This window comes from Lytechinus variegatus, chromosome 10 (genome assembly GCF_018143015.1).
Source record: "Lytechinus variegatus isolate NC3 chromosome 10, Lvar_3.0, whole genome shotgun sequence".
Taxonomy (NCBI): Eukaryota; Metazoa; Echinodermata; class Echinoidea; order Temnopleuroida; family Toxopneustidae; genus Lytechinus; species Lytechinus variegatus.
In genome coordinates this window covers 21,693,332-21,837,510 of record NC_054749.1, presented here as the reverse complement: position 1 = coordinate 21,837,510, position 144,179 = coordinate 21,693,332, and the positions used below count along the sequence as shown (strand labels likewise).

Below are 144,179 nucleotides of genomic sequence, written 5' to 3'. Positions count from 1 at the left end.
TTTTCCCCAATAATCATATATATTCCTATTTGGTAGCTATTTAAAAAGTGTATAGTTCTTTTTGGGACGCACTGTATATATATATATATATATATATATATATATATATATATACACCTAATACATAAGATTATTGTTCACTGGTCATATTTACTATCAATCTCACAAACTTGTCACAGGGAAAAAGTTACTAAGCTGAAATGATAGTGCCCTTTTTCTCTGCCCTAAGTCAAATGATAGAACAATTTTTCCCTGTGCATGTTACCATGGCACACGACACTTATGCTTGAAGGGACAGTTGACACTAGAGATGAGTTCATGACACATCAGTCTATCATCACCAACTTTGCATTGACACGTTGAATGGCAGACTAGAAATTCCATACAGCCAAAGATTTATAAACATTTAACAATTAAATTTGAAGTGGGTATGTGCAGGAATACATTTCAGTAAGTTAAGTTTCATTTACTCATTCCAGAAAAATACAGCAATAAATTTCCTAAATAAAATAAATACTAAATCGTTGTGCGATGAAACACCTGTATATTGCAATCCTTTAATTAGCACTATAATCTGTCGCAACAAGGCTTGGCAGTGATGTCAGTGTGTGCTTTATTGCACACAGCTACAAATTACAAGCGTTCACACAATGCACTTGTGCATAATTATATGCGTGTGTTTAAGGATATCGCCTAGATTCACGCAAATATAACTGTCTTTTATTCCAGATTGGGTGGTTTGCTTCCGTTTGTACGTGATCAAATCCTTAGCAGGTTCAATCAATGTATTCAAATTGAGCACCCAAAGCAGATAAGGTGACACTTGTATGTATTGAAGGTTAAAGATTGTTTTGCTTGCCTGTGTGCTTAGAAAGAAACATTGGGTGCTTCTCCAAACAATGGTCCCACAAACTCTTAAGCAAGTTTGCTTCATCACGTGCATGTTAGCATTTGTAAACTATTCATGGAAGTTGTAGATAAAATGGCGAGACCCTTTCCTCTGTAACAGTTGTCCCACTTTTATGAATAGCCTGTTGGCAAATCTAAGATCCTTGGTCATACTCATTCACATTGTGAGTCACTTCATTGTGCTGCCACTCAATCATTAAATCTGATAAGTTATAAATGGAGTTTTTAAAGACCCATCTCTTGGCTTTCTTGCTAATTAACAGAATGGTGTTTACTGTGAAATACACTAAATGTGTCCATTCTCAACATCATCAAAATTCACACTGATGTTGAATATGCTGATGCCAATTCTTCTTTCCTGAAATCAGTAAGAGTAGCACTTCAAGTTCAAAGGAAGGAAGGGAGGGATAGATTTCATGCTCTAATGCTTGCACATTGATGTCAGTCCATTCAAATTATGTGAACATGACATCACTATGCTTGCTGCACTAAAGCATGAATAATGATAACATGGTGAGGGTAGACACTTTTTGTGTCTGAGTAGATCACATGGTGAGGGTAGACACTGATTTTGGGTGTTTAATAACTACATTTGTTTGATTTTATGTCTATGATTAATACCATTCTCTTGTTTGCTGTTTTCTTTTCAATGATCGAGGGATGAGTGTTTAATAGTTACATTTATAAAATATAAAGTTCAATTTTATGAGTTACACAGCTCTCTGTTAAATGTCCAATTTCAATTGTGACTTTCATTCATTGTTATCTTCTGCTTCACCTTCATTATGTTCTTCACTTGCTTCACCTTCATTATGTTCTTCACTTGCTTCACCTTCATTATGTTCTTCACTTGCTTCGCCTTCATTATGTTCTTCACTTGCTTCGCCTTTATTATGTTCTTCACTTGGTTCGCCTTCATTATGTTCTTCACTTGCTTCGCCTTTATTATGTTCTTCACTTGCTTCGCCTTCATTATGTTCTTCACTTGCTTCGCCTTTATTATGTTCTTCACTTGGTTCGCCTTCATTATGTTCTTCACCTCCTTCGCCTTCATTATGTTCTCCTGGCGTGCCTTTTTCATTCTGCCCTGTTTGTACCTCTCTCTCTCCACCTTCCATATCTTCCACTCCGTCTTCATCAGTAAAATTGTAAATGTCATTCTGATCCTGCAGGTTGCCAGTTACTACTGCAGGCAACTCTGTATATACTGACCTGCATGCTGTATCTGGGCTGCGTATCTGCAATGTGGTAGAAAAATAGATGCGATATTAAAACAGAGTACATTAAAATAAAAGTTTGCCATTGTGACATTTACCTTGCTTCTCCCCATTCCAGAAAAATAACAAAAACATTTATACCATAAATAGGCCTACATGACACATGTCTCTCCCCCAATAATTCAATTAGCAGTTATTGGGAATAAAACTTGACATTTCAAATGTCATCAATTTCTTGGTGTTTTTTTTTTTTTGATTGATTGATTGGCCGATATGGCCTTTTATTGCATCCAAGATAAAATCATACATTTAACATGATAAAACAATATTTACAAGTATTATAAAGAGGCAAAGGGATAAAAAAGCAAAATACAATTTTAGAGATAACAATTACAACAAATGAAAGCACAACATACAAGTATCGGATGCAGGGGACCAGCAAAGGCCAAAGGCCTATCAAGGCTAGTCCCCGAACATAACATAACAATAAATAAATAAAGTATACACCAAATACAAAAGGGCAAAAAAAAAAAAAAAAAAAAAAAAAAAACAGGCAACTGAAAGTCTATTTAATGAACGATTGATTAATAAGATATGATTTGTATTGTCTTTTAAAAAGAGACATTGACTGATAAGATTTCTGTTCTGATTTCAAATTATTCCAAATAATAGGTCCTCTATAATTAATAATGGAACGAGAAAAATCATATTTGTACTTTGGCAAGTATAGATCATTATAGTTTCTTGTTGCATATTTATTGACTGCCCTTTGAAAAATAAATAAATCATTAAAACATTCAGGCAAAACATTTTTAAAATACTGATACATAAATATGGCAACGCAGTACACATTCAGGTCAAATATTGTTAATATATTGAGATTTTTAAAAATTATGTTTGTATGGGCAAGGTATGATGACTTTGTTATTATTCTAATAGCACGTTTCTGCAACAAATATAACCTCTGTAATAAGTATTTTGGACAATTTCCCCATATGATGTTACAATAACTCAACTGTGGCAAGATCATAGCATTATATAATTTCAGGAGAACTGACATTGGTAAAATATATCTAATTCTACTCAATATTCCTATGACACAGGATATCTTACGAGAAATTTCATCTACATGATCTTTCCAAATTAATTTATTGTCCAATTTCACACCAAGAAATTTTACAGATTCTGTCATTTGTATTTCATTATCATCAATATATATTTTAATTTGACTTAAATCCAGGCATTTATTTTTTGTTTTGAAAATTATTAAATTTGTTTTATCGAAATTAAGTAACAATTTGTTTGCAAAAAACCAAGAATGAACTTTTCGTAACTCAATATTGATGCAATTTGATGCTCTTACTAGATTATCATCAGAAACAAAAAGGCTTGTGTCATCTGCGAATAAAATAAAAGATAATATATCACTAGAATTCGGTAAATCATTCACATATAACAGAAAAAGAAGAGGGCCGAGATTTGAACCTTGGGGAATGCCTGTAGAAATGGCATTGCCAGAAGAAGTAAAATTTCCAATGCTAACAAACTGTTTCCTGTTAGATAGATAATTACTTATTAAGTCATTTGCAATACCCCGGAAGCCATAAAAATATAATTTCTTCATTAAAATACGGTGATCCATACAGTCAAAGGCTTTCGAAAGGTCTAAAAAAAGTCCAATCAAAAATTTTTTATTTTCAAAAGCGTTGGCAATCTTTTCTGTAAGATCTAAAAGGGCATGATGAGTACTGTGTCTCTTTCTAAACCCATACTGTCTCTCATATAGTATATTATTCTTTTCAAGATATGTCATCATTTGATCACAAAGTATTTTTTCAAAGATCTTGCTAAAAACAGTTAAAACAGAAATGGGTCTGTAATTATTCAAATGAGTTTTATCTCCCTTTTTAAAGACAGGTAAAACTTTGGCAAGTTTCAAAGAATCTGGGAAAGCACCATGTTCAATTGAGAGATTAATGATATAACACAGTGGTTGGGCTATTGCAAAGGCAGAATGCTTTACTACTTTTGGATGGATACCATCATAACCTTGACTTTTATTAACATCTAGTCCTTTAATAATTTTAATAACATCACAAGTTTTAACTGGACAAAAGAACATAGACGAAGGGTAATTTCCCTTTAACCAGTGACTTATGTCTAGTTTAGGATCTGAACGTCCAGCTTCTATGCTGTCTTGAATTTTTTTTCCAATACCAACAAAATAATCATTAAAAATCTTAACAATATCTTGTTTTTCTGTAAAAATTTGACCATTGTGTTCAATTCTCATATCATCATTTGTAGGCCTTTTTTTGTTCATTACTTCATTAATCATATTCCACAAAGATCTTATATTGTGTTTAGCGCATTCAAACTTTTTCTGATAATATTCTCGTTTTGCTGTTCGAATCATACTATTTATAAAATTACGATTTCTTTTATAAGTATCATGTCGATATAATGTAGGTTTTTTAATGAATTTCTTATATAAAATATTTTTTTCTTTTATTTTTTGTTTTAATTGTTTAGTCATCCATGGTTTAGCTTTATTATCATCCTTCTTTTTTACTATGACAGTCTTGAAATATTCATCATACAATTGTTTAAAAATATCCAAAAAGGTGTCATAGCATTTGTTAACGTCATGTATATCATAAAGACATGTCCAATCAGTAAGGTTCAATTGTAAACAGAATCTATCAATGTTTTTGTCACTATAATCAACTTTCACATATTCATGTGACACTGTATCAACCTGATCATTTAGACCAACAATCATAAAAGGTGTCAAATGATCGCTAACATCTGTTGTTAAAATTCCAGCTCTAATAATATTTTCAACATGATTATAAAGAATATTATCAACAGCTGTAGCTGAAGTTGTAGTCACACGTGTTGGTTTAGAGATTTGTGGAATGTATGAGTATGAAAGAAACATGTTTAGAAAATCCTGGACACTTGTTTCCTTACTACATACATCGACATTGAAATCTCCCATTACTATACACTCTTTCTTTTCTCCTTCAATAATATTCAGACTTGGTTGTATTGCATCTAGAAAATCCTGTACCTTCTGACCTGGCGGTCTATACAATACAGTAACTATTACATTGGTAACTTTAGTAACAATTTCAATAAATATGCTTTCTACACTGTCACAAAAAATATCTAAATCAAACCTTCTTTTATATCTTAATCTTTTGGATATGTAAAGACCAACACCTCCTCCTCTCTTGTTTTGTCTGCAATTTCCTATAAATTCAAAATGTGAGATTCCAATAAATTGCAAGTCATTTTCTTTGAGCCATGTTTCTGAGACTCCAACTACAGTAGTAGGATCTTCTATAACATTAAAATCATTCAAAAATGATTCAAAATTACATCTCAAGCTCCTACAATTATAGTGGTATAGTTTTAAATTTGAAATCGCAACTTTATCTAACACATTTTCTTTGTATTCATGAACAGAAAAATATTCATCATTTGTTTCTAATAAGGAAGAAATCTCATCAATATCATCATCATTATAATTATCTTGACATAATACACATTCATTACATGGTGAATTGTTTTGATTTATATTACGTTGCCTAATACAAAGACGACACTTACATAGAGACATAATACAAATTTGCACATAAAATTACGCACACAGTTTTTTTAAACGAGTGTTATTTTAAATTAAAAATATCTACTAAAATATAGATGTAAAGTGGTACACCTTCAACATGTGTTGAGAAAGTCAAGGAAATTCATATCATCATTGACTATCATTCGTTCCTTATTGAGGAAAATAACTGTTTAAGTATTATTATCTTTTTTTTTTTTTCTCTCTCTTTCTTTACAAGTCAGGAATACTATACATGTATTCAGTTCAGGAACTTGAGTTCAGTTTCTTCAAGTCATCTTCGCTTCGTATAAGCTTTGTACATCGCTTTCCACCAGTTGCTGGAAGTTCTACAATAATACGTCCATCTGAAGACCATGCATTAATAACATATTCATGACGAGAGGCCATACGAAGAAGGTCAACATTTCGCTTCTTTATGGAGGAAAATAACTATTTAATATTATTGGGTTTTTTTTCTTTCTATACAAGTCAGGAATACTATATTCAGTTCAGGAACTTGAGTTCAGTTTCTTCAAGTCATCTTCGCTTCGTATAAGCTTTGTACATCGCTTTCCACCAGTTGCTGGAAGTTCTACAATAATACGTCCATCTGAAGACCATGCATTAATGACATGTTCATGACGAGAGGCCATGCGAAGAAGGTCAACATTTCGCTTGCACACTGGAACCAGCTGCAAGACTTGGAACGAGACATAATTTCAATTATGTTTGTTGTTGTTGTTGGTTTTATTTTCCAATGTTATAAAAATAATGATAAAAATCCGGCCAACCCTATTGGACAACGCTGGATCCGCCCCTGTATAATACTCGGGATGCTTACAATATAATTACTGTTATCAGTGGTAGATATGAACACACCTAACTTATTTTTGGGTCTCCTCCCCCTGACCCGTCCCCACCACTGTGCTTCTTGTGCTTCAGAAATTTTGAAAATGAATAAAACCATAATGTCCATAGGAGAAATCTATAAGAGTATAAGACTGGGCCTCCAAATACACATGAGCAAATAGAACATTGATTCTTGCCAAACGAAATAAGCTAGTGCGGGCATGGTAGCAGTTAACTCATTCGGTACAAAGTGACCACATCTTGTGATTTGGCCCACTGACAGCCTTATATGAGAAGAAAGAGTAAATACCACACAAATGCCCATTTTTATTGTTGCATTAGTACCCTTCGTTCACGGAAAAGGAAAAAAATCACTAAAATCCTAAAGTTGGCAACGTGATAGAAATATCCGAATTGCTCTTTTCCCACGCAAATTGGGGAAAAAAAATAAACTTTTAGACATTCCTGAAACCTCAACTTAAAAAGGAAAAAAAATGCAGCAAAGCTAAGCAACTAATCAATTGTCACGAATGAGAGTATTCAATGTATATGATAAAGGTTTGTTCTCTTATCGTATCCCATGAAATCCGTTTTGTTTGCCTGCGCTCTTAAAAGCCACTAGAACGTAAAGACATGGGTGGCGTAAAGACATTTTATGGCTTTTTTGCCGAGAACCAGCTCTAAATTTACGCATGTACACGAAAAGGAAATAAAAAAATGTATATACCACGCTAAATAGAACTGGGTCATTTTTTAATCATGCCCCTTTTGGATGTATTGAGTACATTCCTTCAGCGCCTTCATCCCGGGGGGTTACATATATCTGATAATCATCAAGCATTTTGAAAAGGATGATTATACCTTTGATAACTATGTCTTGCACCAGTCTTCGCACTCATTCAAGATGCCATTTTAAGATCACCGTTCATAGCTCCACTCAAACAGCATCCCAAATCTTAAGATAGAAGACAATATTTATGATAACAAGACGTTTAATGGCTTTTTTTGCAGAGGACCAGCTCTCAATTTACCCAAGTACACAAAAAGGAAACCAAACAGTGTATTATACCACGCTAAATAGAACTGGGTCATTTTTTAATCATGTCCCTTTTGGATGTATTGAGTACATTCCTTCAGCCCAGGTCAATTTCCTGTATGTCACCGCAAAAGGAATGTATGATAGAAATTAACAGCTGTACTCTCTCAATTAAATATTCTATCAGGAATTGATAATTATCTTCAGATTTGGATTCTTGTCAGATTTGGATTCTTGTACACGAAAATGAAACCAAACAGTTGAGAGAGGGGGGAAGAGTTATCAAGTAGTTCTCTAGTTTATGGGTAGTTTTGAAGATACGATAGTTCGAGCATGAACTGGAGCTATTAATATCTGAAGACCATCCTTGACAAAATTGATCTTTTAGTCTTTGAAGTAAGCGTTTCTTAAAACTAGATATAAAGTAGTGTTGTCAGTCGGTCCGGGATCGGGATGAATTCCCGGCGGTCTGAGGCTCCGAGACGGTTCCGGGATCAATCAACTTAGACCGTATCCCGGCAGGAAAATAAAATCAATAATGGCCAAATTCATGTTGTAATATTTCCCTAATTAGTAATTGTACTTACGAAATACGAGAGAACAATTTAGTTTCAACTGGCTGTGTGCACATGCACCTCGAAATATTACGCAATTACATAGCTATCTGTACTCGTCGATCGCATGAGCATGCACGCAATCTAGCTTTGCACACGGCTCCGAGAGATCTACGCAGACAACAATCGTCTACTGTATAGTCTCATGTGCAGACCTCTTTCGCCTCAGTTCGTTTTACTGAGTCATTCATTTACCCCATACTTTCGAGTTGAATCTGCTACGATATGTATGGACTAGTGAATTTATCATGAAATAATTTACTAACAATTGACGATGATGATCTATGAGTATTTGCAAATTTAGTCATTTAAAAAAAGTCGCCATTAATTTTGTGATGATTGTATTTGTTGGGGTATTTTTTTGCGAAAGGGTTTGCAAATAACAACTAGACGAATGCGCATCATGTTTCAGCTGGTTAGAGCCGGGAGAGAGAGAGAGAGAGAAGGGGGGGAGGTTACGGGAAGTGCTTGGTCGTTCACGACTGGGGACCATCTGTCATCTGTTGACTTGATGTTTACAATTGCAAACCAGTCGGTCAAATCATGGAGCTGTTAATAGCTCTATGGTCAAATCATTTCTCCTAGATATATTTCGACTTAAATTATAAAATTGTACCAAAACGCTGTTAGAATTGGCGATGTTTAAAGTGGCGTTGTTTAAACTTTGAAACAACATTGTTTTGAAAGTCATATCATACCCTATATGTTGTAAAAATATGTTGTTAAATGCATCAAACAAATTATCAATGATATTAACAGTTTTAAATGATATCGTTGGAAATTGCAAAAAATATTTAAAAACAAACTGTTTAAAGTTTTAAATTTTTTTTATTGGTTTAATAGTTTAAAAATAGTTGTATATTGACTGGCTTAAACAATGTTTCTTAATATTTAAATAGTTGTTCAAAATATTTTTTTTTACTGTGAATAGTCTGAGTATCTATTCAAATAATGTTTTCTCGATCGAAAGTAATTCATGATTAAAGAAAAATGAGTTTGTTGTTTTGATGCGAAGTGCCGGCCGCCGGGACTAATCTTGTGTAAATTTCCAAATAAGCTTCTCTGATAAGATAGTATTCACTTTTCTCAGTAGTAGTGATATCAAGGAGATATCTCCTTGGTGATATCATACTGTTCAGAGTTACGAGAGAGGGAGAGAGAGTGAAACTGAAAGTTAATCCATATTCCGGGCTAGCTAGGGCCACAGGCGCACTGACAAGACATTACGCAATTTGCTTATAACTGTCAACCACGTGCGCACCGACCACAGATCAGTGGCACCGACACGTGTGTTATTGGACTGTCAGATCAGCAGCTGGGTCGACTCAAACATAATTCGGGTCATGTCAGTGGTCATTAATGTTTACAGTTTGCGGTGGTGGCATGCTTTGACTGTCTCATCATTATTTTCCCCACGTTTTGAGTGAATGTTTACAATTTGCGGTGGTGGCATGCACACTTTGACCATGGAGCTAACAGTTAATAGTTCTATGCTTTGACTGTCTGGTGCACCGCCAGTGCGCAGTGTTTAAGGCTGGAAATGTAGGTATACACTTTTGGATTGCATTTGTGCGTGGAGATATGTTTCGGGATTCGGGACGAGCCGGGATCCCGATAAGGAAATTTTGAAGTTGCCGGGACGGTTTCGGACCGGGATTTTTTTTCTAGATAACAACACTAATATAAAGTCAATTCTTTGGTTCAGCCAAGCAAAGGAATATCCATTACAATCAAGAACATGCTTCACAAACAAAAGCCAGTTAGAATGAAATTTGTTATCAGCACTAAGAGAATACAAAAGCTTATAATACTAGATGTCCTACATAAATCGCTAGTAACTAGTCTATACCAACAAGAAACTACTCTACTTTTAATATAAATGTCTAATGGGAACCTACCAAGCTCTCCATATACCACACAGTTAGGGGTAGATTTTTTAACTCGTAGAATAGATTTACAATATCTTAAGTGGAGTTTTTCAATCAGAGAATTATTTTCATGACCCAAAATTTCACAACCATACAAAAGAATTGGTACAACCAGAGAATCAAATAAATTTAACTGAATATCAATAGAGAGGTTTAAGTTTCTAGATTTACTTATGAGAGCATACATAGCCCTAGTTGCCTGGTCATAGAGATATTTTTTTGCTTTACTAAAATTTCCATTATAATTAAATATAATACCCAAATACTTGTATTCAAAAAACAACCTCAATTTTTTCATTTCGGAAAGTGAATTCTGGTATTTTCCTAATTCTACCCTTTGAAAAGACCATGACTTTTGTTTTCTTAACATTTACTGTGAGATCCCAGTCAGTACAATAGGTTTCAAATGCATTTAGAGCAGTCTGGAGATCATCTTTACTTTCAGCCATAATAATAGTATCATCAGCATATAACAACGTATTTAATTTTAAATAAATTACAATATCATCAAAATCAACTTCATTTTCAATTAAGTCTGAAAGAGCAGTGAGGCCATTATATTTACTGAACAGTTCTGTTTCCATATCATTCAAATAAAGAGCAAAGAGGAGTGGAGAGAGGTTATCTCCCTGTCTTACTCCAACCTGACTCGGGAAAATATCAGAAATAAAACCACTTGGATGTTTGACACACGATTTTGCTTTTTTATACAGGTTTGAAATAGTGATCAAGATTTTACCATTGATGCCATTGCTGATTAGTTTGTGCCAAAGTTTGTTTCTACTTATCGAATCAAAAGCCTTCTTAAAATCAACAAAGGCACAAAACAGTTTTTTATTCATGTATCTTGTATACACATCAATAATACATTTTAATGAAAATAAATGATCAATGGTTGAATACTTGTGTCTGAATCCAGCTTGATTTTCCTTTAAAATGCCATAATCATCAATAAATGTGGTTAACCTGTCATTTAAGAGGGAAGTAAACAATTTACCAATACAGCTAAGGATTGAAATACCCCTGTAGTTACCAGGGTCATCTGCAGGTCCATTGTTTTTATAAACTGGGGTTATGACCCCGATGCCCCATATGTCAGGTACTACACCAGTATTTAACACAATATTAAATAATTTAGTGAGTATTGGGGAAATAACATCAGAAGTACATGTATCTATAATAAATTCATTCACTATACCATCAATACCACAAGCTTTATTCCTTTTTAACTTTTTAATTGCGTTCCTTACTTCATTGAGAGTAAAATCATTATTGATAGGATTTTCAAGACCACAAAACTCTGGAGGGTTAGTGTTACCTGAAGATTGATTAAGTTCCTTAAAAGAATTAACAAGGTCTATAAAGCTGGCTTCTAATGATGGTTTAAGGTTATATGCCTTGTCTTTAAGAATATTCCAGTATTCATTGGGCTTACTACATTTTAGATTACGCAGTTTATTATTGAGCTCATCATAATAAGAATTACAGCAAGTCTTAAGTTGTTTTTTATATTTTTTACATAAGCGATTCATTTTGAGTTTATTATATTCAGACTTTGATCTGATGAAGGTATTTCTGGCATTGCGATATTTTTTCCTCAATTTATTGCAAGAATGATTAAACCAGGGTTGCTTAAAATGCTCAATTCTGGCATTATGTGAATAGCAGTTGGAAATTTTAGCTGAATTCAGTAGGAGATTATTGATAGAATTAGTAACTTCATTAATAGCATTATCATCCACTACTGATAAATTTTCAAGAAAGGAATTAAGATGTTGTTCTATGAGAAGGGTAGCTTCAGCATTGAGATTTTCAATTATTTTAATTCTATGTTCGGGTTTCAATTTAGGTCGGGTAATTTTATTTGACGTGATGCCAATATCAGAAACACCTTCACCATCAGCATTATCAGAATTAATAACATCATGCTCATTACATTTAAGTTTAAACACTGCATGAACCAGGTTGTGTGCATCAGAAAATAGCGGTTCAAAATCCAGTATTTCAAAGGTGGCTAGTTTGCATATTATCTCAGGGGACAAAATAAAATAGTCAACAATACTTGAGTTTTTACAGGTAAATTTACCATCACAGTCACCTCTTAATCTACCGTTAGCAATAAAAAGATTATTGTTTTTACATAATTCAATGAGTCTATGACCATACCCGTTTGTTTTCTTCTGCATACACTTTCTGTTAGTTTCAATGCCCAGGGCGTCTAGATTAACAATGCTATTTAAATTTTCCAGGATGGGGAGGGATTGCAAATAATCAACATTAAAATTAGTTTCAGATTTGTCACTTACATCAACATAGTCAGACAGTTCACCACACCATGCGTTGAAATCGCCACATAAACAAACTGGAATTTTGTCTTTGTTTACTGGGTTAGCCAGCCTCAGAATATCTTCCTCAAGTGAATCAAATAAATCAATACTAGAAAAATGTGATGATTCCGGTGGGATATAAATCACTCCTAATAGAAATTGGTTACCAATAAGGACTTTATCAAACAGAAGCCATAAACAGTGGTCATTATCAGAATTCAAAACAGTTATATGATTATAGATACTATTTCTAACAAAAACTCCGACACCACCTGACTTGTGTTTGAATTTTGAACGATTTTGAGCAATAAACCTATAGTTAGGAACACAAATATTAAGTAGGTCAAATTTATCCAATTTAGTTTCAACAATTGCAAATATATCATTATTAGTAATTTCATTAACAAAATCTGGGATATTCAGTTTGTTAACGAGTCCTCCAACGTTAAGTAGGGAAACGTTTACTTTGGCTGATGTGAAATAGGGGTGGTCGAGAGAGACATTATCGGTAATGTGATCATTTGCGTTATTTAGGGTTCGGATATTGATATTAGCAACAGTAGAGACAGTACAGGCAGGTTCGGTTGGCTCAGTAGGTTCATATATACAAGATCGTTGGACAGGATGATCCCGCCTCTCTGCAAGACCCTATTTGTTACTAGGCATCTCCAGGCCAAGCTTTACGTAATCAACACTGTCGACACCAAGCTTGAAGAGGTCATCTGCTGTCTCAATGACAACTAGTCGCTTGTCCCTCAGGTTGCAGAACAATTTCCCGTTTCTGCTGTTGATCCTCTCGACGTTGGGTAGTGATTTGGCGTATGAAAGCAGTTTGTAGCGGAGGGTAGTGAGGTCCTCGTTGATGTAGACCGAATCTTTGCAAGCAGGGACGTCTTTCAATCTTCTACGATTCTTTATCAGCTCGTCCTTTCGCATCCGGTTGGTGAAGCGACAGATGACTGCCCGTGGTTTTCTATGTTTAGGTTTCCCCACTCTATGAATGGACGAGATATCTTGGCGAGATAAAGCGACGCCAATTTCAGCAGCGAGCTTTACCATTTTGTCAGCCAGATCCTCACTCTCCTCACTCTCCTCTCATCAAATTTCGATCGAATCTGTTTTCTTTGCGCACGCACCCTTGTCTCTCAATCGGTAATCTGCCATTTTGTAGGCCCTATAGAATTTTGAAAGATGGAGTGGTACCGCGACAGAACTTATCGGGTTTTTTTAGGTTCGAGCCTTTGACCCGATGTCTGGATGCTGTCCTTAGTAAGACCATCATCCATATAATACATGTAAGTGCTTAATTTATGTTTCCACCTTTTACTTGACTCGTATTGATAACCATAAATACCCCTGTTACGGTCGGAGTGTGAATGAGCGATGGGCTGGGCTCCGCGATCGCGGGCAGGAGCTCCCTGGGTTACATAGGGTCTAACTAAAATTATAAAGCCAAGACTCTATACCGGTCTGGGCCCCTAAGGCTGAGATGTAGATCTAGCCCATTTACAGCCTTTGATGATTAAATAATGTCAAACAAAACTTACCGAAATAAAGTCAATGCAGCTCATTTCAGGTCTCTGATAATGCATTCAAAGCCCAGCTCTAGAATTGTTTCCTGCGATAACTCAGCTCTAGCTAGCGGCGCGCATGTACTGTAGATTCACGTTTGATTGAATTGAGTCAAAGATAGTATACGACATAATACAGTAGGTATACGAGCGTAGTGCATATCCCCGCCAATAGATGGCGACATTACAGTAAAGTACACAAAAAAAGACGGCATGGAGTGCAAAATAATACCCACGAATAAGTTCAAGACCATCCAAACGTGGCCTCTGCTCAGAAAAGCTCGAAATTTCAACAGCGTAGCTAGAAGCTTAAACTTAAGCTAACAAACTGTAGCTCCAAGCGAGGACAGTCCTCGGTTTCGTGTGTGTCCTCGGTTTGAAGGTGTGTTTTCGTAAAGCTGTCCGCTTTGTACAATTTTGCGCAATTTAGTGCAACTTTGAGATAAGTTTGTGCAACTTTGTACAATTTTGCGCAATTTTGTGCAACTTTGTGAAAAGTTTATGCAACTTTGTACAACTTTGCGCAATTTTGAGCAACTTTGTGAAAAGTTTATGCAATTTTGTACAATTTTGTGCAACTTTGGTCAATTTTGGGCAACTTCCACTGTCAATTTTTGGCAACTTCCACTGTCAATTTCCACTGTGACATGGGGCCTGGCTTAGCGAGTTGGCCACCGTTTGCATTGGAAGATGTTCCTGTTAAGGAGTGCGAGGCCATTTCCTCACGGGAAAAGGCCTTCACCATCAGATCACTGATGAATTGTGATGCTTTAGTGCTTCTCGAGGCATATTTCGGCGACAGGTCCTGCACACATACATTATAAAGGCAAAAGAGGAAAGATTTAATATAAGTACATAAAGCTGCATACAGTACCATAAATCTCCCAGCGTATTTTTATTGTCGTTCCGGGGGTATTTTGGCCCCCCCCCCAAGATCTCAACAATCACAACGAAAATTGGCAAGATGGTAGAGAATGACATAATCTACGCAGTTGCATTTGTAAATTTCACTGAATTCATATTTTTTTAATTTTATATGAATTATTTATGCTAATTTATTCATGAATTTATACTTTTTGCTCTGATTCACTAAATAAAGCTCCTAGAATGCTATTTTTTGGTGAAAATATTCTTCATAGCATTCAAAATAATTGTGAAAGAAAAATATTCTGGTAACAAGACCGATTTCTTATTTATTTTTTTTTTATTTCTTATGTATTTTTTTTCTAGATTTTAGCTGTTTTTTTTCGATGGAAATCATTCCAGACTTAACCCTATCTAGGCTGGGGGGGGCCCCGCCCCCCCTCAACAAATCCCACGATATTTTCGCTGCGCAAATTTTTTTGACCAGATCGCTCTCTGACTTTTTACATTCAAGTCTCGCGCAACTTTTGAGACCAAATTTGCGACCCCCGGGTAAGCGGTTATGAAATTACGCATCATTTCGTAAGTGCATGCAGACCCAAAACTGTACAAAAACAATGCAAATAGAGTTTTTAGCCAAAATTCATAAATGTATCATTTTTCGTTTGACTGATTGAAATCAATTAATTCCATGTAATTTATGGTCCAAATAAAGTCCCCGACCATTTCCATTGAAAAAACAATAAAAAACAGAAAGTTGGAAAACAAAGAAATACATAAGAAATAAAGAAAACAATAGAATACATAAAAAATAGATGCGATTTTGATTTTTTTTCAGTACATTTGATCAGATTCATATAAAGTGTCTGTGTTCCAAAAATTAGCATTTTTGGGGCATTATTTAGTTCAATATAGCAAAATTTTGATGTTATGCATAAATTAGCATAATTAATTACCAATGAGATCTTTCGCAGAATTTGATCTTGTAGTTTTGTAGATTATGCCATGGGTAATGCCCGTGCCAAGTTTCATCATGATCGCGCAATCTAGGCCGAGATCATAAGGGGGGCTGAATCAGCCCCCTCCCAAGTCTTCTTAGGCATCGAATAGCCCAGTTTATTTAGGGTTAAAGGTATTGTTTAACTTTGTGAACAGCCGATTAAAAAAATTCTCAAACCAAGATGAAACATGTGTACAAGTGCATGTATTACAACTAATAAACCCTGAAAACAACCATTATTGAGAATGAAAAGCGAAAACTACAAGGCAAACCCCAATTTTGTAAATAGGCATCTTATAGACACCTAAATAGTACACAAATATGTATGGGATGAAATTGAGATGGTGTTTCCGGTCACTTTATATTTCAATTTTTGAAGCACTAAATAATTATTTTTGAGCGCAATTTTTTTTCTGGGCTTCATTTTTGTAACATATCACAGACACAGGTGATAAGTGTGACCTTCTAGCTCAGATTTTTTAAAAGTCAAACCATTGTTAACCAATCACTTTAAATACAAGTTGTATTACCCATGGATCTAGTGTTTGTGACCAGCTTGAATAAAGTTGATGCAGAAACAAAGAAATGAGCGGAAGTCATATAAAAGAGGACCAACAGAAACGATGACTGTCACAGTTGTCCTTGATCATTAAAGCAAGATGAAATGGGGGGGCACAGTGTAATATAAATCACGAGATACATTTTTAACATTACTTACTCCTTTCGGGGAACTTTTATTACTGGGCAATCTAGGTGAGGGTGTTGATTGACTGGTACGTGGAGACGACTGTGGAGTGCGAACAGCCGTCATTTTTTTCAACAACTCAGGGAGCTCTGGATGAATAGAACACAGATATTTTGATAAGGTACCCACATTTTCACAATCTCATCAAAATATCATATTCAGAGCATCAAAATATTTTTGTTACAAAACATGTCTTTGCTGTATCATGTATGTTAGATTAAAAACTTATGATACTTCACAATAATAAAAAAAAAGAAATTGAATCTTCGTAATTCCTCCTGAATCCAAAAAGATGTCTACACCTTTCTGAAAGTTTAAATTTCAATCTGTAACTAGAGAAAAAGAAAATTCTTATATTAAGCCAAACAAATACAATACAATTTTGTACATTACAGATTGTGACATGACTCACTACGACACATACAAATCATCTCTCCATTTTACAAGTAGTTTTTAATATATATGTCCAAAAAGAAAATTCATTTAAACTTACCATTCAAACAAGCCATTGCAGCAATTAAGCTGTCTCTTTCCTTCGTGACTTTTTCTAGCTGGCACTGAAGTGCTGCATTTTGCTCCGTCAATTTTGCGATTTCAGTCTTCTCATTCTGCAATAATTAATATGATCAAGGTAACCACAATTTTTTATTCAAACTTATACTAATATCATAATTTTAGACAAATTGATAAACTGGCCTATGAAAGAAATATCTAGGTACCGTTTTATGAAAATTGTCAGCACTGACAAGTTGTCTTTCTCCAACAGTTGCCATAGCAACAGTCAGAGGCCAGTGCCTCTCAGTCAATGAAAACGTAGGACTTCACTGAAATAGTCAGCACTGACAATTTAGTGCTGACAACTTTCATGAAACACCCCCAGCAGATCTCTTTAATTAAGCTGCATAGACACACCAATGAAATGTAACCTAAAGTTTATATTAAATCCTAATATACATGTAAATGAGTCTACAGCAAAACTCAACAGGTGTGATTTTCAGAGGCAAATTCATAGTTTTTAAACATTAAGCATTTCTTGTATTGAATTCTAACATGAGAAGCAATGACAGTTGTGTTGGATATTACTTCAATTTAAAAGTTGGGAGTTACTGAAAAATAGAGCATTCGAGGGTGGTTTAATGATGTTAACATATTGTTGTTAGACACGATATGGGTAAGGAGCATTGTCGATTATGAGTTTATCACTATTGACCACAAAATACTAAACCAACTCGGAGGTTTGTAAGTTGCTAATTACATGTAAAAGTCTGCATTTCATGGACAAGCACCAATGAACACCTTAGTTTTTGTTTCCCCCACCCAATGGGTGTTCAATGAAGCTATTCGCAAAGTTACGTATAACTAGAAAATGATCTTACATGTAGGTGCTCAGTCAGCTACAAAATCACTATCGTGTGGCACAAGGAAAAGTCACCAGATGTGCGCAAATTGTAAAGCCTTGCGTAACTTTACGAACATTTTTATGAAACACCTATCCAGCCTTCCCTACTCTCACGGAATTGCAACTCATAAGATATATAATGAACGTTCAGACTATATCGTGCTATGAAATATCAGATTAAAATACAAGATAAAGTTAGATTTCCAAAAAGTATTTCAGCACAAATTGTGTTGAATTACATGGAAGTGACTGAGAGCAACTATTCTGACTGGAAATGGCTCATGAAACATTGCTACACCTGCGAAATGGATATTCATCTACAAACCGACAAATAAAAAAAAAACCCACTTTTTGTGGGTAGTCAAGGAGATGTTGAAAACTCTATGGTGTAGGTTTGTTGATTACTTCACAGCAAGAGCTCCTTGGTCACGGGGGAAGTGCATACCATTTTTTTTCATGATCGTGTTATCAAATGCCTAGATACCTGCAGGTGGGAGAAAATAATCCCCACCCAAGTTTTTACCATTAAAGGTCAAGCCCACCCCAACAAAAACTTGATTTGAATAAGAGAAAAATTCAACAAGCATGACACTGAAAATTTCATCAAAATCGGATGTAAAATAAGAAAGTTATGATATTTCAAAGTTTCGCTTCATTTCACAAAAACAGTGATATGAACAAGCCAGCTACATCCAAATGAGAGAGTCGATGTCATTCACTCACTATTTCTTTTTTTTTATTGTTTGAAATATGAAATATTTTTATTTTCTCGCCATTGTCATGTGAAATTAAGTTTCATTCCTCCCTGAACACGTGGAATTCCATTATTTTAACATTTTGTGCTTCAGGCAAGGAGGTCGTAATTGTCAAATTCGTAAAAATTGAAGTATTGTATAATTCAAATAAAAAGCAAAATAAATAGTAAGTGACATCATCAACTCTCTCATTTGGATGTAACTATATAACTATTTTATTAAAAATAAGCAAAACTTAGAAATGTCATAACTTTCTTATTTTATATCCGATTTTGGTGAAATCTTCAGCATTGTGCTTGTCTGATTTTTCTCTATTGATTCAAATCAACATTTTTCTGAGGTGGACTTGACCTTTAATAATTCTAATATTTACGTCATATATGAAATAACATTACCAATGGCTCCAGCTCTTTCTTTTTCACCAGGCGATCTAAGAGTATCTTATCTCTGGTCTGGTGAGCCAATTTCACCTTCTTCTGTTGTTAAAATATAAGAAATTAAAGAAATTGTCTGGTTGAATAAATAAAAAAAACTATAAGAAGCATAGATATTGTCATGACAATCATAAAAACTATGTATTTTTTATGTATTTTAACATTAAGGCTTTAATTTTTTGAAAAGTTGTTATATATGCGCACACTAGTCAGTGAAATCAGGGAACTGTTGATAATTGACATGTATAACCCACTATTTCTAAAATTTAGCATTATAATATGAAATATCTTTAAATTACCCTTCATGAAAATTAACATTGCTGTAACCTACTATGATTCAATTAATTTTTTTCTCAAAATCTGCATAAATGGAAATAATGTATTATTCATACAGTAAAATATAGTAAAAAGTAAATAGTGATTGTATAACGAGACAATATATAAACGTTTTAGAAGTTTTTAAAAAGTTTTAGAAATAATTCACTCTACATCCACATCTGATTTGATTAGGAGCATTGTGCCTGTTCAATTTAACATGATTCACATGTATATCAAAATGATTTGATTTTCCTTCAAAATGATATCCTTTACAATAAATGCATTTGGATCCAATAGAATTTGTAAAATTATACAATGTAGTCTTATTGATGTCAATTTTGAAAAGAGGCATATATGCACCTGCTAATTTTTTTCTCAAAATCTGCATAAATGGAAATAATGTATTATTCATACAGTAAAATATAGTAAAAAGTAAATAGTGATTGTATAACGAGACAATATATAAACGTTTTAGAAGTTTTTAAAAAGTTTTAGAAATAATTCACTCTACATCCACATCTGATTTGATTAGGAGCATTGTGCCTGTTCAATTTAACATGATTCACATGTATATCAAAATGATTTGATTTTCCTTCAAAATGATATCCTTTACAATAAATGCATTTGGATCCAATAGAATTTGTAAAATTATACAATGTAGTCTTATTGATGTCAATTTTGAAAAGAGGCATATATGCACCTGCTAATTTTTTTCTCAAAATCTGCATAAATGGAAATAATGTATTATTCATACAGTAAAATATAGTAAAAAGTAAATAGTGATTGTATAACGAGACAATATATAAACGTTTCAGAAGTTTTTAAAAAGTTTTAGAAATAATTCACTCTACATCCACATCTGATTTGATTAGGAGCATTGTGCCTGTTCAATTTAACATGATTCACATGTATATCAAAATGATTTGATTTTCCTTCAAAATGATATCCTTTACAATAAATGCATTTGGATCCAATAGAATTTGTAAAATTATACAATGTAGTCTTATTGATGTCAATTTCGAAAAGAGGCATATATGCACCTGCTTTGTCATGGAACCCTTGAAGTGAAATTTTGTACCCAGTTTTCTAGAATAATTAGTGAAGCTGATCCAGCTAATCAATTTGGAGACATACATGTACATGTAGTGGCTCTTTCCAGAATTATTAAACGCACCCATCATTTTAATGACATGAGTACATGTATGGATGTCAGTGGTTACAGTTTCTTATTCTGAAGGCTTGTTATTACGAAACATGTAAAGTGCCTATTACACCTCTATGTCCATTGGTCCGAAATGAAAAAAGGTTTTGTTAATCAGAATATTTATGGCATTGTTGCAAAGTTTTGTTAATCGCATAAATCAAATAAGGTTTGTTTCTCTGAAAATGAAGTAAAAGTAACAGTTTGTTAAACTTCATTTAAGATCATCAAAATAAAGTTCGTTATTCCCAAGGATCCTTTATCCAAAAACAATATAAGATTCATTACACAGAAGATTAGTCTTTACATTTTCGGAATAAAAAACCTGCAGTATAAGAAAACATCCCCCATGTCAGCAGGCTGTACTTTACGTTTCAAGGATTGCTCTACTCCTGCTCTATTGTCCGGTTTTAGATTAACCAACACAAACATCACTTTGAGTCTTACCGAATTTTTTTTCTCGTCTGGTTGAAAGCAAGTGTCCGAATCAAGTTCGTCTTCTAAAAACCGCAGGGGTCGCCTTGATGGCCTCTTGCTGGCAGTGGATCTGCTTGTTGTCGCTTCTTCATCCGACTCAAGAAGCTCGTCCCTCTTCTTGATAAGCTCTCCATCTCTTCGATCTGAGTAAAGACCATCAACATGCTACTAACTAACCACCTTTTACATTAGAATCTTGCTATAGAATTGGTTATAATTAGAATTTAACCACGTTATAAAATGTCAATTCATCAAGCATTATTTGCGGGATGTAGCTTTTTGTGTTTCACTTATCACTTCGGCTCATACATGTAGAATCTCACAACAAATTTGAATACACATAAACTAAGGTCATTGCCACTATTTTTTTTGGTCCATCTTTCTCCTATCATATGCAGTCTGCGATCACGAAAGATCTAGATGCACCCACGCAGTAAAACTTGACACAAAATATGCACATTGCCCTTACATTGCTTTGTCAGGAGTCAAGACAGAAATTTTTTTATGAAGTTAAAAATACCTTGCTCAAGCAAGATTTAAAAGCTTGCGCGTAGCTGGCACTAACCCTATCTAGACGGGGAGGGGTTCGCGCAATGTTTTTGCCGAGCGAAATTTTTTTGACGACACTGACTTTTTACTTTCAAGTTTTGCACAACTTTTGAGACAAATTATGCGTTACCCGGGTAGCATAAAATTAAGCAACATTCTGTATTGTGCATGTCGGACCAAAATTGCTCAAAACGTGATTTTGTGTACAAAGTCAATTCAAATTGTGTTTTAACTAAAAATCATAAATATATGGTTATTTTAAATTTTAGTGGTCTAAATTGTATTCATGTAATGCTTTTTATGATCTCAGAAGACTCCCCAACAAAATTAATTGAAAAACAATGAAAAACAAAGAAATAATTTTGTTCATGTACACTTGCTAAGTACCACCGGTACACGTGGTGGAAAGACTGTGATTGAGGTTGGGATTTCATGCAGGTTTTCTTATGCCTCCACAGGTTAGACTTCTTGAAATAACCCTTACAGGTAATGCACTGAAGATACTGCACTGCATCTTCGTTGGCATCAGACTTTGGTCGTTTGTAGACCAAAAGTCTGCCCTGCCCATCTTTTAATACTTGGGTGTTGTACTCATAGTCTCCTTATTTCTTCAAATGCTTTTCTCCTCTCGTTAGAAGATTTTGGATGCATTAGAGCTTCCTTTACCTTTTCTTCATTGGAATGATGTGTTTCCAGATGTCTCGGCAGTTTTGGGTCCATTTTTTTACAGTACAGACAACAGTGCCTTCTGTCCCATTTCCTTTTGTTTGGTTGAGAAGAAGATTCTGTGATGACAATACCACCAGAGGTTTGGGTACAATCCTATGAAAAAAAAAGAAGAAACCTTGTGTTCATTTATATAAATATTTTCATTTATTTTACACAAGTGGCTATTCCTGAAGAGACATTATTCAAATTCAAATTTATGTTAATTTCTTTCCAACAGAAACAAATAACACAATATTGTTTCATGGTTTACATTTAGTGATGTAAGAACAAATAGCAAGACGGTTCTCAAACCATGTGTGCCACCTAATCTCGTAATATACATTTAAAATTACATTGTTACGTGACCTTTGACTCTGTCATGTGACCTCAAAGTGTGTCATAGTGTCAAGGTTCCCATAGTACAACTATGATATAAGTTTGCTTACATGTGAAGCAAACCTCTTCAAATAGCAATTTAAATAAAGGTTAACCAAAATAACTAATAATTTGACCTTAAATGACCTTGTCACATGACCTTTGACCCCATCCTGTGACCTTTGAAAGTGTCATATGACCTCAAAGTGTGTCATAACTTGAAGGTTTCTAATTAACCGATTATCCAAGTTTGGTTATAACTGAAGTGAACTTCTTTGAACAGGAGCAATTTGAAACAAGAGCCCCAGGGGGCTTTACGCTCACCTGAGCATAAGGTAAATTCACATTTAATGCAAGCTCTCTGAAGTCTGATTAGAAAAAAAGCCCAAAAGCTCAACTGTTCTGCTTCTAGAGCTGGAGAAGAAGATGTTGAAAATCTATTGTTTTGGCCCACCTAAGAGCCATGGGTACCATTTGAACAACTTTGGATCCTCAACTGTAAGGTTGATTCCTACCAAGATTGGTTGAAATCTGATTACCCATTCTGGAGCAGAAGACAAAATACCCTCTTTCCTTGAAGTTCCCCACGCCCCTTTTTACACCCAGCAGGGGCCCAAGGGGGCCACCCCAGGATCTGCCATGAACAACTTTTATGCTTTGCTTATTAAGGTATCTACACACACTAAAGCTTGACTGTTCTGCTTCTAGATCTGGAGAAGATGTTGGAAATTTACATAGTTTTGCCCCTTGGGGGCCCCGCCCCTGGGACCCCTTGGGGCCACGGGTACCATTTGTACAATTTTGGGTCCCCCACCCATAAAGTTGATTCCTACCAAGTTTGGTCATAATCCGATAACCCGTTCTGGAGAAGAAGATGAAAATGTAAAAGTTTACGGACGACGAACGACGGACAAAAATGGACGGCAATAGCTCACTTGAGCCTTCGGCTCAGGTGAGCTAATAAAAAGGTTACCTGAAACTTTAAAGGATGGACGGACGGACAGGCAACCACATTTCCTGGCTTTTGCACAGTTGTGCACTCAGTTTCATCAAAATTGTATATGTCCTGTGCCTGAAACTTGTGTTGGTCCATGACAGATGCTAGGTTGTCATAAAAGTTTCCAACTGTATGGCGATTGAAGGCAGTCGCTCGTACTAACAAAGTAGCCTCCGGACTACGAATGGCAAGGCTGTGACGTCTTTTAAATCCCAACCAGAAACCCTGCCCTGCTTTTTGGGTGGTTTGCCAGTTGTCAGGAACTTCAACTCCGTTTCGCATAGCATAGCTGGAGAGTGTATACTCACAAGGTTGTTATTGCAAATTCATCCAAGGATGATTGCATCTGAGGAATGTGAGAGAGATCAACAAGATCATCATCATCATCTTGGTTGTCATCAATAGGTTTCTTTAAGATTTTGAGGTAAGTTCTGGAAAATGATAAATTAACATGAGAGATTTTTTCAATTCATAATGTCACCAACTTCATGGAATTTTTACACAGCTTTGATTTATTGTAGTATAGTCAATGTATTGCTTACGTATTGCATGGCAGCCAGAAGGGCTAAAAAATGAGCAACCTATATACAAGGAGCAAGCCAACAGTGTTCAAATGACACAAGAAAATCTACTGTGTCTGTAGTGCACACTCCACCTCGTGCCCTACTCCTTACCATCCTTGCTTTATGGGATTCTGTCTATAGCATGCATGCTCAATTTTTCAAAGAGGGGTTTATTCCAATAATAGTGATGTGGAGGGGGACATAATTGCCCCTCTTGACATATTTGCAATAATTCTCTGTAACCTTAAAGGATGCAGCGGATTTATCATGAAAATTCATGGGGCTTAAGAGCAAATAAATAGTGTATATAAATAAACTCCTCAAAAGAAGTTTTGAAATCTGAGTTTTGCCTTTAATTTCTCCTAACTCCCAATTTTACACAATTCATATTTGACATCATTCAAAAGATCATCTAATTCTCTTTAAAATGATAGCATGCTTGTTATCATCATGCCATCACGAAAAGGGAGGGATTCAAAAGTATTGGATCAGTTCTGACTTGAAAAGCTGCATAACGAGCAGAAATACAAAGGGTGTTTACAGAACATGATTCTGTTGTCTGTGTCAATAGAGATGAAAACCATTCAAATCAAGCCCCTACTTCTTCATATTCTGTTTTGTTGTGGTTTGAAATACCCATGCAACATGTTTGTTTTGTTATGTGTTTGCTTAAATGCAGAGGTGTTTGATTCCAGATGGAACAAAAACAAAATCGGTCAAAAATAAAAGAAGCGTTTTTGGTGAGTTTTAAAAGTTATGCATCAAATACCGATAGCATAATGAGTTCCCATTCTGTAATATTCTTGTATCCCCACCTCATGCTACCATACAAAACAGAGAAAATTTAAATTGATCAACAGATGAAGGAGAAAGGACATTCTTGTGATTTATGAACAAATTGTGCATAGATTAGCATGATTTTCTAGTCAAAGTATCAAAATTCTATGTAAAAGATTGGTGAACCATTTGTGGCTCTACCAGATGACAAAAAAAAAATAGCACACCAATGATGGGGAGCTCATCCAGCATCTCACAACGAAGTTTAACAAGATTTTAATAACAGCCCAGTTGACACTGTAGTGAATAACATTGGTGACATAAATTGAGGATATAGAATTGAAATTGATGAAGATATGACTTAAATGTGTAGAAGCATTTTTTTGCGATCTATGGATAAATTTCATATAAGTTAGGTTATATGCTCTTGACAAAATTTCTTAACTCTGTGTAGAACCTTGGTGAACCTCATAGCTCCAAGTAGAAAACAATCAAAATCAATCAACAAGTAAATAAGTTTTTTTGTGAGTCTTGAATATACACGTACCTGAGTAAATTAGCATATGTAACGAGTATCAAAATTCTGTGTTGAAATTTTGTATCACCACCTCCAGCCATCATGTAAAGCGAGCACAATTGAAATTGATCAAGAAATGAAGAAGAAAAAACATTTTTAGTGATTTATGAATAAATGTAGCATAAATTAGCATGCATGAAAATAATATTCTAGAATTAATTTCAAAATTTTGTGGACAAGTTTGGTGAACCTCATGAAGCTCTACCAGATTGAAGGAAAAAAAATTATAATCAAAATAAGAAGAGGCATTTTCTGTGATTTATGTATAAATTTTGCATGAACAAGCATGAATAATTTCCTACTCCAAATTTAAAATTTATGTCTATAAGTTTTAGGTGAACCTCATGAAGCTCTAACAGACGCAAGAAAAAAAATCAAAATCGGTCAACAAAAAAGAAGCATTTCATGTGAATTTTTAAAAATATGCATAAATTAATTTTGCATATATTAGCATAAAGATTGTTCTAGTCAAAATTTTGAGTGTAAAAATGGGGGTCCCCTCCGCGGCACATACCCACTATGCATTATATACTGAGTGCCCCCCCCCCCGGGCCCCCACCTAGTGCTATCATATAAAGCAAAAAGAATTGAAATCAGACTTGAAGTGGCAAAAATAAGCATTTTTAAACTATGGACGAAAGACAGACTATGCCAGACGATTGTTTAATCAGTATTAATTACTGTTTGACTTACTGGTATGATGGGGAAGCTACTGCAGTTGGTACAGCAGGTTTTTCAGGGCGAGCTTGGTGTGTGCCAGGGCGAGTTGGTTGTGTGCCAGGGCCAGTTGGATGTGAGCCAGGGCCAGTTGGATGTGGGCCAGGGCCAGTTGGGTGTGTGCCAGGGCCAGTTCGATGTGTGCCAGGGCCAGTTGGTTGTGTGCCAGGGCGAGTTGGTTGTGTGCCAGGGCCAGTTGGTGAGTCAATTATGATGAAAGGATTGGGCAATTTCTCCGAACTACATGTATCCTAATCAGGCGAAATTACTGTTTGCCTTACTGGTATGATGGGGAAGCTACTGCAGTTGGTACAGCAGGTTTTTCAGGGCGAGCTTGGAGTGTGCCAGGGCGAGTTGGTTGTGTGCCAGGGCCAGTTGGATGTGGGCCAGGGCCAGTTGGGTGTGTGCCAGGGCCAGTTGGATGTGTGCCAGGGCCAGTTGGATGTGGGCCAGGGCCAGTTGGATGTGGGCCAGGGCCAGTTGGATGTGTGCCAGGGCCAGTTGGGTGTGTGCCAGGGCCAGTTCCATGTGTTCCAGGGCGAGTTGGTTGTGTGCCAGGGCGAGTTCGTTGTGTGCCAGGGCCAGTTGGATGTGAGCTAGGAACAGTTGGGGGTGTGCCAGGGCCACTTGGGGGTGTGCCAGGGCCACTTTGGTGAGTCAATTATGATGAAAGGATTGGGCAATTCCTCCGAACTACATGTATCCTAATCTGGCGAAAAAAAATACATGACTTTCTGATTTTTCTCCTTTCAACTGTATAAGGGTCTGGAAGGGGGGGGGGGTAATCGGCACCTACATGTAATCAACCTCTCATCAATTCACTCAATCGTATCCGCCTTCAAAAATAAGAAGTTTGAAACAAAATGAGCTTACATGCACAGTGAGAAAAAGTGGTGCAATTGAAATGCAGTCCAGACTGTAAAAGAAACAGGGATTGTCTGTATATAAAACATGGAGAATGGATTTTCATGCTTTAAAAGCAAACAATTAAATTCTAGGTGATATCACTGTATTATTCAGAGATGATCAATGACCAAAGTTTTCCAAAGTATAACAAAATACAATGTATGCAGAAGAAAATCCCAAAACATTTTTAAAAACAAGAAATGGAATTACAAGTGTGGAAAACCACATTTTTTTCACATTCAATCATTAGGAATGCTACAAAGAATATTTACAAAAAGATTAGCTTTCCAGGATCCCTATTTGATGATTTAGAACAAAAGTATGAGTTCATGCACAAGTTAGCATAATTGATTAAAATAAATTAATAACAGGACATTATTTTTGGGGAAAAAAAATATACAGTCTTACATCACACTATTACTGAGATCAATTCTGAAAGGGGGCTAATCAGCCCCCTTTCCATTTTATAAAATATTAAGCTAAACAAATAAATAAGAAACAAAATTATATACAACATCTTTAAAAAGAAAAAGTAAATTTATATAGAATTACTTTGGGATGGTGAAAGTGTCATTAAAAGAAATCACATTTTTGTAACCACTTTCCTTGGAAATCGCGAATGCTCAAAGGGGCGTTGAGGTTATTGGTCCTTTTCATGAACTAACCCCTAACCATAAGACTGAAGAGCGGCTGATTTAGCCCCCCTCAACATTTTGTAATAAGTTTGCATAACATATCAAAAATGTGGCACGGAGTCTTTCATATTCGCTAAATTTAACAAATTTGTACACTTGCTCTGAAAAAAAAATACTTCTTACAGTCTTGACAGAAAATACAATCTTACAGTCTGTTATACATGTATTTTGTTTTAATTTTCCAGAAAATACAATCTCACAGTTAATCTGTTGTACATGTATTCTGTTTTGAGCTTTGGTCTTCCTAAAGTGTCCTTCTTGGTGTCTAAATGCAACAAGAATTTACCAATTGCCCTTGACAGAAAATACAATTTCACAGTTAATCTGTTATACATGTATTCTGTTTTGAGCTTTGGTCTACCTAACTGTCCTTCTCTGCCATGAAAACATTTTAGACCATATCACGGGCTCTTTAAAGACAATACAATATACCAGTCCAAATAAGAACTGATGTATTCTTTTTTGAGCTTTGGTCTACCTAAAGTGTCCTTCTTGGTCTCTAAATGCAACAAGAATTTACCAATTGCTCTTGACAGAAAATACAATCTCACAAGCAATCTGTTATACATGTATTCTGTTTTGAGCTTTGTTCTACCTAAAGTGTCCTTCTTGGTGTCTAAGATAAAAAAAATTACCTTACCAATTGCTCTTGACAGAAAATACAATCTCACAGTTAATCTGTTGTACATGTATTCTGTTTTGAGCTTTGGTCTACCTAAAGTGTCACTCTTGGTCTCTAAAATATAAAAAGGGATCTTACCAATTGCTCTTGACAGAAAATACAATCTCACAGGCAATCTGTTATACATGTAATCTGTTTTGAGCTTTGGTCTACCTAAAGTGTCCTTCTTGGTCTCTAAATGCAACAAGAATTTACCAATTGCCCTTGACAGAAAATACAATTTCACAGTTAATCTGTTATACATGTATTCTGTTTTGAGCTTTGGTCTACCTAAAGTGTCCTTCTTGGTCTCTAAATGCAACAAGAATTTACCAATTGCCCTTTACAGAAAATACAATCTCACAGGCAATCTGTTATACATGTATTCTGTTTTGAGCTTTGGTCTACCTAACTGTCCTTGTCTGCCATGAAAACATTTTAGACCATATCACATGCTTTTTACAGACAATACAATGTACCAGTCCAAATAAAAACTGATTTATTCTGTTTTGAGCTTTGGTCTACCTAAAGTGTCCTTCTTGGTCTCTAAATGCAACAAGAATTTACCAATTGCCCTTGACAGAAAATACAATTTCACAGTTAATCTGTTATACATGTATTCTGTTTTGAGCTTTGGTCTACCTAACTGTCCTTCTCTGCCATGAAAACATTTTAGACCATATCACGTGCTCTTTACTGACAATACAATATACCAGTCCAAATAAGAACTGATGTATTGTGTTTTGAGCTTTGGTCTTTGAAGCAACAAGAGTAGTTATCACATGCTCTTGACAGTAAATACAATATCAGAGTTATTGTGAAGACTGATGTTTACTGTCTTGAGATCTCTCTATCAATATCCCAAAGGAAAACAAGTTCAGTCAAACCACAAGAAATGTATACCTTTGTCAGAAGAGATCGTGATTTTCCTTCATCTTCAAAAGTGGAGTCTTCAAAAACCTTTGAAACCTGCAATTGAGTAAGCAAAAAAAAAAGAAACAGAAGATTATTGAATTAACTTGTTTAGAGCAATACAGTGCAATGTGTCATTAAAACATTTTCTACACATATATTATTTCAAAGTTACATTAAAAATCACAACTCATTAAGCAAGTTGAGGTGCTTAGTGTGGCAGCATATGATAGAAGGCCTGATATTCAGGATGAGCAATGACTGCTGTTTCACCAGTGCAGAGGGTCATTAAGTCTGTGTACTTTCCTTGGGAGAGCTTGGGGTTTCCATTTCTGTACAAAGGTACGAAGTCAACTTCCTTTTCATTTGCTCCTCTTCGTCCGCTCGTCAATGTGATGAAATCAAAAGCTTCATCAAGGTGGGAGTACTTAAATCCAATAGCATCTTCAGCGCTCTTGGTCACTTGGAGTGCTCTGAACTTGGTCCAGTCGATTGTCTGACAAGCCTCAGAAGACCATACTCTGAGAACCCCTCGCTTTTGGCTATACGTCCTCCAATCCATAATGTCTGCAGCCTTCACTGTTATGACAGTGTATGGCTCTTGTTGACTCCTTGCCATGCGACAGATACAGGCAAGCTGAGCTGGCAACATTACTTCTCCCATTTGCTTGACAGCTCTTTCGATGACACTGTGCATCGAATCTCCCTCCGACTGCCCATGTCCGATCTTAAAGAAGTACAGTCTTATGCTCTTGATAGATTTGGCCTTTTCTTCTGTTCGGCTAGGTAGAGTTTCTTCCCATCCACCAAAACATTGGCATATAATTGGGGATCTTTTGAGTGCGTGATAAGCGGATGCTGCAAAGAGATACAAAACAATATTCAATGTGCATGTTATATTCATATGCTATGGATCCATGTATATTTGTACATTGTAAATAAGCAAAATTTAGTTCAAATTATTTTGCCCAAAACCTCTCTCATTTACAATTTTAACACAAATCTATCTGACACCGAATTTTGCGCAATGTTTTTCTCCTTTAATCAATAACCAATTTCACCAAATTGCACCCCTAAGAGATGTTATTTTGAGCACAATTTCCTGAAATGCTTCAAAGTTTCCTCAATAAGTGCACATTCCCAGGCTATTGTTTTGTATAGGACCCAATTTCCTAAAAAACAAGAACAATTAGGGCAACATTTCTGAAAACTTCATCGCTATTACCTTCCTTTAAAGCAAGTAAAGTGTAATGTTGACTAGACACATAGAAATGCTAATTAGGCCAAAAAAAGTTCAAAGTGTGTCTCACGAACCCGCACGCATAAGTATGTGGAGTCATTTTGCCGCATAACCCTACGCGATGAGCCCAATTCCCCCCCACTTTTTTTAGTCGTCAGAAAAAATTTGAAATATTGGCCGCAAAGCGGCCAGAAAAAAAAAATAAATGGGCCAAAAACACAATAAAAAAAGAATTTCCGCATAGCTCATTTTAAAAAAAAAAAAAAAAAAACATAGCACTTAGCTTTTTTGCCAAATGTTCGTGAGACACACTTAACTTTTTTTGGCCTAAATAAGAAAAGCTGTTATGGCACTATATCAATATGGTGATGCAACTGATTTGTACTGGCTTTTCTATACGTAACCATTGACTCTAATAGTTATCTTTAGCATACATACCTTTTGGACATTTCCCATGTCTGAGGGTCCTACTTGATTTGGAGAGTCCAAGGATGAAGCTCCAGATCCAGGAGAGGTGGACCCTCCATCTCCGGGGGAGGAAGAGCTGGATGCTCCAGCTCCGGGGAGAGAAAGGTGGATGCTCCAGCTCCAGGGAAGGGAGAGGTGGATGCTCCAGCTCCAGGGAAGGAGAGGTGGCTGCTCCAGCTCCGGGGGAGGGAAAGGTGGATGCTCCAGCTCCAGGGAAGGGAGAGGTGGCTGCTCCAGCTCCAGGGGAGGGAGAGGTGGCTGCTCCAGCTCCGGGGGAGGGAAAGGTGGATGCTCCAGCTCCAGGGAAGGGAGAGGTGGCTGCTCCAGCTCCAGGGGAGGGAGAGGTGGCTGCTCCAGCTCCAGGGAAGGTAGAGGTGGATGCTCCAGCTCCAGGGAAAGGAGAGGTGGCTGCTCCAGCTCCAGGGGAGGGAGAGGTGGCTGCTCCAGCTCCGGGGGAGGGAAAGGTGGATGCTCCAGCTCCAGGGAAGGTAGAGGTGGATGCTCCAGCTCCAGGGAAAGGAGAGGTGGCTGCTCCAACTCGAAGCAGGCCGGAGCTCCCTGGGTTATAATCATATGTAGAGGTCGACGTCTATCGAGTCAAGATCAGCATAATTCTAACACCGAGTAGATCTAACTTAGTCAGGAGACTTCCATAGAGTAAAAATCATTCACTAACATGGGCTTACTCTTTAGAAGTCTCCTGACTAAGTAGATCTAGGTCTAGATCTGTAGACATGTATTCTACCGTTAGACGCTTAATAGTAACACAGATTAGTACGCATGGGGCTGGACTATAAAAAAAAAACTTACTGTCAGTTATTCAAGTGGTTTGATTTTGATCACAAGTATTAAAAAATAAGTACCAGCTATTTTTCTTCAAATGTTTCCTTTTTAAATAAGAAAAATTAACAACTTACCTGATGCAAGTTTGAACAAGCTGACGCCTCAGGACAGATCGTAAAAACGAAGTTCCAGCAAACAGACGATGCGAGTCGGCGAGCTAGCTTGGAATTATTTTTGCGCGCGTATCGAGACGGTTCGTAAAACCAAAACTCTATGGTACCACCTCAGGTTGCGTTTTTACGATCCGGCCTGCAAGGTATACCCTGCTTCAAGCCGGTTCGTAAAAACGCCATTCGTCCATTCTCATGACGTCAAAAATGTCTAACGAAATGGTTTTAAGACCTACAAATTTGTGAAATAAAAGATATTTGACTATTGAGTCGAAATATTGAAAAAAGTCATTTTATATTTTTTCATTGATTTTGGCCTTCCAGGCCGGTTCGTAAAAACGGTGACGATATGTCTCTATCACATTACCACAAAGACAATATTAACTGTATATGTTTCTTTCACATTACCACAAAGACAATATTAACTGCATATGTTTCTTTCACATCTCCACAAAGACAATATTAACTGCATATGTTTCTATCACATTACCACAAAGACAATATTAACTGCATATGTTTCTATCACATCACCACAAAGATGATATTAACTGCATATGTTTCTATCACATTACCACAAAGACAATGTTAACTGCATATGTTTCTATCACATTACCACAAAGACAATATTAACTTCATATGTTCCTTTCACATTACCACAAAGATGAAATTAACTGCATATGTTTCTATCACATTTCCACAAAGACAATATTAACTTCATATGTTCCTTTCACATTACCACAAAGATGAAATGAACTGCATATGTTTCTATCACATTTCCACAAAGACAATATTAACTGCATATGTTTCTATCACATCACCACAAAGACAATATTAACTTCATATGTTTCTATCACATTACCACAAAGACAATATTAACTGTATATGTTTCTTTCACATTACCACAAAGACAATATTAACTGCATATGTTTCTATCACATCACCACAAAGACAATATTAACTGCATATGTTTCTATCACATCACCACAAAGACAATATTAACTGCATATGTTTCTATCACATTACCACAAAGACAATGTTAACTGCATATGTTTCTATCACATTACCACAAAGACAATATTAACTTCATATGTTCCTTTCACATTACCACAAAGATGAAATTAACTGCATATGTTTCTATCACATTTCCACAAAGACAATATTAACTGCATATGTTTCTATCACATCACCACAAAGACAATATTAACTGCATATGTTTCTTTCACATTACCACAAAGACAATATTAACTGCATATGTTTCTTTCACATTACCACAAAGACAATATTAACTGCATATGTTTCTTTCACATTACCACAAAGACAATATTAACTGCATATGTTTCTCTCACATTACCACAAAAACAATATTGTGATGGGTTCGCTCTCTCCTTTCCTCTCTCAATCCACTCACTTGACAGGACTTAGATCAGAGATGTGTCATTAACTCACTGTGCTCACATGGTCATTCTGCTATTAAACACCAGATCTCTCAAAATTATGCATAACTAGTATAAACAACACTACACGCCAATATTTAGGTTACAACACTGCGGCTGGGTAACCTACCCTCCAAAAATAATGCAAAACAGTGTGTCACATGAACGGGCACCTGAAGATCTTTGGGAGTGCACGGCACATATACATGTACGTCCTCACTCAAGACCTCACAAACTGCAACTGAAGCCAATTACAATGGACCGACGGACATACGTACTGCATGCTGCACCCGTCTCTCGCCACGTGCATGCACGTTCACATAAGTGAATGAGTTTGTTACAATATTAATTGCATTCAAGAATGGGTATTCTGGCTCTGTTCCTGTTGCATTCTGTTTTGGAGCCCAATGGGCAGAATGCTAGTATACTCGTAGGAAAGAGCTGTACTATACTGGGTCCCCTTTGAAAGCTGGTGAGAACAATGCTGACATGTGGAGGTCACTCTGAAGGCCTACCAGTTTCTGAGCTAAAAAAAAATGCCCTCAACCACATGTAAAGGACATTCCCTCCCCCCCAAAAAAAGCTCTTCAACTTCAAAGGAGGGGGCCACTGGTGGCTCGTCAGGGATCATTTGTGACTCGTCAGGGGGGCAGTTTGCCCCGCTCCCCCCCCCTCGTATGCTAGTGCCTCAGGGCATTCATTCTGGGATGAAACCCGGTTCTTTAATTTATAGGCAAAGAGTAGATTACTTACTACAATACAGGCGATAGGCAGGATGGGGGGAGGGACAGGTTGGGTGTCTGGTTACATAACAAAAATGAAATTTATTGTCTTTAGTCTAACAAAGTTGGATCAAACTAAAGAGATCTAGACCTAAGTATGTTAGAATCTAGATTCTAATTTCTAGAACGTTAGATCTAGTATGATTGAATTGAATAGTGCTATGACTAACGTTATATTCTAGACTTATAGGTCTAGATTTAGGATCTACAGCTAGTTCTAAATCAGTGCTAGATCTAATTTGCCTTAAAGGTTTTTTCTCCATGAGAGATACATACACAAATTATGACGTACATATTCAAAAGTAGAATTGATGGCGTTAAACGATTGAAACATTGTAAGAAGATGAGCATGGTATAGATACAATGGTGCTAAAAGTGTTAGTGTTATGCCATGTTGGATATTGAATTGTGAAGTCAGGTGATAAAATATTAGTAACATTCAATATAGTTTATTTCTCTGGGCTTATCCAAATGTTGTATTGTTGTTGTCTACATTTAACACTCGGCATGAAGGAGTGCATTTTGTCATTGGGTCCACTAACTTTCTACCACCACTGTATTGGTTTGTTGATTTATTTTTATCTTAAATGACGGATTGTAGTAATTGAAATGCTGGTGTGTATTTTCATTTTCAATTCAAATATTACATTAAGGTTTATTTTGAAAATATTTGTATTTTTTTACTTGAATTGTTCACTGTCAGTCAGACTGCAGGTCCCAAGAAAGTGGCTTCTTTCATCCAAGTGATATTCATGACTTGAGATGTTTTGCATATTTAATGAGCTTGATGCGGACCAAAACACCTCTTTTCATTCGGTCATTGCTGCTCTAATTGTGCATCGAATTTCATGAATTTGGTACCATTGTAAAGAAGAAGAATCATTCTTTCAGGTCATGTGTTTGGATTTATTCAAAGATTTTGTAATATAGGTTAGAATTTTGATCTAAAATATGCTACAAAATAATTTTTTCACCTGACAAAAGCTGCTATTTTCACACTTTATTTTTGTTTGAGCCCTAATGATTTTTATATCATGATAAAGCTGAATATGTATGCTTTGAAATGATATAGGTTTCAAAATAAGAATTGGTTTAATCGGGTCAAGATCACACTTTTCATTTGCCAAGACATAAAGCAGCTTGAAAACAAGAATACTGCACTCTGATTGGTCAAAGAGACCACACAACGGCAAATTCCAACGGTTCCAGTGCCTGGATTTGTGGGAAGGTCACATTTCCCATGTGGTAATCTCCTCAAATACCCCGCGCCTGTTGTTCTGTGAACCTTATCCAGCCAATCAGAACTCTGGATTTCATGCTAGTACAAATTTTCAGAAATCTTGTCTTGTACCTTGGTGGGAAAACTGTGATCTTGACCCGATTAAAAGGTGCCGCATATCAAGAGTGGCATTGTGAGAAAGTACAGAAGTTCAGCTTTATGGTGATATACAGTGCGTATCAAAAAAAACGGGACAGATTTGAAAAGTCTATAAAAAAATTTTTTTCAAATAATGATGTCTATATTTTGGTGTTGATAGATGCTCTAAGGTCTTATCTTTGAAATGCAATTTAAAAAAATGAATTTTATTCATGCTTGAGCGAACACGGGACGTTTTTGTTGGGGGTTCAAAAAGAGGCTTGCACCAGAATTGCAGAATATGTGTAATACAATGATCAGACTTCTTGCTAATCAGGAAACTTCCTCTTGACCTTTACATTATCTGTGCCACAATTTTCGAATTATGCTGTCAAATTTCATTTACAAAGTTATTTATTTAATTGAATTATTTTGTTTTTTCATTTAAACTTCTCTTACCTTTAATTTTCCTTCATAAGTAACTGAGAAAGGAAGATTTTTTTGTCAACCCAAGCAAGAAGATTTGAATTATTAATTTGGAAAACTTGTGATTATTCAAATCGTTTTATTATGTGAAACAAATAATGTTATGTACCTTTAAAAGACATGAATCTATTTTTCAAGGGGTCATTAATTCCTTGACCAAGTTTAATTGCTTGACAGGAAACACAGGAAGGGATTCATGTTTTCAATGACAATGGTGTATTGAGTCAATTTTGAGGGAGCTAGATATGGCAGATCGGGTAAAATGTATTAAAAAGTTGTGAGCGAGCGAAGTGAGCACGCAAATATTCCCACTCTTTTTTAATTACAATATCAAATTTTGTGATAGATTTTGACATAATATTCAGAAAATGATATCATATTTTACTTTCTATCTTTCCTTATTTCCTGTCCACGTTTTTTCTTGGTCATGATTTTTTTTTAATTGAGGGGGGGGGGGCAACCCGAGCGCCCGCCCATCTGTGTGGCTTTGTTCAAAAGGCACGACAACCTTGTAGCACATAATGAAAAGATTTGAGAAAAAATCCATGCTCTCCCATAATTCGGTTGAAAAAAAATAATTTTAGCTTGAAGAAGGAATATCCAAAGTTAACAGAGAGCATATTAAAAAGAAATAACAGAATAATTCAAGCAAATAAATAGATCTGAAAATGAATTTTGACCGCATGATTTGAAAATTATGGCAAAGATAATAAAAAAGGTTAAGAGGAAGTCTGCTAATTAGCAAGAAGTCCGAACATCATATTACTCATATTCTGCAATTCTGGCGCAAGCCTCTTTTTGAACCCCCAACAAAAACGTCCCGTGTTCGCTCAAGCAAGAACGAAACTAAATTTTTTGATAGCATTTGAAAGACAAGACCTTAGAGCACCTATTAACACCAAAATATAGACATAATAATTTGAAACTAAAATTTTATAGACTTTTCAAATCTGTCCCGTTTTTTTTGATACGCACTGTAGATATCATTGAGGCTCAAAATAAAAAAAATTTGCACAATTTGAGGCACATTTTCAGGCCAGAAATTTACTTATTTAACAAAATATTGTATACAAAATAAATGACCAATATGAAAGAGTAACTTTTACTCTATCTGATGGTGCAATAATATTTCATTTACCTCGAGGTTAAAACAGGTAAATTCTTAGAGAAAGAAAATCTCACGAATCACGAGATTTTGCAAGGAGGAGGATTCAGCCACGAGATGATTTGGATGAATCTGGCCTTTTTGCTCATTAGCATAGGGACCTGCGGTCTGACTGCTGTACATGTATCGTTATGATAAATTAAGTGATTATATCCTGAAAATTTTTCAATATTAATTCCATTCTACTTTGGACTTCTACCCCCCCCTTATATTTTTTTTCAGAACTCCAGTTACACCAGATCTGCTTAATCATATATATTTGAATTCCCAATTTCTATTGCAAGTTTATTTAAAAATGCCCCTTTCATTACTGTTCAGCACCGAGGTGTTAATTTTTTTATTTCTCCAATTTTGCAGTGGTATTTTTTCTAATACATCTCAAGACTATTTAATTATTTTGGCACCCTTTTCAGTATTCCCTTTTTTAACGTGCAATATTTTGTGTAAGAGTATATATTTTTATTTATATCTTGGGAGCGGCATGTGTGGGGGCTCATGCCTTCGGGCAACAGTGATGTATTTTGCCCCCTGACCCATATTCAGTTCCCGCATTTCTTTGCATGTTAATGTACTGTAAATTTTACTCTGTTATGTGTATGTAATTTTTTATATTGGTCAATTTGGTCAAATAAGTAATAATAATAATTTAATTCATATTTTCAATCATGTTTAAATCAAAATTGATCATGTTGATGTTTATGTTTCAGTTTAATCTCATTGATTTTTTTAGTTCGAAAAATGTTAGATATATGTTTTATGATTGTCAATCATGTTTACACAAAAGAAATTGTGCAATAATAAATTGATGAAATGGTAGATTCATTATTTATATGTTTAAATAAAGTTGTAGTCTATTGTCTGGATTAAGATGATGATTATTTGAAGTATTTTGTACTCAAAGGTTGACTGCTTTCATGATGTTGTATGCTAACCTTAACTTTCCACAGACACATTTCCCATTCAATTGTTATAATTAATTTCCTCTTGAATGATGGCAGTAGAGACTTTTCAAATCAAAGATTCTTGTTTTGGTGTGTGTGGATTAATTTCCAGTCATTTATACTAATCAAGTTTTTTCCATATTTTCCTTAATATTAAAAAGGAAATCCACAGTTTTTGTATCATCATTCTGTGAAATGTTTTCAGTAATTAATGAAACTGGAAAATTGAACATAGTTAATCTTCTTAATAAATTATTTTTATATTTTTGTAATTGATTTATCTTTTTCTTTTGTTAAAGTTTATATGATCTATTCCATCACCATGAAACTTGCACATATTATTGATTGGATAGTCATAAACATTATATTACTGAATGCCTATAGGTGCGCACTTCATTAGATGTGTTCACCAAATTAGACTGCTTTCCATCCATCCAGTCTTGCCGGTATATGAAAATAGTTGGCTTTATGGAGATCAACCATGGGCGGAAATCCCAGGGGGACCTGTCCACGGTGTGAAACACAGTAACACAATGTAAAGTCATCTCCACACTGTTAAAAATGTCCAATTTTAACATTGTGAATCTCATACGGTCCACAATGTGAATTTATATTCACAATGTATAAATTCACAATGTTAAATTTGAGGATTTTATTTTCACGATTTCATGATCACCTTCAAATTTTGAATACATTATGTGACACTGATCAGTCTGATCTTTTCTACCAGGAAGTGATGCAAATCAAGACTGCATATAAAGTTAAAGAAATGAAGAACAAAAAACAGATAAGAAGAAAATGGAAGGGGGAACCAGGGGGGGCTAAAAGATTATGCAAAGGATGGGGAACTGATTAGGAAAAACATAAAATGATGTAAGAAATCTATAAAAAAAAGGAAGGTTGGTTAAAAAGAGAAATGGATGAGAAAGAAGAAGACAAAAGGAAAGACAAGGGAAGAATGTTAAAAGATGGATGAAGGATGTATCTGTTATTAGGGAAGGTGATCCAGACAAAAGGTTTACTACAAAAATAGAAGAAAAAATAATGAAAAATATTGCTTGACAAATATCTAATGAATAATTTCTAAAAAGTTATCAGAGTTTTGATTATTTGATTTGTGATGTCATAGACCAGCAGCTTTCCTATATATCATGTGGCAATAAATCAATGAAATGTCAAATTGAAAATGGTCTTAACTGTACCTTCAGTATATCAATATACAAAACATTTCACAACCGTTCCTAAAAGAAAGCAAAAGTAAGTAATCACGAACCATTAAAAATTTGAAATTTATGTATATTATATGACATAACATATGTGGCAGCTGCTCGTTATGACGTCACAAATCTAAAACTTGAAATTCAAATAACTTTCTTAATCTTCAATGGATTTCCCTCAAACCTCCTCCAATATATTTATTATTTTTTCTGTTATTATCCAACAAACTTTTCCTCAGGGTGGACTTCCCCTTTGGGGGGAAAAGTGAAGGAAATATTAAGGGGAAAGAAAGAGATGGAATGTGTTCTATGAGGGCAAAGAGAAAAGGTATCATTAGGAAGAGAATAATAATTCTGTGGAAGATAAATGGGAAGTTTCGAAACTGAGATTGAGAATAAAAAATAGGGGGTGGGATTGGAATGATTGTAGAAGGTGGAAGGTGAAAAGAAGGATGAGAGAAAGAATGAAATGCGGAAGTTAAGAAGTTGGAGAAGGAGTGAAAGGGTTGGATCAGTGAAAAACAATGACAGAGTGACAAAAAAATGTGAGATTAGCAGGAGAATATTGTGGAGAGACCCAGCAATTTCCAAAAGGGTTGCACAAAACTCTGCAAAAATTTTGGGGTTGATATTGCCAGACATTTCTTTTTTGTATATATTGACCCCAGAGAGGGCTATTTCAACCACTGTTTGAATTCATGAATAGGAGGAGAATATCACTGAACCAAACTCTTTGATCTACCGATCAGAAAAGGTGATATTTCAAGCATCATTTTAATTCATGAAGAGAAGAGGTATATCAATCAACATGCCGCCTCAAATCTTAACCTGAGGTTAAGTTTTTGAAATGACATCATAACTTAAAAAGTATATGGACATAGTTCATGAAACTTGGCCATAAGATTAATCAAGTATTACTGAACATCCTAGTAGAGTTTCATGTCACATGACCAAGGTCAAAGGTCATTTAGGGTCAATGAACTTAGACCATGTTAGGGGAATCAACATCAAAATCTTAACCTGAGGTTAAGTTTTTGAAATGTCATCATAACTTAGAAAATATATGGACCTAGTTCATTAAACTTGGACATAAGATTAATCAAGTATCATCAAACATCCTGCATGAGTTTCACGTCATATGACCAAGGTCAAAGGTCATTTAGGGTCAATGAACTTTGGCCGATTTGGGGGTATCTGTTGAATTACAATCAAAACTTTAAAAGTTTTTTGATCTGATTCATGAAACTTGGACATAATAGTAATCAAGCATCACTGAACATCCTGTGCAAGTTTTAGGTCACATGATCAAGGTCAAAGGTCATTTAGGGTCAATGAACTTTGGCCGAATAGGGGGTATTTGTTGAATTACCATCATAACTTTGAAAGTATGTTGGTCTAGTTCATAAAACTTGGACATAACAGTAACCAAGTATCACTGAACATCTTGTGCGAGTTATAGTAGTTTTCAAAGTCAGTACTGCTGCTATGTTGAATCGCGTGATGCAGGTGAGACGGCCAGAGGCATTCCACTTTTTTATTATTATTGTTGTTATCAACTGATCTGAAAATGAGGCATTTAAACCACTATTTGAATTCATGAAAATTATAAGATTTGTTTATTATATGGACATGAGAAAGTAACTAATGTCATAAAACAAATGTGAGCGCGTAGCGCGAGTTAAAGATGCTATAGGTCCATTGATTGAAAAGGTTTAGTTGGAACCATGAATGCAACAGTGACGTAACAGGTGGGGGGTGGGGGGCAAGCTGCCCCCTCGCAGATTTCACCGGTAAAGTAAAAAAACAGGGAAAAGAGGAAAGGGAGAAAGAGAGAGGTAAAGGGAAAGAAAGAAAGAGAGGAAAGGGGGGGGGGTAAAGAGTGAAAAGAAAATGACAGAAAGAAAAACATTAATAGAGAAAATGGAAGGAAAGAACATTTTGAGAAAGTACAAAATACCCTGAAATATTAATGCATTAGCATGATTATAGCAAGAGAGTGATATCAAGTCAAAAGATATGACTCAATGGCACAGACAAGAATATCGGGAAAATGGGAAAAAGAGGGGAAAAAACAGGAAATGAAGGTAAATTAAATTCAGCTTTTGGCTTTACCTTCATTTCCCGTTTCTTTTTGCCTCTTTCTCTTTTTTTTGCCCAGATTGTGACCAATATTGCTTAAATTTAGCAAACTTTATATAATAGACGCCATCCACTTTTCTTCCGTTCTTTATTATATTTCAGTCCTCATCAGCAGCCCGGGCGTGTTAATCAGTTCTTTTTTTGTCCCTTTCCTTCATATTCTGATTTTTAAATTAAGCTTTTGGCTCTGCCTTCATTTCTTATTGCCTCTTTCTACCATTTCCCCGCCATTCTTGCCTGTGCCATATATGAGTCATATCTTTTGATTTTACATCCCTCCCTTGCTAATCATGCTAATGCATTAGTATTTCAGGATATTTTGTACTTTCTTAAAATGTTCTTTCCTTCCTTTTTCCGCTTTCTTTCTATTTGCTCCACGGTTCTTCTTTCTTTCCCTTTCTTTTTACTTTTCTGTTTCCCTCCCCTTCCTCTTTTTCTTAATCTTGATTTCTTCCCCTTTCACTCTCTCCCTTTTCTCTTTTCATCCGTTTTTGTCTCACCTGCGAAGCAAAGTGAGACTATAGGCGCCGCTTTCCCGACGGCGACGGCGGCGGCGTCAACATCAAATCTTAACCTGAGGTTAAGTTTTTGAAATGACGTCATAACTTAGAAAGTATATGGACCTAGTTAATAAAACTTGGCCATAAGGTTAATCAAGTACTACTGAACATCCTAGTAGAGTTTCATGTCACATGACCAAGGTCAAAGGTCATTTAGGGTCAATGAACTTAGACCATGTTGGAGGAATCAACATCGAAATCTTAACCTGAGGTTAAGTTTTTGAAATGTCATCATAACTTAGAAAATATATGGACCTAGTTCATGAAACTTGGACATAAGGTTAATCAAGTATCACTGAACATCCTACATGAGTTTCACGTCACATGACCAAGGTCAAAGGTCATTTAGGGTCAATGAACTTTGGCCATGTTGGGTGTTTTTTGTTGAATAACCATCATATCTCTGTAAGTTTATTGGTCTAGTTCATAAAAAAGGGAAATAAGAGTAACCATGTATCACTGAACATCTTGTGCGAGTTAGAGTAGTATTCAAAGTGAGCACTGCTGCTATATTGAACCGCGTGATGCAGGTGAGACTTGTTTTATTTTTATTTCCCGGTGAAATCCGCCAGGGGGCAGCTTGCCCAATTTGAGCCCTCAACCTCTACGCACAGGGGCATATAAAGTAGTAGAGCCTCATATAGCCTATGTTCCCCATCCTCTTCCGCCTTTATATATAGCTGCATTTCCATTTGCTTCTTCTTCCACCTATGCTCTTTTTTAATTCTCTTTCCCCTCTTTTATTTCCTTCCCTCTTCCCTCCCCCGGCCCTTTCCCTTTAATTGCTCTCTTTTCTGTTTTTCTTCGCCTTCTAGATCTTTCTCCTAATTTTCTCTAGCTTCCTAGTTTTAGATCTTGTGCCTCTCCCAATCCCTCCCAATCCCCTTTTATCTCTCCCTTATTCCTAGACAGCTGGCAGCCGTCTGTTTCGAGGAGTTTTTTAACATTTTTTTTTATATTTCTCCTCGTACACAGACGGCTCGCTATCGTGCAGCCACCATTAGGGGACTTGCAATGCAAAATCCCCCCGTCGGGGCTTTTCAATTTTTGTCTTTAATGAATAAAAATTTCGAAAATTATAGTGACCAGAGTGCAAATTTATATTCCCTCTTGGCATCAATTGCCAAAAAACGGAGAAAAATGAAGTTAAAAGGAACAAAAACAGTGACTTACCTCGGCTGTCGCGCAAATTCACTTCCCCGTTTTATCCGATCTTAAGTACATAAACATATGGCCATTGAGTCCCCTGTACAGATCGCGCTAGAACTTCGGTCTCTGTATTTGGTGAATGAAGCCAACGAAGTTCAGCTGAACAACCAACAAAACAGAGACCGAAGCTTTTGGTCTACCTTATTCCTAGCCTTTTTTTTTGTTTTCCCTTCCGTTTTTTTTTCTTCATTTTTTATTCCTTTTCTTTTCCATTCTCTATTTCTCTTCTATCTTTCCCCTAACCAAGGGAGCTCGCGGGCCGGAGCTCCTTGGCTTATCCCCCCTGACGTTTCAAGAGGGGGGGGGGGGCACAAGTCGGCTTGGGATGTGCCCCCACCCACTGCCTTGGATCCGCCACAGAATGAAATGCCGGTGTCCGAGGTCGACGCCGCGCCAAGCCGGCCTCAGGCTCAGCGGTGCGGCGCAGTGCGGCCCGGGAATAACAAACAATATTAGCAGATGCACACGGAGTATTGCCTGATTTTTGTCTCCTTATTGTTAATAGACGGAATTTTAAATAGAATTCCAACAAAATCGTCTGCACCACCACCTTCTGTTACAGCACATCCCATCCCAGTTTTGCTTAGAAAGTTAGAAGAGCTGCTTAAGCCAGGGCCAAGGGATTACTTCTTTAATCAAGGTACAAATTGGAGTGAGTAGTGTCCCACGTGTAAAAGTTGGTGTAGGCTAGGGCTACTAATAAAAGAGAAGCCGCGCCGGCGGAATTCAGAACTGACCCATGTGGGCACCGGGGGGGGGGGGGGAGGGGCACTTCTTTTGATTGACGAGTAGATACCAACCATGTGCGACCATTGGGTCTCGAAAAGCACCCTAAATTAAACAAGTATTTTCAGCCTTCTAGTGTTCTAGTTCTCGTGAAATAAGTTGCCTCTCTTCTCGTGTGTAACTTTTGAGAAGAATTTTGCAGTGAGACATTGTGAGGGAGCGAAGCGACCAAGGGCATGGAGCGCCCAAGGGATGTTGTGGAAGGGGGTGTCCCCCTTCCACGGTAGGGAGCTTGTACAATTTTGCAATTTAAATGGTGCAATCTGCATCTGGCACATACTTATAACTCAGATTCCTTAAATACATAAAATAAGGCAGGATTCTATTTCTAGGTTGACTTCTTTAATGTAGTTCACTGACCTTGAATTTTTTTCCACATTTTTAGGGTCATTATTCCAAATCAACTGTCTTTATAAGCTTAGCAGTGAGACCTCAACCTGTGATTATCTGCTGCTCCCTTAAGAAAAAAGAATGAAGGAAAGAAATAGAGAAGGAAGGAAGCAAGCAACATAAAAAAGAAAGGTAAAAGAATAGATGAAAGGAAGAATAAAAGGAAAGACAAAGAAAGGAAGGTGAAAGGGGCACAAAACACATTTGTGAGGGGGCAGTTTTCTTGCGCAAAATTAGGGTCCGATTTGAGCAAGGTGTGTGGGGTGGTACTAAACTCAGTGAAAGTAAAGGTAAAGCCAACTTCCGTGATATCTTTGTACTTCTTTAGGGGTCAATTCAGGGATTTCTTGTCAAGAGTAATGTTTGTTTCCAATACTAGTTAAGGGTAGGGTTTCACCTGCCAATACTTGTTAAGGAGTGCATTTTCAGAAGATGGAAGATACTTGTTTAGGGTGCTTTTTTTAAACCCCATGGTCATGCATGGTGTTGAGCAAGACAACCTTGAGCAAACTTTAGATTGTCAAGGACAACTTTTGTTGAAAAGTATGCAGAAAATTTGTAAACAGGTCTATTTTCAATAAAATCAAGTCAATGTTTTTCAGAGGAAAAAGTGGCTTCAAACAATAGACATTCACTTTTTAAGGTGGTAAATAGTGCAGCTGTAATTTGTGCTTTTTGAGAAATTTTCAGCTGCTTAAGAATAGATGTGCTGCCAATTAGGACTTTCCCCCTAAAATGTAACTCCTTGGGTATGACAACATTCTTCTATAGTTATCCTCATCAATATTTCATGAACATTCCTTTTGTATTGTATCCCCCTGTCATGTTCCCACTGATATCCAGGACAAATATACCCTTTTTAGACAGGCTAAAATTTCCTTAACCCCGTACTATTGGTGGGGCTAAATGGCAATTTAGCCCCACCTATAGTACGGGGTTAAGCTTAGCCCACTTTCGTTTTACACAGCGTTTTTGCAAAGTGGGCTAACCCCACCTATAGTACGGGATTATTTGGCCCTGCAAAAAAGCAGGGTTATCCCACCAATTGCGGTGCTAAGAGCAATAGTACGGGGTTAAGATCGCATGTGTAAAACGAAAGTGGGCTAAGCTTAAATAGTACGGGGTTAAGGAAATTGCGAGTGAAGCACTTGTACTACGAATGATCGACAAAAACCACTAGTCCGGGGTTAGCGAGTTTCGTGTGTAAAAAGCAAGCATTCCTTATCCGGGGTTAGCAATAACAATTTGGCATGTGTGAAAAGGAAAAAAAAATAGTACGGGGTTAAGGATAGTACGGGGTTAGCGATAGTCCGGGGTTAAGAAAATCCTGTGTAAAAAGGGCAATAGAGTACCAAAGCGATCAGTTGCCATGGTTTCATAGCGGCCTTATTCTAAACGAATGAACCCGCCAAATGAAAGCGTGTGTTTTTCATAGGAGAAAATGGCTACTATCAGAATTTGATCACTTGCAACCTATTTTTCAGACGAGCCAAAGTCATTCAAATGTGAACAGACGATCGTTGAGAACCAGCCCTCTATGACACCATGGCAACTCACGTCACACTTCAGTACTCTATAGATGTAAAACTAAATCTTATCTTTTAGCCAACTCCATTCTGGTTAGTGTTCATTTGCATTCCATTCAATTGTTCCTTATTCTCACACATATCTTTGTTATGGCAGTGATTGGTCCACCTGTTCCAATCTCCCATTTCTTTTCAACTTCAGCCATAATAAGCCTCTTGCAATTGCAGGCTTTCAGGGGAGCGTTTCATCAATATTTTCATCCGACAAGTTGTCAGATCTGACATCTTTCCTTGATTCTGATTGGCCAAGAGGCACTGTTCCTATGGTAACTGTCGGATAAAATGGGACTTGTCGGATAAAACGTCCGACAAGTCCTTTCATGAAACGCCCCCCAGGTTGACAACAACAATTTTGTGAAAAGCATGCATAACTCTGAAATGTGAGTAATCTGGGGAGCATCTTATGAAAATACTTGTCTGAGGACTTATCAGCTACATGAAAAAGTCTGTTTTATATGACAGTTACCATGTACTAATGCTTCTGAGCCAATCAAAATGAAGAAAAGTTGTTAGATCCTGACAACTGGTTGACAAAAGTGTTGAAGCACTCCCCAGGTGTACTGCAATGTTTTTATTGTTTAATTCAAATTGACTTCAATATTATGTCATGGACATCTATGTTTTTAATTGGTCCATTTGATTGATGACATAATCTCTGTGAGTTGGATCTTCGGCTATAGTAGTGCTTTTGTCACCATTGCCTTGCCTGTGAAGATCATTCATTTTGTTTTTATCATCACAGTAACAGCAGCAAGTATTCTTAATTAATGAGGATAGCTCATTAAATTGAATATCATAATGTTCAGTCAAATTTGCTTAATTTATATCTACCTTTACATTTTACTTTCCACACTTTCCTTGTTACATCTAATTTCACATTTTTCACAATCCACATGTATACATTTTTATGCTTTCATCCTTCATTCCATCTCTATAATGTATTTCTCACATAGCAACGCCCACTTGTGTCAATCTGTGATGTCATACCATTCAAGGGGGGGGGGGAGATGAAACAATTGATCATCCCCCTTGAACGATAGATTCACAACACAAATCGACACCCATGGCAACACCACTTCACCAGCTTCATGGCATTTCATTCACTCTTTCAAGTTCCCCTCAGTCATGCTTCCTAGTATTTCCATCCCATTTCCTCTCATGATCTCATTGTTTAGTTCTCAGAAATATTCAGATTGAACTCATGGTCACCCTCCTGTGCTTCAATTGGTTGTTATTTTTAAATAGGATTAATACATTTTGTGGACAATACCATTTTTCTTGTATCTGATTGGTTGAATTAATATATTATGTAATGTTAGTGCACAAGTGAGATTTGAGTGTAGATTTTGTGCTGACCTGTTTGCCCTAGCTTCTTCATTTTTTTAAGAGCTGGTTTAATTTTAGGAGAGCATTTAGGGGTTATAGAGACTGACAATTTTACTTTTATACTCTATGGTATAGTATGTACAAATACTATGGTATCAGTGCTGGGGGGGGTGCCGTCAAATGTATTGCTGTACACGTGCTTGAACAAGGAATTTCCAAACACCCCTTAAAGGAATTAATGTATTCTCTGTGCTGTACACATGCTTGACCAAGGAATTTCCAAACGCCCCCTTAAGGAGTTTTTCTCTGTGTGCAAAATAACCCCCTAAACAAGCTTTTCGCATGCTTTATTTTTTCCCTTTTTGTGATAAATGTACCCTGTATATGAAGAGGCCTCACCCCAACAGTTATAGAAATTTGTAGAAAAATAAAAGGTATTCTTTATTATTCATGTATTCCATCATTTTTCTGTTGATTATTAACAAGTTTCAAGAATAAAGATTAAAATTGTCTTTAAATGAATTTATATTGCAAGTACAGGTCCAAGACAAGATGAAAAATCTCTCAAAATCTTGGATTGTCAGCTGTAGTACGGAGGGAGGGCTTAAATTCAAGATCTCTGAGTACATTTCAAGAAAAGCAGGGCGTTGGCTGAGCTTGACTTTATCGTCGGGACAGGAAGGTTCTTGAGATTCACTGGCATATTTCAAGTACAGTAAGCACATTTTTTCTAACTTGGTGTATAAATATTTGAATTTGAAAATGCTGGATTGTCAAATGCGTCACAAAAATGATTGAATAAATTTCATTTCCCTTTTTGTCTCTGATGTATAGCCCAAAAGTGTCCACTTCCAATAGAATATGTAGAAGCCTATATCTGTGACAGTTGAAAACACTCGCCAAAAATCATTTTTCTCTTCATGATATTGGATAGTACTAATAAATAAATGATTAAATGGGGGCTTTTTTTTAAATGATTAAATATCAATCCTGTGATTGTTACCAGTAAATGATCAGTGACTGTATCAAACCGACTGAACTATTTTTTACTTCGAATATAACAACATTAAGTAGTTTTTGTCTCACCTGCATAGCAGAGTGAGACTATAGGCGCCACTTTTCCGACGGCGGCGGCGTCAACATCAAATCTTAACCTGAGGTTAAGTTTTTGAAATGACATCATAACTTAGAAAGTATATGGACCTAGTTCATGAAACTTGGCCATAAGGTTAATCAAGTATTACTGAACATCCTATTAGAGTTTCATGTCACATGACCAAGGTCAAAGGTCATTTAGGGTCAATGAACTTAGACCATGTTGGGGGAATCAACATCAAAATCTTAACCTGAGGTTAAGTTTTTGAAATGTCATCATAACTTAGGAAATATATGGACCTAGTTCATTAAACTTGGACATAAGGTTGACCAAGTATCACCAAACATCCTGCATGAGTTTCACGTCACATGACCAAGGTCAAAGGTCATTTGGGGTCAATGAACTTTGGCCGATTTGGGGGTATCTATTGAATTACAATCAAGACTTTAAAAGTTTTTGGATCTGATTCATGAAACTTTGACATGATAGTAATCAAGTATCACTCAACATCCTGTGCAAGTTTCAGGTCACATGATCAAGGTCAAAGGTCATTTAGGGTCAATAAACTTTGGCCGAATTGGGGGTATTTGTTGAATTACCATCATAACTTTGAAAGTATGTTGGTCTAGTTCATAAAACTTGGACATAAGAGTAATCAAGTATCACTGAACATCCTGTGCGCATTTTAGGTCACATGACCAAGGTCAAAGGTCAATGAATTTTGGCCATAATGGGGGTATCTGTTGAATTACCATCATAACTTTGCAAGTTTATTGATCTGACTTTTGAAACTTGGACATAAGAGTAATCAAGTATCACTGAATATCCTGTGCAAGTTTCAGGTCACATGATCAAGGTCAAAGGTCATGTGAGGTCAATGAATTTTGGCAACATTGGGGGTATTTGTTGAATTACCATCCTATCTCTGTAAGTGTATTGGTCTAGTTCATAAAACGTGGAAACCAAGTATCACTGAACATCTTGTGCGAGTTATAGTAGTTTTCAAAGTCAGCACTGCTGCTATGTTGAATCGCTTGATGCAGGTGAGACGGCCAGAGGCATTCCAATTGTTAATCAAGGAGCCTCATTTTCCCCATTTTGATGGGGCAAGTAAGGCCCTCTGACAATAATTTTTAATACTCATTAATATGCAAATGAGATTGATTGTCAAGTTTCTATGGGATGATGCAGGTCTACTATCTGTTTAGTATTAGGCATCTAATCATGTTTCTACTGCTAGTGCTTTGCATAAAAATGATATGAATTGAATTATGAAAAAAGTGGCCTTATTTCATACCCCACTCTGCCCTACCGATAAAACACAAGATTGACAAAATGAAATCTTGTCAGAATCTTTTTACATTTGAAAGTGTTAAGTAACCAATCAGGATTCCATGTATTTTAACAGGTTAATTGAATACCTGGTTACAAGATTCCTAGGAAAGAAACGCCCATAATGTACAATCACTTTATAGTTATAAGGCCCCCCCCCATGAATCAATGATCTGGGTTTCTTTTTATCTGACCTTAGGAATTTCTTTCTGTCACAAGCTACATGTGCTTACTTATTGAGAATGCTTCCATTGTCACATCCTTGAATGTAACCCTTAATCTCTTTCAAAAGATGGTTCAAGTGTGGTGACAAATGGGAGCTTAGTCCAGTATATAACCTTGACTTATTGAACTTTGGCATCTTTGGTCATTGAAATTTGAAAACCAAAAAAGAGCTCAGCCCAATTTGGGATTTTGGCCATTGATGCTTGGAACAAAAGAAGGTTCAGTCCAATTTGAACCCTTGTCTTGAGGGTTTAATGACTGACAATCTAATGTCCATAGCAACTGGTTTAAAGGGACAATGAGATGAGACTGAATTTGAGCTTTGAACATAGAGTAAGCTAACCTTTACTTCATTCACAGGTAAAGCCAGCCGAGGTGTAACTGCTGATTGTAATGTCCTCTGCTGTAGAATGGTAGGACACGGGTGGTGGTGGTGGCTGTGACTCCAAGACAGTTCTAAACTTGATGGTAGGTTTTTTATGGTTTATACAAGTTGCCCTTGTGTACTTGAACAAAACTTTTTAAAACAGAATTGCTGAGTTTACATCAATTTTCTTTCTGCTTATGTATGAAATGTGAACATATTACTTTGATGTTTTATGGGGTTTGTTTTAATTCAAGAGGGACATATGTACACTTGTGATAGAATCTAACTCGTATGATTGAGCTTCAACTTGTGTTGCAAAAATGTATATTTGTAAATCAAATAATTCCCTTCAGCAGTGCTTTAAAACATTTATACTAAATTAGAGGAATATTCACTTTTGAAGCTTCAGAGATATTAAGACTAGATATCAATGTGCCCTCCGTCATAGCCTGGAGGCATTTGGGGAACTATTTTTTAAAATTAAGTGGAGAGGACATATGGAAGTCTTTCCAAGTCTTCTACCTACGTAGTCACTCCCCTAACGCCTGGCTCTTGAATACATAGGCTCCCACATACCAAGGGAAAATGCAACTATACACATGCACCAAACTGCTAGTTATGTTTAGAATCTGAGGTTAACACTTCTGTACATGGGTAAAAATATCGGTTGGCAACGTTTGGCAAAAAATGGATAGTTATGGTTAAAAATATCGCAGAAATGCGATAGAATAATAAAAGTAGAAGAGAGTTTACTCACATTTGTTGTCATCGCCATCTTTGATCCATTATTGCAACCTAGTTACGTGACGCGTATAGAGGGCGGCAAAATCATGAGCGGTGCTAGATTAAAAAGTGCTAAAATGTCCGTTTCAACCACTGAACTAGAAATACGTATTTTCAATTCATTTTTTTGCCAAACGTTGCCAACTGATATTTTTACCCATGTACAGAAGTGTTAACCTCAGATTCTAAACATAACTAGCAGTTTGGTGCATTTGTATAGTTGCCTTTTCCCTTGGTATGTGGGAGCCTATGTATTCGAGCCCCAGGCGTTAGGGGAGTGACTACGTAGGTAGAAGACTTCACTCCCCAAACGCCTCCCGGCTACTCCGTCACCGTCTGCATTTATACCAATTAGTCTAGCAGTTTACGTCCAGATCTATACTAAAATGTCTGTCATTTTTATGATTATTTGGAGAAGTTTAACGAATGATATTGGAATATCATATGCTTGCTTGGAACATTTAAATCTATGTAGTAATTTTTTTAATAGGTGAAGTTTGAAGGATTCTGGAAGATGGCAGCAATGCCAGAGGGAATTTCCATGATGAAGTGGACATCAGCTAAAGGGTGATTCCATACGTGTCGTACGGGACATTTAGAGAATATTTGACAGTTTTTGACAAGAAAAAACAAAAAATATTCCAGTAACTATAGGTGGTCATCAACTACTACCAGAGTGTAAGAAAAACCAAGACTTAACATGACTTGAATTCACATCCTGTATAATACAGATTAAAAATAGTAATGTGTCGTACGGACGCAGAAAAAGTGGCTTTTTTAGAAACCTCAAGTTTGTACTCAAAAGTCTGTGAGTTGGGCAGATAAATTTCATAGAAACTGAACTCAAATTGACACTCAATTACCCAAGAACAAACACATTTACAAAAGAAAGCAAAATAAACATTCATGAATAAATAAAGCAAATTATAATTTTTGAGAACATTGTGGCGTACGGGACATTCAAAATGTGTCGTACGGGACATCTCTAAATTGAAGCCAAACTTTCTTACTTTATGTCACTTTGACTTCTTCAATCACATTATTTGGCTGATGATAATGATAATCCCATCAAACTAAGACATTCATTAGGTTAGAAACCGCTATTAGGTGAATATTTCTGTCAATATATCATAAACAAAACAATGTGTCGTACGGGACAATTGTGTGTCGTACAGGACACTTGTGTGTCGTACGGGACACTTGTGTGTCGTACGGGACACTTGTGTGTTGTACAGGCACTTGCGTGTTGTACTGGGCAGCCTGAATAAATAAACATGAACTTTTTATCAATCAGAAGGAGCATTGCCCCTAAATTCTTGCTTATTTATGAATAATCTTTTAATAAGCAGTCATTCAGGACAATACAATTAAGTAACCTCAATATGTACAATTGGGAGCAATAATTATGTTATAATTTTTATCATGATGGGAAATGTACAAGTGTTCACAGCATTTTTACGAGCTGAAAAACTTCAGGTTTTGTGTGAAGTTATATTTTAGGGAACTAATTGATGATTTCCAAACACTATTTAAACAATAAATGAATGAAACTTTGTGTAAATTATGGGGCTAAAATGATCATGATGTTATGATTTTTTATATAAAATGTATATCTACATGATATATGTCACAACTGTCACTTTTTTCCCTTTTTTTGGTCACAATTTTTTTTTGTCTAAAGAAATGCGGTTCTACTTTTTCAAACCCATCTGCATTTCATGAAACCATATGGTTTGTCTTATTTTCAAGATTTTTTTTACAACTTGAAAAAAGTAAGGAGTTTCAATAAAAAATAGTGATCATCAAGGGAAGTCCAAATAGATGATCATGATGATTGATATGATTTTTTTACATCTTATAATAATTCCACATTAGCATGCAAGAGGAAGTTATCTTCCAGGCTAGGTTGAAATAATTATAAAGGTTTTCTTTTCATGCTCAATGAAAAGAAATTAACCTGCTCTGATCAGTGAAAATCACCAGTTTAGCTGAAGGGATTCACAAAAGAATAAGCCTACATGAAATCAATTAAAATGTTTAGAATCACCTATTTCATGTTCTATGGAGATAAACAAAGTACTTTTTCAGTTCACTTTATGTTAAATCAAATAAATGAATTTAAATATGCCTACTATTTATGGTTTCTGAATCCAAATCCTGCAATTAGATGCATTATTATATTGTGTGTCGTATGGGACATGTCCCGTACGACACAGCGTGTGTCGTACGGGACATTTTTTAATAGGACAATAATTGAAAAATGAAGGGCAGTAATTAGATCCTTATGGGATAAATCGATCACCCATGGGTCAAACAAAGAGAAACTCATTTTATGAAATTGCATCATCAAAAATAAAATTGTAGGAAAAACTTTTGCGTTGTTATGTGTCGTACGGGACATTGCCAAAAATAGGTTCGGAAAAATCAGGGCTGCCCCTATTATGGATCATGAAAATGTTGTAGATATTATTTGGAACCATCAATGATATATTATTCTATTGACCTGCAATATTTTCAATCTTCTCTTGCTTTGCAAATAATTGTTTCAGGTGGAATTTGTACTTGACTATTCAATGAGCAAAATTATTGAAAATTTAAAATTCCATTGTTCTCCCCAAAAAAGACTATATCTGTCTTCACTTTTGGTTAAAACTCATAATTTTCATAAAATTTAGGTATCAGGGTAAAATATTACACTACTTATGACTTATTGAAAGCATGTTGAAATTTATGATATTTTTGAAGTTCTAGTGTGGAATCGCCCTAAAACTAAATCATTGCTCTAATTCAGGTCAGTTATAGCCTTGAGGACTCTGTGTACTTCATGTGCATACTTGTTGAGAATGCTTCCATTGTCATGTCCTTGAATGTAACCCTTAATCAATCTCTTTCATTCAAAGACAAGGACCCAGTTTGGTGACAAAAAGGAGCTTACTCCAGTATGTAACCTTGGTTTATTGAACATTGACAATAAAGAGAGCCCAGCCCAATTGGCCAAAAATGCCCAATGGCATTTTTGGTCAATGAAATTTGAAAAACAAAAAAGAGCTCATCCCAATTTGGGATTTTGGCCATTGAAGCTTGGAACAAAAGAAGGTTCAGTCCAATTTGAACCTTTGTATTGAGGGTTGAATGACTGACATTCTATTGTCCATTGCAACTGGTTTGAAGGGACAATGAGATGAGACTGAATTTGAGCTTTGAACATAGAGTAAGCTAACCTTTACTTCATTCACAGGTAAAGCCAGCTGAGGTGTAACTGCTGATTGTAATTTCATCTGCTGTAGAATGGTAGGACACAGGTGGTGGTGGTGGCTGCGACTCCAAGACAGTTCCAAGCTTGATGGCAAGGAAAGCTAGTTTGTGGATGAACTGAACAAATTGTTTGGAGTTTCTGATGACATTTGTGGTAAGAATTAAGCTATGTTTCTCATTCAAATTTTCATGTTCCAGTTGGCATTTTGTACCTTGTGGGTGTGAAGATGGTAAAGTGGGCTGTGTATAATCAACATAATGAAGATTTTTTTTCATCTCAAAACTGAATACAGTGTACCTCATCAAGTTGTAACTCAAGATTTCATTCGCAATTCCGAATTATCAATTAGCATTACATTTTGAATGTAAGGTTTTTTTATGGTTTATTCAAGTTGCCCTTGTGTAAGTGAACAAAACTTTTTTTTTTTACAGAATTGCCGAGTTTATATCAAATTTCTGTCTGCTTATGTATGAAATGTGAACATTTTACTTTCATGGTTTATGGGGTTTTTTTAATTCAAGTTGGACTTGTGTACCCTTTTAATAGAATCTAACTTGTATGATTGAGCTTCAACTTGGGTTACAAAAATATAATGTATTTTTAAATAAATAATTCCCTTCAGCAGTGCTTTAAACATTTGTACTAAATTAGGTTCTCTAAAGAGGAATATTCACTTTGAAGCTTCAGAGATGTAAAAAGACTAGATATCATTGCGCCCTCTCTCCCAGACTAAAATGTCTCATTTTTATGTTTCTTTGGAGAAATTTAATGAATTTGGTATATCATATGCTTTCTTGGAAAGTTTAAGTCAATTGTTTTTTTTTTTTCTTCTCAATAGGTGAAGTTTGAAGGATTCTGGAAGATGGCAGCAATGCCAGAGGACATTTCCATGATGAAGTGGACATCAGCTAGAACTTGATCATCATTCTTGCTCAAATTCAGGTGAGTTTAGGCAGTTGAAATTCATATTAACTAATTTAAAGGGAAATATTCAATCTTTTAGGGTTCATGAGTTTGTAGAGACTATCATTGTATTTAATCTGCTTGCTTGGAATGTTTAAATGTATTTTCTTTTTTCTTCATAGCTAGGGGAGGTCTTGAGGTTTCTGGAAAATGTTAGCGAAGCAAGCAATTCAAAGCAATTTAAATCAACTTCTTGTTGGGATGGACTTATCCTTTAAAGGTCAAGTCCAGCCCAGAAAAATGTTGATTTGAATAAACAGAAAAATCAGACAAGCATAATCCAGAAAATTTCATTAAAATTAAATGTAAAATAAAGTTATGATACATCTATTTCAAAGTTTCACTTATTAAAAAAAAATAGTTATTTGCACAATTTAGTCACATGTAAATGAGAAAATCTATGATGTCCCTCACTCCCTATTTTATTTTTTTTATTGTATGATTTGTGCAATATTTAAATTTTTTACAGCTTTGACAATTAGGACCAAAGATTGAATGGAATTATTTCTCATAAGCACCATCCTTTCGATGTTAATCAAAATATGATTTATTAACCTTGTTTTCTACCCTTCTACCCTTTTTAAAGGTACATACTGCATTGGTATTGTATTTATCTCTTTATACCCCCCCTTCGTTTATTCTTTATTTCTCCATGTTCCTTCTTATTCTAATGCCCCACACTTTTCAATTATCTTTTGCTCCTCCTATGTAGTCTTATTTTTTTGTGTGGGTGTCCCATCTCCTCGATTGCTGATTTGATAATATTCACAGGAACCTGCAGATTTTACAACCTTTGCTGTTTATACAGGCTCCTTCATATTTCACACATTTATTGCCATTGTTACCATGTACTGCAATTCTTGTCGCAATACTGAATTACTTTACCACACTTTATTCTGCATTATCAAAATAAATTGTGTTGATATTTTGTTTATTTTGGGAAATATAAGAATTAATTCAAATTAAATCATCTTTGGTGCAAGGGAAATTATAGGAAATTTCCACAACTAATTTGATTTGCTTCATCTTGAATTTAACCAGGAGACTGATGCAAATTCATGGAATGCAGAGTAAATTGGCAGTAATGGCAAGGGATGACGACATCAACCATCAATTCAAAAGAGCATCTTGAAAGTGGTTGGCAAGCAGTGGCAGCAGGGCAGAGCATGTTTTGCAACGGCTCGCGTCACTTCTGGAAATAGGATCACAAGAACAGGTTGGCAAATATGGAATGGATTCAGAGACCAGTAACATGACAGAGCAAACTCATAGCACCGTTTCAAGAAAGGGGGTCACAAGAAAGGTTTGGTTGTCTTGTCAGCATTTTGAACAAGGCTGAAAATTATGCAGTTTTATCGATGAATCTGTTACTGCCAGATGACATTGATGCACCTGTTGGGGGGGGGGTTAAGAGGTGCTGTATGTTTAAAACGCACCCTTAATAATGTCAGACATGACTTTATAAGAAGGTCAATTTATTTATCTATCCGTCTATCTAATTATTTATTGTGTTCTATGTTACTAGGGTGACTCTGTCAGTGGGTCAAAACTTTTAAGCTTAGAGGCCCTGCAATACAATAACGAAAATACATTAGAAAAACAATAACAGAACATGTACATGAAACTTATTGTCAATTACATATAGTTTAGTAGAGTGGAGTCAGCAACCTCATGGTGTCTGGCACGTGAAATTGTTTATTGGTATATTGATATATTTTACTTATTTAGTGAATGTGAAATCATTTACTAATGGAATTTCATGAGGGGTGTTGCCTAGATTCAGGTCACTTTCCAGAATCTTGCTGAAAATGTGTGTTTAGAAGATGCCTGCCTTACATCATGCCGCAAATGATTCCACGCCACTGCACCAACATGGGAAAAAAGCTTGTTTGCTAGAATTTGTCCTTGATTTTGGTATCAAAAGTCCATCAGTTATTGCAGCTCTGGTTCTGTAACCATGAATAGAAATCGCTTTGTCAAATCAATTGGTCAGGTATTTTAGTGCCTGTCAATTTATAGCTCTGTATACCAGTTTACATCTTTGCATTTTCCACCTATTTTCAATAGATGTCTAGTTTAACCAACTCAAAACATAATCTGTGGAAGTATTTGTACCAACTCCAAGGACAATTCATGCCATTCTCTTACATGTACATGTATGTTTCACAAGCAACGCTTAGGTAGTGTGGAATTCAATAGGGTGAAATTCCACAGAGGAAAAAGAAACGAGGTGGGAGAAATTATACTCGCCTAGCTTGGTGAAGCAGCACTAGTTGTTGACTGGCCAGCCAAAAATAATAGACAAAATAGCCAACAAAGCTCAAAGTAATGTAGATGAAGATATTGGGGTGTGAAGTATGTTGGTGGCGATGTAGAGTTGTGAAGTATGATGAAAATATCTTTAGCGCTAATAGCAGTAGCAGTACCAAAACCCAGGTCGTCTGGATAATGTGAAGAAGATGAAATGTCTGGTAGAATTAAATAATTGTTCAGGTTTTAGCCATATGATGCAAGCTGTTTGGATGTAGAAAAGTTCTCTCAGCCCCATGTCAAATTGACTGGTGGCATGTGCCACTTTCACCCTCTCCTCGTACAAGTCTGTTTTAAATTAGATTTTTATCCTGCGACACTGCAGTCAATCTCACGCAGGATTGATGGAACCACTTCCCTATATGAACATGTCCATTCAACAGACCCTCCATCTTTACTCCTTCACTCGCAGAACTGTCTGTTTCCAGATTATGCATTATCATTGTGTAGCACCAACATATTTTGGATAGTGACAAATAAGGTGTCTCTAGGTCAAGAGCACACAAAGGGCCATTAAACTTGGAGGTAATCTGAACATTCTTTGTTTAGCTCGGACAGGTTAATATAAAGACAAAACCTATGATTTTTAACACATGCACTGAGGGTATATGAATTTAACAAGAAGTTTGAAGGAATAATATATTTAATATTGTTGGAAATGAAACATATAGAAGTAACATATGTCCAGCCCTCTGTGTACGTGGATTGCCCCCAGGATGAGGACTCTCACACTCCCTTGCGTAATGACCCATGCGGTGGCATCGATGGCATTCAATCTTATTCTTGTCTAGAGGAGGTCTCCTGAATCTCCTGGCATTGTCCTGCGTCTCCTCTAACTGACTTAGGCGAGAATTGAAAATGCCCTGCTGTACTATCATCTTGTCAAGTAGCTCTGTTTGGCCTTTGATCGCTGCAGTGAGCCCCTCTATCATCTTTCCCATCCCGGCTGTGGCTTCGGCCTGGTAGGTGGTGCATTTCTTTTTGCGTGGGTTGGTGCCCTTAAGTTCTTCCTCCTCCATCTCCAACGCCCAGTCTCGTACCTCTAGAAAAGACAATTCTGGCTTTTCTTTAAACAACCGCTTCACTTCCCTCCTGAGTACTGGGTCACTCAACCCATCTTTAAACTGTTCTTTGATGATATTTTTCGACTCCGGAGCTCCTGGTTGCGTTGCAATCGAGTCGCCAATGCAAGTAAGGCATATGCGTACTGTGCCACAGACTCATCTTCATTTTGTACTCGGTTATATATCTGCCGCACTAGTTGACTAGCATTCAGCTTGTCCCCAAATGTTTCCAATAAGATGTTCATTATTGAATCAGCATCCTTCTTTTCTCTATCTGGGCGATGTTGTACTTCCTGCCTTGCAGATCCTTCCAGGTGAGCTACTCACGTAGTCAATAGCACTCTCACCCGTCAGCTTTCGAAGTTTAATTCCTGCCTTAATGTCCTCCACAAAATCTGAGACCAGCATGTTTTCAGTGCCACTAAAGGGCCTGATTTTCTTTTCCTTAGGAGGGAAATACACTTCCCTACTTTTCAGCTCCAATGACAGCTTTTCCAGTTCCTCCATCTCTTCCATGGTCGTCATCTTCCTACCCTCTTTTGTCTTTTATTCCTTGATCGTTACACACCTGGCCAAGCCAATAGTTCTCAGTTATCTGAAGAGAAACCGCACCCCATCCGTACTACCAAATGTGAGGATAAGATTTCAAAGTCATAAATCAGACGAAGCAGTTGTTTTTGCGGTTCTATTGGGTATGAGGCCAAGCTTTATTTCATCATGTCCAAATCAAACAAAAGAGGGTAGTAGACCCTTGACTGAGGTCACTTCAGTTGCTGTAGACAATTAAAAGACACAAAATTACAGTAAGAATTGCATCATTATTATGATCACAAATAATTACTTGCTACAGCTGCTTTCAGAGCAGAGCAGAAAAACTAAAGGTCCATAATTACAAATATATCATCTTCCATATACACTGTATGCAATTTAGTTCATACATGTACATTGTATATATTGAGTTTACCTCAGCCTATGAAATGCATGTAGTAAATAGATCTGCAAAGAAGGCCATTCCCTATTTATTACTTTCACATAGATATATATACCGGTAACACAATTCTGCAAATTGAGTGAGCTATCATAATCATTCTATCAGTCTTAAGCAATATAGTCCAGTCAATATAGGGTTTGACCCACCACTAATTGCAACACTGGACATTCCACTGCAATGCTTTCCAGGAAGGTCCCCTGAACAACATACTAAAAGTCCCAAAAAATCCAAGCAGTGGAAATTTATGAAATTTGCATATTATGCAAATTAGCCATAAAAAGTTAGAAAAATAAGGAAAATAGTCCAAAAATTACAAATTAAGTGTCCAAAACAATTTTATTTGAGCGAAAATTCATGATAAATAACTTTAATCAATGTTTTTAATCAAAAGTGCAAAAAAATCTACCTCATTTGCATAATATGCAAATAAGCATCCTTATATGGAAAAATTGTCAAGATATTGTGAGTTTTCTCTCATTGACTGCTTGAAAATTTCAATAATGTTGAAATTTACATGCTGCTATCACTAAGGACGTTGAATAGATTTATATTTAGCTTAGTGTCTGTAGTGTCATTTGCATATTATGCAAATAAGTATGTAATAAATATTCAAGAAAACACACTGGTGATACATTCCTCAAAAAATGCAAGTAGATTATCTATTGAAATTTGAATATGGCAATGCCTTAAGTTACAGGAAGTTAAAACCATATTAAAAGTCACTAAATAGACAAGCATAGGAAAATCACAAAATTTGCATTTTATGCAAATTAGCCATAAAAATTTGCAAATGAGGAAAATAATCCCAAATTTGGAAATCAAGTGCGGAAAACAATATAAATTGAACGGAAGTTCATGATAATCTTTACAAATTTTAATAATTCTTCAAAAAAAAATAATGTAAATAAATCTACATCATAATTATGAGCATCCTTGTAGGAAAAGAACAACCCAGAAATTTTTATTTTTCTCACACAAACAGTTAAACCATCATTCCACAGAGACCAAGACCTCTGAAAGACTGCTGTAAGACCATAACACTTGCTTGATCTTTCAACGAACTTTTAAAGATCTCTGATGTCTTTTACGATTCCTGATAGATCTTTCAATGGTCTTTGTGGTCCCCGTGAGTCCAAAACTTTTTGAAACGGTTCAAAACAGTCTCTCAGCGGTCTTACAGGAAAATTGTTTTTGCTGGTCTTTCATTGGTCTTTCAATGAACTTTCAAATTTCTTATTAGTCTTTCTATGATCTTTCGGCAGTCTCTCGATATTTTTTCAGAGATTACTGTAAGACTCATGAGAGATCATTGAAAAATCGTCGAAAGATAATTGAAAGACCAGGCAAAGTCTATGGAAAGAATTCTGAAGGATCACTCGATGCATAAACATCTCTGAAAGACCATTGAAAGATCTCTATAGGACATATAGGACAGGTGTCTTTCAAAGTTCTTCGAGGGGTCTTTTTGAGCCATTCCACAGAAATGACAACATTCAGGGATCTTAGAGACTGCTGTATAAGACCTTGCCAATTTTTGGTCTTTGAAAGGCCCTTCAAAGGTCTCCCCTCTGTGGATCTAGATCAATATATGACTACTAAGAATGCCTTAATTATCAGCTTAATATCTGAAGTGGAATGTACATATTATGCAAAGAAGCATCCGGCATGTTATAAATAATCAAGAAAACTTGCCTCTAAAATTCCACGTAGATTATATATATGTAACCTTGATGACCTTGCTTGATTATTGACTTTTTTCATGAGCAGTTACCACCGGAGCAGAAACCCAACTCATATTGTGCAATGATGAGTCAGTTCTACATGGGTCCCACTGTTTGAATGCTTCATATTTCTACCCTTGTTCTCTCCTTGACTTGGTAGAGTCTTTGCGTTTCTTGCTAGTATAGTCCACGCTATCATGCTCCTTGATTGTCAAGTGATCAGTACAAGATGTCACAACCAGTACAAATAAAAGCTCGTTAGCTTTGAATATTTGTTCCTTGTAGCACACCACTTGTCTTGGTGGTGAATATGAGTAACTTCCTTGGATCACAAGATCCCTGGGCATGGTTTATAAGTACTGTACCAATGAGCATTTGCCCATACGAGTGACATGAAAGCCATTCATAAAGTCATGATAAAGGCTTAAAGTGTATATAGACATCTTTTCAGATACAAGAATCATGATTAGACGTCCTTGCTGAATCCAGTTGCTGCTTCAGGATGAAGCATCCGTTTTCTGTTCTTTCCTCTTTGATGAATCTCCTAAGGATGGCAACTATCTCCATATATTGTAGCTATAGTTTCTAAGCAAATCGTATGCAAATAATATCAATTTCCTGATACCTATGGAAATTCCTCAGTGAGACAATGAACAACCAAGTAGACATTAACAGATGAAGGACTAAGCCAACGGAACATCATTACCATCACCATCAAATACCATCCAACATTGATTAAACAGTGTGTACCCATTCCAGGATTTGTTTGCCACTTTGTGTTACTCATTGGTATACCGTGAGGGTATACAGAGGAATAAACCTTTCGACTAAGGATGTCTTCTGGAGGAATGCTGAATTTCATAGTGTCATGCAGATGTACTTTGGACAATCATACAACTCTCTGTACATACTGAAATCCGACAAGTCGAGCATAGGAGATTGAATGTCAATTAAGAGGACTTTGACAAGAACCAAACCATTACCCTTGTCTTCTTCCGACACAAGTCGCCTCAATGAGACACTGGACATAAATTGTGTCGGAAGAAAAGTTTTATAGGAAGGCTGGCGCATGTTGAGCACCTAAAGCATCAGTAAGGTGAAGCTCAGACCAGCTACAATGCATTAGAGGACCATAGAATGGTTTGTAGACAAGCCTATAGTACATAATTTGTTGACCGGATTGGCAATGATCCAGGCTGTAACAACTAGCATGTTGGAAGCCCTTAATATCATGGAAGACATTGGAAGACAACAGATTTTTTAGTCTTAGTATTTACCACTGATCATGATGATGATGACGCTGCTCTGCAAGTCCCTGGAACACTGTTCTGACCAGGTCATGGCCAGAAAACATATTATTTTTTAGTCAAGCGGGTGTAGCCAAACTACTGAAGAAATTATTAAAGAAAACAATCTGCATGAAGCTACTAGGCCAGATGGAATCTCTGTTACACTTCTTAATGAGACTACTCATCAGATCTCACCTGCCATAAGTTTGCTTGTCTTGGCCTTCCTTCTGTCGTTCCCATCCATATAAGAAAGGGATGTCAGCTCTAACAAACTACTCACCAATTTCAAATAGTGTGCTTTGTTCTTGCCAATCCCATCATCTTGTCAGACTAACAACATTTGCATAATATGCAAATGAGGCAAATTTGCTAGCTTTTTAAAATAAAAACATTGTACTTAAAATATTCATCATTAAAATTTTGTTCAATTTAATTGCTTTTGACATTTAATAATATACTCTTTGGATTACTTTCCTTATTTCCTATTTTTAATGGCTAATTTGCATAATATGCAAATTTATTTTCAGGCATTGTGATGAATTCTCATGCTTATGAAAGTAGCATATAAATGTCTACATAAATCAAATGTTTTCAAGCAGTCTATATGAGAACAATTACAATATCTTGACATTTTTCCATATAAGGATGCTTATTTGCATAATATGCAAATTAGGTAGATTTGTTTGCGCTTTTGAATAAAAACATTGAATACAGTTATTTATCATTACTTTTCGCTCAAATTAAATTGTTTTGGACGCTAATTTGTAATCTTTGGACTATTTTCCTTATTTTTCTAACTTTTTATAGCTAATTTGCATAATATGCAAATTTCATAAATTTCCACTGCTTGGATTTTTTGGGACTTTTAGTATGTTGTTAAGGGGACCTTCCTGGAAAGCATTGCAGTGGAAAATCAAGTGTTGCAATTAGTGGCGGGTCACCCCCCTATTCTGGCTAGATTGACTGGACTAATATAGAAACATACTCAACTAATCACAATCCAAATCAGTGGGGCATGACATCTATCAATATTTAAGTCACCTCAACTCTAGAAAAGATTTCAATATTTGCTATCTGTAATTAGTTATGAACACATTTGCTTACCAACGTGAATTCCACGAGAAAACCAACATTCCCTGTCTTTATGAATACAAGGCTAACCAAAATGCAGTTTATATATAGTATCATGTCTTAATAACACGTCTTTCTAGCATTAATAGGCATAACTCGGTTACTATACCAGCATGCCTCCTTCATGTAAATTGAAGTTATCTCCCTCTTCTTCACACAAATCATAATCTGTCTAATTTAACTCCTCAGCAAATCTTAACATCAGAGAGTAAATTATATATTGTACTCACATATTAAGGTGTCCAAAATCAACTATATACATCAAGAATATCAGGATGAGACATCGATTACCACCTTCATGTAGGCACATGCAGCTACAGCCACATCTGCTCACTGCATGTATGAGCTTTTTCCTGCATGCAGTGAGTGTATGTCCACTGGAGCATATCGCTCCTCTTTAGCTACATTCCTTTTGTACCTGACTGATTTGCATTATAAGGAAGGGTTATTTCTCATCCCCTCACACATATGTTTACAATAGCGGAATTCATATCATAGCTAAAACAAGATAATGTAGTACACCAAAGGAGTGCTTCACTCTGCCTGCCCTTCAGAACCAGTCATTCTGCTCTTCAACATCTGTCAACATAACGCAGTCTGTGTGGAACCACCTCCCCTCTTTACATCCGATCTATTGTCTTACCATTCACTCTACCCCCCCTACTAGCCCCTCCCCCTACAAGCTAGTTATGATCCGTGATCACTCCTCTGGCAATCCCAGAGAAACTTGCTTCCCTTCATCCGATCTATTGTCTTACCATTCACTCTACCCCCCCTACTGGCCCCTCCCCTCCCCCTACAAGCTAATTATTATCCGCGATCACTCCTCTGGCAATCCCAGAGAAACTTGCCTCCCTTCATCCGATCTATTGTCTTACCATTCACTCTACCCCCCCCATACTGGCCCCTCCCCCTACAAGCTAGTTATGATCCGTGATCACTCCTCTGGCAATCCCAGAGAAACTTGCCTCCCTTCATCCGATCAATTGTCTTACCATTCACTCTACCCCCCCCTACTGGCCCCTCCCCCTACAAGCTAGTTATGATCCGTCATCACTCCTCTGGCAATCCCAGAGAAACTTGCCTCCCTTCATCCGATCTATTGTCTTACCATTCATATTCGTATTTTCATATACAGAATATGAAAATACAGGAATTATGTGAGATGAGTCTTGGAGGTCTATCCTGTCTCCATCTCTAAAGCCAAAATGTGATGAGACAGGAACATACATGTTCCCTTGGAAGTAAAAAGCAGACTGTTTTAATATTATAACTTGTGGAGCTGTTGGATATTATGTAATCCACGAGTTGATCCATGGTCATATCTACTTGACCAAACTTCACAAATACTTGTAAATGCAACAAAACAATATAACACATACTTAAAATAAGACATCACATTGAATATAAAATGTATGAAATGAAAAATATATTTCTTAAATCTCAAGCTGACCTAGTCATCACTCCTCTGGCAATCCCAGAGAAACTTGCCTCCCTTCATCCGATCTATTGTCTTACCATTCACTCTACCCCCCCCCCCCTACTGGCCCCTCCCCCTATAAGCTAGTTATGATCCGTGATCACTCCTCTGGCAATCCCAGAGAAACTTGCCTCCCTTCATCCGATCTATTGTCTTACCATTCACTCTACCCCCCCTAGTGGTCCCTCCCCCTACAAGCTAATTATGATCTGTGATCACTCCTCTGGCAATCCCAGAGAAACTTGCCTCCCTTCATCCGATCTATTGTCTTACCATTCACTCTATCCCCCCTACTGGCCCCTCCCCTCCCCCTACAAGCTAATTATGATCCGTGATCACTCCTCTGGCAATCCCAGAGAAACTTGCCTCCCTTCATCCGATCTATTGTCTTACCATTCACTCTACCCCCCTACTGGCCCCTCCCCCTACAAGCTTGTTATGAACCGTGATCACTCCTCTGGCAATCCCAGAGAAACTTGCCTCCCTTCATCCGATCTATTGTCTTACCATTCATATTCGTATTTTCATATACAGAATATGAAAATACAGGAATTATGTGAGATGAGTCTTGGAGGTCTATCCTGTCTCCATCTCTAAAGCCAAAATGTGATGAGACAGGAACATACATGTTCCCTTGGAAGTAAAAAGCAGACTGTTTTAATATTATAACTTGTGGAGCTGTTGGATATTATGTAATCCACGAGTTGATCCATGGTCATATCTACTTGACCAAACTTCACAAATACTTGTAAATGCAACAAAACAATATAACACATACTTAAAATAAGACATCACATTGAATATAAAATGTATGAAATGAAAAATATATTTCTTAAATCTCAAGCTGACCTAGTCATCACTCCTCTGGCAATCCCAGAGAAACTTGCCTCCCTTCATCCGATCTATTGTCTTACCATTCACTCTACCCCCCCTACTGGCCCCTCCCCCTACAAGCTAGTTATGATCCGTGATCACTCCTCTGGCAATCCCAGAGAAACTTGCCTCCCTTCATCCGATCTATTGTCTTACCATTCACTCTACCCCCCTAGTGGTCCCTCCCCCTACAAGCTAATTATGATCTGTGATCACTCCTCTGGCAATCCCAGAAAAACTTGCCTCCCTTCATCCGATCTATTGTCTTACCATTCACTCTATCCCCCCTACTGGCCCCTCCCCTCCCCCTACAAGCTAATTATGATCCGTGATCACTCCTCTGGCAATCCCAGAGAAACTTGCCTCCCTTCATCCGATCTATTGTCTTACCATTCACTCTACCCCCCCTACTGGCCCCTCCCCCTACAAGCTAGTTATGATCCGTGATCACTCCTCTGGCAATCCCAGAGAAACTTGCTTCCCTTCATCCGATCTATTGTCTTACCATTCACTCTACCCCCCCTACTGGCCCCTCCCCTCCCCCTACAAGCTAATTATTATCAGCGATCACTCCTCTGGCAATCCCAGAGAAACTTGCCCCCCTTCATCCGATCTATTGTCTTACCATTCACTCTACCCCCCCCCTACTGGCCCTCCCCCTACAAGCTAGTTATGATCCGTGATCACTCCTCTGGCAATCCCAGAGAAACTTGCCTCCCTTCATCCGATCTATTGTCTTACCATTCACTCTACCCCCCCTACTGGCCCCTCCCCTCCCCCTAAAAGCTAATTATTATCCGCGATCACTCCTTTGGCAATCCCAGAGAAACTTGCCTCCCTTCATCCGATCTATTGTCTTACCATTCACTCTACCCCCCTACTGGCCCCTCCCCCTACAAGCTAGTTATGAACCGTGATCACTCTCTGGCAATCCCAGAGAAACTTGCCTCCCTTCATCCGATCTATTGTCTTACCATTCACTCTACCCCCCCCCCTACTGGTTTGCACATTCTATCATCGAGGTTCCATCCGGTTTTGTTAAGCATGCAGTAGCTTCCAGATTCTGCACAACTCTGTTGCAGAACTTCTTCCTTGGTTAACATGACACAGTCGGTGGTGACATCACCTCCCCTGCAGGCCTGTGACATTAGAACACTTCCCCCACACATTGACCCTGCTCTTCTTCAAATAAAACTTGAATATTGTAAACTTGGTGAGCAAACTAAAAAAATGTGACTTCTCTAATTTAGACATTGCTTCATCAAAATATTTATCTACCTTTTCTGACCATTCTAGCCACATACAATTTTCATGATCCTTTTGACTTTGATAATTTTGGCTACAGCTGATGCAGGACTTATGTACAATTTTGTTTATGATGCCAGCTAATGATTTAACGGCCATGATTACTGGTGCAACTGGTAATTTTCAAATTCTCACCGAACTGTCTTCCTGCGCCTTCTCCTCGTCTGTTTCTAGATGGTCCTCCTCCTCGACACAGTCGGTGTGACATCACCTCCCCTGCAGGCCTGTGACATTAGAACACTTCCCCCACACATAGATCCTGCTCTTCAAATAAAACTTGAATATTGTAAACTTGGTGAGCAAACTGAAAAAATGTGACTTCTCTAATTTAGACATTGCTTCATTAAAGTACTTATCTACCTTTTCTGACCATTCTAGCCACATACAATCTTCGTGATCCTTTTGACTTGGATAATTTTGACTACAGCTGATGCAGGACTCGTGTACAAGTTCGTTTATGATGCCAGCTTATGATTTAACGGCCATGATTACTGGTGCTCCTGGTAATTTTCAAATTCTCACCGAACTGTCTTCCTGCGCCTTCTCCTCGTCCGTTTCTAGATGGTCCTCTTCCTCGTAGTTTAATCGACGACGCAACAACTGCAAACCATGTAAGAGGGCCGTGGGTGCTGACTCTATTGGTCTTCTGAAGGGGCTGGATTGTTTACTACTTCCAGATTCTCCTCAACCTCTGTTGCAGAACTCCTCTCCTTCCTTGGTTAACATGACACAGTCAGTGGTGACATCACCTCCCCTGCAGGCCTATGACGTTAGAACACTTCCCCCACACATAGATCCTGCTCTTCTTCAAATAAAACTTGAATATTGTAAACTTGGTGAGCAAACTGAAAAATGCGACTCATCTAATTTAAACATTGCTTCATCAAAGTATTTATCTACCTTTTCTGACCATTCTAGCCACATACAATCTTCATGATCCTTTTGACTTGGATAATTTTGACTATAGCTGATGCAGGACTCATGTACAAGTTTGTTTATGATGCCAGCTAATGATTTAACGGCCATGATTACTGGTGCACCTGGTAATTTTCAAATTCTCACCGAACTGTCTTCCTGTGCCTTCTAGTCTGTTTCTAGATGGTCCTCCTCCTCCTCGTAGTTTAATCGACGACGCAACAACTGCAAACCGTGTAAGAGGCCGTGGATGCTGACTCTATTGGTCTTCTGCAGGGGCTGGATTGTTTATTACTTCCAGATTCTGCACAACCTCTGTTGCAGAACTCCTTTTTTTCCTTGGTTAACATGACACAGTCTGTGTGACATCACCTGCCCTCTTTACATTTGACATTGGAACACTCTATCATTTAGCTTACCATCCAGTTATGTAAAATACGTGTACTTACAATCATTGTTTTCAAATGAAATACACATCTTGTTTAAGCGATTTATCAGTCTGGTTATCAGGACACTGATTGTATATGAATGCTGTTACTTTGGTAATTAGAGTGGCTAGAATGCCATATGTAAAAATCATATTCATGATTGTTCCCTTTCTCAGTATATGTGCTACATTTAGCATAACCAATACAAGAAATCTGCATAGAATATGCTTTCAGATATTCACTGTTGACATATTGTTCTTCTTGAGGCTGATGTAGTTCTTTTGCAATGTCCTTTGTGCAAGTGGACATGCACGTTACTGTGTTGCAGTCCATCAAAGCAGCATGATCTTTCACCTTTTTGATCTTTGGACTAATTTTATTGGTGCTCCTGTTTATTATAGAGTAGAAAAGCCAATTTTTTAATGATTTGTAGCATCTGAATTATTCCTTGCATGTGTAACACTCTTAAATATGTAGCGTGGTAGATATGTGGATGAGTGTTAGCTAGTGATAAGACTTCAATAAGAGAATCCAATTCAAAGTATATAAAGTTCATATGATATTTATTCACACTGACATATATATGGGTCATTCCATGGGGTTGGGGCAAAAATTGTGACATCAGGGTCAAAAAATAGAAATGTAATAAATGAAATGTTTTATTTCTTATATGTTTCATGGGACAATCCTTCAACTAAATCCACTTACAGGCATTTCATACCACCCTGCATATTTGAGTAAACTGAGAAATAAGATTTGACAAAATACCACCGTTACATGGACATCATTTATCATCCTTACTAAGACTATGCTCTCCCACTGTCAAAATAAAGGGGTTGATCTCCATTACTCTTGATAAATATTTTGCTAACAACATTGTTAGTCACTTTATTCCACACTTTCCAACATGGCATATATATTTTGAAAGATTTAGCATCAATAAATGGAACTTGATGCTCTGTGTGTATACCAGTGCCATGTTCTGTGTCGTTCTTTTTTCTCACCAGTCTAGAAAATTGAATTTTTGATGGCATGTAGAATTAAATAGTTGAGAGAAGTCATGCCTCAACAGAATGGAATATTCTCTTTGGAAAAACTAAACTACTCTTTCTGGCCTAACCTCCTATTTATGGTGTTACCACCGTTACATGGACATCATGTCTCAGTAACAGAGGTATACTTAGAAGCAATGTTAAGTTAATGTCCATTAATGGCCATTACACACCAAATTCCACTTCATGCCTTAAAATATTTGCACAATATCAATTCATTACACTAAAGAAAAACATTTTGCATGTCAAATTCTTTGCAAATAAAAGCAAATTAAATTAGAGTTTAAACAAGGAAAAATGTACAAAATTATTGACAAATTACATTTAAAATCATACTACGATAATCCTCAAGTTTCCACTTCCATCTACCTCTGGAAACATTTATGTTTCTGCCTAAAGGGAAAAAAACAAAACAGTATTATCTTATGATCTCCAATAGGCCTGGGACTTTCGGGTTTTTTTCTTTTCGGGTACCCGTGGTAATTTTCGGGCGGGTACCCGGGTACCCGAAAATCATGTCGCTCGAAATATGACTGGTGGAAAAACCCCATGGTGACGTCATCATCAAGCCAATGCGATGCAAGCCAATTTATGAATGAAAATATAGTAAGCATGCGCATTGCAAGCCTCAGCCCCACGCAGTATTCCGTCAAAACGAGTCTGCAATACTCTGTCACCTCGTACCAAAATCGACCAAGAAATCCACTTTTCTATATTTTATATGAATTATAAAAGGTATTCTCAGAGGATTTGTTTTCCCACCGATACCGCACTGGTAAGCAAATTTTTATTACTTCTTGCTTTTCCGTCAAAATCTTACGAAGTAGCGTCGATATTACATCGTGTTCGTGAGTTTGTAGAATCTATCGCTACGTGAACAAAGTCAATTGATTTCCGGTTTCGGAGCGTCAAATGCGCCAGCCAATCACGATCGTGTTACCATTTTCGGTTTATGATGAACTGAAAATGGTATCAAGAACGTGATTGGCTGGCGCCTCGTATGTTCCGAAACCCGGAAATCAATTGACTTTGTTCACGTAGCGATAGATTCTACAAACTCACAAACACGATGCAACATCGACGCTACTTCATAAGATTTTGACGGAAAAGCAAGTAGTAATAAAATTTCCTTACTTGCGTGGTATCGGTGAGAAAACAGATCCTCTGAGAATACCTTTCATAATTTATATGAAATAAAGGAAAGTCGAATTCTAGGTCGATTTTGGTACGAGGTGACAAGAGTATTGCAGGCTTGTTTTGACGGAATACTGCGTGGGGCTGAGGCTTGCAATGCGCATGCTTACTATATTTTCATTCATAAATTGGCTTGCGTCGCAGTTCCTGGATGACGTCACTGCGCTGCAAAAGAAACATGGCGACGATTGAACGATCTCGGTCACATCATCATCACTTGAAAAACTAGGATATTTCGAGGGTAATTGGTGAGATTCAGAATGAGACTTGTGTACTTTTGTGATGAGTTTACAATCATGTCTTACACTACGCAATACAAATCAAATGTACGTTATACTGGTGAGCAATTTTCGGGTATCGGGTATTGATTTTTCTACCCGGGTACCCGACGCTTCCGGGCGGGACCCGGGTACCCGGGTTTTAGTCCCAGCCCTAATCTCCAATTCTTTTTACTTTAAAATAACTCCTTCAAGATTCTACTTTCAAATGTACATACCACCGTTACATGGACATCATGTCTCAGTAACAGAGGTATACTTTGAAGCATTGCTAAGTTAAGGTCCATTAATGGCCATTAAACACCAAATTCCACTTCATGCCTTAGAATATTTGCACAAGATCAATTGATTATACTAAAAAACATTTTTCATGTCTAATTCTTTGCAAATAAAAGCAATTTAAATTAGAGTTTAAACAAGGAAAAATGTACAAAATTCTTGATAAATTTATATTTAAAATAATACTACGGTAATCCTCAAGGTTCCACTTCCGTCTATCTCTGGAAACAAATGTGTCTGTCTAAAGGGGAAAAAAACAAGAGTGCTAGCTTACATGTATGATCTCCAAATCTTTATTACTTTAAAATATCTCCTTCACGATATTACTCTCAAATGTACATACCTCCGTTACATGGACATCATGTCCTTGTAATGATCATATTGAATAGTATTACATGTACTTGCCATTCTTTTAGTATCAACACACTAATGCGAGTTAACTCATCTTACTCAAGTGTAGAAATACAACATCTACAGGCAAGCTTCTAAAATGCATCAATGAACAGGTAAAATGTTTTTTTTTATTCATACATGTACAGTACACGATTATAATTTTGATACCTTTGATACAATACTCGGGTGAAAAAGATGTAGGGAAAAGGTACTAGTTTAGTTCCTCTAAGCTACATGTATGGTTTTTCAAGACAAAACAAGACAAAGTTGGCATGCAATTCATGGACAATGCATTAATACATGTACCTTACACATATAACTTGTTCAATTTGTTTACTCTAACTTATTTTACCTCAGTTACATGGTAATGTAGTTCTAAATAATATTAAGTAAAATATAATCATGTCATCGCTGGAATAAATGCATTGGATAAAACATTAAGTTCCAGCATGCCAAAAGGACAATTGTAAAGTACTTAGTGGACAAATTGAATATAAAAAACTTACACCTGTTGTTTGAACATAGAGTTGTGAACAAGAAAGTAAAATGTACTATTTCTACTAAGCTATTCTAATAAATGTTCAAGAATAACACTGCAAACTACAATCTTTTCCTTTGGTTAAAAACTCTATGGTAAACTTCTTACTGGCAAATGCAAAAAAAAAAATTATTACACTGTACACTAAACCTGACAATAAGAAATAACTTGCAATATTTCTCTCTGCATTCAGGTTACAAGTTTATGAACTTCAAGAAGATCGGTGACCCAATGACAACTGTGTCAGTTGGGAGTTTGGAAGAGGACTCTGTCAATGTCACAAAATAGATAGAGGTAGAATTGTGCTTCGCCATCAGGCCAGGAGTACAGGTCAACGGATTGACACTTCATGTACTGAAGATATACATTTTTACCTTCAACAGAGGCTACCTGTAGTTATTTGAGAAAAATATTATTTGGAAGTTTGACTATTTTTTACACAATTCAAATTATTACATTTTAATCAACAAAACTTGCTGGATTGTTTCCACGATATTATTATATGAAATCACTTACCCATGTACATGTCTTGACATTTTCTCATTAAAGTAAGGGGGTGGATTACTAGGGCAATGACAAGGAATCTGATCTGTTCTTGCAAAATACACCCTCACTTTGTATTTTTTTTCATAGCAATTAGAATTCATCATTTCCTAGTTCATAAATTAAATATAAAGTTATGTTTTATACAAGGTTTTTGTATTTGCTTTCTTGTGGTCTACTTTGTTTTCACAATACAATTACTTGCCCATTACCGATACCTTTTCATAAATTATCTATTTCGTTTCTCAATGGATGAATTTAATCTAATTTTATTCTGCATTATAATCAAGGGTGGTTATCTCGACAATTCCATTTAGTTTTGTATGACCATCCTCTTTAATTTTCATCTACGAAGTTTAATTGTCCAAGCAATTACATAATATATTTATGTTTTATTGGAATTAAATGAATTAATGGAATTCAAATCTGCAATTTACCTTCTGATACAGCAAATAAACTCTTGTGAAACAAACTCGATTGTGTCACTTTTTCTTTTCTTCGCTTGTACATGTTTTTAAAATGTCGTTATATTGCAATAAAAATAATCACATTGAAAACAATCACAAAGGCTTTTGCTTTCTGATAAAACAAATACCCACCCCCTCTCCTGACAATTGAATAAATATAAATTAAAATACGATTGAAAAAAGTCCTTAACAACTGAATATATAGAAATAAAAAAAAAATTGAAAAAACGGAGAAAGAAATGAGGGAAAAAGAATAAGTGCTGAAAGTATACCAACATTCAACAAGATGAAGTTTTGGGAAGGTTAAGCCTACAGCTAAGAATTACTAGTAATTGAATTATTCCCATGCTTCATCATACACAAAGCCCATCTACTATGTGTAGGGGGGGTGGTAACAGAAAAATTATTTTGCCCCTCCCCCTCCTTTCGGGCTGGGATCAGCTGACAAGCCAAAAAAAAAAAATTTTTTTTTTTTTTTTTTTTTTGGGGGGGGTCTGCCTCCCCCGTGGCGCCGCCACTGGTTCTAAGTTCTCATTTTTTTTTGCAAATTCAAAATTAATCATCAGGTCTTTGATACCCATATTACCTAGAATCAGTAGGAGCCAATTTAAACAAGGAGAAATTTTGTACCAAATTTGAGATGTCACCGTCATGATCATCAGTGAAAGAGCCGTTTCTGAGTATCCATTGGCCTATTGAATCAACATATTTTTGTGTAAAAAAAAATCAACTAAATTACGATTGAATCATGTCAGCTACCATTCAAAATATGTTTGCACGGAATTACAGTAATAAAAGCATTATTTTCTTTGGAACCATTCAGCAAATCTGGAACAAACACGGCAATGTCTCAATCACATATTTCACTTACACGAGAAGCTACACGTGGGACCGAAGTGAAAGATGGTGGAAAATTAGCGAGATTTTTCAAACTTAAAAACACTTTCTGCATGGTAATATAGTTCCATATTTTAAAGATAAGGTTTAACTAGTTTCAAAACACGAGTATTGGGATAAATCTCCGTACTTACGTCGCTGTGAAAGGGAAAACATCGTGGATATCCATTCCACCGTTACAGAGACATTGCAGGAATATTCCCCATTGCAATGCTTCAAAACGCCCGCTATCATAGCTGTTCATGTGCATGTGGATTTCGGCTAACATCCCGTCCGTCTGATACAACGACGGTCTCTTCTCCGGTGTCTCCTTCTTACATACGCGATGAAATGTGATCCACCGTTACAAATTTGGCCCGGACATCGCCCAAAACATCGGCGACCCTCGATTAATTTAGATGACATTACAATAGGTTTTCAAAGCTAATCTTTTGATGAACAGTTGCTTACTGCCTGCCCTTTATTTCTGACACATAACTTTGGAAAAAATGATTTCTGATTTTTAGATATTTACCACATTACCGCCGTTACAGAAAAAAATAAACGCGGACATCGCATGTAACGGTGGTATGCCGAGTTGTAGAAATGATTTATGATATGAAGTCTCTTTTCATTTGCTATCCCATTACTGTTTTGTTATTAAACAAATGTTGCTTTATCAATCATGGCCATTTGAATTTGACTAAGTTTATCTTTTGATTAGATATCTTCAACTGAAAATGACCATTTTGGATGTCACACTTGGTACCCCAAAAAAGAGTCTGGACATCATCATTTAAAGTCTCACCATCAATAATACTTGCAGTTCAACATTTTTATTTCTGCATCAAGTAATTGCTTACATAACTGCCTTCCAACAAAACCACATTGCAACATCAAAACACCAAACACATTTTCAGGATAAAGCTAACAATTCATAAGGAACACAAAAAAGTGCTGTTGCCCCAACCCCGTGGAATGACCCATATATAAATAAACAGTCGCTTTTTGAGAACTCGGGCACTCCCCTATCAAGGCCTCAAAGGGCAGGAGCGCAAGCTGGTGGAGTGTAGTCCGAAGACTAAGGAAAGAACCCAGAGAATATCAAGCCCCCCTATTTTATACTCTGAGGGGGTGTTTACCCCTTTGTAGCTATCTATAGAAACTGCACATGTGTAGACAACTTAATGAAATATAACAAAGGACAGGTCTGGAAGATGCAGGTAACAAAGAGTAATAAATAAAGGATTGAGACGAACTAATGAAGGAAGGAAGATTAATCTAAGGGAATCTATTGTTTGTCACTGAAGATGGTGTTTACATTTGGGTAAGGTATTGTTAACAAAGGTTAATGTGATTGTATCACTGCCTGAATATATTGCATGGTCTAGTGATGTATACTGTGGTCAACTTCTACAAATTTGGGATGAATATATTACTCTTACATTAGATACACCTTCTGAAAAGAAATATCCTCGTTTCCAAATATATAAAGAATTACACTGAAAAATCAGACATATATAACCTAAGTGAATCACAGCATGCACTATACATACATGTATAACAAAAATATGTATGAATGTAAGGTATGACTTTGAAAAACAAATTAACATAGTGTGTACCCGAATCGTATCTCATTAATCAATGCTGCAAGTAGCAATTAGAATTGACCAACTGGTCTATATTAAATTTCAATATTCTGAACGTCTGAATTCGGAAATCTACAAACGAAATAACTGTACATGACGTATATGAGCAAATAACAACACAAAGTTATAAACAAAATCACCATGCAATATAAAACATACAATGGGGATAAAGCCAAAAAAAAATGGCAGATATATCCCTGTATTGTTGTGCAAGAAAGTGATTTAAATATAATGGCAAATGGTATAAATTTTTGTTTGCTTTATTCTATGCCAGAGATAGACATTACTTCACATTTTTTGTTTACTCTCCCACAACACACGCTCTCTCGCCATCATACTGAGACAGCTTTGATGTAAGATGTCTAAATCACTCTTGCAGTATATAGACACCCCATTCTTCCCTGAAACAAAAACATAATTGTCCTGAACCAGTTCCTTGTACCACAGGTCAAACTCTTGTTATCATAGCCATGTTTCTTGGGGGGGGCAAGGGTCCTAAAATACGTAGTTTTAGTTTGCAGGGTTATTGAAGAAGTGTGGAAAGTAACCTTTTTCTCTTTCAGTCCAAATTTCTCGGGGAGTTTTGACAGGGGCATTTGGAAAAAGTTCAGGGAATCTATAATTGTGTTGTCTGGTTCTTTTGTTAACCGATTATCTTAGTGCTATTGAGGATGATAGCTGGTTCAATACCCTTTTTCTACCAATTTGTTGAGGAAGAAATAAGAATCATATGCCTCGCATTGTGCGCGAAGGCCATGGTATTGTAACACTCATAAAAGAAAGTAGTATGTATGATGAGTGTTTACTCTTGGTTTGCAGGATTATTGAAGTGTGGAAAGTAACCTTTTTCATCTCTATCAGTCCAAATGGAGTTTTGACAGGGGCATTTGGAAAAAGTTCAGGGAATCTGTAATCGTGGTGTCTGGTTGTTTTGTTTGTATACCGATTATCTTAGCATAGCACCTGCAATTTTGGAGTAGGGAGAGGATCTTTAAATATGACTTAACAGCGGAAGGATTTAGATTAAATGATAAATACAAATGATTTTGAGGGAAGGTATATCTCTATCAGTATTTATTCCCTACCTGTCGATCTACCAAGTGTTCAACTAAATATTAAATCAATTAACTACCCAAATATGATAAACCTTAGCACATGCATACACAATCATATTACATCATACACACAGTCATAAGCATTCAGCAATTAATGTTACTCACTTTACTACATTAAAGACATTAATTCAAATAAAGTTCCTTCACCAGCTTGATTAAAGGAAAAGATAATTATTCCTTTATTACTAATAAAACATATTACTAATAAAAACATATTTCTTGCCATCTATCATCCATGCCTCCCAGCATCGCCGACCTTGAAGGGTTTGTTGACACCAACATCAAGAGGTTGTAGAAGGTTGTAGAGGTTGCTTGGCCTGGCTTTCAAGGTCTCCTTGCTGTTACGCCAACGAAGAACGTTCTCATCTACGTCATATATATAGAAGTATACACATACATTAGACATTCCTATCTGTTTACAGAAACACATTTTAAAGGGAAACTTCACCTTGACAAAAAAATATTGCAAAAAATAGGAAAATAAAATGATATTGGTAAAGGTTTGAGGAAAACCCATGAAAGATAAAAAAAATGCCTTCATTGACCATTATAACATCACGAATCAAACATTAAAATTCTAATAACACTCTTAATCTATTTTAGATTTTCCTCAAACCTTCACTAATATTTGTTATTTTACTGCCATTAAATAGATTGAGACTGTCCCAGAAGCCTCCCAATCGCTGTCTAATGTGTCTTCTGGTTGGTTCACATGGTCTGCAGAAACTGGCAAACAATGGAAATGATAAGAAAGCATACATGTAAATGGATTGTTATTTCATGTTCATCTTCTGTTAATGCTCAAAAAATGACAATACCTGACTTGTAAAGCCATCTTAATTGAACTCATACTTCTGTGGCTTGTCCAAAGTAAATCAAGACTCTCACAAACTTGTATAAATTGCATTACACAACAGGGAAGAGCAAACATCTTTTATGCATTTAAAATGACAATGACAACCACTTAGAAAACACTAAAAATGATAACCTTGCTCTGCCCTTATCTTCCTACCCCCTGAGCGGTTATTGGCGTACTTCAGCCAGTTCTTCACAAAGACTTCTGTGGCAGAATCTGAAGCTTCTCGCCAGCATTTCCGTGCAGCTTCTGAAGAACAAAAGTAAATCTATAAAAAGTACTTACTGCAAATCACATTGGAAATCATTAAGGACGCTATCTCAGTCTTGCTCCCTCTCCCTTTCCAGTTCAGGTCTGCTGCAAATTGGTCAGTAAAGACCTTCTTACATATCCTGTGCACTGTCTCTTGGTGGCTTGCCCCACCCAGAGTGCCAAGGAATCATGCCTGTACACAAAAGGGAGCAGAAAAAATGTGTAAGTGCTACCATGTACACGTGCCTTATCTCTACCATTCAGTGCCTTTTTCATATAAAACAAGTGGTAGGAATGTTATCCACAACACAACTGGTTTCACAAGGCTCACCAACTAAGCCTGCAGGTATACTACTTTTTACACTAAATTCTTGATTAGAAAACATTCGGACATTCTTGGGACGTTTACCATCGTTTACCATGTGACCACCCAACCGCCAAACAACAGGGGTCTCTATTCGTTTGGGGAGTCCTTGTGTGAGTTCATTGACTCCCACGCAGCAATTATTTCTTTTCTACGGGCAATATTCAGTGTTTTTCGTTCCTCATTGAGAGGGTTTGGGCAATCAGTTTCGTTGTGGTCGAAGTCCCCACACTTGAAACAAACCAATGCCTGAACTGGACATCGAGGGGCTGATTGAGAATGGGTAGTGGAATGATTAGACTTAGGTTTATTGGCAGATGCTTGTTAGCTGAATTTTTCTGTGATTTATTATGCTTAGATGGGGTCTCTTTTGGGTTCCCTGTGTGAAATAAATTCATATTTTCGAATTGTTGTACATAACTATGTGCTGACTTTGGGTTTGGTTTATATTGGGCCATCTTGGCATTCCTTGTTGCCTCAGCCTCTCTTACTGTGCTGATGAGTTTCGGAAAAGGGAGTGCATTTGTTTGATTATGTAAGTTTGTTACGGTGATGATATATATCGTGGCAGCCAACTTAATTTATCAAGCAGCTTTTGGGCTGCAGTCTCGGGAGAAAACTCCCCAATTTCTACCAGCCTACTGGCCTTGAGTTGCAGGCGCTTTAGGAAATCATAGGGTTTCTCCTGCTTGTCCTGGACCATGCCCATGAATTCTTGCAACAGCAGGTTGTTATTCTGCACCCTCCCATATATGCTATCCAAGAAGGAGAGCAAATCTAGGGTGGATGCAACCTGCTTAGCAAAATCCTTGGCAGGCAGGACAAGCTGAGTGACAATCTCGCGGCGTTTACACTGCTCGTCTAGGCTGGGCATAGCGGCAATCTCCTTCGCCACATCATAGAAAGTCTCCCAATCGACCTCACCCTGCTTTACTGGCTCCTTACCAGAAAACAGGCCAAGTCGGGGCAGGCGAGATTGAGAGGAGTCAGTATTCTGAAATGTTCTTCCTGAATGACCCTGAACGAGCTGGTTCAACTGTTCTCTAGTTAACCCAGACTCACTCAGGAAAGCACTTAATGTGTCAGTGGTAGGCATGGCAGGAGAAGGTGAATCTTCCTTCACTTCAAGAGAGGATGTAAGAGGAGTATCACTCTTTTGTGCCATGATTATACTAGAAAACAAATACTAATCAAGGAATTACTATTCATCCTAACAAATAGAAAGGAGTGAAAATAATGAGCAGAAGTAAGTGTAACAAAGAAATGTTAAGAATTAAACTTATCTGTTCAGAAGTCACTAACACTATCAGATTGAAGAGCAACAAGTTAACGTTTGGCATTGAAGATATATGAATCTTAGAAACTATATCATCGGAAAGCCAACAGAAGCATCAAAGAAAATATTCCAGCAAAAGCGTATCGCGAAGTAGACAATCAAAATGCAAAATATGTTATACCCACACCAATGAACCAAAAGTGAGAGGAGTGATAATGAACCGAAAGTGAGAGGAGTGAAGCAATGAAAAAAGTACACTACTTCAATAGTAGTGTACATTAAGCTGAGCTACTCTTATTCCCTATGTCAGAGTTATCTTTTTATATTTAAACAAACCACAAATGAAATGAGTGGTGCGGAGAAAGGTATTAATGAAAATTTCAAGACAAACAAATCTATACCCACGATAGACATAACAAATTATAGGTATAAATCTATGGTGAACCTATAATAATTCCAATACCTACTCTAGTTTATATAAGTGTAATAAAAAAATACTTGAAAGGGTCACACTTCAATCATTATTCAAAAAAATCAAATGGTAAATATAACATAATACATAGAAAGCAAGTAGAAACAAAACAAAACAGAAACAAAAACCTCGCTCTGCTACCAATTGTAGCACCTACATTTTAATAATACATGTATTTTGAATTTTGACTAAATTACCTTACATTTAGGGTGAAAAAACTTTTTTTTTTCTTTTTCTTTTTGCTTGTCAAATTTTCCAGCCCCTGGTCCCCCCTACCTTTGGGGACAGATTTCCGCCCATGCATCAGCATCACGGGTGTAAATTCCAGGGAAATGGGTGATATACCCACCCCCCACATACACACACACTTTTCAGAGAGAGGGGTGGGGGTGGCATGCACAATCATCCCCCACTGTTCAAGACAGTAACAGTATTTTTATTAAATGTTTAATAGTATTGTTAAAGGGATTCTCTCGACTGGGAATATGATTTAAACATAAAGAAAAATCAGATAAAACACTGGAAATGTCCATCCGTGACCAAATTTGATGTCCTAGTAAAAGTTGAAACTTGCTTCAAAATTATGTCGGGAAGTAAACTTAATTAACATCTGCAATGAAAATGAATTGGCAGCATTGTTTTGTTTAGACAGACAACAAAAGATCACTGACAAGTGCAGAAACCCATTTCTATTCTGTCCGTCCGTGACATTGAATATGTAATGTATTCTATCTTTAGTGGTTAACCATGGCAACAAAAGTCTCTTAACATAATTTAAGTGCTACTCTTTGTAATGAACCATAGTACACACAAATGACAAATTTCAATAAATCTTTATAGATCTTTAGCGGTTAAAAAAAAAGAGGATGATGAAAACGAAAGCTACAGGTTGTACACACATGTCCCTGCATATCAACAGAAAGCATGCCAATCTCACACTACAAGAGAGACGGATCGAAAACAAAAGAGGATGATGAAAACGAAAGCCAAATTCATTGCATATTAATTGTGAGGTCTTCGATTTTTATCCATTCATTTTCCATTATCTTATCTACCTACTTGCTAACTAATCTGAAACTGTTATATTCATTTTCATAAACATGCACCTGTCTGCGTCGTTTCATTTGGTGGGTTCTATTTATATGGCCTTCTAATACCAAAAGCATGTTTTTTGTGTGGGATGATGATTCCACACATGTCCCTGCATATCATCAGAAAGCATGCGGATCTCACACTACAAGAGAGACGGATCGAAAACAGAGGATGATAAAAACGAAAGCTACAGGTTGTATACACATGTCCCTGCATATCATCAGAAAGCATGCGGATCTCACACTACAAGAGAGACGGATCGAAAACAGAGGATGATAAAAACGAAAGCTACAGGTTGTATACACATGTCCCTGCATATCAACAGAAAGCATGCCAATCTCACACTACAAGAGAGACGCATTGAAAACAAAAGAGGATGATGAAAACGAAAGCCAAATTCATTACATTCTAATTGTGAGGTCTTCAATTTTTATCCATTCATTTTCCATTATCTTATCTACTTACTTGCTAACTAATCTGAAACTGTTATATTCATTTTCATAAACATGCACCTGTCTGCGTCGTTTCATTTGGTGGGTTCTATTTATATGGCCTTCTAATACCAAAAGCTTGTTTTTTGTTTGGGATGATGATTCCACACATGTCCCTGCATATCATCAGAAAGCATGCGGATCTCACACTACAAGAGAGACGGATCGAAAACAAAAGAGGATGATAAAAACGAAAGCTACAGGTTGTATACACATGTCCCTGCATATCAACAGAAAGCATGCCGATCTCACACTACAAGAGAGACGGATCGAAAACAAAAGAGGATGATAAAAACGAAAGCTACAGGTTATATACACATGTCCCTGCATATCAACAGAAAGCATGCCAATCTTTCACTAAGTAAAAAAGAGAGGCGGATCGAAAACAAAAGAGGATGATAAAAACGAAAGCTACAGGTTATATACACATGTCCCTGCATATCAACAGAAAGCATGCCAATCTTTCACTACAAGAGAGATCGAAAACAAAAGAGGATGATAAAACGAATTGAGGAAGGTTTCCTGTCCCTATGGCACTTTCCACCCTCTGGAGGATAAGCATCTGGTGGCATTTGGTATTTCTGGCAAAGCTAAAACAGTACCTAACCTGAATTAATCCATAGAGCAAATTAACATTCTTACCAACTTCTGTCTGTTGTCAGGGGTCTTAAGCACCCCCCCCCCCTCCAATTCATGCAATTCGTCTAGACCGTTAAACGGGATACCAAATTCTTAATTTGCTCTTCTTGAAGGTTTCCTGTCCCTATGGCACTTTCCACCCTCTGGAGGATAAGTGTCTAGTGGCATTTGGTATTTCTGGCAAAGCTAATACAGTACCTAACCTGAATTAATGTATAAAACAAATTAACATTCTTACCACCTTCGTCTACTTTCAGGGGTCTTAAGCTCCCCCCCCCCCCATTCATGCAATTCGTCTAGACTGTTTAACGGGATACCAAATTCTTAATTTGCTCTTCTTGAGGAAAGTTTCCTGTCCCTATGGCACTTTCCACCCTCTGGAGGTTAAGTGTCTAGTGGCATTTGGTATTTCTGTATATTTCGGTATTTTTTTGTACGTTTTAATCATCTTTATAGATAATTTCCAGCAGTATTATATCTAGAGTTATAAGTAATATAGTAATGTAGATCTCTACTCTGTGATGATCTCAACTTTTCTTACCCTCAACCCTTGTGTGTGCGCCCATTATTCAAATTCAAAATCATTTATTTCACATCTATAAAAACATACAAGATACAATATATCGAGATCAATCAAAATGATTCCATATTAATGGAGTAATGAATATTGTAAAATGACAAATAAACAAAATAAAATACATAGGGTAATGAATGCGATGTGGGGGAATAGTAAAAGCCAAAAAGACCTATCTAGGCTACTCACCGATTAACATTGATTTTCATTACCAAAAAAACATCTTTCAATCAATTTATTAGATTGCAAGAAACACACATTTCAAAAATCAACAAAATCAACAAACTAGTGAAGAATTTGAATAAAAACATATATTACAAAAAAAAATATTTAATATTAAAGCATACACATAAAACAGGCAAGCCTGTTCACTGAGAAAATGGTGAAGTATACATATTTAGTAGGTAAGACTTACATCTTACTTTAAATGAGTTTAGCAGAGGACTTTGTTTTATTTCAGGTGGCAAACTGTTCCATATGAGTGGTCTGCTATAACTTATGACTGTTCTTGAGAAAGAAAAAACGGTAAAAAGGCATGTTAAAATTATCAGAGTTTCTCATATCATATTTTGTTTACACTGATTTGTTTTAAAATGACTGTTGAATGTGTCAGGCAACTGATTCCTGTAGTGTGAAAACATAAAACTTGCAGTGTGAAGGGTATGTATATCATAAATTTTCAGAATCTTTAATTTACGTAATAAATGATGAGAGTGAGCTAAATATGGGGACTTTGTTATTATTCTTTTTATTTTTTTACCTCTGCCATTTTTACCTCTGCCATTTCACCTCTGCCATTTTTACACCGAGCCAAAATATTACTTACATGTTGCAGGTCATTTATGTACAATATAAAACAAGAGGGCCTAGGTTTGACCCATGGGGTACCCCTACTCTAACATCCTGAAACTCTGAATAGATTTTGTTGATGCATGCACATTGTTTTCGAATTTTTAAGTAACTGATTAACCTCTTTAATACTGTCCCTCTAAACCTATATGATAATAGCTTATCAATTAAAATATTATGGTCTTTACAATCAAATGCTTTAGATAAGTCTAAAAATACACCAATTGTTATTGCTTTGTTCTCATATTCCTTAGCTATTTTATCAGTTAAATCAATTAATGCATGAGCAGTGTTGTATCCCTGTCTGAAACCAAAGTGCTTGTTATATGATATGTTGTGTTTTGAAATAAATGGTATCAATTTGTCATATACTATTTTTTCAAAAACCTTGCTGAAAACTGATATAATTGATATGGGTCTGTAGTTTATGCAATTCGTCTTGTCCGTTTAACGAGAAACCAAACTCTTCAATTTCCTCTTCTTGAAGAAGGTTTCCTGTCCTCTGGACGATAAGTCTCTTTTGGCATTTGGTATTTCTGGCAAAGCTAAACCATAAGCTAAATTAATCTATAAAGCAAATTAACATTCTTACCAACTTCTGTCTGTTGTCAGGGGTCTTAAGCCCCCCCCCCCTCCAATTCATGCACTTCGTCTAGACCATTTGTCGGGATACCAAATTCTTAATTTGCTCTTGAGGAAGGTTTCCTGTCCCTATGGCACTTTCCACCCTCTGGAGGATAAGCATCTGGTGGCATTTGGTATTTCTGGCAAAGCTAAAACAGTACCTAACCTAAATTAATCCATAGAGCAAATTAACATTCTTACCAACTTCTGTCTGTTGTCAGGGGTCTTAAGCCCCCCCCCCCCCCCCTCCAATTCATGCAATTCGTCTAGACCGTTAAACGGGATACCAAATTCTTAATTTGCTCTTCTTGAGGAAGGTTTCCTGTCCCTATGGCACTTTCCACCCTCTGGAGGATAAGCATCTGGTGGCATTTGGTATTTCTGGCAAAGCTAAAACAGTATCTAACCTAAATTAATCCATAGAGCAAATTAACATTCTTACCAACTTCTGTCTGTTGTCAGGGGTCTTAAGCTCCCCCCCCCCCCCCTCCAATTCATGCAATTCGTCTAGACCGTTTAATGGGATACCAAATTCTTAATTTGCTCTTCTTGAGGAAGGTTTCCTGTCCCTATGGCACTTTCCACCCTCTGGAGGATAAGCATCTGGTGGCATTTGGTATTTCTGGCAAAGCTAAAACAGTACCTAACCTGAATTAATCCATAGAGCAAATTAACATTCTTACCAACTTCTGTCTGTTGTCAGGGGTCTTAAGCTCCCCCCCCCCCCCCCCCTCTTTCATGCAGTTTGTCTAGCCCATTTAACGAGAAACCAAATTCTTAATTTGCTATTCTTGAGGAAGGTTTCCTGTCCCTATGGCACTTTCAACCCTCTGGAGGAGAAGCATGTGGTGGTGCACCAGCAGCTTCAACTCCATCAACAGCTTTATGATGGTGGAGACAGTGTTTTGATCTGAAATCAATTATGAGAACAAAAAAAACGTAATTATATTGTTGTGTGGGGATCGTTCAATTCAGATTGAGAACATCAATGACACAGGAATGTACGTTTTAATCATCTTTATAGATAATTTCCAGCAGTATTATATCTAGAGTTATAAGTAATATAGTAATGTAGATGTAGATCTTTACTCTGTGATGATCTCAACTTTTCTTACCCTCAACCCTTGTGTGTACACCCATTATTCAAAATCATTTATTTCACATCTAAAAAAACATACAAGATACAATATATGGAGATCAATCAACATGATTCCATATTAATGGAGTAATGAATATTGTAAAATGACAAATAAACAAAATAAAATACATAGGGTAATGAATGCGATGTGGGGGAATAGTAAAAGCCAAAAAGACCTATCTAGGCTACTCCCCGATTAACATTGATTTTCATTACAAAAAAAAAACATCTTGCAATCAATTTATTAGATTGCAAGAAACACACATTTCAAAAATCAACAAACTAGTGAAGAATTTGAATAAAAACATATATTACAAAAAAAAATATTTAATATTAAAGCATACACATAAAACAGGCAAGCCTGTTCACTGAGAAAATGGTGAAGTATACATATTTAGTAGGTAAGACTTACATCTTACTTTAAATGAGTTTAGCAGAGGACTTTGTTTTATTTCAGGTGGCAAACTGTTCCATATGAGTGGCCTGCTATAACTTATGACTGTTCTTGAGAAAGAAAAAACAGTAAAAAGGCATGTTAAAATTATCAGAGTTTCTCATATCATAATTTGTTTACACTGATTTGTTTTTAAATGACTGTTGAATGTGTCAGGCAACTGATTCCTGTAGTGTGAAAACATAAAACTTGCAGTGTGAAGGGTATGTATATCATAAATTTTCAGAATCTTTAATGTACGGAATAAATGATGAGAGTGAGCTAAATATGGGGACTTTGTTATTATTCTTATTGTCTGTTTTTGTTTTTTGTTTTTAATTTAAAATATTTAATTGCATTGGATCCTTACCAGATAAAATAAACTTGTATCGTCTGCAAATAAGATAGTAGTTAAAATATTACTTACATGTTGCAGGTCATTTATGTACAATATAAAACAAGAGGGCCTAGGTTTGACCCATGGGGTACCCCTACTCTAACATCCTGAAACTCTGAATAGATTTTGTTGATGCATGCACATTGTTTTCGAATTTTTAAGTAACTGATTAACCTCTTTAATACTGTCCCTCTAAACCTATATGATAATAGCTTATCAATTAAAATATTATGGTCTTTACAATCAAATGCTTTAGATAAGTCTAAAAATACACCAATTGTTATTGCTTTGTTCTCATATTCCTTAGCTATTTTATCAGTTAAATCAATTTATGCATGAGCAGTGTTGTATCCCTGTCTGAAACCAAAGTGCTTGTTATATGATATGTTGTGTTTTGAAATAAATGCTGTCAATTTGTCATATACTATTTATTCAAAAACCTTGCTGAAAACTGATAAAATTGATATGGGTCTGTAGTTACAAGTGTTTTATTACCATTCTTAAAGACAGGAGTTACTTTAGCAAGTTTTAAACACACCTTTTTCAAGAGACATATTAATGATTTTACATAAAGGGGAAACTATTGCATGAATTGAATATTTAACTACCTTAGGACTAATATCATCGTAACCTGCGCTTTTATTCGCATCCAATTTCAAAATGAATTTCTTTCTGTAACTGACGTACAGTACATAGAATGACAAATACGGTTTTTCATAAACCTTTTAGTTATTTTCTTGAGATAGATTTCTAGTACTCGTGTATTTTAGAACCAATACTACTGAAAAAATCATTAAATACATTTACAGTTTCTTGCTTCGGTCACTTCTCCATTATTTTCAATACTATAATCAACATCTCTATCATTTTTTGTTAAAATGTTATTTATTATTTTCTATGTCGCTCTAGAATTGTGTTTTACATTTCAAATTTATGATGATAGAATTCATGTTTATATTTGCGATTGAAGCTATGAACAATGTTTCTGTAACTTTTATACACATTCTTTGGGTTCTTTAAAAATTTGTTATATATAAAGTATTTTCGTTTGCACATTTTCTTGATATCCGTATTAAACCATGACCTTCCTGTAGAGGTCTTTTTTATTCTAACATTTGTTATTGGAAAAGTTTCATTATATAGTTTTTTGTAAATGTCTAAAATATATCATAAACTTCATCAACATTTTCTGTATTGCTTAAACATGTCCAATCAACACACTAATTTTCTACAAAATGTAATATAATAAAATCTCGAGATTGAGCAAACTCGGGATGGTGCAGCACCGCCTACTGTCTAGACTGTTTGTATAGTGATTTATGCAATCACTTCATGACAATTAAGCTAGGTATAACACAAAGCTTACATCAGGGAAGAGATCATTGTCGCCTTTTTACACAAGCAATGGGCTATTCATATGCAACTTTTAGGCAGATCATAGTTTTGCAGATTGTCATTCATATTTATATTTTTTCTGTTTTGCCTTTAAATATTTATATAAAATAAACACTTTTTTAACTTTTCAAAATATCCCTTTTAATACAAGCACAATCAGTATATGTCACCAAATTGTAGTATAGGCATGTTTCTACGTGTTTGCATTGTCTGTACCAATGGTAAAGGTGTGTAAATGCTATGTTATTTGATGTTTCACACTATCCAGAGTTTATAATACTCAGTCATTCAATATATACATGTATATACCCATGCAGTTTTGATGTCGTAAATTATTGACTTTGGATTTACAATGATGGCTTTAACAGGGCAGTGCAAGAAAATTATCAAATGTTAATCCTAGATCTGTCGTAAGTTTCGCAATAAATTGCAATTGAGAAAAATTTATATCTATATTTTGCTCATGTGATTGTATTGTATCACTTCAAATGAATAGAAAAATGTTATTGCATCATAGAGTTTGTTATTAATTTGGGTTTGTATTGAGGATGAAATTCTTCCAACTTGTGCATGTACTTTTAATGGAATATCCTTGGCATAGTGCTATATTGAGAGTTGTCTTAAATTATGCATGACATGGCAGAAACATTCATTTTCTAAATGTATCTATACAAAGTGGTAAAGAGTTTAATGTAACCCTAATTAAATTTTTATTCAAAGTTCATATTTTAGCTATTTAGTTTTTATTTATCACCCAAGTAATATTTTGGTTGCATCGTAAAGTTATTATTCACAGACAGCATTGTTAAACAACCAAAATACATTGACCTTTCATGGCTATCAACTTTCTGAATTTTAGTGTGAATGGCTTACTTATTTCTACATGAAGTCTGTAATGCTTATATTCCTACATGAAAGTGTGTTAATTTATGATAAAAGTTATAATATACTTTCTAGACGTGATTACTATATGGAACTGATTACATGATGGGAACGAGTTCAGAGCATACCAGTTAGGCATTGTTATTCCTCTGCATTACAATGATGCAATACTCACTACCTATTGAAAGGCAATTCTGGTCCAGTTGTAAGATTAAAAATTGTTAATAAATTTCAACTAAAGAGATTATATTGAATTTGTGTTTTATTTCCATGGATAACTGTTATAAATCTTTATTTTCCTAATAGAAAATATCAGGTTTCTTTTATTAAGAAATAAGCTTTCTTGTAACCATATTAAAATGGCTTCAAATGGGAGTTTGAAGCGATTTCAAGAAGAGAAAAGTGATGAAAGAGAATAGTATTGTGTAGTAGTATGAGAGAGACCGTAGAGAGATGGTGTATCAGGAAAGAGCAGGGGTGGTGAGAAGAGAAAGATTGCAGAACTTGTGCAGAAGAAGAGGCAAAGTTAGAGGGAAGATATTGCATAAAACTAAGGGAAACTAAAAGAAGGGCAGATGTAGTTTGGATTACTGTGTGTGGTCTCCTTTAAATTTTCATGAGCAACTGAAGTGATCAGAGATAGTGGAAAAAGTGCAGTTTTTAATATTTTTATGCCTCACATTTTTCTCTTGTTTATGCCCCATCACACTTCCATAAAATCATTTATCAGCCAATTAACCCCCCCTCAATTTTCCCTTTCCCTTCTCTTCTCCTCTCTCCCTTTCCGGTGAAGTCAGCCCCTCTTTTATTTTGTCCATTTACTTTAACTCGTTCATAAATTATATAACATTAAGAAAGTAAATCCCACCATGATTTTGTACGGTTACACTTCGTAATTCCGAAGGTTCGTAAGTCCGAAACACTTAAATTGCCTATAATTCGATGTTCGTTAATCGAAATGAGGTTCGATTCCGAAGGTTGGTTTGTCCGAAAACGAAATGAACAACGAACGTCATTTCATTTTTTTGATAAACGAACCTTCGTTAATCCGAACGTTTGTGGCGTAATTCCGAAGGTTCTTTAAACCGAAAAGGAAATGAGAGTCGTAATTCCGAAGGTTCGTTAGTCCAAAAACGAAATCAGGTTCGTTATTTCGAAGGATCCTTAATCCGAAAACGAAATGAGGTTCGTAATTCCGAAGGTTGGTTTGTCCGAAAACAAAATGAACAACGAACGTCATTTCGGTTTTTTGATAAACAAACCTTCAGAACAACGAACCTTATTTCTCTTTCGGATCAACGAACCTTCGGAACAACGAACCTCATTTCGTTTTCGGATTGTCGAACCTTAGGAACAACGAACCTTATTTTTCTTTCGGATTAACGTACCTTCGGAATATCCGTACCTTCGGAATAACGAAGCTTTGGAATTACGAATGTATACGATTTTGTACAACTTGACAGGTGAATATACAGACACTCATGACACATTGTGTTGATAGTGTCCTTAAACCTCAATCAATCAACCCCCTCCCCTTTCTATCTGCCCTTTACTACCCCCCCCCACCTACCTCTCTCAAGTCTCTCCCTCTCTTACATTCTCTCTTCCATCAAATTTTCGGCCATGGATCTGTCTGCATATACTTTCCAGAATACACAGTATTTTTTTTTTGCTTTAAAATGTTTTTTGATATTCTTTCCGTGACATTTACAAATAACAGTGAAATACAAACATAAACTGACTAAAACTTCATAGATAATACACTAAGGTACCGGTATATATTAAGTGGCCATGCGTCTTGAACTCGCCCCATTTGTGTTACGTCGCCCATGATAGAGCACCTATTGGTATAAAAATGGTTGTAACTTTGAAAATAATCACCCTATCCATGCTATATACACACACAAGTATACTTTTTCTGAAAGAGGATTTCATGAGGATTCCAAAAATGCCATTAAAAATGAAGTAGGGTGAACTGGTCAAATTTTATGAATTAAAATTTTCTAATGCAAATCTTTAAAATTCAATAACTTCGTTATTTCTGATCCGATTTTGATCGAATTTTCAGCATTTTGCTTTGTGTATTTTACTCTATTCATTGAGATATAAACATTTCCAGCCTAGACCATCCCTTTAAACAACATGCTTAAAATTTAAAACAGCTGGCACACAGCATTTTTAGAGTGTGGCCAAGTAACTAATAAACTATACATAAATCTATATAAATCAATTATTCATTTTTCCACTTCACAGAAAGAAATATAATACATAAAATAAAGAAATTTTTAAAAACGCTCGCAAATCCCCCCCCCCCCCAATACACACACATGCACTCACACATAATGGCTTCAGTGTCAGAAGTGTTTACCCAGAGTTGCCAATCCTTACGGAATACTGTATTAATGAGATGTGTTCTAATGTAAATTCAGTGTTTACTTCCCGATTGAATGACTAAGCGAAAAACTTTTGTTAACATGTTTTGTCTCGTAAGAAAACATTTGGCTCAGCCGTTTGGTTATTCACATTGTAATTTCTTATCTGATTATTCTGTACTGGTTGGCATCTCTGTTTACCTACCCTCCCCCTTCCCCATAAACACACCTCTTTCCCCACCCCCTCTCTTACCCCATCAACAAGCTCAATCCAACTTCCAGCCAATCAGAATGCACTACTGATGATGATGTCATATCCCGGTATTAGCAGCTGAGCTAGCCTCATTAGCGAGATCTCTGAAAATGTAAGTAGATTGTTCTTTACTTCGATTTTTGGTAATTTCGAGAAAAAAAATCTAAATTTTTAGTTGAATGTCATACGTCTCCCCTTTCTTGCAAGAATGTGTTATTTAAAAAATCAAACCATGCTTGTAATAACTATTCCGAAAATCGGAGGTTAGATCTACATCACTCATCAGTAGTCCCTATCATAGTAATTCATGTACGGTATTGGCTTGGTGAATGGGCCAACTTTCCGCCCGGCGTAGCGCGAAGCGAGGCCCAGGGCCCATCAGTCACCCGTATTGCGAGGACTGGTATACTAATACTATACTAACTTGGCACTAACACTACGAACGTGTCTATGCAGTGGATATTTTAGTTGTCAGTTAACATCGCATCATAGCGGGAATAATGGTAGCCAAAACTCATTCCGCTACTCACCAGGGGCTGTAGAGGTCATTTTATCTTTAAAATATTTTATCTCTTAAAATGAAATTGGTATATGGTATTCTGAGATGACATTTTATCTCCGAGATAAAATTTTCAATTTTATAAAATTTTCAATTTATCTTGCATATAAATTTTATCTCGCGTAACTATAGATGATACGCAACAGAACAGTGCTTGCGTAGACATACCAATCGTGTATCTGAGTATTGCAACGCGGATGATGTGCTTGCGCTCATATTACTTTGAGGAAAAAAATAAAATAAACTTAAAAGAGGGTAGGGGCTATTTTAACTTCGCGACGTTGATTTCACCAATATTTCTATTTGAATTAACCCCAAATTTTGACGTAGAAATTAAGAAAAAAATATATATTTATTGAGAATAACACCTTAACGTTATTTCTGTACAATCAGACTGTATTCCATAGGATATGTCTTGACTAATATTGTCATTGAAATGATGCTTGAAAAGATGCGATGAAGACTTCGAAAAAAAGATGAGAGTATTGTCCTTTTTGTTAAAAAGAAATCTCTGTAAAGACGCGCGAGCGAATAAATTAACGTAATCTGTCCCCTTTGACACACACCTCCTGGCGGAATGGATTTCAATTGGTTGAGTGACACGAGAGAGCTATAAAAGCGCATTTCTAATTTAATATTGATTAAAAAGCAGGTGTGTCTTACAGAGATAAAATGGAGATAAAATTGTTCTCAAAATACCATTTCGGAGAGATTTTAAGGGTATTTTATCTCACTGATTTTAACGGAGATAAAATATTTTATTTTATCTGAGATGAAATGGATCTCAGAATACCACTCCAGGGCTTTTTCATGTAACGGGCGTTCCATTTTAAATTTTTATATATTTTTATTTATAAAAAACACATAAAAAAAATTGCTTACCTAGGCTAGGCTGGGAAAGTGACTTCGCATGTCTCTTCCATGGAAATAAAAGGAAGATTGTTGGTGGCGCTAATACAATTCACCTTAATTCAGCTCGTCGGTATTTAAAGGGGTAGGCCTAGTTCACCTTGAAGAAAACTTTGTTGTAAAAATAGCAGAAAAAATATTGGTGAAGGTTTGAGGAAAATCTGTTAGGCCCTATAGAGTAAGAAAGTTATTAGATTTCAAAGTTGTGAATTTGTGATGTCATAAACGAGCAGCTGCCCGATGAGTTATGTAATATGAAATGCATGAATTTCAAATTTTGTATGGTTCCTGATGGCTTAATTGATCGGGTGTGAAATCTCTTGCCTTGTCTTTCCACAATAATTATTGATTATTATGGCATATGAACATCAAGATTGAATTTTGCCTGGACCTGCAGGTGCAATACACCGGGTGAACACCCTACTCTGACGAATAGTGTATTGGTTTTAACGTGCATAGATTGTGACCCTCCTGTACACGGGACTAACATTTGCGTCCTTTCCGATGGACGGAGTGTTTTCCAACTGCATTCACACCTGAACTGAATACAGTGGTGAGGCACACTAACACACAACGCTATAGCATCAGATTTTTTTGTCAGATTTGTCTATTGATATATAAAAGATACAGTGAAAACCATTTTCAATTTTCTGAGAAAAAAGCATTTCATTGATTTTTTTACCATTCGCTTTGTAGGAATGCTGCTCGTGTATGACGTCACAAATCAAATAATTGAAATTCTTTTTAATTGAAAACTTTAATTATTTGATGAATTTTTCTCAAACCTTCAGCAATATATTTTTTTTCTGCTATTTTTACAATAAACTTTTTGTCAGGGTGAACTTCCCCTTTAATAACTAGAAAAGGTCTTACCCAGGAGCTCACCATGCATGAGACCAATAGCTTCAATCTCTTTATTTTGGTTGTTCCGCTGAACTGCGTTGGCTCCACTCACCCATACATAGACTGAAGAGTTGTTGGCTCGTACGTACAGCCAACGCATTAGCAGTAATGTTAGATCTAACATTCGGTGGAAACTCGATCTTCAGATTTTTTTTTTTGTCACATCAAAGAGAAAGTATGTTCAAACTTACGAAAATTTAAAAATTCAGAAATATCGTACCTTAAACCGCAGTTACCCCTAATTCCTTTCAAATGATGATCGAAACATAGTCATCTTCGATCCTTCTGTTGGTCAACGTAAGTTGCCATCTTGCATGACATCATCATCCTTACAGACGTATGTACCTTTTGCTATATATATCGCGATTTGTGCCGCTGCTTTGCGCTTGTAGATGTATGTACGTTCGGAACTTGTTGCTTGCATTGATTGGCCAGGATATCGAAAATTTAATCGGAAATCCTTGATAAAGCACAACACCTTGAATACAACTCACAGCTGCCATTTTTTTCCTCTACGGGAGAAAATAAAAAAATAAGGAATAAATCATCGGTAACGTATATTTTTGTTTTCTTAGAACTTATAAAATATCAAAAGAAAGATTAGAGTCTAACAAAAATAATGGGCCTTCGTTCAAGATAATATAATGTCATTTAGAATTCAAGAAAAATAAAAATCTGAACAAAGCCCGTCCTCCAAATGGGTGACCTGATTACATATGCAGCCTGCACTAACACACTACCGTCGGTGAATGGGGATGATTACAAAATGTCAGAAATTGTTTTAAAAAAATCCCCAGAAATTACGGTTATTCCTGTCTAACCGTGCATTTACTCATACTCATGGAACTAGGGTAGATTGTGGTCACAATAACTTGGAAAGAAAATTGTGAAAACAGAAATTATGCACTTACCACCATATGGATGAAGGTCTATCGTGTGGCAGTATCCTGACATCAAGGCACAGACTGGAAGCTCAAAAAACGAAAAGTTCTGTCGTAATACCTCTCCTAATTCTTTCAAAATTCATAACAAAATGGCTGATCGAGACTGGGGTAGAAGGAGAGATTTTTCGATTTTTTTTTGAGGTTCCAGTCTGTGCCTTGATGTCAGGATACTGCCACACGATAGACATTTATCCATATAATTTCTGTTTTAACAATTTTATTTCCAAGTTATTGTTACCACAATCTACCCTAGTCTGTAAGTATGAGTAAATGCAGGGTGAGCTCCTGGGCTCCCTGGGTTAGAAAAAGTCTAGATCTAGATTCAATGTACATGCAAATTCCCATCTATATGTAGGCACCAATAAATGCAATAACTTAAAAAATGTATATATTTTTGCTGACGATGATACTTATTGGAAAACATTCAAAGCGATGACAAATTTAACAAAGAAAATTCTACATGCCTTGAACAAAGCCAGCACTGCTACTGATCGTTTTTTCAACAAAAAATTCCACCGAATTCTTAAGACTGGGCACTTTCCCGACTTCGCATAATGCTTTGCATCGATTTTCATGTAAAATAGTTTTTGTGCCTAGTCTTTGGTATTTTCTATGTAGTGTCTTTGATATGAAGATAAATCACGTGCCCTCTTTAGGCCAAAAAATGATTTTGTCGATGATCTACGGGCATTCACATGAAGATCAAGACACAATACAATTTCTTTGGAACAAAATGCAAAGAGAATTCAGCAAAGGTACCTCAGATGGTTCGGTAAGTGTCATAGCACAATGTGAACATTTATATTTTAGTGTTTGTATCTTTTAATTGGGCAAACTCCCATGAGAGAGTTACATGTGTCGCGTGCATTTGATATTCCTTCGCACGCAATATTTAATGAACCCATGGGTGGGGCGTAGGAGGCTCCTAGAGAGCACTCACACTAGTACGAGGTTAGTACTATGCTATACTGACCTCGTACACCGAACTGCGTTTGGTCCTGGATTGCTAAGTAGTCAGCAAACATTGCTTCATTCAGAAGTAATATTTACCGAAACTCATTCTCGTTACTCACCAGGGCTCTTTCAAGTGAGTAGCCATACAATTGTAATTTTAATTTAAATTTATAAATCAAAATCGTATAAAAAAGAGCAAATTCGCTTACCTTGGCCTGGAAAGTGATTTCACATATTTCTTCTCCGAAAATAAAGGAAGCCCGGCCCTTGAGTTCCTAGAGAGTAAAAATCATTAACATGTGCTTACTTTCCACGGAGCCAGAGATTGCATCCAATTCATGTGCGTGTACCGCAAAAAAAAACTGAAATTTTTTACCCTGAGATTTATACTTCGAAGACCAGCCTTCATTTCCGACATTTATTATATTACGAAAAGAATTCTTTTAAAAAAAAAGAGAAAAATATGAAAAGATGGGGGAAACTTACCATGATGTTTATGCCGCCATCTTGTTCTTTTTGTTTTCCCCAAGTTACAAGACGCATATCATAGGATATACGTCTTTGTAAATTTACTCTCATTAATATTGTTGTCTCAATAATTATTATAATTACAACAGATCATATCAAATTTATGAAACATATCACAAACATGTTTCCATCGCACAATAGTGAAAACTCTGCGTTGTATATTTCCGAGGTTTGCCGTAGATGTACAAAGCAACCACAAGAATTTTTACCAATCAAAATCAGCGGAGTAATCAGCACTCGGTCAAAGTGACGAGTGGAGCGAACTGTTTGTGTTAGATATGCACTTGACATTCACTGCAATGCAAAAATCTACGTCCAGCTGATCTGCCCACATGATCGCTCGCGCAACTGAAGTACCTAGTATTATAGACCCATTTTCCATATCCTGGCTACTCATACTCTCGACCGGGACTAACATAGACATTTCCGGGGCTTTTCCTGGGGATTTTTTTATATATATTTTTTTTTCAGAAACAGATCCATGTCTAAGGATTATTCACTGAAAAAATTGGACCCATCGCTAAGGATTTCTTGCAATAGCAAGACCCATGTCTGAGGATTGTTTTTGCAAAAAAACCCCACTGGAGCAGCACATCCCCACATGTGGTATACATGTGGTATACATGCGTGTACCCCCCCCCTCCCACCTCCTGTACAAACTGTAGTGTTGTTAGGAGGCAGCACACTTCGGTTCATGACATTGGATTCTAAAGGTAAGCCCAATATGCCCACTGCTTTTTCAAATATCGTGATCAGGAACGGCTGTATTTCTGTTCCGCTCTCTCGATGTTGTTGTTCAAGTTCTCAGTCAGACAGAGTTAGCGACCAAAAGACTTGGCAGCTCACTGTTTGTTTGTCGCATCTTCGCATGATTTGGTTCCTATATTCAGACCATATCAAAATTACCTTTACTTTCATTGGGTAAAGTACCACCTAGGGCTGTTATCGTTGAGAAAATTCTCTGTCGATATCATGCTAAAAATATCTTTGTCCCTACATAATAGCGGGTATTATCAACAAGGAAAGAAAGGTTATCGATATCGCTAAGTGGCAAAAAACAATTGATTATCAACAAGACTAGCGATAAAGACGTAATCATTTACAGTCCTAGTACCACACCTCACTCAAATCGGACCCTAAATACATAGTGTTGAGACAAAAAGTACATCCTTTAAAGTATTTTAGTTTTTTTACCTTTGCAAATTAACCGTTTACACATAGTTTTCCAAGTGTAATATATACCTTTTTAAAATTATTTTAGTGTTTTTGACACTCTTCTTATGTTCTGTACATAAAGGTATTCTATTTATGTGTTTTTTTGGTCAGGCATGGTATTCACCCATCAATGGAAGTGGCCCTCCAGGGGTCCCCGTACCATCTGTGAGTGCCCCCTGGGACTAAAGCTGGGGTAATAATAGCAGGGCCTACTAGAACAGTTTTCAGAACTGAAATGGCTACCCTGGGCAAATATGCCATCATTTTTATTCCAGTTCAGCAACAAGTCTTATCAATGAGCCTTGTCATCTTCACTCAATAGTATACATGTATCTTTGTGTGTTATTGTGGTCGCATATTCCCTACATAAGGTTAGACAGTGTGTCATCCAAGTTTTAAATCTGGTTTAGTCTTCAACTACAGGGGTGGCTGGATTCGCATAGCATTCAGAGATCACCCGTCACCCTCTGGTTTCACTTTACTTAATTCGGTGCTTCTTACTTTCTCAATCCTACTCTCCTCCACCACTTCCTTCTTCCATGTCTTCCTATGTCGCCCCCTTCCCCTCTGACCAGTCAAATCGTATTAGAGCGAGCTTCTCAATATGCGGTCAACACATTTACATGACCTATGAGGTCAGCACTATTGCATTTTGACTCATGACAATTTGATGTGGGTATTGTATGTTTCAGTTTTACATCATTTATTTTTTTTATTTATTTATTAAAATATCTTTATACAGGATAACAAGGCTCAGATTAACTGTTTTTGAGCCTGGTCCTGTTGACCTAAAAATAACAATATATACATAATAGATAAAAGAGTAACTTGGGTTCTGTACAAGGAATGGGTGAGTTCAATAACATTTAAAATCAGAATTATCACTAATACAAAATTGTTAAAAGATAATATACACTACCAGTCACAACTCCCAGACTCACCACTACCTGCCTCAGCCAGAGAACAATAGAATCAGTGGACCAAATCCATTGCTCTCCGGCCGATACAGGCAATAGTGATTCAAAGAATGATGACCGGTACTGTATTCATTTTTTTGTCTCACCTGCGAAACAAAGTGAGACTATAGGCGCCGCTTTTCCGACGGCGGCGGCGTCAACATCAAATCTTAACCTGAGGTTAAGTTTTTGAAATGACATCATAACTTAGAAAGTATATGGACCTAGTTAATAAAACTTGGCCATAAGGTTAATCAAGTATTACTGAACATCCTATTAGAGTTTCATGTCACATGACCAAGGTCAAAGGTCATTTAGGGTCAATGAACTTAGACCATGTTGGAGGTATCAATATCGAAATCTTAACCTGAGGTTAAGTTTTTGAAATGTCATCATAACTTAGAAAATATATGGACCTAGTTCATGAAACTTGGACATAAGGTTAATCAAGTATCACTGAACATCCTGCATGAGTTTCACGTCACATGACCGAGGTCAAAGGTCATTTAGGGTCAATGAACTTTGGCCGAATTGGGGATATCTGTTGAATTCCCATCATAACTTTGAAAGTTTATGGATCTGATTCATGAAACTTGGACATAATAGTAATCAAGCATCACTGAACATTTTGTGCAAGTTTCAGGTCTCATGATTAAGGTCAAAGGTCATTTAGGGTCAATGAACTTTGGCCGAATCGGGGGTATCTGTTGAATTACCATCATAACTTTGAAAGTTTATTGGTCTAGTTTATTAAACTTGGACATTAGAGTAATCAAGTATCACTGAACATCCTGTGCGCGTTTCAGGTCACATACCAAGGTCAAAGGTCAATGAACTTTGGCCGAATTGGGTGTATCTGTTGAATTCCCATCCTAACTTTGAAAGTTTATGGATCTGATTCATGAAACTTGTACATAAGAGTAATCAAGTATCACTGAACATCCTGTTCAAGTTTCAGGTCACATGATCAAGGTCAAAGGTCATGTAAGGTCAATGAACTTTGGCCATGTTGGGGTTTTTTGTTGAATAACCATCATATCTCTGTAAGTTTATTGGTCTAGTTCATAAAAAGTGGACATAAGAGTAACCATGTATCACTGAACATCTTGTGCGAGTTAGAGTAGTATTCAAAGTCAGCACTGCTGCTATATTGAACCGCGTGATGCAGGTGAGACGGCCAGAGGCATTCCACTTGTTTTATTATTGAATATTTATCTACATTGATGTTGCTGATATCTGTACTTATGCTTCAAATAATATATTTTACTTCTCTTTTGCAGATCCAATTTCTGTTTTGTGAAGTTTTATTTTAAGAAAAATCCACTGTCAAGAAAACAGGAAGATCCAGCTCCTTCATAAAAAAAATGGATTGGTAAGTGATGTTCTAATTTTGATAATACTTTAAGCTTCCCTCCCTTAGTAAAATAAATCTAGCAAGAAAACCCAAGTTTTTTTTATAGACCTCCCCTTTTCTTCTCTGCAGCTAAAGCCTGCTTATTGACAAGTTTGCGCTAAAAGTACTTGTATTTTAATTAAATATGTTTTTATTATTGTATGTTGATGACTATGATTAACTTTGGATATAAAGCATAGAACATTTTTCAATTTTATTTCTAAAGGGTTGTATTGTAAATTGTAGGCTACTGTATTTTTTAATATCAATTTTGATAACAATCAAGGAGCTTAACACGTGGTAGGAGAAAGCAACCTTCTTCCGTGATAACCTGCGAGGATTGCCAGCCGTCTGAGGATGATGGACCCATACCAGGGCTACTGGTCAAGGATACACTGACCGTTGTAACACCCAGCGGAGAATGTAAGATTGAACTGTGCCTTGGGGATATCACCAAGCTCCCTCAACAGGACAAGGTGGATGTCATTCTCATCTCTGCATATGGAGGTACAGTTCAATAATTCAGTGCTATGAGCACTTTACCTACTACCCTCTAAAACCAGTGGTCCAGTGCATAAAAGTTATTATCATTGTAACTTTACCATCCATTGGTAACTACCATGGCATCAAAGCTCAACAGCCAATCAGAATCAGTGATTCCAGGGAAATTACCAATGAATGACAAAGTTACTATAATAGTAACTTTCATGCAACTGGCCCCAGGGGGTCCCTGGACTAAAAGTAGTAGTCATTGGGTTCAAGCAAAAATTTATGTTTTTATTTTGAAGGGCCACTTTCCCATGTAATAATACAAAGTGAGGTGGTCTGATTTGGCTGCTCTCACTCCCAATATGAATGTACAGTCCGACCTTTCTTATCCAGCCTCCCCTTATTCGGATCTTTCTATTATCCGGATGCGCATTTGCCAAGATTTTTTTTGTTCAATCTCATGCATGGCGAGATAAGATTTTAATCTAAAATCAAAATTCCTATGCAAACTCAGTTTGATAACATACATTTTCCAATATAGTCTACCTACAACCACATTATTTTCGAATGAAAATATCTTACCAAAATTACTGACGCTAGACCTCGTCTTGCATTCTGGACAGCACCATTTATCATCTTTGAGCTGGCTTCAGTCAGTATAACAATAGCTGGCTTTGCGAAGCTGCAATGATCCAATTTTCAAACTTAGTTTTGAGTAATTCTCTTTATTTTGAGGTAGAGTCGATGTATTCATCAATCATTTCTGCAAATATATTATCCAAGAGTTTTGGCAACCAATCGATTTCAAAGAAAACTGCGTATAATATGCACTGTCAGCAGTGAAATACTGTCTGTGTATGCCCACTACAATAGATTACGTGTAGCTACCATTGGGAGGCAGCGGCGTGTATATGATATTGGTTCTCCCAGATCCGGATAAGTCCCTTATCTGGATTGATGCTGGTCCCAACGTGTGCAGATAAGAGAGGTTGGACTGTACATAGCAGAATAATTGGAAGCAGAGAGAGGGAAATGAATTCCCTTTATAATGCGATGGAAGATACAGTATTGGTTTGTAAGTAGTTTGTTTTAATCTTATGAATATTGAAGAATGAGTCTGTAAAAATAGTACTAAGCAAATATTTAACACCACCTTTTCTACAGGTTGCTACAGTAAAGGTGTGGGTGTGATGGGCGCCCTCTACAGGCAGATGGACATGGATGTGTATCAGCTTGCCAAGTCTCACAAGGAGGAAGACCTTCAAGATCTTTATTCCTGCTGGTGGACCAAACCTCTACCAGAACACCTGCCTTATAAGAGACTGCTATGCTTTGAGACCAGAGGCAGTACAACCTTCTCAGGGGTCACGTAAGTGAGCCTTGTTCTTGTGTCAAGACTTTGATCATTTTATAACAGGAGTGGTGCATGATAAATTTTAATCGCCCTGGGGTGATTGGTGATGTTTTGAATGCTTCAAGTAGATGGTATTTGAAAGTGAATGAGGGATAGGGACAAAATGGGTAAATGATTGTTCAAATATTTGTTCATTTGTATATATGTACTTTCAATGGTTTTCAGAGGAAAGGGGAGGGTATGCGCCCCTTTTGCCCTCCCCCCACTAAATTCACCTGTATATAACTTTGGCTCTTCATTATCATCATCGTCATCATTTATCCACCCACCATTATGATCATCATCATTATTCATCCATAATCGTCAACATCACCATCGTCATCATCATACCTATGGACGCTTCTGAACGCAGTCTAAGACTCTATATGCAGCTTCAAATTCTCTTCTTTAGGTTGGCCGGATCATGTCCTGGTGGGTCAGCGTCAAATTTGTACTGTTCCAAGGTTTCCTCATTCTTCTTCATTGTACTGTAATATATATTCTTTGTTGTGTTATAATTTCAGGGGCTATGATCTCAACAGAGGAGCGAAAGGACGCCCCTCGGAGCTGGTATCCCATGCATTCCGGTGCCTGGTTCCAATCCTCAACAATCAAGATGGAACGGTCATCACACCGTTACTCAATTCTGGTAGTCAGGTATGTTTAATGATGTGTATTAGTAATGATGGTCAAAAAAGAGTTGCAAAGATATGTTAATATATTGTCATGTGTGTTTATAAAAACAAATCTAAATTGAAGTTTGTGGCTATATCATTTTTTTTTAACTCTTATCTTTATTGTTTGAACCTAAGATATCAAATCAAACAATGTGTATAAGGCCTGAGTCATAATTTTTTTAAACTAGTGCCTACAGATGATTTTTTTTTGGGGTGGAGATTGGCGAACCTCTGAAATAAAGAAATGCATGAGAAATTCTGTCCCACCTGAGACTTTGAAAATTAATGAGTTTAAGTTCTAAATTTGCTTACACATATACAATTTTTCTGAAATTCAAGCCTTGATCAACCAAGTGGAACTACTGAATGGTAAGGTGAAGGGATATTCAAGAATGCCAACAATCATGATGCCATTATACCTTCAAAATCTGATCGTCATTAGGGTTGCGATGAGTGTGGAATGCTGCACAGGATGGTAAACAATGCCATCATTCATGATACCTCTCTCTCTTCTAAAATTTGATAATTATATAGGGATGTGATTAGTGTGAGATACTGCAAGGGATGGTGAAGAATGCCCTCAATTCTGATGCCATTATCTCTTTCAAAATTTAAATGTCATTAAGGGGAGAGATGAGTGTAAGATGCTGCAAGGGAGAGTGTAGAATACCATCAATTCTGATGCCATTATCTCTCAAAATTTGATCGCCATATACAGTTGCAATGAGCATAATGCACATACCAGCACACACTATGTAAGCTGATGCGATGCTTTTTTTTCAATAAATCACATTTTGCATTAAATGCGAAAGTTCCAAGAAGTAAGATTATTTCAATATAAATTTGGCTTAATGTTACGAATAATAAAATCAAAATTTTGCTTTGCGGCAAGTTGGTTGGAGTAAAGTCTGAATCGGCTTCAATTCGCAGCCGATGACGACGTCATTACAATGTCAATTTGAAGTTTCTTTTATTTCTGTAGGGAGGCTCAAACTAGACTGGATTTTTCAGTAGTCCTTCTACTATTCTGAACTTTGATTGTTAAGATTTTATTGTTTGCAATGTCCATATCAAATGTTATTACAATTTCTTTGAAATTCAGATTGCAACTAATTGCATTGTGTGCGCTGGGTTTAAGATGCTGCGAGGGTATGGTGCATTGTGCCATCTATCTTGATTACATTTTCTTTGAAAATTTGATTGCCATAGGCTGCAATTCGTGTCAGATGCTGCAAGGAAAAGTAAAGAATGCCATCAATCATGCCATTAACTCTTCAAAATTTGTGGAGCGTTGTGGCTCAGTAGATTAGTCTTCTGACTTTGAAACAGGGTTGTGGGTTTGAATCCCAGCCATGGCGTAATTTCCTTCAGCAAGAAATTTATCCACATTGTGCTGCACTCAACCCAGGTGAGGTGAATGGGTACTCGGCAGGATTAATTCCTTGAATGCATGAGCGCTGAAAGGCAGCTCGAGCTAAAGCCGGGATAATAATAATAACAACGCGCCTCAGAATAGAATATTTCTAGATAGATGTATAAATGCCTATTATTAATATTGTCAAAGGCTGCCATTAGTGTGAGATGCTGCAAGTGAGAATGAAGTATGCTATCAGTCATGATACCATTATCTCTTCAAAAATTTGAAGGGTTGCGATGAGTGTGAGATGCTGCAAGGGATGGTAGAGAATGCTGTCAACTGGATGAAAGCCGGTCTTCCTCTCCGTCTCCTGAAGATAGTGATTTACTCTAAGGTGATGAGCAGAACTACTGCATCAATGATCCTACAGAGAGCCGATGGAACTGAGATCCTTGATCTATTTTCTCAACTCAAACAGAGACTAGAAACCAAAAGTCCCATTCCAAAGGTATGATAATATTTTTTTTTTGTGGGGGGGGTGATTTACTTTAAGAATGAAACAACATTGGTTTTTAATTGCAGTGTTTTATTCTTTAAGTACAGGAATCATACAATACATGAAATGTAATAGAATTTTTTACTTAAATAAAAAAAGTATTCACTTGATATCCAATCAATCATAAAAGCATCCACCTTTTACGTATATCAACTGATAATTCTTCAAAAATTAAAGAAGCAAATTCAGACCTACTTTGAATTCACATCACAGTTCATCTCTGTATTCCTCTCATCCCTTTGTCTAATTCTATTGTACCAATCCTTGGTATTGACTATTTGACAATTCTTTTGGCATACTTTATTTTGCATACATGCAGTTTGCTGTTCCACTTATTTGTATATTTTACATCTCATTGTCTCCATGTCATTTACTATTTATTCCGCTTCCATTGCCATTCTTTCCATTTGTCTCTTAATCTCATTCTCTCCTCATTATTTCTGTTTATATATCTTCTTTTCTTTTCATCTGTCCTTCTCTTTATCTCTCTTTTCTCCCCATCTCTATCTCATTCCTGATGCCTTTTTTTTATTTACATGTCCACCACTCATTCTTTCTATACTTCCCTCCAATATCCTTCTCTCCCCTCTAATCGAATGTTATACATATCTCAATTATTCACCTTTGACCCCCAGGAAGTGAAGCTAGACTATGATATCTATCTCTCCTTTGAGGCTCTATACAGACCGCTCTGCAAACCATCAAACCTGATATTCAAATGTTATACCTATCTCAACTATTCACCTTTGACCCCAGGAAGTGAAGCTAGACTATGATATCTACCTCTCCTTCAGTCCCAAAGACCAATCCACGGTAGACTCTATACAGACTGCTCTGCGAACCATCAAACCTGACATCCGTATCTACTTATCGAATCAAAAGCTTGATGAGGATGCCATCTGGCAGAATGATATCTATGCAGTCATGACCAAAAGTGCTCGAGTCATCACAGGTAAACACAGGAGCCCGTATTCTGAAGTCGGGTTTAACTTAAACTCAGGTTTAAAGTTGTATGGCGAGCCAATTGTTACATAAATCACTAACAGTAGAGATATCATACTTCAGCTCATTTGGCTCTCAAATTATTCATAATTGCTTAGGAAGTATAAAAAGATTATTGGCTTCACCATCAATGAATCAGGAAAGAGCACAGTAAACATAAGAAACATACAACTTAATAACAAATTTGATACTTATGGCTTCCCATACTTAACCACAACTTTAAACCTGAGTTTAACTTAAACCCGACTTCAGAATTTGGGCCAGGAAGTCCATCTTGCTTTAGAGTTGGTTTTGACTTTTGATAAATAAAGAGAAGAAAATCAATTAGGGGGTAAGAGAAATACTTTTCCGATGTGGATTTGTCAAGCATTGGGTTTTCCGACTTTATGATGTCATATGTGAGGAGCACCCAAAAATTTCTTTTAACATTATTGCCATAAAATGATTTTCCTGAGAAAATTGCTATCCAACACAACTTTTTTTAAATGTTGCATAGAGTTTGTAAGTAAAGACTCTGATTATGTATTACAGATGCAGAGCTGCCAAGTAGTACTGATTTTCAGTATTTAGGACTGAAAAAATGAGAAGAATACTGATAGTTTCATGTAAAATACTGGTTTCTTAAGTTTCAGCTTTACATGTGGTCCTATGGTATTCTTTGAAAATACTGATTTCCTCACCGAAATACTGATTTTCAGTTTTAAAAATACTGAAATGTTCTTTTTCTGGTTGGCAGCTCTGCAGATGATATACATTGCTCTTTTCTTGGCATATCTGTATTGCATCTCTGTCAGGTTCAGGAGTTTTTCAAGAAGACCTGAGTTCATCTGTCTTACATAAAACAAACATTAGATCATCCGTGACTTCTATCAACATTATGAATATCTGTTTCCATCTAGTTAATATCTGCTTCCATTTATCGAATATCTGTGTCCATTGTTTGAATATCTGTTTCCATCTTAATTTCATAGTCTTAAGTCCAAACTACCTCGGCTCACCGGACTGCCTTGAGCAGTACAATATTGCCCTATGCTGTAACAGACAATCCTACCGAGACATATTAGCTCCATTCTACATCGCTACTGTGACGTTACCAACATACATGGGCTTAGTCCAGTACTCAGATTGTAGGTGAGCAGAAATCAGGGGCCCGTTGCAGAAAGAGTTGCAATCAATCGCAACTCTAAAAATCATGCGCAACTTGATTTTCAACCAATCAACAGCGCGCATTTGGGACTTGCGTTTGATTTTTTGACTTGCGTTTAAACACAACTCTTTCTGCAACGGGCCCCAGAGCTACCAATTTGTAGGATTTTTTAGGGGAAAGTGACAATAATTAGGATTTTCTCCTAGAAATAGGATATTAGAAAATAGTGAGAATGATGATTATTGGTATATTTTTCAGAATTATGTAGAAAAATAGGATAAAAAGAAATTAGGAATAGGATTTTTTCCAATTAAGGTTGGCAGCTCTTAGAAATGAATTAACTTCAGGGTCACGTGTCATAAAGACTTGTTATGATAACGAATGCACAATATCTGTAACAAGTTTACTATTGGCCAATCACGTTGAATAATTTTAGTTGCTTGAAACTGTTTTTGCAAGTGTGTTATTATGAAAAGTTTTATAAAACAGACCCCAAATCTGTCAATCTTTTAATTGCTATGGGCTTTGTATTACAGGAATTCGGGGAATGATTATTGATGTGACTGAGATTTGTAGGCAAGCAGAAATATATTGTTAACTTCAATCTTTCATTTGGGGATTTATATATAAAGTTACTTGAAGTAAATTTCACTGGATGATATGCCCTCAGCCGGAGAGTCTTGGCCTATCAGATACATAGGAATTCAGTAGCTTTTTGTCAGTTGTAAGTAAGTGAAAATCGCTGACAAAATTCCTTCTGAAATGTTCAACTGGTTCTCTAATTCATATGATCTTGTGAAGCCCCTTATGATGTCTCATGTAAGTTACTTAACCCATAATTTCCTTCAAAACTGGTGGCCTTTTATTTTTTTTATTATGATAACAAGTATTTGAATGTAACATTATTAGTCATTATATTCATGATTTTAGTAATCATAGAAAGATCACTCCCATGTGGAGAAAGAATTTTTTAGGTATTCGATGGGAGGGTACCCAGTTATAAAGTTGCCCTTAACTTTATTTATACAGCTTTATGAAATCGCCCCATCCATCAAAATGTTTTTCCAAAATTGTGAGTTTGGGGCTGAAGAAACAAATTCTAAAACTATATGCAGTTCGTATTCCAACTCTTTAAGTAAATCAGGGGTTTCATCAACATTTTTCTATTCAACAAGTTTTTGGATCTGACAACTTTCCTTGAGTTGGATTGGCTGAGAAGCATTGTCACTATAGTAATTGTTGGAATAAACACACTTTTTCATATCATATGTCAGACAAGTTCTTTCATGAAATCCTTCCAAGGCTTAGATTAATCCAAGGCAATGCCATGTTAATTGATCTCAACATCCCTCTCATTGGACTTGGAGATCTACATTGAGTATATTGCCTTTTTTAGATTTTATTATCCATTTGAGCTGTAATTCAGAAATGTGCCCTATGGAATATTAGCCTTGCCATGAAGATGTTGGAATTTTTGACATGTACATAGATAATTTAGAGGGAAATTAAAAGAAAATTGTCAGCCAGAGCTTGAATACTTATGATTGCATAGGCTTTTAGAAATAACACATGTAAACCTTGATAGTGTTTCATAAAGCTGTTGATAAAGTTACACACGACTGGAACCTGTTCTTTGGCGCTAAATCAGTACATAAAGATACATGTATATCATTTACCACAAGAAATGATCACCAGTCGTCCGTAAAGTCATTCATAACTTACAAACAATTTTATTTATGAAACGGGACCCTGGTTGAGCAACATCTCACTTATTCCAATATCTGCTCTTTCCTGTAGAGATGATCCTGAGGTGCAAATCACCAACACTTGCCAGCAGCTGATCAAATCTCTACCGCCCTCCACCCAGGAGAGTAGCCCAGAGGATGGTACAACCACCACCATTGCGCAGGAGATTGAGGATGATGAGCCGTTCTGTTATGATGTCTTTGTATCCTACTCTCACTGCGACTCGGAGGCTGCCAATTACATCGTTGGTGTTCTTAAAGAGCTGGACCCTACTTTGAGGGTATTCTATGACATCCAGGAGCTGAAGACGGGTAAGGATGGGTAGCATTGAGTCCAGCCTACACTATGCAATCCATTGCAATCCAAATTTCAAAGAAATTGTAATAACATTTTATATGAACGTTCCAAACAATAAAATTTCAGTGAACAGAGTTCAGAATAGTGGTAGGAGTAACCGAAATCAAATTTTAGTCAAGTCTAAGCATCCTTGTAGGAATAAAAGCAAATTGTAACACCATCATCATTGGCTGCGACTTGAAGCGGATTTGGATATTACTCTGTCCACAGGGTGTGCCGCAGAGTAAAATTATGACTTCTTAATCCTAACATTAGGTCAAACTTCAAATGAAATAATTTTGCTGCTTGGAACTTTCATATGTAATTCGAAATGCGATTTATTAAAATCTTGTGTCTTATCAGCTCGCATATTGTGCACTGGGCTTTAGACCTAAATTGCAACTTGATCTACACCCACTTTGTCTAATTTCAATTGATGCCATCCCACATGGTCTAATCTTACTACATATTATAACCAATTTAACTAACTAATTGCCATTTATGCCATTTACCATTTAATTAATATCCAGTCAGGCCATAGCCATTTCGTCTAATAACCAAGTGGTGTAACGCCCCTTAATATTTACGATTGATGAACTATTAAAAATCAAATTTTTATTCGACAAAGTGCAAAATAGTTGATAATATATAGCATTTATGAGGCGCTAGTTATCTAGTCGCCTATACAATGGCGTTACTCCGGCTGTAGCTCCAGCTGCTAAAGGCCCTTGGTGCATTCAAGGAATTAATTCTGCCGGGTACCCATTTACCTCACCTGGGGTGAGACTCACCTGTGGGTAAAGTTCTTGCTGAAGGAAAACACACTGGCTGGGATTCGAATTTGTGTCCCTTTTATTGAAAGACGAGAGTTGTAACCACTAGACCACAATGCCCCCACAGACCATCATGGAGTGGAAATTACAAGTGAAAATAAGAACCCTGTAAATTAAAGGACAAGTCCACCCCAACAAAAAATTGATTGGAATAAAAAGAGAAATATCCAACAAACATAACACTGAAAATTTCATCAAAATCAGATGTAAAGTAAGAAAGTTATGACATTTAAATTTTTTTTTTGATTTCATGAAACAGTTATATGCACATCCTGATCGGTATGCAAATGAAGAGACTGATGACGTCATCCACTCACTATTTCTTTTGAATTTTATTGTATGAAATATGAAATATTCGAATTTTCTCCTGATTGTCAAGTGAAACAATGATTTATTCCCCCTGACCATGTGGAATAAGAATTGTTCAATACTATATGGTTCAGTCAAGTGGGTCCTTATTGTCAAATCTGTAAAAAATGAAATATTATATTATTCAAACAATAAAAACAAAAGAAATAGTGAGTGAGGGACTTCATCGACTGTCTCATTTGCATGTCACTGGGTTGTGCATATCAATGTTCTGTGAAAAATAAACGAACTTTAAAATGTCATAGCTTTCTTATTTTACATCCGATTGTGATGAAATTTTCAGTCTTATGCTAACTTCATTTTTCTCTATTTAAATCAACATTTTTCTTGGGTGGACTTGACCTTTAAGATAAAATGAATTAAACAGCATTGATTGAGCAATTGATGTAGAATGATTATATAAACTTTTCCTGAATGGATTATTCATCTTTCAGGTCATGCATGGCAGCAGACATTATATCACTCTATAGATGGTTCTCGGTCTATGTTGGCTGTGCTGTCCAATAACTATCTAAGATCAGCTGTGTGTCAGGAAGAATATAGCCTTGCTCAGATGAAACACCTGGCCCAGGTAATTATGATATTATCATACTCGTTATTATAGATAATTGATTATTATTATTATTATGATATCACATTCAGTAGACCTACAATAATGTTGGTTAATTACATCATATTGTTTTGGGTTTATATGGTTACTGATCTATTCAAAAAACAAAATCTATGATGTAGTAAACATAAATTTCAATTGTATGATGAATGATCTCAGAATGGGCTCCAACTTAACCGTATAAAAAACCCACAAAAGTGTTTGTACGCATGCATAAATCATATGTAGCAAACAAATCTGTTAATGTGTGTATGCTAAGTGATTACTAAAATAAGCATGACCTGTTTGCCAGATGTTGGTCTTTTCCCAAGCAATACCGATATTCAACATTTGCTTACTTATCACTGTTGGCTGTCTGCAGTGTGATTGTTTATCAGCTATGATATCATTATTATACAATGTTAGGCTTACTTGTATGTAAATGAACCTGATCTAGATCTTCACTTAGTTTAGTTTAGCAACTTCTTATTTGGTGACGTTTCATAAAAAAACTTAATTATGACATAGGTGATACTGGGTTGAAAGTAATTAATTTGGGATATCAATAGTCATAGCAAAATAGCAGAGTTATCAAATTCAGAGATATTCCCTGTTACTATTATTAAGAACTGATCATCATTTTCTAATTTTTACACAGTGTAGTTTATGCTCATGGTGTGGGTTGATTGTCAATTAGATTTTAATTGTTGCGATAAACTCAAATTCAATTGTAACTTTCTTGTAATGCACCATAAAAATAGATGATTTGTAGGTCTCTTAAAAAGTTGAATAATGATTTTGTTTTAAAAACAGGACAAGCTGAAGCTAATACCTCTGCGCATAGAAGAACTTGAGAAAGAAGAGAGCTCATTTACAGAGGTTGCCATGGTAACAGCCACACCCGATGTCTTCAAAGTTGCTGCTGATACCGTTTGCCATAGTCTTGTTTCATGGCTACATGGCAAGACAGGGGCCAAATCAGATTCTGTGGAAGGTCTTTCTAATCTCCTTGCTGAAGCTGCTGTAAGCCTATCATCCAATTACCTATTTATTTGATTTTTTTCTTCAACCCCCCCCCCCCACTTTCTCTCTCTCCCTCTCATTGTCCTTACCAAACAATAATACCAAAGACAAAAATATGAAAATTGCTACTGGTATAAAGGCTAATATTCAAAGCTGAATCTTCTAAGCTAGTCTTTCTGCCTAGATCTAGAATTTTATTAGCCGAAATTTACAAAGATTGTGTTGAATTAGTGGTGTGAAACAACCGTTTATAGGCCTATGGATATTTTTTATGCTTAATTTATCAGGTACAGTCACTGTAAATATGTCCAGCGACAAAAGTTCATTTAAATCATTGAAGCGAACTAAATTTATTGTAATCTGTGATCTAATTTATGCTCAAACTATAGCAACAAAATTAATTTAACTCCCTTCGAAAAAAAAGAATGTTCCGATATTCTTAGACCCTATCATGACACATCTGTACCTGGTAATACAAGAGTAATAAATGCATAAAATCTCCATAATTCATGGTACCAAACTACAGGTGCAATACAACGTTTGTAAATTTGGATCATCCTTTTATCACTGCAGGTGTCAGATAGACTTAACATAGAAAACTTGATGGAAGTTCATCGAAAGAAGACCTTCAAAAATGAATACAAGACGGTATCACTGCCTCTCAAGGATGTGTTCCCTCCAAAGTGCTTCATCTCAGAAATGGACGAAGACAAAGCAAAATACCACGAGGTCACAGGCGAGGTCATCCTCAGCTTCCACCCTCATGATGAAAAATTTGCACTCTCTTTCAAGAGTCTCTTGGAATGGGCGGCCCCCAAGGTGGTGGTCTTGGTTGATGCACCCAGTGATCAGGAACGACTTCATCAGCTGGACAATGCAAGGCATATCGTAGCATTCCTCTCGCCCCATTACGTGGAGTCACCCAAGCATGTCGAGGAGTTCCACATCGCCCTATGGAGACAGAGGGTTAGTCCAGTTCAGGCACCACTTCTACTCCCAGTCAAGGTATATAAGATAATCCTTGTTTCCATTTGGGAATGACTAATCAAGTGTTCATATTATTTTACTTGTGAGATAATTTGGATTGTTCCTTGTAAAGATTGTGCAGATTGACATTGATCACACTGAAGAGTGGGAATGGCCTTATGGACCATTAAATGAATTGTAACATTCTAAAAAAAATTCTCTTTGTTCTTAATTTTTTTATTCATTGCCATCCAGAAATTAATTTGATACATTGTTTGAATTATCTGTAAAAATACAAATTATGAAATTAAATAAACTATTTCCCCTTTCTCAATCATTCCTTGTTGTTGTGATACATGTAGGTTCTCAAGTTAGCATGGAAACCCACATACTTTCAGCTGGTTGGAAGCATGATAGACCTTTGGGATGCCATGTGGCCCTCTCTGGATACCAGCTTCCCTAGGACTGGCTGGCTGAGATCTGAGGAGCTTCTGGTTTCCAGGAGTACCTCCTTGGCTCTGATGGAGCTGGGAAGGATCACTATAGAGATCATACAGACAGCAAAGTAAGTAGGGGATTGCATAGGTTTAAAATGAGTTGATGGGGAAGGGTAGCATGGTCAATTTCTTGTTTGCCATGTGGCTCTTGCTTGATACCAGCTTCCCTAGGACTTGCATGCTGAGATCGGAGGAGCTTCAGGTCTCGAGGAAATTGAAGTTTATTACATCATGTTTGAAAGTTGCTGGCATGGAAATAGACCTGTGAATTATAGATGAAATGTCTTGAGTGATTTTCTGTATATCGTGTTTTGTGTCATCTTCTGGAATATTTCTATTATGGCATAATATTCATTGAATAAATATAAGGAAATTTTCATGTATTATGCTTCTTTCAAGAAACATGAAAAAATAAAATTATTAATATAAAAAATATCAAAAGTAATTAAAAAAGCATCATGGACTTCAATAATAGAAGGTCATTTTATAAATTTTTACACAGTATATTTTTCCTCTTTCATGATGAAGTTTACTCCTATAATCATTTCCCCTTCTTTTAACAGGAATTTACCTGAGGAGACAGAGCTCAAAGTTAGACCAGCCCTTCTCAACCCAGTCCAAGTAAAAGCTGAGATTAAGGCCCTGGCCCAAGCTACTAAGAAACATACTTGGGTGAGTGAGAAAAATAAAACAATGATGAAATCTTTTCTTCTATTGCTATAGTCTTTATATAGTTTATTGGTCTAAGGCACTAGATGGGGAATCAAAAGGTTCAGAAAACAGAAACTTGTCAACGACCGACATTCTAGGACTGTGAATTTTATTCTCAAAATAATGTGGTTGATAAATTTCATAACGTGGCAGGGGTGATCTCCCCCCCCCCCCGAAAAGTGGGTTATATAATGAGTCAGATTAGATTGAATGTCTGGGACTTTGTTGAATGCTGGAAGTATCCAATTAAAAGCAAAAGAAAAAAAATAGCACTGAGGAAATGGATCTATACATTCCAATGCTATAGCCGCATGTGGAAGGACAGTGGTGGTATGGTATATTCTTTGATGCTCTAAGCAATAGGGGAGACCAGGGTTAGTTGGAACATGGGGTAAGTTGGAACATTGTAATTTTCTATTAATGCCTGTAAAGTAAATTTCTGCAATACTGCCCTCAATTTATTGCTATTAATAATACAACAGTTGTATCAATAACAATAAATTGAGGGCAGTATTGCAGAAATTTACTTTACAGGCATTAAAGAAAATTACAATGTTTCAACTTACCCCATGTTCCAACTAACCCCGGTCTCCCCTATAGATAGAGCCTAAAACCGATTTTATTATCATAATTATTTAGAAAGATAACACAATTGTGTATGCTTACTTGTAGACAATGCATTATAAACCCACAAACCATGCATAACCATGCCCCATAAGTATGACAATATAATTCCTGGTTCTCTCTTAAACATAAAGGCCTGTATTCTCTAAAGAGGTTTCAATTGTCCCATGGTTCAAAACCATGAACTAGGCAGATTTTTAAGCATAATTTTGCTTATTTTATCGTGTACACAAAGTTAAATCCAATTAAATGCGTGCTTTCGGCAAAGTGCGCTTAAAATTTAGCGTGTTAATCAAATAAATCTGCATAGTCCATGGTTTTCTACCATAGTATAATCAAAACCTCTTTTGAGAATACAGGTCGTGGTGTTGTATATATTTCAATTCAGAAAGGTTTGGATTTCATAGTATTTGCTACAAGAATATATATGAATTTGTATTGGGATTTTATTCTGATGTCAACACAAGGGGCCCGTTGCATAAAACTTTTTACCTGAGAAAACTCAGGTTGTTTTTACCAGAGTTTTTTGCCCTGTGTTAAAATCAATGGCAGAAATCAGACTAACCTTAGTTTTCAGTTTTTACCAGAGTTTTCTCAGGTAAAAAATTTTATGCAACAGGCCCAAGATGTTACATTTGCTTTGTACACGTTTTTAGGGCTTTGACAGCAACCATAAAATGTAGCTTTTTCCCCCTTCTGAATTTTATTCCATCCAGGGTCACAGGTCAAGTGATAGCACCCTCATGGACTGTACTTGCATTGTTTGTCAACGGACGCAAAAATTATTCAAGAACGCTAAGATATCAACCTGAAAATGTATGGAAAGTATAGTGAATTCTTAGGAGTTGGTTTATATTCAGTCAATTTATATTCGAGTCACCTCACATTTGAAGGCACTAATTAGGAAAAAAGTTAATTTAATACTTCTGTAAAATGCTAAATCGAAGGCAGCCGAAATGTGTCAAAGTCCAATGAATTTGCCAATTTTATGATCACTTGCTTTTAGTGATCTTTCAAACATCTACAAATCCTGATTATCTAATTCATTGTTCAAAATTTCACTCTTCTCTTTCTTTTCTTCTGCTTCCTTTACACTGACTGGAGTTACAAACTAACACCAGCACTCGAAATAAATTTGCATAAATATTTTCTGAGGTCAATCCCAGCATCAGCCTCATTTCAAGTACATTAGATGATAAAGTGATACAGTATGCACGATACAAGAACAGGATATATTATTGTTGTTGTTATGTTTGTGCCAAGCTGGTTAACGCACAATCTTATCCATTTTGCAATTTTTCCCCCTGTACAAAGGCATCTGTTAATGTCTGCATAAATTTCACTCATTTGACTCTAGACAATGCACATAAACGTTACTACAGCACTTAAGTACTGAGTTTTAAAAGCAAAACTTAAATTTTTAATTGAAATATTGCAGAAAAGAATGTGCCTATTTAGACCTTGAGAGCCTTCTATCATTTATAATGTTTTCTAATTTTTTATATCAGAAGAATGAAGATTTTTTATGGAAAGGCTTCTATTTTAAAGGCTGTGCACAAAGAAATATGATCAGATTTTTGTAAAAGCATGAAAGTATATATACATATATATATTTATGGTATGAAAACCATTTTTAGGAGTTGGGAAGTCCTTTCACATCAAAGTATGATTTTTATATTGTATTACATTATTACCATGTACTTGGAGATGAACGTATTATTTTATTAAGTCCACCACTCCACAGCTTAGAGACTGTCGAAGTAACTATTTTGAAGGTTTATGTGACTCTTCTCTGGAATTATTCCTGAAATATTTGAAGGAAATAACAATGCCTGATTGGAATTTCATAACTGAACCTATTATCTGCTTGTTGATAGATTCTTGCCAGTAGTTTTGTGTATAACCCTGTCTTTCATAAAATCCTTGATTCCAATTTACTGAATGTTTTGTATTTTTATATGATAACATTTTTAGTGTGATGTGTTGTGTATAGCTATCTAGCTGTGATGTACAGTATAAAGTATATTAGCAGGATTTGTACTAGTACTTTTGACCTAGAGGTTTTGAGAATGTTTCATTTTAATCCTTTGAATTTTGTTGTTTTAATGTACATGTATCTCTTTTTACCAGGTTGTCAATGTCAGTTAATGTTAACCATTCTTTGTTCCCTTCCAAGAGGAAAATGATACCCCCACCCCTTGCAATAAATTATTTTGCTATTACTTTTCTCATTCACTCCAACATACTCTCCTATACCAGGGAGTAGAGTTTGGCTCTGTATTCGTCATTCACCTCTGGCATAGGTTTACCTACTTGTTCAATATCAGCGAGTTTTATTTTACATAACTTTATCAGAATATGTAAAAATTAAGTAAAAAAAAATACTGTTCCTAGTGAGATTTCTATTTTATTAGAAGTCAGGAATGAAAGGAGCAAAATTCTGCCCTCAGTAATCTGGGGAGCGTTTCATCAACATTTTTCATGTGATAAGTTATCAGATCCGACAGCCCCCCCCCCCTTGTTAAACGTTGGGCATGATAGACATTTTTCATGTGATAAGTTATCAGATCCGACAGCTTCCTTCCCCCCCCCCCCCCCCCCCGAGTTAGATTGCCCGAGACACCCAGTTCCTTTGGTAACTGTCAGATAAAACAGGACTTGTCGCATAAAACGTCCTTCCAAGGAACACTCCCCTGAACTTGATTGTGAAGAGGCAATAGGTGGCTTTATTTGTCTCTCCATTTCATCATCCCTTGTTGGGAAGGGGGGGGGGGGCATGTCTGTGTAGGGGGAACTGTAAACTTCCAAGATCCTGGCCCTAAAACAGGTTGCTGCGTGTACCTTGTTAAGCGTAGGGCATGAAGTCATCATATTGAAAATTCCTGATTGACTTTGCTACACATGCAGCCACCATTCAGCTATCCTGCATCATTTCCCCTTTTCCTTCTGTTAGTTACAGAATTGCTGCGATATAAAGGCCACAATCTTCTACAATTTTTGTATAATTATTATTATAGGTTGGAATGAAACTTGTATTGACCCTCACTGCCCTTAAAACAAGTGCAAGTGCAAGACATAATTTTAACGTTGTACGTTTGTAGCAGAAAGCTTTCTTTTTATTTTACTCTTCAACTTTGTCAACAGAAGTATCAAAATATTGTTTGAATGATCTAAATGCCTGTTATCAGTAGTGTACGTAGAAAGGAGTGAGGAGTACAGTCTGACTGAGCCAAATTAAACGGATTAAAGAATTTGATTGTATACACTGAAAGTAGTCATCCTGCAAGGGTATGTGCAAATGTAATACAAATTTGATTTAGGGTATATTATGCAGATTACTTATTAGTATAGAATTTCAGTCATAACCATAATTCAATTTTTTTGAAACATTGATGGTCTCATAAACACAAGTTTGAAAAAATGATAAGTGGAAAATGAAAGGTTAATTTTTTCATGTGATAGTCCTGGATAGGAACAGATGTATTTAGTGCATTTTTTTTTTGTTATATATGTAGTATGATTATTAATGTATTTCTCTATACCTCTTGAACTGTATAGAAATGTATGCAATATATGCAATCTTGTATTGTCAATAAAGTGTGAATTTCATTTATAAATAATCTTTCCTGTTGTGATTTTCTATTTGTAGTATGAACACTTTGTTTTTGTAATATTCTAGAATTTTCAATTTAAGATCATATTGGTAATTTCCCTGGATAAAATTTTTGTATTGGCTTTCAAAGTTGACAGGTTTGTGATAAGGAAATGAGCCTGAAAGTAACCATCATAAAAAATTCTGCTTACTGAGTGCAAAATATGGGTTGACTAATGAAGATATCAAGACAGATGGAATATGTAGAATTATCATTGTTTTGATAGTGAAAAACAACTTTGCACACATCAATGACAAAAACCTTGAATGAAAAACAAAAGTGATTGTCATATCATCAGCTCATTAATTTGCATACATCTTACGTTAGATCACAATTTCATAGAATGCAAAGATTCCAAATGTTCTTAGTCATTTTTTCATCCCAATTTTGATTATTCATGTTTTGTTTTGCATGCTTGATGTTACCCTATTAAGTAAACTTAAATAAAAATGTGATCAACTGGGTGGTATAGTGAACAGCGTGAACAAGCTTTATAACTTGCATAATATGTTACTTGAGTTAACACACAGCTAAAATGCTCATAATTCTGTATAATGAAAACAGTTTTTAACAGTTTTACAACTAACAAGCTTAAGAGCCACACCCACCATACAAATTGTATCCAAGTAGAAAACTTGTTAGAATCAACATCCAAATGATTCAACCAATGGGAGCACTCCTAAGTTCAAAAAAGGAGATCAGGGTCCCGTCTTACAAAGAGTTACGATTGACGTAATCAAACTCAACCCTGTGGAATCCATCAATGTCATAGGCCCGAATTCACAAAGGTAGTTTTAAAAACCCACGATTGAATCCATGGTTTATGCAGATTTCCTTATAAATTACGCGTAATTGAACGCGTGTATGAACAATGTCCAATGCTGATGGGCGCTTTTGTCACAGTGCGCCAAATTGCCGCCTGTGACCATTGTTAGATATGCTATTTTATTCGGGAGTCCACTGTTTGAAGAGTGGACTCATTATTAAAAACGGTGGACTCGTGAATAAAATTGCGTGGATAACCATGGCAACAAGCGTCAATTTGGCGCACTGTGACAAAAGCGCGCATCAGCATTGGACATTGTTTATACGTGCTCAATTAAGCGTAATTTATACAGGAAATCTGCATAAACCATGGACTCAACCATGGGTTTTAAAAAACCACCTTTGTGAATTCGGGCCAGTGTTTTTCTAAAGGAAATTTGCACAATATCCTTAGTAAACATGCTGGCTTTCCATAGTTTTGGTTGATAAAATCAATTTCAACTCTTTGTAAGACAGGGCCAAGAAGTGCTCAGAATACCACCCTTTGTCTTTCATCACTGTAACAATTGACAAATAAATCAGGTGAATATCATTTTCCAGTTATATCAGTTTTAATTCAATACTGAATAAAATATATGGACACATTCTCAAAGCATAACTATGAATTTAACCATCACAGATGGCTAAAATCTTTCATGGAGCCTTGGTAAATCACGCCCCCAAAATTTATTCACATATATTTTCCATTAAATTCAGATCAGTGTTGGGCATATGGACTTTGTTATAGAAATACTGGTAATTGTAGCAATTCTCTTGGGAAGCAAATTGTGTGTGCAAAGGGGCTTGAACATTTTACTTTCTTGATCTTTCTGAAAGCATGTGAGAAGGTAAAAGATCCAGCACAAACTGTAATACAGTATTTCAACAAAGTTAATTTTCAATAAAAGAGTGGGCCATGCTTCTGAAAACTTACCAGTTGAATACATGGTGTTTTTTTAATTACATTGCTTCAAAAGTGAAGTTACGTTACACCTGAATGCATTCAACCATTTCTTATCCACATGAAAATCCTACAAGAACTGAAGACAATCCTTTAGGACAAAACAGTTCATAATTGGACATCTCTGAGTGGCAATTTTGGACTTATCATGCCGAAAATGGTGTAAGCATATAAGCTTGAATAAATCTCTATATTACATATTAAGATACGGTTGGTCTAAGTTAAAGGTCGTTGAGGTTATAACTCTGCAAGGTTGATGTGTGGCCACCATGGGTACTTCTCCTTCATCTTCTTGCCTTCAGGGAACATCTCATCAAATTCTTCCACTGTCAGCTCCTCGAATGGGGTCATACTTTCTAGCTTGTTCACCTATGGGGGGGCAAAGAAAAAGATAATTTAAGTAAAAGTTACGTTTTACACTCCTATTTGTATAAATCTTCACTACAAATCTAATATTAGGTCTATCTCTTTGGGGAAATTCATATTTACAATAAACTTCATTGAGTACCTAATTGAGTGAATTTTTAAACATTTCAATTTTTTTTTTTTTCTTTTCATTCCTTTTTTACCATTCCATGAATTCTGTCATTTGCTATAGATTTTAGTAAGATTTCTAGGTGAAACCATATCAATCATAATGAAATGCTTTGGAGTTGTACTCTTGCATATAAGCTATAAAGACCTCACTACCATCATCAGTAATAATGATGTACATCTTACCTCTTGTGTGTATTTTGCAATACGCTCATTTGAAGCCTTGACAAATTCTGCTGCCATCACATCCTAACAAAATAACAAGAAACAAATATTCATGGTCAAGCACGAGCTAAATCAGCATTCCAAGACGGGAGATAGAGAAAGATACAGACAAAGAGATCGGAGGGACTTGGAAGGTCAAGTTCACCCAAACAATATGATAGATCTAGTAAAAATCAGATGGAAAATAAAGTTAAGATACTAAATGTTTCACTAAATCTCCCTATAAAAGCTACATGCTTAACACAAGAGATGCAATTGAGAATATTAATGGCATGACACAGTATTTCATTTGTAATTTATTAGATGAAATATAAAATAAAGTTATGTAGAGTGTAGACTTGATCATGAAGAAGCTGGTGCATTATAACATTAAGTCTAACAATGTTTTACATTATTTCAGGAAAACAAGTTAATAGGACAAGTCCACCCCAACAAAAACTTGATTTGAATAAAAAGAGAAAAATTCAACAAGCATAACACTGAAAATTTCATCAAAATCAGTCCTTCACGTTTATAATTTCGTGGAGCTCAATAAATCGCTCTCCTTATTTTTTTGAGGAGCTCAATTGAGCTCCTCAGAATCGCTCTCCGTGAGGAGCTCAAATCAATTCATTACAATACATGTATGATAAATTGTAGATTTTTCTTAACATTGAATATGCAATAGCTGTGTTAGCTATTAATCTGTGGTGAAACTAGGCCTGGGTCACGTCAATACGTTTACAAGATGTCGTACGCGCTCCTGCTAAAAAAAAAAAAAAATTGAAAAAAAAATTGCTAAAATTTCACATTTTACATCTTTAAATCCATGAAATGGCCTTCTTTTTTCCATAATTCCTTGAAATTACTTTGATTTAGTTGAAAACTATCAGAAAAATGAAGAATATTCACCACTTTCCTGACTCTGATTTGAACTTACCTCGGTAAATATTGTAGTCCCACATGTAGACTTCCATGGTGTTGCCATGAAAATCTACATATGGGACTACATGGGACTGCAATCTTTACCGAGATTAAATTAAAATCAGAGTCGGGAAAGAGATGAATATTCTTCAGTTTTCTGATAGATTTCAACTAAATCAAAGTAATTTCAAGGAATTATGGAAAAAAGGCCATTTCATAGATTTAAAGATGTTTTTTTTTTTTTTTTGAGGAGCGCTATTTTTTGCTCTCCTTCTTTCTTTAAAGGAGCGCGGTAGGAGTGCCGGCGCGATCGCGCTCCTCAAAAATGAAGGTCTGCAAAATCGGATGTAAAATAAGAAAGTTATGGCATTTTAAAGTTTCGCTTATTTTCAACAAAATAGTTACATGAACGAGCCAGTTACATCCAAATGAGATGATGACATCACTATTTCTTTTGTATTTTATTATATGAAATATTTTTATTTTCTCGTCATTGTCATGTGAAATGAAGTTTCATTCCTCCCTGAACACGTGGAATTCCATTATTTTAACATTTTGTGCTTCAGGCAAGGAGGTCCTAATCGTCAAATTCGTAAAAATTCAAATATTGTATAATTCAAACAATAAAAAACAAAAGAAATAGTGAGTGAGCGACATCATCGACTCTCTCATTTGGATGTAACTGGCTCGTTCATATAACTTTTTTGTTGAAAATAAGCGAAACTTTGAAATGTCATAACTTTCTTATTTTACATCCGATTTTGATGAAATTTTCAGCATTGTGTTTGTCTGATTTTTCTCTATTGATTCAAATCAACATTTTTCTGAGGTGGACTTGACCTTTAATATTTCATATTTCAGGTAATACCTGTAAAAGAAATAGGGAGTTTGTGATCCTATGAGAACCCTCATTTGCATATCACCTTGATGTACACACATGTTGTGTGCAAATATGCAACACTTGAAAACACAATGAACATGCTTTGACTTTCTTAGTTCAGGTCTTGATCTCATTTTTAGCATTATGTTTTCACATTCAAATCAATACTATCGTTTAGATAGACATGGTCTACATATAAGTTCTTCTAGCTGTTTTGGGTTAATAGCCTTAACGGAACATCTTAAACTGGATACAACATTTTCTCTTTCAAGGAGGCTTACCATTTCCTTTTCTTGTTTGTTGATGTTATCAGACACAGTATCAGCTGGATAAGGGACCTTCAGTGCACTGAACTATAAAGAAATAACCAATATTAAAATTTGGTAAGTCAATTTATATCGTCAATAAAAAACTTGAAAATTGACCAGCTATTTGAACATGAATGATGGATACATCTCATTTTTTAACTAACCAAATTAAATATTTAAATAGGACATACAATATCAAATAAACTGCTGGCATGGAATGTGTTTTACCTCTTTCTCAAATTGAATACTTCAATACAACATACAATATCAAGTAAACTGTTGGCATGGAATGTGTATTACCTCTTTCTCAAATTTATCCACTAGTCCAGCAACAGGTACTGACTTGCGATAAGCATCCCAGTTTGGTACTGCAGCTTGCTCTGGCATCTGACTCAATCTGAGACAAACAAAAAGATAAGAATCATAGATTATCAACTAAATAACAAGCGAACATAACCAGATATCTACTGGTAAAAGAATGCATTATGTTGTAACAACCTAAATCTACAGATTTGAGATGGGGCATGTAGGGACATTCATACACACATGGTGATTGATCAAACAGGGTCATCATAGTCAAAATGAAATTTGACTACAACATTGACACATCTCAACATGTATATTTCTTTGTAAACGGACATTTAGTGTTACATGTAACTGGTGGGAGAAGGAAAAAAAATCTCCAAAACTACATACTTGCACTTTATCAATGAGCAAAATCACTAAGCCAGATTATTGAAACAAAGCATGGTTTCAATTCTCTGTCAATCAGCCCAAGGACACGACTGCACTATAGTTTTTCATGAAAAAAAAAAGCAATACTGGAAGCGTAACCCATAAACTTTAGCATATCTTTCATGCAGTTCATAAAAATAAAACTTGGTCTAGGATATTATTTTTGCAAAGCCAGGTTTGAAATATTTCGTTAAAGTTAAAATAAAAGTAGACTGATAAATCCACTGTTTTGGAGGAGTTTTTCCTCCACAAACGGATGACGACCATCTTGCTTGTAATGGTGTAGCAAACAACCGCTATAACTAAAGCGTCTATGGAGAAAGGGTGCATTTTTGCACCCTCCTCGATTACTCCTAAATTTTGCTTTTTGACGTTATGCAACGCACGCGTCTGTAACGTTGGCGAAGAACAATAGGAAACAAGATGGCGGCGTAAACATCAGGCAAGTCTCTTCCGTCTTTTCATAATATTTTCTCATTTTTTTATGAAGTCTTGTTTAAAAATAAAATCGATGGCGCAGAAATGTCGGAAATGAAGTTGTATCCCATGTACTAGACAGCTGGCAGCCGTCTGTTTCGAGGAGTTTTTAAACTTTTTTTTTTTTTAATTTCTCCTCGTACACAGACGGCTCGCTATCGTGCAGCCACCATTAGGGGACTTGCAATGCAAAATCCCCCCGTCGGGGCTCTTCAATTTTTGTCTTTAATGAATAAAAAATTTGAAAATTATTGCGACCAAAATGCAAATTAATATTCCCGCTTGGCATTAATTGCCAAAAAACAGAGAAAAATCAAGTTAAAAGGAACAAAAACAGTGACTTACCTCGGCTGTCACGCAAATTCACTTCCCCATTTTATCCGATCTTAAGTACATAAACATATGGCCATTGAGTCCCCTGTACAGATCGCGCTAGAACTTCGGTCTCTGTATTTGGTGAGTGAAGCCAATGGAGTTCAGCTGAACAACCAACATAACAGATACGGAAGCTTTTGGTCTACACGTGTACATGATTTACAGCTAGATCTTTTAGAAGTAGAAATCTAAGGGGCGAAAGTTTCAGGTTTTTTGGCGGTACACGCACATGAATGGGAAGGAACACCTGGCTTCATTGAGATGAGAATGAGAGTAAGCCTAATTTAGTAGGCCTAAAAAAATGATTTTTACTCTCAAGAAGCCGCCTGGCTAGTTTTAACTTCAAAAGGCTTGAGCAGTAGAGGCGCACGGCCAATATGGGAGACTCTCTCCAATAGGGGAGACAATCTCCCACATTGGAGACTTCCTTTGCAAAAGGAAAAAAGAAACAACACCAACAAAAGCATGATTTTTTCCACCCAAAATTTTGTCTCACTGAGGTCAGAAGCCCATTTGTTTTGTGTGTGATTGACAACAAAAATCCTTATCAAAACAAAAGTAGACGGTGAATTTTTAAAGTAGACGGTGAAAAGGGGTAATTTTTCATGAGGAATATGCTTAGGCCTATCCCATTGTTATTTGCCGCCAAGGTAATCCTCTTGCCGCAAATGTAAACAAAGGAAATTAGTCTCCAAAACTGGAGACTGGCTCTGAAATTGGATACCCAAATTCTTTACAAAAGTCTCTGATATTGGAGATAATTTCCCACATTGGAGACAGTCTCCAATATTGGCCGTGCGCCTCTACTGTTGAGTCCTTGTTAAGCTGTGACACTGTAAGTAGTCTTGATTTTCTCGAGTCAAGACAAGACGAGAAATTTCAGTTTCAGAGTCACACACAAAAAATTGATTAAAATTTTTTATCAACTGCCAGAACTGGCGTGACTGGTGACCGTTATTTCAATTCAACTTCAAGTTCGAGTCAGCATCACAATCAACGAATCAAGGCGTGCATACACAAAGTACAGGCTTCATCTTCCACATATAACCTTTATAATTAACAGTATTATTATCAGCAAAATTGGGAGGTAACTTTAACGATTTCATGATCCAATTGAATTTGACGATAGTTAGTCCAACACAAAAGCGAGTTAGTGGGACAAACATGAAGCAATTAACAATAAGTCGCGATTTCCAAAAATTTACCTGGCATTCAAGGCGTCAAACTTGCCCTTTAGACTGTTGAATTGTCCCTTCTGATTTGGTGGAACTCGTTCTACGAACGCTGCCCAGTCTACAACAGACTTTCCAAGCCTCCTAGCCGCCATTTCGCTGAATTTAATACTTTCGAAATTTGATCAGCGTTAGATATTTCGCTAGTGAAAATGGCGACTGACCAAAAATGCGCTGTACGTACTCAAGATGGCGACAAATTGAAGTCCGCAGTTCGCTCATTCAATATAGTTCATCCACTTAAAATCTGCATTTGTATTGTAATTTTTATTATGCATACTATTTCGGAATGAGTTGTATGTTTCTCTTGTATTTTGATTGATTTGTGGAAAAATAAATGAAATGAATATATTTGGGTCAGATAAGTTAATATTTCCAGGAGGGGGAGGGGGGGGCAGGACGGTTAAAATTTTGCCAAAAACCAACTCAAAAGCGAGGGAGCGAAAAAATATAGGGAAATAACGAGGAAAATGGAAGAAGGAAAAAAAGAGAGAATTAAGAGAAAGGAATGAAATTGAAAAAGTTTGATTTTTTCATTTGATTTCATTCTTTAATTCTTCATTCGTTCGTATGGTTTATTTTCCATAACATAACAAACATTTGTAAATGAAAAACAAATTGTTTTGGGCATGGGTGTCGATCGGTATTCTTGGTTGGGGGGGGGGGGATGATCGACACAAAAGTTCTTGTGGATGGGGATCTTTCAACATTACCCCCATTAAAATCACAGGTTAGGACATTTGCGAGTGATTGATATGCATGGTGTTGTACTGTACTTATATAGTTTTTTTTTAATTCAATTTGTGTTACAAGTAAGCCTATTCTAAACTCATACGAAAGAAAAAAATGACAAAAATTGTCTGGACCATGTACAAGTGATCTGTTTATTGAGCATATGATGTATACACAGGGGCGTCGATCCATTTTTCAGATTGGGGGCAAAATCATGAATCAACGTTCCAAAGGCGCTCGATCACACAAAACGAACAAACTCACCCACACACCCCTACACCCCCACACACATAGGACTATATTATATATATATATATATATGACTCATGAAAAAGAGACACATATCTCACTCTCACCAACAATGCGAGCGCGAAGCGCGAGCTGAAATTTTTTGTATGACATGAAAACAGGAAAAATGTACGTGTTTAGTTTTGTTTGTAGTAACTCATGAGGAGGATAGATACATGTACATGTATCTCACTAGAGAGCGAGCTGAAATTTGTTTATATTCTGACGTAAAAGCTTGATATTCTAAGCATTTTTGGTACCAAGATGGGTATCTAGAAGACAATAGATGCGAGCGCAAAGCGCGAGCTGAAAATTTTGATATTTCGATCTGGAAAAAAAAGACAGTTTAATGGACGCTTTTAATAAAGAACAAGATATGTATCCAACAAAAGATTATTGAAAATCTAAGTGGGAGTTCTTTTGAGGTATAGAACTGAAAACGGGACATTCTATTCACCTATTTAATCATAAAAAGTATGGGGTTTTGGTCGAGAAATGATGCGAGAGCGAAGCGCGAGCTGAAAATTTTTATATTCCAATCTGAAAAGCAGACATTTAGAGCACGATTTTAAATCAAAATCGAGTTGGTATCTCAATCTCGCTTGCTGGTTTCAGTGTAGCATTACAATCTTACTTTATTTTTTAGTTGCACATGCTTAATTATTGGGAGGGGGGCCAAACGATATGTTCCCCCCAAATATTTTCATTGGTGGGGCGATCGCCCCCCTCCCCCCCCCCCCCCCCCCCTCCCCCCGGATCAACGCCTCTGTGTATACAACTTCTCTCTTAAATCTAACCCGACTGGTTATATTTTTTTCTTAATGCATGATGATAACATGCAGATTCGGACCAATTAAGACTAGCACAAATTACAAACTGTGTGGCTTCTCGTGCGCCATCGGGCTTACCGTCATTCCATAGAGCTATCACAGTAATAGCTATATGGTCATTCCTTAGACTATTTATCTTGCCACCCTTTCACTCCCGTTTATTTTTCCACCCTTTTGAATTAATTGATTTATTAAATTTAATTTATTCACCACTGGAGGGATGGAACACCCTATCAACAAAAGTTGTTTTTCATTGGGGTCCTTTTATGGCATGTTTTAAAAATATCATATACATAAACATTTCATTCTTTTCATCTTGAACCTCCACCCATCTGTTTAATAGTCCTGAAAAAGAATGTTTTTATGTAATAACAATATACACAAATTGCGAGGGAAACAAACTGATTGATGGCATACTATAATCATCACTATAATCATGATCAAACTTCATTTTTTCATCATCATTATTATAATTTTTCTATCCTAAATTATTGGGGGGATGATAATACAGGCCATCCCCCCCACTTGAAATATTGGGGGGGATATATCCCCCCACCCAGGGTGACCAGATTTCACAAAATGAAATACGGGACAATCGACAAAAAAGATCAACAAAGAACGCTACACAGTATACACCTGTGAAAAATTAAAAATAATTGGAAGGGAGGGTGAACAAAAGAATGAAGGAGAGAAAGAAAAGACGAAAGAAAAGAAATGAATTGAGAAGAAAGAAAGAAAAAAAAGTAAGGAGAAAATGAAGGGAAAAAAGAAATAAAGTTAGAATAAAAGGATGAAAGAAAGAATAAAAGAGAGAAAAATGTTTCCGTCATTCTTTGAATTGAATACAGAAAGAAAGAAAAAGAAAGGAATGGAAAAAGAATACAATGTGTGAAAGACAACATAAAGGAGAGTAATAAAAAAGTAAGAAAAAGGAGGAGGAAAGAAAGAATGAAGGAAAGAAAATATGTTTCCTTCATATTTTGAAAGAAAGAAGCAAATAAAGAAAGAACTGAGAAAAGCAGTCAGTAGAGGAGGAGGAAGGAAGGAATTAAGGGAGGGATGGAGAGAAAGAATAAGTGAAAGAATTAGATGGAAAAGTAAAATGAAGAATGAAAGAAAGGAGGAAAGAGAGGGAGGAAGAATTTAAAGTGAGGAGGGAATGAAAACATAATGGAAGAAGAGAAAGAATTAAAAGAAAAAGGAGAGGAAGGGAGGGGGGAGAAAAAAAATAATAAAGAAAGAATATAAAAAAGGGAAATTTGATAAAGAATACGGGTAAGAAAAAGGAGGAAAGAAAGAAAAATGAACACACAGAGAAAGGATCAGGAAAGACAAATATATTTGTAGGAAATAAAGATATGTGGAACAAAAACGGGCAAGCAGGATGGATAGAAGGATGAAGAAAGAAGGATAGAAAAGAAAGAAAGAGGAAAAAGTTCGAACTTCAAGCAAAAAAATCCAATCATCTAACAAAAATCATAATGATATTTGGTGTTTTTCAAATATATTTTTAAAATTAAAAAAAATGTTTTAGAAATGAATAAAATTTCAAAGTGATTTTTTTTAACTTAAAACTTAGATGAAACATCGCGGCATCATACACAACAAGACTCAAAACGAAAGCTGAAACAACTAGATCCAGTTATGAAAACTCAATAACTTGTTCCTCCGAGATTACATCTCCAAATCAGTAATCTGAGAACCCATAAAATAGTCATACAAATTTCCCGCCGATTTTGTGATTATTTTGGCATGTTTGGTGGAGAGAATCTGCTTAGATCCTACATGCCTAGCTAGTAGCCTGCCACACAATGCCAGGAGGCCAGTTCTTTTGCGATGTATTGGGTTAGCAAGAAAATCACCGCAGAACTTGCAAAAGTTTATTTATCGATTTTATAGTTGTCTCTGCTTCGTCATCTGTTGGTTATTTTGATAAAAATTCGTCACTCTTCAATACATTTTGCCGACATTTTGTTCAATATTCTGAAATACGGGACAAAAAGGCGTCCCGGGAAGGGTTTGTCGGGACGCCGGGACAAAGAAGCAAAATACGGGACAATCCCGGGAAATACGGGACGTCTGGTCACCCTGCCCCCACCCCCCCCCCCCCCCGTGATCGACACCCATGGTTTTGGGCATGAATAGCAGAGAAAATATACATATCATTCTGAAAAAAATATGATCTACTGCCAAATAATTATAATAAACACAAATTATTTTCAGGAGAAGGATTGTCATCACTAAGCAGATTGCTTGAAAGAAAATTACAATCCCAGATTAAAAGCTCATTAAAATCAATAAAACGTTATATACAGCACAATGTTAATCTGTTCATAATTTGAACAATGAAGGTGGAGATGATAAGGATGAGGATGATGGTTAAAATGATGAAGATAAAGGCCATGGAGATGATGGTGATGGTAGAGCTAATGCCGTAGATTAAATCGAAGGAAGAATGACTTCGTGATAATTGAAACATTGACACAGAAAGTTTACTTTAAGTATTGTGATAATAACATGGATTTAACGTTTGCCTTAAATGAGTAAAGAGGCGAAAATACTTTTATAAACTCTGGTTTATTATAGGGAGTTCCATTAATCGGATCCGTGGTGCAATTTATCTCTGCGCAATAAGATATTTGGGGTGAATTAAATGAACACTGTATATAGGGTATGAATAATGGATGTGTTCTAGATTTATAAAAACTGTGGAATGAAGAAGGAAGCATGATGTTTACGTATAACCTAGTAAAATTTGAAGTAAATTTATGTCAAATACTGTTAGTTTTTAGTTTATGGAATTAATGGGTTTGTGTGTGACAGATATTGCGAATCAGTCCAAATACGAATGTCTTTTCTTTGTAGTAAGTATATTGCATTCATTTTAGTTTTTGCACAAGTTGCCCAAACTATGTTGCAATATATTGTATAAGGTAATATTGATGAATTTTATAGTGTGGTAAGGGTTGTATGTGGAATCGTGTTTTTCATCTATAGACGGACGTTTCTCGAGATAGTAGTTATACAAACTATTTCATTCCAATTTAAATTGCATCTATTGTGACACCCTAAAAAATTCGTGGATATTTTTTGAGAGGAATATTGTCTATTATTGTTATATGGTAAGGAAATTCAGCAATTTGTAAATTTGTTATGTTTGAAATACATAAAATTTTGTTTTTAAGTGAAAGTTTATTACACTTAAGCCACAAAGATAGTTTAGGCAATTCACAATTGATTGTATCTAGTGGTTTCTAAGCTACTGTGTGAACAAGAAATGTTTGTTTCATCTGCAAATAAAACAAATGATAACAAAGGCGTTACAGTAGTCAAATCATTAATGTATATTAGAAAAAGGCAAAGGGCCTAAGATCGATCCTAGCAGAACTCCGCATTTTATTGACTGCAAGTTAGAAGAAGTATTATTGTGAATTACATATTGTTTTCTATCTGACAAATAACTCTCAAACCATGATATACTGATTTCCCGAATTCCGTAATTTTCAAGTTTTTAAAGTAAAGTTTTGTGGTCGAGAGTGTCAAAGGCTTTGCTAAGGTCCCGAATACTCCTTTTTACTCCTTTTCTATGTGCATTGTCTGCAATTGGATTTGTAATTTTATCGTATATTTGTATTAAAGCCTGGTCCATTGAATTTCCTTTCCTGAATCCATATTGCCCTTTTTTAAGAAAATGATAAGTATCTAAAAACATATGAAGTCTATTTTATATAATTTTTTCTAAAAAAAGAAAAAAAGTTTCCCCTCTTTTTATATTTCTTTTCTTTCTCCCTCCCCCTCTAATCTGTCCTTTATTGTTTTTATTTGTTACTTTTGTAAATCTCTCACTTATTCTCCCCTCCCCTTTCACCATCTCTCTCATTCTCTCTTCATCTTTCTCCTTCCCTCTCTCTACCTCTATAACTCTCTTATAAAAATAACAACAACAAAGGACTCATACTTCGCTCGTGCCCTCTCCACTCTCTGTTAGCGATGCCCTTAACTCAACAAAACATTATACACAGTGAAGATAACATATCCGTCCATTCATCTTTTGGTCACATTATACTCATAATTTAATGGATAACTTCTGTAGACATAATATCTTCATAATATATAGAATTCAAGAATACTTTCACAATTTTACAAATAAAAACACAAGACATCTACAAACCGTCTAAAGCTTTGTAAATATTTGAGGCATGACAATAAAAATAACACAATTTCTGAATAAATTACTCTCCAACGGAAATAACTGGTCATAACAATCATCAAAAACCAAAGTATAGTGAGCAGTCTCATCGGGTGTCCATGATTCTTACTTGACCCCAAAGTGACCGGGTCAGCTAAGTACAATTTATTACCAATTCAGCAAAATTGCAACATGTCCAATAAATAAATCAAGCTATCTCATTGCACCATCAAATATTACGTTATTTTTCCAAATACCACTTTCCCCGAAACATACCCGTTGCACATGATATAGGTGTCATTCGACCGAGAGGTTATTCTACACTGTTAAAAAAACGTGATTTTACAGAAAAAAGAAGAAGTTTTTGCAAAAAGCAATAACAGAATCATTCTGTAATTTCATAAAACAGGAATTTTCCGCAATTTAACAGAACAGGTCTGTTTAAAAAGGGGAAAAGTGTGTTTTATTTAAGGAAATTTGTAAGATTCCATACACCAAATACCAATTTCCTGGAAGATTACGCAATCTGGTAAGATTACAGGTGTTTTCGAGACTCTGCTGCAGGAACTTCTTTTATTTTAAGGATAAATTTTAAGAACAGTGTATAGTATCAACACGCTCTTGGAGCCTATGGAGAAAATATACGCGTGAGATACTATTATAATTGCAATTGCTTTAAGTATGTCACTGTGGGGGGGGGGGTGACCATTCCATTAATAAAATGGTAATATCTTTGTGCACATTTATTGAAGTCCTTGCCCCCACCCCGGTCAAAACAGCACCTCATGTGTCACGGGAATGAATCCTATTTTGTTGGACATGACATGAGCTATATATACTTCTACAATCAAGTTACCAAATCATATCTCCCACCTATTATCAAGGACTGAATCATGCTGATCAAGATACGATTCACGTTCAAGTGTCATTACTTTTTTTTTCGTTTTTTTATAATCTACAGAAAGTGAAGAGTTAACACGTCATGCTCTGACTTCAAATACTTTCCAAGGAACTGCTACTTTCACGATTGCACAAATATATTTATCAAGAGGTGTTTAACTACATTTATAAATTTTAAATCATCCCTATATGCATTTCTGTGAGTGCTAGGTAGTTCAGAAACACAATTTGTGACCAAAATTGTTAATTTAGTCCCAAGCGTCATGATTTTAAGAGTTATGGTGTAGTGAACGCAATCATGCAATTTGGGAATATAACAATCAATCAATGTTGCGTCATTATATAGCACCTCCATCATAAACTATGATAATCAACGATTATTTATGGTCAATTTTATAAAAGAATGTGTAAATTTTTACAGTGATTAAAACAACTCGGGGCGGCGTGATTTTTTTAACGATATAAAACAGTAACATGGAGAAACAAGAACTGTGAATGACAATTTACGCCTTGCAAATATAATACGTCTACCAGTGCACTGCTTGCTCTCGAATGAAAACATGATATGCCTAGGTTTTGAATAAAAATCTAGGATACGCCGGTTTATACAGTCATGAAATACCAATATGCACTTCAAAATACAAATCTCCAAGCACTGTGATACAGAAGTAGTGTCATTACAATAATTGCACTATTTTTGAATTTTACTTGATAAAATAGAAAATTACTCTACATCATTTTTACTATTATACAGATTGCCATATGCAGTTAAGTCATTGGCATTTATGATTCAATCTTCACAATATTAATTCGTAATCAATAGCACACAATTATTGTATCTAGGCCATGTTTTATGTAGCCTTCCGTAAAAATGGCTGAAATTCATCTACTTTTAATTATTCACCACCTCCCCTGGCGCGCATATTTTTTAAAGAAATGAATAAAATTGTCATTTTCCCTTTTCTTGTTTGATACAATGAAGAGATAGTGTTCAAACTTACAACATTCTCTCTGAATTTCAACTCAATCAAAAAGAGCATATTATATCTTGATTTTAATGCAGATGATTAAAAAGTCCCTGAAAGCCTCTACGATAATTCTTATACACGTTAGAGAAAGGGTAAAGGATGATAAATTAATTATTTATCACTCTATAACATCCCAATTACATCATCAAATTTGTTGGTTTGGTATTGTCATGAATCGATAAATCATTAAGATATATCGTTTGAAAATTGCGTGACCAACGAAAAGAGAGAATTTTAAGTAAAACACATAAACAAAATTTACTGTCTTGTCCAGCAAGAAACGATAAATCTATATTGCACAAAAACATATATTCGTAGTTTTGATGTGTTTAGGAGAGTGGCAAGCTTGCCGTAAGGTCAGAAGATTAAGCAAATAATAGTGATCACTCCGAATTCATCTATAGTAGAACAAATATGGAAGAATTTATTTTGATTTAAATCAATATCATCTTCCTCATGAATAAACGTTCCACAAACAAAGAATGATGATGACAAACTCAATAAATAAAAACTTATGTAAACTTGCATGACAGTGAGCTGCATATCAATCAAACACAAAGAATAAATAAAGAAACATAAAGTGATATTAAATATTATATACATCCGATGGAAAGAAGTCTCTCTAAATATATTTATTAACTTTCTATATTATTCACAACATAAAACAAGATATCTTCATTATATTAATATAAACTCCAAATTACAGGTAATTAAAAAAATCCACATCGGCTATACGGAAAGCGACCGGTTGAACTTTGAAATTATATTTGAATCCAAACGATTTACTTCTAAATCTGAAATGTCTTAAATATGAATCCAGAATATCACTGGTCACCACAAATGGACTGAAGTCAAACCCATTAAATTTAGAGTGTGTAAATGTAAAATTTAAATACCGAGATAATGAACATAACCTATAAGCAGGTAATACAAATACAGCACTGATCTTGGCAATACTTTCACTTTTCAACTTATTAAAATAAAAATGGATCCGGTTAATAAGTTGCCAATTATATTATTATTACCATTAATACTAGAGAGTATGGGAGGTTGGATGAAGGGGAAATCCGACCAGTATATACCTCAAATTGTAGTCCCCGTTTGTCGTGCAATTTAACAAATTTACCATTACTTAGACAAAATTCGTATATAGCTCATCGCGGAACTTTCGCGATCAGGTATCCGTCCCTTCTGGCATCTGTTTTTTAGACCGTGAGATTATAGAGCGACATTTGCAAAAAAGCAATAACAAGCAAAAAAAAATCCATAATCATGCTTTACAAGGATTGTCATTTGTCAAACTGACCTAATTGTCACAGTTTGATTAGAAACTAACAATGATTAGATAGGATCTAAAGTGATGGTCAATACTTAATGAACGACTCCACATTTTTTCAATAAACGTGCCCAACGATACGACAATTGCTATCTGATTATGATTTTCTACATAGTCAGCCCCCCCCCTCCCCTCCAAAAAATCAAACCCGTTCCACGACACTTGTAGTAGAGTGTGGCATAATACAGTATAAAAGTGACTCGTATGCCTAACAGCTAAAGATGTTTAAAACATGGGTTGGTGCTGTGAGGCTCCTTCAAAAACAAATGCCCAGAGTATCTTATTTAACATCAAGTTGTACAAAATATTGAAATACTTGGAGGATGCTGCTTTGTTAGCTCAGCCGCAAGGGAAAATAATGTTATTTAATCAATGATATAGCCAAGCCGTTCCGATTTTCCAGCAATTTCTGCGTGGGGTTCAGAGTCTGAACAATGCCCCAGTTATGACTGAACATCAAAGAATTTTGCAAAAGATTGCAAAAAGTTTGAATAAACATATGTTTCATTATGTTGATATTCTTATATATCCAGGCCAAAATATGTTGATATTGATGGTTTCGTATTTCCTTGATATATTGCACAAATAGCCCAGTGTTTAGAAGCCTAACACTCTAGATATACTAGAGTCAACGTGGCAATATGTGAAATGATTCCTGCTTGAGTAGAGGCAGGAGGGTCCTCGTCAACACTGGTGACGACGCGACGGATGTTCCACCGAATTCTCTACGACTTACGGCGACCTAAGCTGATAATATGACGACCACTAGACATATCGGTGAGAGGGACTTCTTTTCTTTTCATCATCTTACGGAGATGTAAACATATAGTGGTTCAACATGTTCAATGGATGAGAACGCACGTGGGTAAGTTAGCCGAGAAATACTGGAGCAGCTTCGGGGAAGCTCCCGGGCAGTTGGTGACCTCTAACTCCTCCATTTGTTTCAGCTGGGCAAGACCTGATAGACCCGACGCGGTAAGAAGAGGACAACCTGTATTCAACAAAATAAAAAAAGATATGATAGAATGTGCTGCACTCAACCCAGGTGAGGTAAATGGGTACCTGGCAGGAATTTATTCCTTGAAACGCAGCGCGCGTAACAGCCGCACTGCTAAAGCCAGGGTAATTATGCTGCATATACTGTAGAGCGCTTAGAGACTTCTGACGAAGTAAGTATTAAGCGCTATACAGTGCGTATCAAAAAAAGTTTACACTTTGAAAAAGCCCTGGGAATTAAAAAATATACAACATGTGGGTAATTTTTTCACATATAATCTTGGGTTTGGGTCTCATCTATCCAATGAAAGTAAAAGTTTTGACAGAAGTTTACACTTGAGTGAGCACTGTCCATTTTTGTAAAGCTCGCAGAAATCTGTTCGCGCAGAAATGCTCGTTTTCACGCTCTGTCAAGGGAAAGGGCGAAATCAAACTTACCCTGCGAAACATTTCTCATACATTTCCCTTGCACTTTTAGTCAATTGAAATAAAACGGATACATTCAAGCATTTTGCAACAATTTTGCCACCCAAATTAAAATTTCAACACTTAGAAAGCACAACTTTTACCCTTTTTTGTGCCAGCTGGATCTGGGGTCATAACTGAATCTGAACAAAAGTTTATATCTGACATCTCCAGCATTTTTTTACTGAGTTTTTATTATTTAAAGTGGGTTTACATTTAATTTTTCATTTAAAACTTGTTTCTCCACACATTTCCCAAGCTTGACAAAGATTAACAAAATGAAAGTCAAGCCTAAGCTATTTCATGTAAATCACAGCTCATTGTACAGCAAAAATCGTCAAGATGGTCTCAGTGTGTGGGGGAGTGGGGTGGGGCGCAATGCACTCTTCGAAGTGTTTTGGGTAAGGAAACAAGTTAAAAAGGTAATATATATCTTCAAATCAATTTTACTAGCTAAATTCCACGTGTTCGTCATGATTAAGGTTTACTTTCATTCGCATAACTTTTTCAAAGTTCTGCGCAAATCGTTTTTCACTAACTTTTAAGTTAGTGAAAAAGTAAAAAAAAAAGTAAGTCGTGCTCACTCAAGCGGAAATATTTTTCGACAGTTATATCGTCATTTGCTAAAATGGATCTGTACCAATGTTGAAATGTGGAAAAATCTTCAGGTTATTACAAATATATGATTTTACAGGATTTTTTCTAAGTGTAAACTTTTTTTTGATACGCACTGTATAAGCAAGTATAATTATTATTATAACAGTTTCACAAGAAACTATATACGCGGGTGGGTTAATATAAATTGTGTAAGACATCACTATAGGACATAACGTGATCAGAGTATTATTATGATAAGTCTACGGGATACTGGCACGGAATATGAATGGGTTAGGGCCTTAGATGAAAGATAAGTCGGAAACCAGTAAAATTTGGAAGAAAAAAACCCAAACATGATGATATTCTTTCAAAAAAAATTTACAAGTCAATTGCCGGCTCTGCCCATTCACCATTTTAACATTATCACCGAGTGAGTATCTTTACCTACCATTCCTACGTTTATCAGAAAAGCGAACCCTATGCATTTAAAACACACTTGTTGTCCTCTTCCATTACCACTCCCCCTTTAAAAAAAATCCTCACCTGCGACAGACAGCACCAAGAGACTCTTCATGCCATAGAGGTGTTGAAGTCCAAAATCTTGTACCTGGCAGCACCAGCGGAGGTATAGCGCCCTCAAACATCCCATGGTTGCCAAGAATCCAACACCTGTATCGGTGATTCTGACACATCTGTTAAGCACAAAAGGGAGGAATAGCACGTAAATGTAATTATTTATCTTCGTGATACAATCATATTTCAATTAATGCAGGAATATGTTGCAGCAGTGATTTATTTTAGTTTATTTCATCTCATTTTAGTTGTATTTTTCATTCTATTTATTCATTTATTATCATTATCATTTTTTTTTGGGGGGGGTGGGGTTAATGTGACGACTTCTCATTACAGTGAAGATCAACACCTGAACTAAAATATATACACTGTACGTGTATCTCGTAAAAGAATATGGAATAAAGCTTCGATGGGAAGAAGGTAGAGAAGTAGGTCTTTTACAGGCAAATGACTAAAAGCAGGAAAATACCATGAAAATACAAACTCGTCATCATCATCTACATTATTGCACTCTAAAAAATATTGGGTAAAAATGCCCCATGAGGGTGATGATATCCAATCAACATTGGGCATGAAAATTTTGCCCATTTTAAAGTAATTGCTGCTTATGTTTTAAACCTAAATGCATCCCACATTGGGTCAAATACTGCCGCAATTTGGTTGGACACATAACTACCCTCGTGCTGGTTAAAATTTTACCCAATATATATCTTTACAGTGTATCATCATTGTCAAAATTATCATCACAATCACAATCATCATCATCATCATCATCATCATCATCATCAGCTGCATCATCATCATCATCATCATCATCAGCAGCAGCAGCAGCAACAGCATCATTATCTTCATCTTCATCATCATCATCAACAGCAGCAGCATCATGATATCATCATCACCATCATCATCATCATCTTCTTCTTCTTTATCACCATCATCATAATCATCATCATCTTAACCATCACCCTCACTATCATCATCACAAACTTAAAATGTTGGGCAACATACTATTCTGGCTAATTATTATCCAACTAAGCAAATTTACTATACCCAATTATAACTTTTTATTACCGTATTTGGACAGATTTTAACCAATAGTTGTGTGGACAGTATGTTACCTAATGATAGTTAAAAATTGGGCCTTTTTTGCCCAATCTTTTTAATGGCATGAATGGTGCGCCACTATATCATCATCATACTGAGATAGAAACAATCCAATATGCAGAATGATATGTGATGTTATTTCTTATGTCGATTACAATTTAACTTCATGACAGTAGAATGTTAATTTTTGCATTATTGCTAGGCCATTTCTGACTTGGGTTCGCGTGAACTCCTCCCTTGGAAAAGCAAAGACCCCAAAATGGCAAAACGTCGATTAATTTTCAAGTTGAGTACTTTTTTCTTTTAAGCAATAAAGAACCGCTATTTTTGTTGATGTGACCTTACATCCAGACTTGAATGTCATCTTCTTCAAAGCAACGACCTCATCCTTTATTTTCTTGCAATGAATTACAAAAAAAAAACAATCGCTGAAGGGCAAAAGAAAATAATCATGTAATTTCAATCTCAGAAACACTCGACTTGCCAATGATAATTACTTGCACAAGTGTCTCTAGAAAAAATAAAAGGTCCGTTCTTACGTAGATGTCCTTAACTATATCCTTATCGTCATCGCCATGACAATTGTTTCCATGGAAGCATAACGCGGAAGATAATGTGATTTAAGTGAAGAGTTGGAACAAAGTATTTTCTTTTCTTGAGCTTTCAGTCTTTTTATGTTTAACATTTCTGTTATCTCTCTGGGGGATAATTTGCAGCTGTTTTGGCCATAACTGCTATCACTGGACTAAAATAGCCATTAATAATCTGTGTGACAAACTGGTTACAAACAACATGGAATCGTGTGGGTGAGGATGTTCTTTGTTGAAAAAAAAATCAGTAATGACAATGTCATAATGATTTTGAAAACAAGACATAATTATTAGTTTGTAAGTTATGAAATATCTCTCCCAATTGCCCAAGAAAGATACATGGTGTACCGTGAAACCTACACTCTAAAACAAATTAATCAACAATGACTAATTAATAGGTCAGCTGGATTCAGCTGTTATTTTAGTCATATTTGACTATTTTCTATAGTCGTATTTTACTAGAACAAAGTTATTTCTGACTAGACCTTCAGTGATTGCCATATCAGTTGCAGCCAGCTGACTACTGGTCTAGTCAATTTGACTGATTTGTTTTAAGAGTGTTTTCTTCTTCACCATGGAAACCTTCAGAAGTTACAAAATAAATAAAAGACGAGTCCTTAGTAATCATACTAAGCCCATGCAGGAAAAATTGAGGACCTGTAAAAGCCCACTGGTCGTTCAATCAAGAATATTTTATGAATAATTTCTGCTTGATTCTGAGTAACCTCGTCTTGATCTAATAGTCTTTTGAATAAGTTAGTGCGTTTTGGATGTCTTATGTAATTGAGTTATATTTGCTCTTTCTTGTATGTTATAAACGGTATTTTCGAAAAAAAAAATGGTTTAAGTGTTGTAGATTTGGGTAATTATCGTTGATGACCTTTCCTAATCCTCCACATCCTCGACACTCCATCTCTTTTTTTAGTTTTACAAATCTATGTAGCCTACATCATTTTAGCATAATAAGTGATGTTTTCCGATTTGAGCTATAGAATATTTTCCAATGTTCTTATTTTCAAGAGATGTGAAATGAAAAGTTTAATTGAATGAAATTGAAAAAAAATGAAATAAATAAAACCATGAAAGTGTTAATCGTTTGTCGTTTTTCATGTTTCATGGCATGCCCCCACCCCTCTAGGAACCTGTGTTTTGTTGTCGAGGGAGGGGGGGGGGTGACACCATCTTCACCCCCCTTCCCTACTCCATAATCATCTTCCAGCGCCCATACAGAGATAAGTTGATTGTAAACAAGTCAGTAAATGATTTCAACTGCCCAAAAGATAATTACCTCAGCACGAATAGTGAATGAATAGACCAACATGTTTCCTATTGAGCGATTCCTTTAACGATGACCTTTGTATTATTCGACAGTTTCAGTGAAAAGGAGGTACAATTAAACACAAAATATTGTTTGTTTTCCCATGCACGTGCACTGTAATTATCATATTGTTTTTCATCTGGCCAACACAAAGAAAAGAATATCAATTATATCTCTATAAATCGTTTTGAATTCATAATTTTCGGATAATCTGCGGTCGTGTGGCTCGCAGTTTGCGGAAGGGCACGTCACCATGGCAACCAATGATATGAGCCGAATTCGGTCGATTTCCGGCTAGTCTCGAGTGGTTTGCTCCAATATTGAATGACTCATCATTATCTAGAAAATCCGTGCCACTTATGCCCTCCACTTTCATATTAATTTCACTAAAAATAATAAAAATTATAATATTAATGATACTACACTGTAACAATAATGAACTACATTCACGGTTTAGAACGCGTGACTAAAAGCGGAACTTAATTAATAAGAGTTGGCTATTATACTTTGTTTTTAAGATTACGAATGTTGTATGACAAGGTACACAATCTATACATTCTAAAACAAACAGATCCCTTGTCTGTGTTAAAACAAAATATATGTCGACAACAATCAATATTTATCTTTAAAAATATGTATATTTTGTTGTTTAACCAGGGAGTTTCTGCTGATTTTATAGTTATAGTAATTTATTATCCTTGACGACATTTTGAGCACCACTTAAATACATCTATAAGCAGTAAACGGGTGTCTTTTAATAATACTGATAATAATAATAATGTTGGCTACTTATATAACGCACAAATCTATGTTTCGGTGCTCATGGCGCTTCAATAAAATTAAATATACATATAAACAATAACTGAAATGAAAAAGAAAAGAAGAAATTGAATAGACATTTGAATTCTCCTGAATTAAACACTATTAAACTGTTACTGAGAGAGAGGAACAAATAAGTTTCCTTTGGGACTTGGTGAAACTGACCTAAAATAATTTGCTTGTTACGATATTACGAAATATGTACAACAATCAAGCTCTTGGGTGAAATGAAGGGGGAGTGTTGGCGTCATGTACTCCTTAAAAAAAGAATTATAGATAATTTCGAAGGCAATTACACCAAGAGTATCGATAGGCTTATCTCGAACCCAGAACCACCATTACTGGCAGTGGAATAATCATTATTATACCCCAAAAGAGACTTGTTTATGATAAACAGGCATTGTCTTTAACCTATAGAGGTGACATCGAAACGAACGCAAGAACCTTAAATGTCAAGGGTTCACCATGTTTGCCAGATTGCAAACGCCAAGTAGCACAGAGGCAAGTTCTGGAGCGATTTCCTTGCTTGATTACTTCATGGGCCTACTACTGATTACTTCAACGACCTTGGGCTCTGTCACGTGGTTAAGATTTCAACGTGAACAGTACTTTAGTTCCCCAAAACGGAGAAGAGATGGTGGATATGAGTGGATATGTACTGTAGATACAGATAGATAGATAGATAGATAGATAGGTAGATAGATAGATAGGTAGATAGATAGATAGATAGATAGATAGGTAGATAGATAGATAGGTAGGTAGATAGATAGGTAGATAGATAGATAGGTAGATAGATAGATGGAAAGAGAGATAAATATATAGATAAATAGATAGATATAAAGATAGATAGATATAAAGATAGATAGATAGATATACAGATAGATAGGTAGATATAAAAATAGATTTTATTATAAAGATAGATAGATATAAAGAGATATATATATATATATATTATTATAAAGATAGATAGATATATAGATATAGATAGATAGATATAAAGATAGATAGATAGAAAGATAGATAATTAAGATATAGGTGGATAGATAGGTAGATTAATGGATAAAGAAACAAAAAAATCGAAAAAGATACAGATCCACATATGTGGATAGAAGGATAGGCAAAATAAAGGAAAATGTCGGATATCAGATGTTCCTAAGGACTATGAAACAATAGGCAATCCCCATATTTTTACAATAAGTGGTGGTAGACTGTGGTGATGATGAAAGTTAATTAGTAACGATGCTTCTCATGATGATGATGATAGAGGTCAATGATGATGAGGATGGAGATTTTGGTGACGATGTTGGTGGTGGTGGTGAAAGGAAAATGGTTGATGAATCTGAGGGGGGGAAAAGGAGTACAGAAAATATAGGAGGAAAAAATAAGGAAGAGCACAATAAAGCGGAGATGACAACTACTTATAGAGGCCTAAATGTCACGAAGTGCCCCCAGAGAAAACCACGATAAAGGCTGAAGTATGCGTGGGTGAAAATATTAATTTCCAATTGTTATTAAAGATATGTGACCGTGCAAAATAAAAAAAAAGAAGAGGGGACGAGACACGCATTGCAGTCTATTTGCGTCAAGAGCAATTGAAAATATTTCTTAAATGATGAATTTACGAATAAGCAATCATCGACAAGTTCTCGCTAAAATGTAATAGGTATGATCATTATGATTGAGACATGTGTAGAAAATAATGCATAAAATCAATGAAGCAAAGGTCAAGTGCACTCTTAAAAATGTTGGGCAACATAATTATAATGTCCACACAACGATCGGTTAAAACTTTATCAAATTCTGGGTAGTTATAAACCGACATTGTGTGCTTTGGGTGAAAACTACACAGTATTGGTTGAAAAGTACTCAGAGTTGGATAAATCATTAAACAAATTGTTGTCTCGGCAGTATGTTACCCAACATTTTAAGAGGGTGTAAATTTTCACACTAATAATACTTCTTAATCAAACCAATATTGTCACAGTTTTTTAAACAATTATTCTGGGGTTGATGATACTTGTAATTCTAAGAATTCCATCAGATTTCAAAACGGAATGTTAGTTTAACTACATGGTAAATCGGAAAAACATCTAAAATGGCTATGAAAATAATTGGCTAATGGAAAATTGATAGTTAATAAACTATTTCTTGCATAATCGTTCAAACATCCTTATTAGATGGGATGGTCTCAGAGAGTTAAATATAAAATACCACTTGTGGTAACAATCTCAACAAAAGCTTGGACAGAATCCAACAAAATGACCAACCAAGTGTTTCTACAGGCTCGGATGCAGGGAGGGGGCACAGGGGGCACGTGCCCCCTTTTTAACTTGAAGACCTTTTTTTTTGCTTGTAAATTTAAATTTGGGTACGAAATATCCTTTAGCTGTGGTTGAAGACTCTTTCTTTTTAATTTGCCCCCCCCCCCCCCTTTGGAAATCCTGGATCCGCCCCTGTGTTTCTATATATAAATTTTCAAATGAGTCAATGTGTAATTTGTGCTGAATACTTGACAAAATAAGGATGGTATTCCAGAAAAGTTTCCACAAGCTGTAACGAAACACTCCATAATGTGCTCAATATCTGCGTTGGCGATCTTCCGTGTGATCAATCTTTTTAGCATTGATTTCATGATTTCACAAAGTTA

The 144,179-nt window shown here is 36.1% G+C and overlaps 3 protein-coding genes and 5 long non-coding RNA genes across 12 annotated transcripts; 3 read left to right on the top strand and 5 right to left on the bottom strand.

The window, feature by feature from the left end:
* Positions 1–16,672: 16,672 nt before the first annotated feature.
* On the bottom strand, positions 16,673–22,054 carry LOC121422915. The gene is made up of 4 exons (XR_005971204.1): positions 21,228–22,054; positions 19,223–19,303; positions 17,167–17,281; positions 16,673–16,762 (listed from the first exon to the last, which is right to left on the bottom strand). It is a non-coding gene; the product is annotated as an uncharacterized LOC121422915 (long non-coding RNA).
* Positions 22,055–30,438: 8,384 nt separating this feature from the next.
* On the bottom strand, positions 30,439–31,975 carry LOC121422662 (MAGE-like protein 2). The gene is made up of 2 exons (XM_041617823.1): positions 31,373–31,975; positions 30,439–30,552 (listed from the first exon to the last, which is right to left on the bottom strand). The coding sequence occupies exons 1-2, from the start codon at positions 31,973–31,975 to the stop codon at positions 30,439–30,441; spliced, it is 717 nt and encodes a 238-aa protein (XP_041473757.1).
* Positions 31,976–50,725: 18,750 nt separating this feature from the next.
* Positions 50,726–56,914, top strand: LOC121422421. 3 transcript variants are annotated; one of them, XR_005971161.1, is made up of 4 exons: positions 50,726–50,853; positions 54,774–54,944; positions 55,630–55,733; positions 56,796–56,914. It is a non-coding gene; the product is annotated as an uncharacterized LOC121422421 (long non-coding RNA). The 3 variants fall into 3 exon arrangements; XR_005971160.1 differs by having other exon boundaries at positions 50,727–50,853; positions 54,823–54,944; XR_005971162.1 differs by lacking the exon at positions 50,726–50,853 and adding an exon at positions 54,299–54,326.
* Positions 56,915–65,283: 8,369 nt separating this feature from the next.
* On the bottom strand, positions 65,284–69,840 carry LOC121422422. The gene is made up of 2 exons (XR_005971163.1): positions 68,130–69,840; positions 65,284–67,739 (listed from the first exon to the last, which is right to left on the bottom strand). It is a non-coding gene; the product is annotated as an uncharacterized LOC121422422 (long non-coding RNA).
* A 2,510-nt stretch (positions 69,841–72,350) lies between these two features.
* LOC121423064 lies at positions 72,351–75,873 on the bottom strand. Its single transcript, XR_005971229.1, has 2 exons — positions 75,037–75,873; positions 72,351–73,385 (listed from the first exon to the last, which is right to left on the bottom strand). It is a non-coding gene; the product is annotated as an uncharacterized LOC121423064 (long non-coding RNA).
* A 2,866-nt stretch (positions 75,874–78,739) lies between these two features.
* On the top strand, positions 78,740–89,621 carry LOC121423063. Of its 2 annotated transcripts, none has more exons than XR_005971228.1 (2): positions 78,740–82,965; positions 85,211–89,621. It is a non-coding gene; the product is annotated as an uncharacterized LOC121423063 (long non-coding RNA). The 2 variants fall into 2 exon arrangements; XR_005971227.1 differs by having other exon boundaries at positions 78,740–85,000.
* A 2,106-nt stretch (positions 89,622–91,727) lies between these two features.
* On the top strand, positions 91,728–119,164 carry LOC121422541. 2 transcript variants are annotated; one of them, XM_041617680.1, is made up of 15 exons: positions 91,728–92,116; positions 100,253–100,344; positions 100,652–100,872; positions 102,019–102,223; positions 102,772–102,904; positions 104,571–104,789; positions 105,594–105,789; positions 106,811–106,970; positions 108,784–109,043; positions 110,705–110,841; positions 111,673–111,882; positions 112,456–112,887; positions 113,211–113,413; positions 113,909–114,017; positions 115,397–119,164. In XM_041617680.1, the coding sequence occupies exons 2-15, from the start codon at positions 100,337–100,339 to the stop codon at positions 115,490–115,492; spliced, it is 2,589 nt and encodes an 862-aa protein (XP_041473614.1). In that variant the 5' UTR covers positions 91,728–92,116; positions 100,253–100,336; the 3' UTR covers positions 115,493–119,164. The 2 variants fall into 2 exon arrangements, with proteins under 2 accessions (XP_041473614.1, XP_041473615.1); XM_041617681.1 differs by lacking the exon at positions 91,728–92,116 and adding an exon at positions 98,165–98,181.
* Positions 119,165–119,687: 523 nt separating this feature from the next.
* Positions 119,688–125,955, bottom strand: LOC121423030 (ATP synthase subunit d, mitochondrial-like). Its single transcript, XM_041618303.1, has 5 exons — positions 125,741–125,955; positions 123,249–123,345; positions 122,922–122,993; positions 120,819–120,881; positions 119,688–120,467 (listed from the first exon to the last, which is right to left on the bottom strand). Exons 1-5 carry the CDS (start codon positions 125,860–125,862, stop codon positions 120,336–120,338), a joined length of 486 nt encoding a protein of 161 aa, XP_041474237.1. The 5' UTR covers positions 125,863–125,955; the 3' UTR covers positions 119,688–120,335.
* Between the last annotated feature and the right edge of the window lie 18,224 nt (positions 125,956–144,179).

Coding starts and splice junctions, on each gene's coding strand:
- LOC121422662 (XM_041617823.1), bottom strand. CDS start 31,975: ATGATTATAACCCAGGGAGCTCCGGCCTGCTTCGAGTTGGAGCAGCCA. Junction 30,553..31,372: donor ACATGGGAAATGTCCAAAAG/GTATGTATGCTA, acceptor ATCTCTTTGCAG/CATCCGCTTATCACGCACTC.
- LOC121422541 (XM_041617680.1), top strand. Junction 102,905..104,570: donor TACTCAATTCTGGTAGTCAG/GTATGTTTAATG, acceptor AAAAATTTGAAG/GGTTGCGATGAGTGTGAGAT. Junction 114,018..115,396: donor CTACTAAGAAACATACTTGG/GTGAGTGAGAAA, acceptor TATTCCATCCAG/GGTCACAGGTCAAGTGATAG.
- LOC121423030 (XM_041618303.1), bottom strand. CDS start 125,862: ATGGCGGCTAGGAGGCTTGGAAAGTCTGTTGTAGACTGGGCAGCGTTC. Junction 122,994..123,248: donor TGGATAAATTTGAGAAAGAG/GTAATACACATT, acceptor ATTTCTTTATAG/TTCAGTGCACTGAAGGTCCC. Junction 120,468..120,818: donor TTGCAAAATACACACAAGAG/GTAAGATGTACA, acceptor GCCCCCCCATAG/GTGAACAAGCTAGAAAGTAT.